The sequence below is a fragment of the Oncorhynchus kisutch genome, linkage group LG1 (genome assembly GCF_002021735.2).
Source record: "Oncorhynchus kisutch isolate 150728-3 linkage group LG1, Okis_V2, whole genome shotgun sequence".
Classification (NCBI taxonomy): domain Eukaryota; kingdom Metazoa; phylum Chordata; class Actinopteri; order Salmoniformes; family Salmonidae; genus Oncorhynchus; species Oncorhynchus kisutch.
In genome coordinates this window covers 72,422,001-72,566,179 of record NC_034174.2, presented here as the reverse complement: position 1 = coordinate 72,566,179, position 144,179 = coordinate 72,422,001, and the positions used below count along the sequence as shown (strand labels likewise).

At 43.6% G+C, this 144,179-nt stretch overlaps 2 protein-coding genes across 5 annotated transcripts in view; both read left to right on the top strand.

The window, feature by feature from the left end:
* LOC109884418 (neuronal-specific septin-3-like) overlaps positions 1-21,230 on the top strand; it is a 24,362-nt gene extending 3,132 nt beyond the window's left edge. For all 4 annotated transcript variants that reach the window (XM_031832184.1, XM_031832189.1, XM_031832187.1 and 1 more), the window contains exons 2-10: positions 14,025-14,288; positions 14,532-14,660; positions 15,262-15,343; positions 15,632-15,769; positions 16,351-16,468; positions 18,260-18,355; positions 18,746-18,842; positions 19,049-19,100; positions 19,271-21,230. In XM_031832184.1, the coding sequence (XP_031688044.1) occupies positions 14,025-14,288; positions 14,532-14,660; positions 15,262-15,343; positions 15,632-15,769; positions 16,351-16,468; positions 18,260-18,355; positions 18,746-18,842; positions 19,049-19,100; positions 19,271-19,400 (1,106 nt within the window). In that variant the 3' untranslated portion in view covers positions 19,401-21,230. The remainder of the gene's footprint in view (positions 1-14,024; positions 14,289-14,531; positions 14,661-15,261; positions 15,344-15,631; positions 15,770-16,350; positions 16,469-18,259; positions 18,356-18,745; positions 18,843-19,048; positions 19,101-19,270) is intronic.
* A 66,846-nt stretch (positions 21,231-88,076) lies between these two features.
* Positions 88,077-141,106, top strand: LOC109888646 (activating transcription factor 7-interacting protein 1). Its single transcript, XM_031832173.1, has 14 exons — positions 88,077-88,172; positions 113,755-113,800; positions 114,741-115,286; positions 115,494-116,004; positions 116,280-116,467; positions 116,637-116,774; positions 116,978-117,049; positions 117,562-117,620; positions 119,895-119,953; positions 120,129-120,749; positions 122,496-122,600; positions 122,790-122,885; positions 133,375-133,448; positions 140,091-141,106. Exons 2-14 carry the CDS (start codon positions 113,783-113,785, stop codon positions 140,571-140,573), a joined length of 2,970 nt encoding a protein of 989 aa, XP_031688033.1. The 5' UTR covers positions 88,077-88,172; positions 113,755-113,782; the 3' UTR covers positions 140,574-141,106.
* The last annotated feature ends 3,073 nt before the right edge of the window (positions 141,107-144,179 follow it).

The following is a 144,179-nucleotide window of genomic DNA, read 5'->3' as shown; positions in this document are numbered from 1 at the left end:
ACATAATCACTAGTTAACTACACATGGTTGATGATATTGCTAGTTTAACTAGCTTGTCCTGTGTTGCAAATAATCAACGCGGTGCCTGTTAATTTATCATCAAATCACAGCCTACTTCGCCAAACGTGTGATGATTTAACAAGCGCATTTGCGAAAAAAGCACTGTTGTTGCACCATTGTACCCAACCATAAACATCAATGCCTTTCTTAAAGTCAATACACAAGTATGTTTTTTAAACCTGCATATTTAGTTAAAAGAAATTCATGTTCGCAGGCAATATTAACTAGGGGAATTGTGTCACTCCTCTTGCGTTCTGTGCAAGCAGAGTCAGGGTATATGCAGTAGTTTGGGCTGCCTGGCTCGTTGCAAACTGTGTGAAGACCATTTCTTCCTAACAAACACTGTAATTAATTTGCCAGAATTTTAACATAAATATGACATAACAATAAAGGTTGTGCAATGTTACAGCAATATTTAGACTTATGGATGCCACCCGTTTGATAAAATACGGAAAGGTTCCGTATTTCACTGAAAGAATAAACGTTTTGCTTTCAAAATGATAGTTTCCGGAGTTTACCATATTAATGACCTTAGGCTTGTATTTCTGCGTGCTTATTATAGTTAAGTCTATGATTTGATATTTGATAGAGCAGTCTGACTGAGCGGTGGTAGGCAGCACCAGGCTCGTAAGCATTCATTCAAACAGCACTTTCCTGTGTTTGCCAGCAGCTCTTCGCAATGCTTGAAGCACAGCACTGTTTATGACTTCAAGGCTATCAGCTCCCAAGATTAGGCTGGCAATACTATAGTGCCTATAAGAACATCCAATAGTCAAAGGTATATGAAATACAAATGATATAGAGAGAAATCGTCCTATAATTCCTATAATAACTACAACCTAAATCTACTTAACTGGGAACATTGAAGAATCATGTTAAAAGGAACCACCAGCTTTCATATGTTCTCATGTTCTGAGCAAGGAACTTAAACATTATCTTTTTTACATGGCACATATTGCATTTTTACTTTCTTCTCCAACACTGTGTTTTTGCATTATTTTGTTTCATTATATATTTGAGACTAAATGTATTTGTATTTATGTATTAAGTTAAAATAAAAGTGTTAATTCAGTATTGTTGTAATTGTCATTATTACAAATATATAGATTTAAAAAAATCGGTATCAGATTTTTTTGGTCCTCCAATAATCGGCATCGGCATTGAAAAATCATAATTGGTCGACCTCTAGAAGATAGCCCTATTTGGTAGAAGACCAAGTCCATGTTGTGGCAATAACAGCTCAAGTAAGCAAAGAGAAATTACAGTTTATCATTACTTTAAAACATGAAGGTCAGTCAATCTGGAAAATCTCAAAAACTTTAAAAGTTTCTTCAAGTGCAGTCGCAAAAACCATCAAGCGCTATGATTAAACGGGCTCTCATGAGGACCTTCATGGTTGAATTGCTGCAAAGAAACAACTACTAAAGGACACCAATAATAAGAAGAGACTTGTTTGGGCCAAGAAACAAGAGCAATGGACATTAGACCGGTGGAAATCTATCCTTTAGTCTGATGAGTCCAAATTTGAGACTTTTTGTTCCATCTGCTGTGTCTTTGTGAGATGCAGAGTAGGTGAACGGATGATCTCTGCATGTGTGGTTTGCGCTTAGTGGGACTATCAGTGGTTTTTTTAAAGGACAATGGACCAATACAATTCCAGGCTGTTTAAGTGCTCTTTGACCAAGAAGGAGAGGGATGGAGTGTTGCATCAGAGGACCTGGCCTCCACAATCATCGACCTCAACCCAATTGAGATGGTTTGGGATGAGTTGGACCGCAGAGTGAAGGAAAAGCAGCCAACAAGTGCTCAGCATATGTGGGAACTCCTTCAAGACTGTTGGAAAAGCATTCCAGGTGAATCTGGTTGAGAGAATGCTAAGAGTGTGCAAAGCTGTCATCAAGGAAAAGGGTGGCTACTTTGAAGAATAAACATCTAAATTATATTTTAATTTCTTGAACACTTTTTTGGTTGCTACATGATTCCATATGTGTTATTTCATAGTTTTGATGTCTTCACAATTTTTCTACAATGTAGAAAATAGTAAAAAATAAAGCAAAACCCTTGAATGAGTAGGTGTGTCCAAGCTTTTGACTGGTATTGTATGTCAAGGCATATGGATGATCTCATACTCATACACAGAAGCAGCTAAGTTTGTATGCCCTGTAGTGTCCTAGGCTCAAATTGCGCATGCATAGCCATATGTCTGTTTTCATCGCCATCTGTTGTACAGTAGTGCACTATTTACTGTGGTAAACCAGTCTGCTACAGGTATCATTCTCTTTACAGTGCCTTCAGAAATTTGCCATACCTGTTTATTTATTCCACATTCTATTGTGTTACAGTCTAAATTCAAAATGGATTAAATATTTTTTTAATCTCACTCATCTACACACAACACCCCATATTGACAAAGTAAAAATATGTCTTTCAAAATGTTTGCAAATATATTGAAAATGAAATAAATATCTAATTTACGTAAGTATTCACATCCCTGAGTGTTAGAATCACCTTTGGGAGCGATTACAGCTGTGAGTCTTTCTGGGTAAGTCTCTAAGAGCTGTGCACACCTGGATTTCACAATATTTGCACTAGAGGTTACCGATTTAATCGGCATGGTTAATTAATTGGGGCCGATCTCATGCTTACATAACAATCGGTATGCCGATTATGGCCGATTACATTGCAATCCACGAGGAAACTGTTACGCGAGTGAAGCAAGGAGCCAAGGTAAGTTGCTAGCTAGCATGAAACTTATCTTATAAAAAACAATCAATCTTCACATGATCACTAGTTAACTACACATGGTTGATGATATTACTAGGCTAACTAGCTTGTCCTGCGTTGCATATAATCAATGCGGTGGCTTTTAATTTATCATCGAATCAAAGCCTACTTCGCCAAATGGGTGATGATTTAACAAACGCATTCGCAAATAAAGCACTGTCGTTGCACCAATGTACCTAACCATAAACATCAAAGCCTTTCTTAAAATCAATACACAGAAGTATATATTTTTTAAACCTGCATATTTAGTTCAAAGAAATTCATGTTAGCAGGCAATATTAACTAGGGAAATTGTGTCACTTCTCTTGCGTTCAATGCAAGCAAAGTCAGGGTAAATGCAACAGTTTGGGCTGCCTGGCTCGTTGCGAACTAATTTACCAGAATTGTACATAATTATGAGATAACATTGAAGGTTGTGCAATGTAACAGCAATATTTAGACTTAGGGTTGTCACCCGTTTGATAAAATACGGAACGGTTCCGTATTTCACTGAAATAATAAACGTTTTGTTTTCGAAATGATAGTGTAACGGTCGTTGATGGTGGAAGAAGTTGAGGACCAAGGTGCAGCGTGGTATGTGTCCATATTTATTAGAATGAACACGGAAATAACAAAATAAAGATAAACGCCCAAAAACAGTTCTGGCTGGTACAGACACAACAGAAAACAGAAAATAATCACCCACGAAACACAACAGAAAACAGGCTCCCTAAATATGGTTCTCAATCAGGGACAACGATTGACAGCTGCCTCTGATTGAGAACCATACCAGGCCAAACATGGAAATAGCAAATCATAGAAAAACTAACATAGACAACCCACCCAACTCACGCCCTGACCATATTAAAACAAAGACATAACAAAAGAACTAAGGTGACAGTACCCCTCCCCCCCAAAGATGCGGACTATGGCCGCAAAACCTGAACCTATAGGGGAGGGTCTGGGTGGGTGTCTGTCCGCGGTGGTGGCTCTGGCGCGGGACGTGGACCCCACTCCACCATAGTCCTTGTCCGTCTCTTAGCCCGCCTCCGTGGCCTCTTAAGAGCGGCGACCCTCGCCGCCGACCTCGGACTGGGGACCCAAGCCAAGGGTCCCGAATGGACGGGAGATTCCGGCAGCACCGGACAGACGGGAGACTCCGGCAGCTCTGGAGTGAAGGGCGGTTCTGGCAGCTCCTGGCTGACTGACGGCTCTGGCAGCTCAGGACAGACGGGCGACTCTGGCAGCTCAGGACAGACAGGCGACTCTGGCAGCTCAGGACAGACGGGTGACTCTGGCAGCGCTGAGCAGGAGGAAGACTCTGACAGCGCTGAGTAGGTGGGAGCACCTGTAGGAAAGAAACGGAGAGACAGCCTGGTGCAGTGGGCTGCCACCGGAGGGCTGGTGCGTGGAGGTGGCACCGGATAGACCGGACTGTGAAGGCGCACTGGAGCTCTCGAGCACCGAGCCTGCCCAACCTTACCTGGTTCAATGCTCCCCGTAACCAGGCCAGTGCGGCAAGATGAAATAGCCCGCACTGGGCTGTGCTGCGGGCGAACCGGGGACACCATGCGTAAGGCTGCTGCCATGTACCCTGGCCCGAGGAGACGCACTGGAGATCAGATGCGCTGAGCCTGCTTCATGGCACCTGGCTTGATGCCCACTCTAGCCCGGCCGATACGAGGCGCTGCTATGTATCGCACCGGGCTATGCCTGCGCACCGGGGACACAGTGCACCTCACGGCATAACACGGTGCCTGCCCGGTCCCTCTCTCTCCACGGTAAGCACGGGGAGTTGTCGCAGGTCTCCTACCTGACTTCGCCACACTCCCCGTGTGCTCCCCCCCAAGAAATGTTTGGGGCTGCCTCTCGGGCTTCTAACCGTGCTGCTGTGCTGCCTCCTCATACCACCGCCTCTCGGCTTTCGCTGCCTCCAGCTATGCCTTTGGGCGGCGATATTCTCCAGCCTGTGCCCTGGGTCCCTTGCCGTCCAAAATCTCCTCCCATGTCCAGGAGTCTTGCGCTTTTGGCCGCTGCCCGTTACCACGCTGCTTGGTCCTTTGGTGGTGGGTAACGGTCGTCGATGGTGGAAGAAGTTGAGGACCAAGGTGCAGCGTGGTATGTGTCCATATTTATTAGAATGAACACGGAAATAATAAAATAACAAAGAGAAACGACTGAAAACAGTTCTGGCTGGTGCAGACACACAACGGAAAACAGAAAATAATCACCCATGAAACACTAACAGAAAACAGGCTCACTAAATATGGTTCTCAATCAGGGACAACGATTGACAGCTGCCTCTGATTGAGAACCATACCAGGCCAAACACAGAAATAGCAAATCATAGAAAAACTAACATAGACAACCCACCCTGACCGTACTAAAACAAAAACATAACAAAAGAACTAAGGTCAGAACGTGACAGATAGTTTCCGGATTTGACCAAATTATGACCAAAGGCTCATATTTCTGTGTTTATTATATTATAATTAAGTCTAAGATTTGATATGCGGTGGTAGGCAGCAGCAGGCTCGTAAGCATTCATTCAAACTTTACTGTGTTTGCCAGCAGCTCTTCGCAATGCTTGAAGCACAGCGCTGTTTATGACTTCAAGCCTATCAACTCCTGAGATTAGGCTGGCAATACTATAGTGCCTATAAGAACATCCAATAGTCAAAGGTATATGAAATACATATGGTATAAAGAGAAATAGTCAACACGTCAAAATTCCTATAATAACTACAACCTAAAACTTCTTAACTGGGAATATTGAAGAACTGGGAATATTGAACCACCAGCTTTCATATGTTCTGAGCAAGGAATTTAGACGTTAGCTTTTTACATGGCACATACTGCACTTTCACTTTCTTCTCCAACACTGTTTTTGCATTATTGATTTGAAACTAAATAGATTTTATTTATGTATTTTAAGTTAAAATAAAAGTGTTCACTGTTCATTCAGTATTGTTGTAATTGTCATTATTACAAAATATATATATATATAGCCGATTAATCAGTATCAGTTTTTTTGGTTCTCCAATCAGTATCGGTATCTTTGAAAAATCATAATCGGTCGACCTCTAATTGCACATTATACTTTTTTTTAAATCTTCAAGCCATTTTCAAGTCTTGCCATAGATTTTCAAGCCGCTTTAAGTCAAAACTGCCACTCAGGAACATTTCATGTCGTAAACCAGAGTAGTGGGACAAAGGTACGGGACTGTAGGCAGGCTTAGAGTCAGCCAGGCAGAAAACTAGGAAATAGGCACTATGGACAAGACAGGAGCAAGGGGAAAAACAGGAGACAAAGGGCTGTGAGACGTGTTTAATTCTGGACACATGAAAGGTAGGATGTATACGAAGGGTCCGGGGCAACAGAAGACGAACAGCAGAGGGGCTAATGATTGGAGATGGGGAAATGGGCCGATAAACCGGGGGAAGAGATTGCAGGATTCCACCCGGAGGGGCAGATCCCAGGTGGACAGCTATACTTTCTGCCCGAGATGATACCGGGGAGCCAGTGTCCGGTGGCGATCCGCTTGTCGTCGATACCTGGAGGTGGTCTTGAGGATGGGCCGACCGGCCTCTCCAAACTTCTGGGCAGAAGGTATGCCACCCTCCTTCGGCTGGGAACGATGTACCTCCCGGACCTGTTTCCCTATTCTCTAGCTGTGTGCCGTTGCCAGGCACGAGGTGGGAAGGATAGTCTCAGGCTCCGGGGTAATAGCCGTGGGGCTATAACGGCGAGACAGTGCATCTGGCTTGACATTCTTGGATCCTGGCCGATATGAGAGGGAGAAGTTGAACCGTGTGAACAGCAGGGCCCATTTATAGCTTGCCTGGAGTTGAGGCATTTGGCGGTGCGGGGAGATACTCCAGATTTTTGTGGTCGGTCCATACGATGAACGGGTGTTCTGCTCCTTCCAGCCAGTGCTTCCATTCCTCCAACGCTATCTTCACTGCGAGAAGCTCACTATTTCCCACATCGTAGTTTTTCTCCATGCGTTGAGGTGATGGGAGAAAAAGGCACAGGGATGTAGCTTCAGGTCCAGGGCAGAACGCTGGGACAGGACCGCCCCCACTCCTACATCAGACACATCGGCCTCCACCACGAACTGACGGGAAGGGTCAGGATGATCCAGGATGGGAGCAGTGGTGAAGCGGTATTTGAGGTCCCGGAACGCCCGGTCAGCAGCAGGAGACCACGTGAACAGAACCTTGGGAGAGGTGAGTGCTGACAGGGGGGAAACCAGGGTGCTGTAACCCTGGTGATAGACGTTGGCGAACCCCAGGAAATGTTGTAGCTGCACCCTGGACAAAGGCTGGGGCCAATCCACCACCTCCCTCACCTTCCTGGGATCCATCTGAACACTCCCAGCAGAGATGATGTACCCCAGAAAGGGGATGGTGGAGTGATGGATCTCGCATTTCTCTGCCTTAACAAACAACTGGTTTTCCAGGAGGTATTGAAGAACCTATCGGACGTGGAGCACATGTTCTTGGGGGGAGCGAGAGAAGATGAGGATGTCTTCAATGTAGACAAAGACGAACTGGTTCAACATGTCGCGGAGAACATCATCATGAGTCTGGAACACAGCAGGGTCGTTGGTGAGGCCAAATGGCATGACCAAATACTCGTAAGGGCCGCTGGCCGTGTTGAAGGCAGTCTTCCACTCATCCCCCTCCCGTATCAGCACCAGGTGGTAGGCGTTCTGTAGATCCAGTTTAGAAAACACGGTGGGTCCCTGGAGCGGCTCGAAGGCCGAAGAGATGAGTGGTAGCAGGTAGCGGTTCTTCACCGTTATGTCATTGAGTCCCCGGTAGTCGATGCACAGGCGCAGCCTATTGTCCCTCTTCTCCACAAAGAAGAACCCTGTGCCGGTGGGAGAGCACGAAGGACATATAAATCATGCAGTTAGGGAGTCTCCAATGTAGGTGTCCATAGGCTTGGTCTCTGGGCCCGACAGCGAGTACAGTCGTCCCCGGGGAGCAGTGGTGTTAGTGAGAAGGTCAATCCCGCAGTCATATGGTCGGTGCGGTGGAAGCGAAGTGTCCCGAGCCTTGTTGAACACCTCCCGAAGGTCCTTGTACTCCACGGGAATGGTGGAGATGTCCGGGGCACCTTCCAAGCTCCCAGGAAGACATCCCAGGGCATGTTGCGCTGACTTCAGACACTGGGCGTGGTAGAACAGACTCCAGCCCACGATGGCACCAGTAGGCCAGTTGATCAGGGGATTGTGTCGCTGAAGCCAGGAGAATCCCAAAACCATGGAAATCTGAGGGGACTTGATGAGCAGGATTTGAATAGTCTCGCTGTGATTCCCTGACACCCATAGGTTGATGGGAGTGGTAATATGAGTGACCTGGCCTATAGAGCGCCCGCATAGCGCTCTAACGTCCATGGCAGTGGAGAGGGGCTGAGTGGGGATGTTCAGCTCGGAAGCCAGGGTAGCGTCCAAAAAGAGTTAATGAGGACCCATAGAGATTTAGACTGGTTTCCCCACAGCAGAATGGCATGAAAAAGGGTGTGAGCAAGGGAGGCAGGAAAGTTCTCCATATATCCCACCAGACTACTCACTCTTACCATTGAGCCTGGTTTTTTTTAAAGGACAAGAGGACACAAAATTGCCAAGAGTCCCGCAATACAGACAACTCTTCGTGTTGATCCTGTATTGCCGTTCCGCTGGCGATAGCCCAGCTCTACCTAATCCTTGGGTTCACTCTGCAATGGGATCGTTGGGGACCTCCGGGTGACTCGGAGGCAAGGTGGAATCCCTGGACGTGCGAGCAAAGTTGAATTTCCTCTGCCTCCGTCGTTCCAGTAGTCGTCCATTGATTCGGATGGTAGGTAACTCCCGAGCTGCAAGCTCGTCCTTGACCTCCTCAGAGACACCGTGCAGGAACATATCGAACAGTGCTTCCTGGTTTCAAGCACTCTCCGCTGCCAACGTGTGGAAATCCCCCGCATAGTCTGCCACACTGCGGGAGTCTTGCCGAAGCTGAATCAGCTTCCGGGCAGCTTCTCTCCCAGAGAACGGGGCGTAAAAAACCTTCTTCATATCCTCCCACAAACCACTCTAGACTAACGCATAGGGCCGGCTGCTGTTCCCATACAGCAGTAACCCAGATGAGAGCCCTCCCGGACATCAGCGTGATGAGATAGGCTATCTTGGAGCGATCCAAGGGGAAGGAGGAAGGCTGAAGCTCGAAAGCGAGGGCACACTGGTGCTCGGCTCTCCATTGAAGCATTCCGGGGGGGGGGGGGTAAGTGGGGCTCCCGAGAAGGTGGAGTGACCGATGAGACGGTGCTGCTAGCAGCTGGGTTACTGAGGTGCTGTGGGGTTACCACCATGGTAGGCTGCCTCCCAGACAACCTGCGGAATTGCTCCAGCAAAATGTCTGATGCCCAGTCATGGCATTCAGCCAGCAGTTTGAGGAACTGCTTCGTTCAGCCACGAAGCAGTTCCTCATGCCTCCCAATGGTGGCCCCTTGGGAGGAGATGGTGTCGCAGGCAGAAAAATAGGAAACATGCACTATAGACAGGACAAGAGCAAGGGTAAAAACGCTGGTAGGTCTGAATGAACAAAACGAGCTGGCAACAGACAAATAGAGAACTTAGGTATAAATACACAGGGGATAATGGGGAAGATGGGCGACACCTGGAGGAGGCTGGAGACAATCATAAAGACAGATGAAACAGATGACAAGCATACCGATAACATGATGCAGCCACCATCTTGCTTATGTCATGGCTGTTGAAGGATGAGGACCAAGGTGCCCCGTGGTGAGCGTGCATCCTACTTAATTTAAGAAATGACGCAGACAAAACAATAAACAATACAAAACAACACGTTAAGCTTAAGGCTATTAAACAAAGTCAACTTCCCACAAACACAGGTGGGAAAAAGGGTACCTAAGTATGGTTCCCAATCAGCTGTCCCTGATTGAGAACCATACCCGGCCAAAACATAGAAATAGAAAATCATAGAAACACAAAACATAGAATGCCCACCCCAACTCACGCCCTGACCAAACCAAAATAGAGACATAAAAAGGAACTCTAAGGTCAGGGCATGACAGTACCCCCCCACAAAGGTGCGGACTCTGGCCGTAAAACCTATAGGGGTGGGTCTGGGTGGGCATCTATCCGCGGCGGCAGCTCAGGTGCGGGACGCAGACCCCGCTCCACCGCTGGCTCACCCCACTTTGGTGGCACCTCTGGTGCAGGGACCCTCGCCGCAGACCCCAGACTGGGGACCCTCGTAGCGGGCCCCGGACTGGGGACGTCGTAGCGGGCCCCGGACTGGGCGCCCTCATTGCGGGCCCCGAACTGGCGACCGTCGTCGCTGGAGGCTTCGGACTGGCAACCGTCGTCGCTGGAGGCTCGGGACTGGCGACCGTTGTCGCTGGAGGCTCGGGACTGGCTACCGTCGTCGCTGGAGGCTCCGGACTGGCGACCGTCGTCGCTGGAGGCTCGGGACTGGCTACCGTCGTCGCTGGCGGCTCCGGACTGGCGACCGTCATCGCTGGAGGCTCTGGACTGGCGACCGTCGTCGCTGGAGGCTTCGGACTGGCGACCGTCATCGCTGGGGGCTCCGGACTGGAGGGCGCCTCTGGAGGCTCCAGACTGGAGAGCTTCGCTGGAAGGTTCGGACCGTCGTCGCTGGAGGCTTCGGACGGTCGACCGTCATTGCTTGGGGCACCGGGCTGGAGGCCGTCTCTGGAGGTTCCGGGCTGGGTGCAGGCACCGTACTCACCAGGCTGGGGAGACACACAGGAGACCTGGTTCTGGGAGCAGGCACAGGACTCACCAGGCTGGGGAAACATACAGGAGGCCTCTTCCTTGGCCGAGGCACCGGATACACTGGGCCGTGGAGGCACACTGGCGGTCTCGAGCGCAGACCTGGCACCACCCGTTCTGGCTGGATGCCCGCTTCCACCCGGCACATGCGGGACGCTGGTACCGAGCACACCGGCCTGTGAATGCTCAGCCTCGACACAGTGCGCATCACCCCATAGCACAGGGACTGACCAGTCACATGCTCGCCACGGTGAGCACGGGGAGTTGGCTCAGGTCTCCAACCTGACTCAGCCACACTCCTCGTGTGCCCCCCAAACATTTTTTTTGGGGGGATGCCTCTTGGGCTTCCATGCCAGCCGTGCTCCCTCATAATGTTGCCTCTCCACCTTAGCTGCCTCCAGTTCCTCCCGTGGACGGCGATACTCCCCAGCCTGCCTCCAGGGTCCCTTACCATTCAGGATCTCCTCCCATGTCCAGGAGTCCTCTTTACAACGCTGCTTGGTCCTTTGGTGGTGGGAATTTCTATCACGGCTGTTGAAGAATGAGGACCAAGGTGCAGCGTGGTGAGCTTACATCTTACTTTATTTAAGAAATGACGCCGACAAAACAATAAACAATACAAAACAAACCGTGAAGCTTAAGGCTATGTGCCATCAAACAAAGTCAACATCCCACAAACACAGGTGGGAAAAAGGGTACCTAAGTATGGTTCCCAATCAGAGACAACGATAGACAGCTGTGCCTGATTGAGAACCATACCTGACCAAAACATAGAAATAGAAAATCATAGAAACACAAAACATAGAATGCCCACCCCAACTCATACCCTGACCAAACCAAAATAGAGACATAAAAAGGATCTCTAAGGTCAGGGCGTGACAGCTTAAAAATATGAAGAGTGGAACTCAGTGATGTGTTGTGTTGGAATTGCCCCAAACATAATGTTTTGTATTCAGGAGATAAAGTGAATTTCTTTTCACTCTCATTTAGGTTAGTATTGTGGAGTAACTACAATGTTGTTGATCCATCCTCAGTTTTCTCATATCACAGTTAGAGGTCGACCGATTATGATTTTTCAACGCCGATACCGATTATTGGAGGACCAAAAAAAGCCGATACGATAATTTGTATTTATTTATTTGTAATAATGACAATTACAACAATACTGAATGTACACTTATTATAACTTAATATAATACATCAATAAAGTCAATTTAGCCTCAAATAAATAATGAAACATGTTCAATTTGGTTAAAAAAATGCAAAAACAAAGTGTTGGAGAAGTAAAAGTGCAATATGCTCAGTGCTCAGAACATGAGAACATATGAAAGTTGGTAGTTCCTTTTAACATGAGACTTCAATATTCCAAGGTAAGAGGTTTTAGGTTGTAGTTATTGTAGGAATTATAGGACTATTTATCTCTATACCATTTGTATTTCATATACCTTTGACTATTGGATGTTCTTATAGGCACTATAGTATTGCCAGTGTAACAGTATAGCTTCCGTTCCTCTCCTCACCCCTCCTTGGGCTCGAACCAGGAACACATCTGACAACAGCCACACTCGAAGCAGCGTTACCCATCGCTCTACAAATGTCGGCCCTTGCAGAGCAAGGGGAATAACTACTCCAAGTCTCAGAGCGAGTGACGTTTGAAATGCTATTAGCGCTCAGCCCGCTAACTAGCTAGCCATTTCACATCAGTTACACCAGCCATTAGGCTGATAGGCTTGAAGTCATAAGCAGCGCTGTGCTTGCGAAGAGCTGCTGGCAAAACGCACAAAAGTGCTGTTTGAATGAATGCTTACGAGCCTGCTGCTGCCTACCATCATCGCTCAGTCAGACTGCTCTATCAAATCATAGACTTAGTTATAACACACAGAAATACGAGCCTTTGGTCATTAATATGGTCGAATCCGGAAACTATAATTTCGAAAACAAAACGTTTATTATTTTTGTGAAATACGGAACCGTTTGGTATTTTATCTAACGGGTGGCATCCCTAAGTCTAAATATTCTTGTTACATTGCACAACCTTCAATGTTATGTCATAATTACATAAAAGTCTGGCAAATTAGTTCGCAATGAGCCAGGCTGCCCAAACTGTTGCATATACCCTGACTCTACGTGCAATGAACGCAAGAGAAGTGACACAATTTCACCTGGTTAATATTGCCTGCTAACCTGGATTTCTTTAAACTAAATATGCAGGTTTAAAAATATATACTTCTGTGTATTCATTTTAAGAAAGGCATGGGTGTTTATGGTTAGGTACAGTTGTCCAACTACAGTGCTTTTTTCGCAAATGCGCTTTTGTTAAATCATCCCCCAGCGTTGCATCGATTATATGCAACACAGGACACGCTAGATAAACTAGTAATATCATCAACCATGTGTAGTTAACTAGTGATTATGATTGATTGATTGTTTTTTATAAGATAAGTTTAATGCTAGCTAGCAACTTACCTTGGCTTCTACTGCATTCGCGTAACAGGCAGTCTCCTTGTGGAGTGCAACGAGAGGCAGGTGGTTATAGCGTTGGACTAGTTAACTGTAAGGTTGCAAGATTGGATCCCATGAGCTGACAAGGTGAAAATCTGTCGTTCTGCCCCTGAACAAGGCAGTTAACCCACCGTTCCTAGGGCGTCATTGAAAATAAGAATGTGTTCTTAACTGACTTGCCTAATTAAATAAAGGTATAAAAAAATTATCTGCAAAATCGACACCCAAAAATACCGATTTCTGATTATTATGAAAACTTGAAATCGACCCTAATTAATTGGCCATTCCGATTAATTGGTCGACCTCTAATCACAGCGATTAAACTCTGTAACTGTTTTAAAGTCACCATTGGCCTCGTGGTGAAATCCCTGAGAGGTTTCCTTCCTTTCCGGCAACTGAGTTAGAAAGAATGCCTGTGTCTTTGTTGTGCCTGGGTGTATTAATTCACCATCACTACCTGACTGAGGCACCTTACAGATAATTGTATGTGTAGAGTACAGAGATGAGGTAGTCATTCAAAATTAATGTTAAACACTATTATTGCAGACAGAGTGAGTCCATGCAACTTATTATATGACTAGTTAAGTATATTTTTACTACAGAACTTATTTAAGCTTGCCATAACAAAGGGGTTGATTACTTATTGACTCAAGACATTTCAGCTTTTCATTTTTAATAAATGTATAAACATGTCTAAAAACATAATTCCACTTTGACATAATGGGATATTAGGTTTAGGCCAGTAACACAACATCTCAATTGAATCCCTTTTAAATTCAGGCTGTAACACAACGATATGTGGAAAAAGTCAAGGGGTATGAATAATTTCTGAAGGTACTGTACAATATATAGCCCAATGAAATAGGCCTAATAAAAGCATATTTTACCCTCCAGACATGTCAGAGTCCATTGTTCCCCCTGAAGTGAGACCCAAACCTGCTGTCCCTGCCAAGCCCCCTCATGTGGCAGCACCATCCCCCACAGCACCCCATGGACCATCAGGGCTAGGTGGTGGGTTCGGGGTTGATCGAGTTCCAGGGTTGGGACACTCTGGCAGTGGATCCACGTTGCTGGGATACATTGGGATTGACACCATCATCGAGCAGATGAGGAAGAAGACCATGAAGGCTGGTTTCGACTTCAATATTATGATAGTGGGTAAGTAAGGAAGGACAACCTCTTCAGTTTGTGTCTGGTATGATTGATATATTTAGTGTCTTTCAGAAGAGTACGTGAACCCATGGTGTGCTAGCAAACACAGAGACATGAAACATGAAATTAAGTCGTGCCTCTCCCTTGTTCTGTCTCTCTTCTCAACAACATCATGCCTCAAACCATGCTCTCCCTCCACTAACTCTCTCTCTCGCTCTCTCGCTCTCTCTCTCTCTCTCGCTCTCTCAGGTCACAGCGGGCTGGGGAAGTCAACGCTGGTGAACACGCTGTTCAAGTCCCAGGTCAGCAGGTGGAGCTCAGGATGGGGCGGCGAGCATAAGATCCCCAAGACAGTGGAGATCAAGGCTGTGTCCCACGGTGAGAGAGACATTTCCTCTAAGCTCTATATGTGTGTGTGTGAGCAAGAGAGAGAGGGATAGAGTGTGTGTGTGTGTGTGTGTGTGTGTGTGTGTGTGTGTGTGTGTGTGTGTGTGTGTGTGTGTGTGTGTGTGTGTGTGTGTGTGTGTGTGTGTGTGTGTGTGTGTGTGTGTGTGTGTGTGTGTGTGTGTGTGTGTGTGTGAGCAAGAGAGAGAGGGATGGAGTGTGTGTGTGTGTAAGCAAGAGAGAGGGAAAGAGTGTGTGTGCGTGCATGCGTGGGAGTGTTTGTGTGTGAGTATGTATGTATCTTCTACTGTTGATATTTGTCTTAGTTTGGCACAGCTGGCACGTGCAGCCCACATGGCATTCCAGACAGAGGAAGACTGTCTGGCCAAAAACACTGTACTGCTAGCTTTATTTCTGCATCGTTGCACATTTGTCATCCTCACTGACATCAAAGAAAAATCCCCATCTACAAGTCAAGGAAAAAACGTACATATCATTCATTGACTGCTTGCGTGTTTAACTTTTTGTCACCTGATTTTGGCAAAAGTACTTACAGTGTGAATGTTGTATTGAATGTGGTAATTGAATGTTGCAGTGATCGAGGAGGGCGGAGTGAAGATGAAGTTGACAGTAATCGACACACCGGGTTTTGGTGATCAGATCAACAATGAAAACTGGTGAGCATGTGGGAAGAATGTTCATTATTGTGCGCTTACACACAGTCTATGTTTTGTTTGGGGTCACTACATTTTTCAATTAGTTAAGCACAATGGCATGCATAGGATTTAGATTCAACCGTGCATATGATTCAGATAGGAATAGAACTGCCAAACTATAAAATATTTTTTACATACTGTACATTCTCCTTATCCTGACCGTACCCAACTACCCACCACGGCTATAATGGTTTTGTGTGTATTTATACTCTATATTCCTAACACCCACCTTGTTCCATTCATCTGCAGCTGGGATCCCATCTCCAAGTACATCAACGAGCAGTATGAGAAGTTCCTGAAGGAAGAGGTCAATATTGCCCGAAAGAAGCGAATCCCTGACACCAGAGTTCACTGCTGCCTCTACTTTATCTCCCCAACTGGACACTCGTGAGTTAAAAATAAATCATGTGATTCAGAAATAGAAATGTCCTAATTTAGAACATACTCAAATGTATGCATGAGTTACATCCACTTCTCTCTGATTGGCATTTACGTGTGCTCTCATGCATGGAAGCTCACGTACACACGCAGACTCTCTCTCAGTTCTCTATCTCATTTCTAATGAGTTTACTTCCAGCTGTACTGACATTTACTTTGAGATCTAAACACATTCTTGAGCTCCATCACAACACAACCAGGCAACATGGTTCGCTCCAACAGATGAAGCCCTCATCTGAACTGTGAAATTGCTCTATACATAAACAGTTGTTCTGTGTGCCATGTTCTTTTTCTTGCGTTGATCATTGCGACTAATTTTCAGTTTTCTGTTAACGGGATGTTTTCTGTGCTGTCACCTACACCCAAGGACCTCAATCAGGGACAGAACTGTTGTTCAATGAGCCTGTATCTGTCCTAAAGTCGGGAGACAGACATAGAACTCTTCTGAAAAGACTGGGTTTTGCCAGTCCTGCTGTAAGATTGCTAATTGTTATTAGTAATGTCTCTCTTTGTCTCTTTCTCTCTCTCAGTCTTCGACAGCTAGACATTGAGTTTATGAAGCACCTAAGTCGTGTGGTGAACATCATCCCCGTCATCGCCAAGTCTGACACCATGACCCCTGACGAGAAGAATGAGTTCAAACACAGGGTGAGGGATGAGAGACCTTGACCCTTGACCTCGATGAACCCTAATACAGTGGGGCAAAAAAGTATTTAGTCAGCCACCAATTGTGCAAGTTCTCCCACTTAAAAAGATGAGAGAGGCCTGTAATTTTCATCATAGGTACACTTCAACTATGACAGACAAAATGAGAAAAGAAATCCAGAAAATCACATTGTAGGATTTTTTATGAATTTATTTGCAAATTGTGGTGGAAAATAAGTATTTGGTCAATAACAAAAGTTTATCTCAATACTTTGTTATATACCCCTTGTTGGCAACGTTTTCTGTAAGTCTTCACAAGGTTTTCACACACTGTTGCTGGTATTTTGGCCCATTCCTCCATGCAGATCTCCTCTAGAGCAGTGATGTTTTGGGGCTGTTGCTGGGCAACACAGACTTTCAACTCCCTCTAAAGATTTTCTATGGGGTTGAGATCTAGAGACTGGCTAGGCCACTCCAGGACTTTGAAATGCTTCTTACGAAGCCACTCCTTCGTTGCCCGGGCGGTGTGTTTGTGGCCAATTAACCAAATCTAACATAGCCTATTAGCTAAAAATGTAACTCCAAACACATTTTTTGATAATAGTAGCTGTTTAGCTGGTTAAACAAAGGTTTGCCATTTATGTCCATGTCAAGAAAGTTTACGAACAGCCAGCGGCACTTGCTGCTACTGGTACTTGCGGGTGCTTTTTCAAAGCCTATGTCAGATACTCAAGTGAGTCTAATTAGCACCAATGAGTGTAATTAGCTCAATTAGGAGTTGAGAAATAATGTTGGCAAAGAAGATATTTTCCTATTTTCTACTGTAGATATGTAATTAAAAAAAAAAAAAGTCTGTTTCGCTAACGATATTCATAAAAACATTGGAATACATTTTTTTTTCTCACTTTTGTATATACTATATATATATACAGTGGGGTCTGAAATTATTTATACCCTTGTTAAAGATTAGCAAAAATTTGAAAGTAATACTTTTTTTCTCAAAAAGTCTAAATTATTGACTCCCCTGTTTTCAGTACTTTTTAATTCCTCACCTTGTGAGGGTAATGGCACTGAGCCTTTTTCTAAAATGTTTACTAAGTTGGAGATCACATTGGAAGGGATCTTAGACCATTCCTCTATATAGAATCCTCCCGAATCCTAGATTTCCTTTGTCTGCGCTTATGGACTGCCCTCTTCAATTCAACCCACCGGTTTTGAATGGGTTTCAAGTCCGGAGACTGAGGTTGCCATTGCAAAATTATGATTTTGTGGCCAATTAACCATTTCTTTGTGGATTTTGATGTTTTTGGCAAAAATATCCTGGAACTGGGTAAAGTTAATGATGCTGTTGACCTTAACAAGGGCCCCAGGACCAGTGGAATAGCCCATAACATCAAAGATCTTCCACCATATTTTACAGTAGGTATGGGGTTGTTTTCTGCTTATACATTATTTTTTAGACACCAAATCCAGCACTGGTGTGCGTGGCCAAAGAGCACTATTTTCATGTCATCTGTCTTAAGCACCAATTCCAATCCATGTACCAATGCTAGTGAGTAAACTCCAGGCGTTTAGATTTGTTGGGTGACATGAAAATAGAGCTCTTTGGAGCTCTTTGGTATCTATATTTTCGCGGACCCCCAGCTGTACTAGGGGCCGCGGACCCCAGGTTGAATATCCCTGGTCTAGATAGAAGTCATGGTAGAACTTGTTATGGATAACCAAGTCATGAGGGAACACATTATTCTAGTGCACATTAGGATATGTAACCTCTGCCTCCTCTTCATCTCTTAGGTGAGGAAGGAGCTGGAGACGCATGGGATTGAGTACTACCCGCAGAATGAGTTTGATGATGATATGGAGGATAAGAATGAAAATGACAAGATTAGGGTAATTTTTTAAATCCATGACCTTACATCCTACTGTAAAGGACTCAATCACTTCAATTGATTATGTCTCCCTAATACTCTTCCTCTCAAGTGGAATAATGTGAACATGAGATAAATCTGTACCTCTTTTTCTCCCATGCCTCAATGGTATGAGCATGCAAAATAGCAATTGCCAAAATGGTTAGGCAATTCAAATATTGAAATTAATTTCATATGAATATCAGACTATTTCTCTTATTCTATCTTTCTGGTTCTTTGTCATTTTAGCTCTCTTTTTGACACCCCTCCTCATAAGAAGAATAACTCCTGACTCTGTCTATTGCACGGGATTTGTAAATTTCTTATGTTTTCCTCGTCCAATTGAACCCTGTTTAAACGAGTCTGTTCACAGGAGGCCATGCCCTTTGCAGTGGTGGGCAGCGACAAGGAGTTCCAAGTTAACGGCAAACGGGTTCTGGGGAGGAAGACAGCCTGGGGTGTGGTAGAAGGTAGGTTTATTTATAACCTCAATATAATTAATTAGGTCCTATATTAATGCCAAGCGTATTATGTTGACCTTTCTCCTCAGAGAGGCAGAGGGAATGGATTTATGGAGGTTGTTATACTGTAGTTGGGCCAAAGCTTAGACATGTGAAGCAAATGTGATTCAGATTTTTTTTTTGCCAAATGGGTTCTTTCTTGTATTTTGTTGCAGTTGAAAATCCCAATCACTGCGAATTTGCTCTGCTACGAGATTTCCTCATCAGGTAAAGCAATCAATCGTACATTGATCTATCTTTTACTAATGCTTTATAGCTTTCCTATTCTTACAATACAATTACAGATGAGTCTCTTATGGCTTTGAAGTTGACTTTAGTAACCAAATCCAACTGTATGTAGCTATCAGCTAATGCCCGCCCTCCACTCTCCCTCCCAGGTCTCACCTCCAGGACCTGAAGGAAGTCACCCACAACATCCACTATGAAACCTACCGCGCCAGGAGACTCAACGACAACGGAGGTCTGCACCCCATCTCGGCCAACAACACTCAGGAGAGCAACCTTTAAATTTACGACTAGGGATTAAGGAAAGAGAGAGATAAACAGAGAGATCAAAAGCAAAAGATATTGATAGACAATTCTATGTTGTGATATGAGCATCACTGCATGCTTTGGAGAACATTATAGATGTGGAATTCGTTGTCAAAATATCATGTTAGGAGAGCTTTCATTCCAAAACACGTCCTACGTCTCCCTTTCCTCCGCCCATCGTCCTAAACCACCCACACTCACATCCCAGTTACACCTGGGATTAACCTTTGATCCTGCAATCTAAAATAAGGCCAACCCCAGTGTTTCCCCCGAATGCATTTTGCAACGGCGCAATAAATAGTGACCGCCACTGCAAATGTTTTTTGTTATAATGTAGCTGTGTAGATGTATGCCCCAGGAAGAACCCATCCGCCGCCCCCCGCAGGAAGACCCCATCTGCCACCCCCAGCTACATCTGCAACCCAAAGCATTTTGGGATTGAAGGGAATGAATCAAATGAAGTACTTCAAATTCGATGGAATTCCCTTTATTCATAAAAAAATGATTTCCTTTTTCCGCTCACCTTGTGCTCTACTCATCCTTGCCCTGTAAGTATACAGTATGTTATGTAGCTGCCACCATAATAATAGATTTTGAGCCGAAATACTTTATGATGGGGCTGGTAAATGAGTACCTCAACTTCCACGAAGCAATGTGACGTAAATATAAATTGACAAAGGGCTTTATTTATTTACAATATAGCTATTTTGTCACTTTTGCACAAAATATAGAAATCACAGTCTGAAATTCATAGTATTTGCCATTCACAACTTTTGTGGGCTTTTTTGAAAGCTCTGATGTCAAAGTGACGTGCCAATTCCCTTTAATGCTTTAATGCCGGCTTTCCTTCTCCCTGCCACACGAGGGCAGCGCTTCCCTGCGCATACTCATCCTGTGACAGGAAATGGTTTATTCATAGACTTAGATAGATGTCTCTTTTTAGTCCGGTATCTATCTCTATAGTTTACTTGCCTCCCTCCTATTCACTCCCTCCACTTCATCTGGTGACCCATGCCCAGTGCATGTTTACAACAAGTCCTCCATTACCAGAGTAATCAGTCCAAATATAACCGATCAGTTATGACATGGTAATGTTTACCAAGGTTTCTTATGGAAGTCACCCTTCGATAGAGCACAGGTATTCCAGAAGTAGCCTACAAGCAATTAAGTTTCACTATATTTATCAAACAATTCACTTTTGACCTAAACTGTATCCTGAAAGGGGTTTCCCTGCAAAATTTTTATACAATCATACAGCGTGTGTGTGTTTGTATGTGTGTGTGAGTGAGAAGTGACTCAATTTGGTGTCTAACGTTTGGAAATGTGTAGTTGTATATCATTAGTGTGGTATTAGTGAAGACGTTTTTTCAAGGAACAATTTAAATAATACAAAAAAACCTATTCTCACTCTTGTTTCTATACAATGTTTTTATGTGTGCATGTCAGGAAACGTCTCTCCTAGTCCTTCTGTCATGTTCATTTAAGGATATCCCCAGCTCGCATATCAATGCACAGTCATTTCAATACATTAACCATTTTTGAACGTGGTGTGCACATCAACCAACCGCGAATAACAATGCATCACTAAAACTCCAGTAACTCAAATCATTCCACATCTCTTAAAAACAGCAGTGAAACCTTTGGCTGTGAATTTTCTGTTATCGTTTCATTTAAAACCCATTTTTCTTAAAAGTTGTTCTGATATGCTGAGATGTCAATTCAGTATTGCATTCATTATTTATATATTCATGTATTATTTATAGTAATTTATTGTTTATTTAATAAAAAATACTTTTGCCATCTCGAGTAGTGTATTGACTGATTTTCTTATCTTAATTCATTCTTTATTATCTCTGTATTGCCTCTACTTGACAATAGTTCACATTTGGAAATACCGTACATTTTGTATTTACATACAGAGAGGGAAGGGTGCTCCCTACTGGTCCTCCTGTTTCAATACAATTTCAATGTATGAATCACAAATGGGTACATTTCCCCCTCCCAGGAACTATGGAGACAATTATGCTTGTAAATGAATCAGTGGTGTAGAGTACTGAAGTAAAACTACTTTAAAGTACTTCTTAAGTATTTTTTGGGGGGTATCTGTACTTTACTATTTATATTTTTTTACAACTTTTACTTTTACTCTACTACATTCCTAAAGAAAATAATGTACTTTTTACTCCATTCAGTGCATTCGGAAAGTATTCAGACCCCTTTACTTTTTTCACATTTTGTTACTTTACAGCCTTATTCTAAAATGTATTATATTTGGGGGTTTTCCCTCAAATGTACACACAATAGCCCATAATGACAAAGGAAAAACAGGTTTTCAGATTTTTTTCTAACCTATTAAAAATACAAAACTGAAATATTACATTTACATAAGTATTCAGACCCAATACTCAGTACTTTGTTGAGCACCTTTGGCAGTGAGTACAGCCTTGAATCTTGGGTAGCACACTACAAGTTTGGCACACCTGTATTTGGTGCGTTTCTCCCTTTCTCTGCAGATCCTCTCAAGCTTTGTCAGGTTGGACTGGGAGCGTTGCTGCACAGCTATTTTCAGGTCTCTCCAGAGATGTTAGATCGGGTTCAAGTCCGGGCTCTGGATGGGCTACTCAAGACTTGTCCAGAAGCTATTGCTGCATAGTCTTGTCTGTGTGCTTGGGGTCGTTGTCCTGTTGAAAGGTGAACCTTCGACCCAGTCTGAGGTTCTGAGCGCTCTGGAGCAGGTTTTCATTGAGGATCTCTATACTTTGCTACGTTTATCTTTCCCTCAATCCTGACTCCCAGTCTCTGCCGCTGAAAAACATCCCCACAGCATGATGCTGCCACCACCATGCTTCACTGTAGGGATGGTGCCAGGTTTCCTCCAGATGTAACGCTTGGTATTCAGGCCAAAGAGTTCAATCTTGGTTTCATCAGACCAGTGAATCTTGCTTCTCATTGTCTGAGAGTCCTTTAGGTGTCTTTTGACAGACTCCAAGTGAGCTGTCATATGCCTTTTACTGAGGAGTGGTTTCTATCTGGCCACTCTACCATAAGGCCTGATTGGTGGAGTGCTGCAGAGATGGTTGTCCTTCTAGCAGGTTCTTCCATCTCCACTTAGGAACTCTGGAGCTCTGTCAGAGTGACCATCAGGTTCTTGGTCACCTGCCTGACCAAGGCCCTTCTCCCCGATTTGCTCAGTTTGGCCAGGCAGCCAGCTCTAGAAAGAGCCTTGGTGGTTTCAAACTTCTTCCATTTAAGAATTATGTAGGTCACTGTGTTCTTGGCGACCTTCAATGCTTCAGAAGTATTTTGGTACCCTTCCCCAACTCTGTGCCTCGACACAATCCAGTCTCGTATTCCTTTGACCTCATGGCTTGGTATTTGCTCTGACATGCACTGTCAACTGTGGGATCTCATATGGACAGGTGTGTGCCTTTCCAAATTTACCACAGGTGGACTCCAATCAAGTTGAAGAAAAATCTCAATGGAAACAGGATGCACCTGAGCTCAATTTCGAGTCTCATAGCAAAGGGTCTGAATACATGTAAATAAGATATTTCTGTTTCTTATTTTTAATACATTTGCAAACATTTCGTAAAACCTGTTTTCACATTGTCATTATGGGGTATTGCATATACCTAGATTGATGAGGATTTAAAAAAAATACATTTTAGAATAAGGCTGTAACGTAACAGCCTTACGACTGAACACACGACTGAACAGTAGTCCAGGTGCGACAAAACTAGGTTCTGTAGGACCTGCCTTGTTGATAGTGCTGTTAAGAAGGCAGAGCTGCACTTTATTATGGACAGACTTCTCCCCATCTTAGCTACTGTGGTATCAATATGTTTTACAATCCAAAGTTTACAATCCAGGATTACTCCAAACAGTTTAGTCACCCCAACTTGCTCAACTTGCTCAATTTCCACATTATTCAATACAAGATTTAGTTGAGGTTTAGTGAATGATTTGTCCCAAATATAATGCTTTTAGTTTTTGAAATATTTAGGACTAACCTATTCCTTGCCACCCATTCTGAAACGAACTGCACCCCTTTGTTAAGTGTTGCAGTAAATTCAGTCGCTGTAGTAGTTGAAGTGTATAGTGTTGAGTTATCAGCATAGCAGGGGGTGTAAAGCCATAACACATACGTTTTTCCAGCAGCAGACTATGATCTATAATGTCAAAAGCCGCACTGAAGTCTAACAAAACAGCCCCCACAATCTGTTTATCATCAATTTCTCTCAGCCAATCAAGTGCTGTGCTTGTTGAACGTTCTTCCGTATAAGCGTGATGAAAGTCTGTTGTCAATTTGTTTACTGTAAAATAACATTGTATCTGGTCAAACACCATTTTTTTTTTGTAACAGGCTGTTTGGTCAACTATTTGAGCCAGTAAACGGGGCTTTACTATTCTTAAGTAACAGAATGACTTTTGCTTCCCTCCAGGCCTGAGGGCACACACTTTCTAGTAGGCTTAAATTGAAGATATGGCAAAAGGAGTGGCAATATCATACCTTGAAGGCAGAACTCAGTGTGTCAGAGTAAGCAATGAGCTGTCGCCCACTCGTAGCTATGATGTGGGCGTGCCCCAAGGGTCAATACTGGGGCCCCTCCTGTTCAGCCTGTACATTAATGATCTGCCTTCTGTCTGTACTGGGTCTGAAGTTCAAATGTATGCAGATGATACAGTGATATATGTGCATGCAAAGAGCAAACAACAAGCTGCACAAGAACTCACTACTGTAATGGTCCAGGTTACAAAGTGGCTCAGTGACTCGTGTTTGCATCTCAATGTGAAAAAAACTGTTTGCATGTTCTTCACAAAGAGGGCAACAGATGCTACTGAGCCAGATGTCTATGTGTCAGGGGAGAAGCTCCAGGTGGTATCCGATTTTAAGTACCTTGGCATCATACTTGATTCCAACCTCTCTTTTAAAAAGCATGTGAAAAAGGTAATTCAAATAACCAAATTCAACCTAGCTAATTTCCGATTTATACGAAATTGTTTGACTACAGAGGTAGCAAAACTGTACTTCAAATCTATGATACTCCCCCACTTAACATACTGCTTGACTAGTTGGGCCCAAGCTTGCTGTACAACATTAAAACCTATTCAGTCTGTCTACAAACAGGCTCTCAAAGTGCTTGATAGGAAGCCCAATAGCCATCATCATTGTCACATCCTTAGAAAGCATGAGCTCTTGAGTTGGGAAAATCTTGTGCAATACACCGACGCATGTCTTGTATTCAAGATCCTCAATGGCCTGGCTCCCCCTCCACTCAATATTTTTGTTAAACAGAAAACCCCGACATATGGCAGCAGATCCACAAGGTCTGCCATGAGAGGTGACTGTATAGTTCCCCTAAGGAAAAGCACCTTTAGTAAATCTGCATTCTCTGTGAGAGCTTCCCATGTCTGGAATACACTGGCATCAGACACACATAACTGCATAACCACATATCACACTTTCACAAAATGCTTGAAGACATGGCTAAAGGTCAATCAGATTTGTGAACATGGTCCCTAGCTGTGTGTTGCCACTCTCCATGTTGTCTGTTGTCTGTAGCTTGTGAGGTGTGGAAACACTTTGTTGCTTTTATGAATTTTGTCTTGCTGCTTTTTGTTTTATGCTGCTCTGTCTGTATGCTACGTCTTGCTTGTCCTATGTTGCTCTGTCTGTATGCTACGTCTTGCTTGTCCTATGTTGCTATGTCTTGCTTGTTCTATGTTGCTATTGTCTATATTGTAATTGTTTTTAATAACCTGCCCAGGGACTGCGGTTGAAAATTAGCCGGTTGGCTAAAACCGGCACTTTTACTGAAATGTTGATTAATGTGCACTGTCCCTGTAAAAATAAAAATAAACTCAAACTCAATATCATCTGGTATTATCCTCAGTAATTTTCCAAGTTGTCAGACCACCGTGGCTTGTAATTGTTGACAGACAACAATTTTCTCACCTCTTCCACACTAATTTTACGGAATTAAAAATTACAATTCTTGTCTTTCATAATTTGGTCAGATATACAGTACCAGTCAACAGTTTGGACACACCTACTCATTCAAGGGGTTTTCTTTATTTAAAAAAAAAAAAAATCTACATTGTAGAATAATAGTGAAGACATCAAAACTATGAAATAACACATATGGAATCATGTAGTAACCAAACAATTGTTAAACAAATCTAAATAGATTTTAGATTTTTCAAAGTAGCCACCCTTTGCCTTTATGACAGCTTTGCACACTCTTAAGATTCAATCATTCAGCTTCATGAGGTAGTCACCTGGAATGCATTTAAATTAACAGGTGTGCATTGTTAAAAGTACATTTGTGGAATTTCTTTCCTTCTTAATGCATTTAAGCCAATCAGTTGTGTTGTGACAAGGTAGGGGTGATATACAGAAGATAGCCTTATTGGGTAAAAGACCAGTAGTTGGCAATATCAGTGGGTTTTGTGATGAATGAGCCATCTGATTCAATCAATTATGGATCTGAGTTTGCCCTTTTGCCCAAAATTTCATTAATTTATCTTTGTTTCATAGTGTAGTTTATTTTTCTTCAGTTTAGTCACATGATTTCTCAATTTGTAGAATGTTTACCAATTGGTTGTGCAGCCAGACTTATTTGCCTTTCCATTTGCGTCATCCCTCTCAACCATACAATTTTTCAATTCCTCATCAGTCCACAGGGATTTAACAGTTTTTATAGTAATTTTCTTAACGGGTGCATGTTTATTAGTAACTGGGATAAGCCATTTCATAAATGTGTCAAGTACAGCGTCTGGTTACTCCTCCTTATACACACCATGGACCAAAAAATATTATTTACATCAACAACATGGAATCACTACAAAACTTGTATGACCTTTTATATACTATATTAGGCCCAGCCTTTTGAAATCTGGTTTTCCTAGATATGGCTACTATATTGTGATCAGTACATCCGATGGATTTGGATACTGCTTTAAAGCAAATTTCTGCAGCATTAGGAAAGATGTGATCAATACATGTTGATGATTTAATTCCTGTGTAGGTTGACTGATAACCTGAACCAGGTTGCAGGCACTAATTAGTTTGAAACTTTCTCTTGAGTGGGCAGCCTGAATGAAAGCCATTCAATAGTTAAATCACCCAGAAAATAAACATACAGTGGCTTGCGAAAGTATTCACCCCCCTTGGCATTTTTCCTATTTTGTTGCCTTACAACGTGGAATTACAATTGATTTTTTTTACACATTTGATTTACACAAAATGTTATGCAAAATATTTTTTATTGCGAATCAAACTAGAAAAAAATTGAAAAAACGGAACACTTGAGAGCATAACTATTCACCCCATTAGCTTGCCACATCTAGCCACTGAGATTTTTGCTCATTCTTCAAGGCAAAACCACTCCAGCTCCTTCAAGTTGGATGGGTTCAGCTGGTGTACAGCAATCTTTACTTCATACCACAGATTCTCAATTGGATTGAGGTCTGGGGTTTTACTGGGCCATTCCAAGACATTTAAATGTTTCCCCTTAAACCACTCGGGTGTTGCATTAGCAGTATGCTTAGGTTCATTGTCCTGCTGGAAGCTGAACCTCCTTCCCAGTCTCACATCTCTAGACGACTGAAACAGGTTTCCCTCAAGAATTTCCCTGTATTTAGTGCCATCCATCATTCCTTCAATTCTGACCAGTTTCCCAGTCCCTGCCGATGAAAAACATCCCCACAGCATGCTGCCACCACCATGCTTCACTGTGGGGATGTTGTTCTCGGGGTGACGAGAGGTGTTTTCCTTGATGGCTTAAAAACTCAATTTTAGTTTCATCTGGCCAGAGTACCTTCTTCAGTATGTTTGGGGAGTCTCCCACATGCCTTTTGGCTAACACCAAACATGTTTGTTTATTTATTTTTCTTTAAGCAATGGCTTTTTTCTGGCCACTCTTCCGTAAAGCCCAGCTCTGTGGAGTGTACTGCTTAAAGTGGTCCTATGGACAGATTCTCCAATCTCCGCTGCGGAGCCTTGCAGCTCCTTCAGGGTTAGGTGGGCGGCCCTCTCTTGGCAGGTTTGTTGTGGTGCCATATTCTTTAATTTTTTTAATAACAGATTTTATGGTGCTCCGTGGGATGTTCAAAGTTTCAGATATTTTTTTATAACCCAACCCTGATCTGTACTTCTCCAGAACTTTGTCCCTGACCTGTTTGGTGAGCTCCTTGGTCTTCATAGTGCCGCTTGCTTGGTTGTGCCCCTTGCTTAGTGGTGTTGCAGACTCTGGGGTGTTTCAGAACAGGTGTATATATATATAGAGATCATGAGACAGATTATGTGACACTTAGATTGCACACAAGTGGACCTTATTTAACTAATTATGTGACTGAAGGTAATTGGTTGCACCAGATCTTAGGGGCTTCATAGCAAAGGGGGTCAATACATATGCAAGCACCTGTCACGAATCCCGCCGAAGATGGTGCCTCTTCCTGTTCGGGCGGTGCTCAGCGATCGTCGTCGCCGGCCTACTAGCTACCACCCATCCCCTTTTCTGTTTCATTTAGTTTTGTCTGATTAGTTGCACCTGTTTTTTGTTTAGGTTCTGGGTTTGGGTTATTTAAACCTGGTAGGCCCGCCGGCTTTTGTGCTGGCTTGTTTTCTGTGATTTGATGTGTGTGATTTCTGTGGAAGTATTTTGTTCTCGAACCGTTTCGTCCTGTTGTTTTGGACTGGGTCTTGTTGCACCCGTGTGTGTGGCGTTGACCGACACTGTTGTTTTGGGAAAAACATTCCACATATCAACTACCCTGCTCTCTGCGCCTGACTCCTCCACCCACTACTTCTAGAAGTAAACGACAGAAGCACACCCCCTACCCAATGGAGTCAGCAGGAGCAGCAACCGCCCCTCTTCCATCGATGGGAGCGTGTCCTCCATCATACAGCCGTCCTCCATTGGATCGGTTCAGCGATGGACCTGATGATGGAGAGGATGGAGCGATGGGAGAGGAGTGGTCTCCCGACATCTACCCCAGCTCCCCCACAGACGACGCAACCCACTCCTCCACCGCCATCGTCTGGTCCCAGCGCATTGCGTCTCGCACCACCGAGGGAGTACAATGGAGCTACGGCTGGGTGCTAGGGTTTTTTGCTCCAGCTTGAGCTCTACCTGGCTACCGTTCGTTCGACTCCCTCGGGTGAAGAGAGTGTGAGCCTCCTCGTCTCCCGTTTGACGGGTAGAGCCCTGGAATGGGCCAACCCTGTCTGGAACGGCCCAGACTCTGCTCGGGACCACTACCCGGAGTTCACCCGTGAGCGACTGTTTCACCTCAGACAGGAGAAGAGGAGCGCGCAAGACTTCGCCTTGGATTTCCGGACCTTGGCTGCTGGTGCAGGTTGGAATGACAGGGCCCTGATGGACCACTACCGATGCAGCGTCCGGGAGGACGTCCGCAGGGAGCGGACACCACACTCTCCTTTTACGAGCTTATAGACATGTCGATCCGACTGGGAAACCTGCTAGCTGCCCACGGGCGTTCAGAGGGTGTCCTGTCAGTTCCACCTCCCAGCCCTCCCGCTCCATCTCTGATGGAGTTGGGAGGAGCTGCATCTAGGGGGACCGGTGGAGGAGGCTCCTCCTGCACCTACTGCGGCCGGAGAGGACACACTTCGGACCGGTGCTGGAGGAGTCCGTCTGGGAGTCGAGATGGCAGGGGGAACACTTCTCGGCCACCCCAGGTGAGTAGGCACCAAACTCACCCAGAGCTTCCTGTTGGTCACATGTTTTTATTAGATTTTTTCCCTAGATTTTTTACCTCTCCAAACGAGCCGTTTCCATCCTGGGTTAACACATTTCCGGTAAAGGAGGTGCAGCGGTTTTTAGGGTTTGCCAATTACTACTGGAGGTTTATCCGGGGTTTTGGCCAAGTGGTGGCACCTATACCTCACTGCTGAAGGGGGGGCCGGTGCGTTTACGGTGGTCGACCGAGGCAGATGGAGCTTTCAACCAGTTGAAGGCACTGTTTACTGACGCGCCCGTTTTGGCGTATCCGGACCCTTCGTTAGCGTTCATAGTGGAGATGGATGCGTCCGAGGCTGGGGTTGGAGCCGTGCTGTAACAGCGCTCGGGCATGCCACCGAAGCTCCGCCCCTGCCCTTTCCTTTCTAAGAAGCTGGGTCCGGCGGAGTGGAAATATGATGTGGGGGACCGGGAGTTGTTAGCTATGGTAAAAGCCCTGAAGGTGTGGAGACACTGGCTTAAGGGGGACTAAGCACCCTTTCCTCATCTGGACTGACCACCTCAATCTGGAGTATATCCGGGCGGCAAGGAGACTGAATCCTCGTCAGGCTAGGTGGGCCATGTTCTTTACCCGATTTATATTTACGATCTCTAATAGACAAGGTTCCCTCAACACTAAGGCCGACGCGCTGTCCCGTCTCTATGGCACCCCGTAGTGCCGGAGGACATCGTATCTGATCGACGTCCCCAGTTCACGTCCAGTGTTTGGAGGGCGTTTATGGAACGTCTGGGGGTCTCGGTCAGCCTGACCTCTGGTTATCACCCCGAGAGTAATGGGCAGGTAGAGAGAGTGAACCAGGAAGTGGGTAGGTTTCTGCAGTCGTATTGCCAGGACCGGCCAAGAGAATGGGAGAGGTAAGTCCCATGGGCGGAGTTGGCCCAGAACTCACTCCACCACTCCTCCACGAACATGTCGCCATTCCAATGCGTGCTGGGCTACCAGCCGGTCCTGGCTCCGTGGCATCAGAGTCAGACCGAAGCTCCTGCGGTGGAGGAGTGGGTACAGTGCTCTAGGGAGACCTGGCGGGCAGTCCAGGACGCTCTCAAGCAGGCCGGTGGACGGCAGAAGAAGAGCACTGACCGCCACCGCAGTGAGGCCCCTGTGTTCGCACCAGGGGACAGGATCTGGCTCTCGACCCGAAACCTGCCCCTCCACCTGCCCTGACGGAAGCTGGGGCCGCAGTGTGTGGGGCCATTTAAAGTCCTGAGGAGGATAAACGAGGTGTGTTATAGATTACAACTTCCCTCTTACTATCGCATTAACCCCTCATTTCATGTGTCTCTCCTCAGGCCGGTGGTAGCTGATCCCCTACAAGAAGGTGAGGTGCCGGAGGTCCCTCCGTCCCCTCTGGACATCGAGGGGTCCCCGGCGTACACGGTACGAGCTATTCTGGACTCGAGACGCCGGGTGAGGGGCCTGTAGTACCTCGTGGACTGGGAGGGGTACGGTGCGGAGGAGAGGTGCTGGGTACCGGTGGGGGACATTTTGGATCCTTCCCTCTTGAAGGACTTCCACCGCCTCCACCCGGCTCGCCCTGCGCCTCGCCCTCCAGGTCGCCCTCAAGGCCGGGGTCGGCGCTGCGGGAGCAGGCATGTGACTCACAGGCATGTGACTCATAAAATGTACTCTATATCATCTACTGCATCTTTATGTAATACATGTATCACTAGCCACTTTAAACTATGTCACTTTGTTTACATACTCATCTCATATGTATATACTGTACTCGATACCATCTACTGCATCTTGCCTATGCCGTTCTGTACCATCACTCATTCATATATCTTTATGCACATATTCTTTCTCCCTTTACACTTGTGTGTATAAGGTAGTAGTTTTGGAATTGTTAGTTAGATTACTCATTGGTTATTACTGCATTGTCGGAACTAGAAGCACAAGCATTTCGCTACGCTCGCATTAACATCTGCTAACCATGTGTATGTGACAAATAAAATTTGATTTGATTTGATTTGATAAACACGAATCCGACTATCACCCCTGGTGAGACAAAACTGTGACTCGTCAGTGGAGCACTTTTTGCCAGTCCTGTCTGGTCCAGCAACGGTGAGTTTGTGCCCATAGGTGATGTTGTTCCCGGTGATGTCTGGTGAAGACCTGCCTTACTACAACAGGCCTACAAACCTTCAGCCCCTCTCAGCCTATTGCGGACAGTCTGAGAACTGATGGAGGGATTGTGTGTTCCTGGTGTAACTCTGGTAGTTGTTGTTGCCATCCTGTACCTGTCCCGCAGGTGTGATGTTCGGATGTACCGATCCTGTGCAGGTGTTGTTACACGTGGTCTGCCACTGCGATGACAATCAGCTGTCCATCCTGTCTCCCTGTTGCGCTGTCTTAGGCGTCTCACAGTACGGACATTGCAATTTATTGCCCTGGCCACATCTGCAGTCCTCATGCTCCTTGCAGCATGCCTAAGGCATGTTCAAGCAGATGAGCAGACTCATCTTTCTTTTGGTGTATTTCAGAGTCAGTAGAAAGGCCTCTTTAGTGTCCTAAGTTTTCATAACTGTGACCTTAATTGCTTACCGTCTGTAAGCTGTTAGTGTCTTAACCACCGTTCCACAGGTGCATGTTCATTAATTGTTTATGGTTAATTGAACAAGCATGGGAAAAAGTGTTTAAACCCTTTACAATGAAGATCTGTGTTTGGATTTTTACGAATTATCTTTGAAAGACAGGGTCCTGAAAAAGGGATTTTTTGTTGTTGTTGCTGAGTTTAGTAAGTAATGAAGGTAGTTATGAAGTTCAGGTGTGACTGATGATGGGGCACAGGTTGCCAGGTTCAGTGGTTAGTAGACCTGAGACTTCGAGCGCCGGAGCGGGAGTAGATGTAACAGTACCCCCCCACACACACACACTCCCGACGGACTACACCGGCCAGGGGAACGGACCCAAGGGCGAGTAGCGGGCTGGTCCGGACAACAAAGGTGGAAATCTCAGATGATGTTGGGATCTAGCGTTTTGCTACCGGAACACAACACAGATCCTCTAGACCATGCCTCTCCCAGTCCACCAGGTACTGGAGCCAACCCCCACGATGTTGGGGGTCTAGGAGGGATCTGCTGATGGCACAGGATGGGCACCCCTCGATGTCCAAGGGAGGTGGAGGGGTGTCGTGTGGGACAGCATCAGCAAGGGAACCAGGAACCACGGTCCTGAGAAGGGAAACATGAAAAGATGGTGAGATCTGGTAGTTAGTATGGAGTTGTAATCATTAAGTTACCTCATTGACCCTCCGGAACTTGAACGGCCCCACAAACGAGGGATTCAGCTTCTTACAGGGCAGGCGGAACGGAAGGTTCCTAGTGGAGAGCCAGACACGATCACCAGGATGGAACACGGGAGCCTCACTGCGGTGGCGATCCGCCTGCTCTTTCTAACACTGGACGACTCACGTGGGCATCGTTCCATACCTCTTCTGCATGCCTGAACCACTTGTCCACCGCAGGAGCTTCGGTCTGGCTCGAAGTTCACACAGCCAGGGGCTGGATGATAACCCAGAACACACTGGAAGGGAGTCACTCCGGTGGAGGAGTGTCACAATGAATTCTGGACGTATTCATCCCCTGCCGGTCCTGGCAGTGGCTTCTTAGAAAACTCCCCAGCTCCTGGGTCATCCTCTCCACCTGTCCGCTAGACTGAGGCTGGGACCTGGAAGTGAGGCTGACCTTGACCCCCAGCTTTTCCATGGCCTTCCATACACGTGATGTGAATTGGGGGCCACGATCGGAGATGATATTCTCCGGAAGGCCATAGTGCTGGAAGACCGGCTGGAACAGTGCCTCAGCAACCTGAATAGCAGTAGGGAGACCAGAGAGAGGGATGAAACAGCATGATTTTTAGAATCTGTCCACTATTACAAAAATTGTGGTAAAACTGTGTGCACACAGGTCAACAACCGATCCCTTATCCCCGTGGAAATGTAGGTGCATTCAGGAGGACAGGCTAGCAGGTGTGGGTTCCCTATCCAGGGACTGGCAAATGTCCACATCAGCATCCCAGAGCACAGGGGCTAAGACTCGAGAGGGTGAAATTATGGGTGCACTCAAGAGAGGAACCTCTCCTGAATCATAGAGATGGGACAGGTCATCGGCTTTAATGTTTTTTTGACCCTGGGCAATATGTCAGCGGGAAATCGAATGTGGTGAAGAAAATGACCCACCTGGCATTTGTGCGGGTTCAGTCGCCTCACTGTCCGTATGTACTTTAGGTTCCAATGGTAGGTGAGGATGATAAATGGGTCCTGGGCACCCTCCAGCCAGTGTCTCCACACTTCTAATGTCAACTTTGTAGTCCTCTCTGCAGGAGACAACTTTTTGAAGTAATATGCACATGGATACCATTTCCATGGATTACGTTGATGTTGGGACAGGACAGCCCCCACACCTACTTCCGAAGCATCCACCTCCACCATAAAGGGCAGCGTAGGATCTGGATGTTTGAGCAACGGGACGGAGGTGAAATGTCCCTTCAGTAGGACGAAGGCTTTGTCAGCTGCAGGATTCCACCGCAACTTCCCGAGGACTTCCCGAGGACCACCCTTGAGGAGAGAAGTGAGAGGACAGGCGATCTGTCAGGATTTGGCCAGGATTGTTCCGGTTTTGGCCACTAGATGCCCCCATTGTGCTTTTTTGACCCTTTTGTTTTCCCTTGTTTCCAGTTATTATTTGCACCTGTGCCTCATTTTCCTTCAACGTATTTAAACCCTTAGTTTTCCTCAGTTCTTTGCTTTGTGTTTGAATGTTAGCACCCAGCCCCAGCGATGCTGTGAACATTTGTTACTCCAGTTGGACTCTCTTGTGGTACTCTGTTTTTGTTCTCGTTTATTTATTTTTGATTATCTTTTGAGGCTTTTTCCCTGCTGTACCTACCACCTTGTGGATGTACCTTTTGACTTCGAGGATTACCTTTTTCTCTTGGAATTTCTTTTGACGTTGTGTTGTATTTTTGCCTGAAGAACCTTCCTTTTTACTTTATTAAAACACAGTCTCAAGAACTGCTGTATCTGCCTCATCTCCTGGGTTCTGCCGACTATTAGTGGCTCAGTTTGCTAAGTGACTGTTCGTAACCGGGTCCTGACAGAAACACAGGGCCAAAATGAACCCAGAGGCAGCCAGTTCCCAGGACCTTTTTGCCATGCTGTCCCACCACGAGAGGACTGTCCAACGCCATGAAGCCGCTCTGGTTCAGCAAGAGGCCTTAATTAATGGCTAGACATTCTCAACTTCTGTCAGAGATGCTGACATACCTTAAGGGAACATTTTGACATTTGCCATATGGTTAGTGAGAAAGTCCATATTGCAAATGTACGGTCCCTTACCAGACGTACGAAAACGTTTGTAAAATTCGCGGATGGCGTCGGGCCTTGCGGCAGGGCCGGATCTACCGGTAAGTCATCAAACGAATTCTCTCGGACATTCGGTTTCCGTTTGATAAAATAATCCAATTTTGGTCATTTTTCCTCTGTCCCGGTAAATCCCACAAGAGGGCATAAGCAATCATATTGCAAATGTACAAAACATCACGAATCACGACGTGGCCTTATCTCCTAAACGGAAAATATTTCGAAGCTGAAACTAGGTTTGGCATAATGGTTTAGGTTTGGCATAATGGGCAGTTGGCCCCGAACAATATGGCGTCTAGGCCTCAACGGTTTTTGAGTTATGGCCATTTTTCTGGGATTAAAGGTCCAAAATGAAAATAGAGCAATAATATTTCCGCTTCACGTCAAAGTCAAGGAGCCTCCAGTGAATAAAAAAAGAACCAGCCATTTATCTATCGTCATTTAAGAGAAATCGTCAAATTGTGTCAAATGTCAAATTGGTGATGTTCAAAAATAGTTTTTTTTAAACAGTTACAGATCCAGTTGCAGCGTGTTCATACGAATCTTTTTAAAGTGTGCTTCAGAGCTCTGCGAGATTTCTGTGATTTTCTGAAATAACACACACTCACTAAACACTCCGTAAATAAGTCAGTTCTTAACATAAAACTCAAAATTCTATAATTTCCTACCCCAAGGAGGATATGTGTTCACTTTCAGCTTCCTGTGTAAACCGGAAGTGCCTTAAAATGCCTCCTAAACTTTAGAAACCTGTTCTAGACCACAGCTCGATAGTGCGTGGTGAGTTACGTGGCTCTAGAAGGTTCTCGGACCGAGAAACAGCCTCGTACATTTGCAATAACTTCAATTCATTTTTGCATCACGAAAATGACGAAATTTTGAAATGTCCCAGAGTCACAAGACTAGGTGCATTGCGACCGCCTTGTACCATATAGACGGACCCCAACGTTTCTGTCCGATAGCTCATTCAAGGACCCCGTAGCAAGTCATGGAAAAAAAGTGGATTTTCAGCACCAATTATGGTCTTGCTCGGGCACCAAATGACCTATCGAGCCGAAACCTGGGATTCGGGGTCGCCTCAGCTAGGCCTACACATAACATCAGAACTGGACCCGCAGCTAGACTGTAACTATGTGTTTTACGTTTTTATTATGGTTTGAACAGAAGACGTCATAAATTTTGGGCCAGCTCTGAAGTATGTGATAGTTGGCTACTAAACGAGTTGGAAAAAGTGGGTTTGGTGTCAGTTTGTATCAGTTTTGTGTCAGAATGATATCTAATTGACTGATGGACGGTGACTTGCTGGTGACTCTTGTCCATTTGCAATATGTTTAAACAGTGAGGTACCATCACCAAAGTGACATTCTGAAATCAACCCTAACGAGCGATGGAGAGGAACCAGAATCACTGCCCAGCCATCCCGAGTTCATCGGGCCAGTCAATTTCGTATTCCTATAGGATTTTTGAGCATGACAAATTTGTGATGGTAAATGCCCATTGAAACATATTGCAAATGCACGTGCACTTGCAATATGATTTAACAGTGAAAAAACATTACCAAATGGACATGATGAAATCAACACAACGAGTGATGGAAAGGAACAACTATCACTGCTGTGTTCATCGGGTCAGTCAATTTTGCAATTCTGCATGATTTTTGAGCATGCCGAATTTGTGATGGTAAATGCCCATTGAAACACATTGCAAATGCACGTGCATTTGCAATATGATTCAATAGTGAAAAAAACATCACCAAATGGACATGATGAAATCAACACAACGAGCGATGGAAAGGAACAACTATCACTGCCCGGCCATCCCGAGTTCATCAGGCCAGTCAATTGTGCATTTCTGCAGTATTTTTGAGCATGTCAAATTTCTTATGGCATTTGGCCTCAAAAAGAGTGACTTTTGACTTTGACTTTTGACTTCCTATGAAATCATATTGCAAATGGACAAAACATATTCCTTATGCACAAGTTAAACATTTTTTAAATGATGATAACAAATTTTTAAAAAAGTATATTCATACAGTTCCTACACCTGATTAATTGACAAAAAAAATCGAAAGAATTTCGAAAAACGGTCCAGAAAGCACTTTTTTACGGGGGTGAAAAGTTTTTCAAAAACAGTTCACATTTTTTACTTTTGACTTCCTATGAAATCATATTGCAAATGGACAAAACATATGCCTTATGCACAAGTAAAAAAAAAAAAAAAGTGATGATAATAAAATATGACTAAAGTATGTTGATACAGTTCTTATATGCATGTAATTGACACAAAATTCGAAATAATTTCAGAAATGCTCCAGAAAGCACTTTTTTAAGGGTGTGTGAAGGTTTTTTCTAAAATTGTGCTATTTTTGACTTTTGACTTCCTATGAAATCATATTGCAAATGGACAAAACATAAATATTTTTTTTATTTTTTTATTATGATAATAAAATTGGACAAAAGTATATTCATACAGGTCTTACACATGTGCAATTGACAAAAAAAATCGAAAGAATTTCAAAAAACGGTCCAGAAAGCACTTTTTTATGGGGGTGATAAGTTTTTGATATTTTTTTCACTTTTCAAAATTTTGCTTTTGGATGTTGACTTGTGTTGCATTTGCAATATGAAAAACCACGCTGGAGGGCGCTCGCCACCTGTTGGATTTTTAAAGTGTTACAACTGACATTTGCCATATGGCATTTGCAATCAACCTTGAATGAAACAACGCCGAATTGAGTGGTATTGGACACCGTGTATATGGTTTGTCCAGGGCCAATGACTTCCCATTCATTTTTGTCCATTTCAGGGGGGTGTTCCCTTACTTCCATAAAGCAGATATCTGATCGACTTTCCCCCGCAACCGCTCCCACCCCAGTACCTCAGATTCAAGTGCCCGTGGCAGTTAACCCCCTGGCTGAACCTCGTCTTCCGCCTCCCCAACGGTTCTCAAGTGATTCAAAGGCTTGTAAGGGGTTTTTCACCCAATGTTCTCTCTCCTTCGAGCTGCAACCCTCGTCGTTTTTACCGACCGGTCCAAGATTGCATATATCATCACCCTGCTGTCAGAAAAAGCCCTGGCCTGGGCTACTGCTGTGTGGGATGCCCAAAGTCCATGCTATGCCAGCTACTCTGTCTTTGCTGAGGAATTCAAGCGAGTGTTTCAAGGTCCTACCAGCGGCCCTGACTCAGCCAAACAGCTCCTGACTCTCTGCCAAGGTCGGCGCAGCGTGACGGACTATGCCATCCAGTTCCGCACGGTGGCAGCAACGAGTGGCAGGAACGACGAGGCACTCACAGTGTGCTTTCTGAAGGGTCTTTTCGACACCATCCACTCGGGAACCACCGGACAACCTCGAGTCCCTGATCAAGTTGGCCTTCGCGCATTGACCAGCGTCTGAGAGAGAGAGAACTCAACCGTAGACCTCTCGCCCTAGCTCCTATCGGTCCCAGCTCCGAGTCCCCACCTTTATCCTCGCTGGCTCCACCGGAACCCATGCAGATTGGACGCATCTCCCAGGCTGAGAGAGACCGCTGGATGAGGGAGCGATGCTGTCTATATTGTGGCAAACCGGGCCATTTCCGCTCCACGTGTCCCAGGCTCCAGGGAAACGCACTGTCCCGTGCAGGCCTGGGGGGACTGTAACGGGAATCATAACCTCCTCCCATCCGTCCAACTCCCGGGCTGCTCATTCCAGTCACCCATTCCTGGGACAACCACGAGCTTCCCCTTCAAGCCTTGGTAGACTCTGAAGCCGCAGGAAACTTCATGGATGGTAACTGGGCGAAGGAGAATGGCGTCCCCTCTGAACCTCTAAGGGACCCCCTTGCGACTTTCAGTTTCCCAACACCAGGAAGTGACAAACTTTCATTTGATCCCCTGTCCTTGGCTACCCCTGGCTTCACAGCCATAACCCTCACATCGACTGGTCTGTGGGCACTGTCAAGCAGTGGAGTCCTACGTGCCAAGCCACTTGTATGGGTGGAGTCTCACAAGCTGTCCCAGAAATACGCAAGCGGTCCCTTTAAGGTTGCCAGGAGAGTGAACACCGTTACATATCGCCTGCACTTACCCAGATCCCTTAAGATTAATCCCACGTTTCACATTTCCTTATTAAAACCTGTTGTTTTTTCTCCCCTTGTCCCGGCAGGCAGACCTCCCCCTCCGCCCCGTGTTATCGGAGGCCAGCCGGCTTATACCGTCCATCGGATACTGGATTCCCGCCGGGTGCAGCGGTCCTGGCAGTATCTGGTGGACTGGGAAGGCTACGGTACCGAGGAGCACTCCTGGGTTGCTGCCAAAGACATACTGGACCCTGACCTCATTCGACAGTTCAGGGCCCTCCACCCCGAGGAAGCTGGTAGGAACATCAAGAGCCGTTCCTAGGGGGGGTTCTGTCAGGATTTGGCCAGGATTGTTACTGTTTTGGCCACTAGATGCCCCCATTGTGCTTTTTTGACCCTTTTGTTTTCCCTTGTTTCCAGTTATTATTTGCACCTGTGCCTCGTTTCCCTTGAATGTATTTAAACCCTTTGTTTTCCTCAGTTCTTTGCTCTGTGTTTGAATGTTAGCACCCAGCCCCAGCGATGCTGTGAACATTTGTTACTCTAGTTGGACTCTCTTGTGGTACTCTGTTTTTGTTCTTGTTTATTTATTTTTGATTATCTTTTGATAATTTTTTCCCTGCTGTACCTACCACCTTGTGGATGTACCTTTTGACTTAAAGGATTACCTTTTTCTCTTGGAATTACTTTTGACGTTGTGGATTTATATTTTTGCCTGAAGAACCTTCCTTTTTATTTGATTAAAACACCGTCTCAATAACTGCTGTGTCTGCCTCATCTTCTGTGTTCTGCCGACTATTAGTGGCTCAGTTTGCTAAGTGACTGTTTCTCACACCGGAGACCCGAGTTCATAACTGGGTCCTGACACGATCGAGCCAAAGTTCTTAATGAATCGTCCGGAGAAGTTGGCAAATCTCAAAAACCGTTGTAACCGCTTTATGGTGGTTGGGACTCACCATGACATGACAGCCAGCATCCACCTCCTTCTCATCCAACATGACTCCTTGTGGGCTGATCTGGTAACCCAAAAAGGAGACATCCTCCTAATGGAATTGACACTTCTCCGCTTTGACGTAGAGGTGGTTGGCCAGGAGGCATTCCAGGACTTCTCTGACTTGGGCGATGTGATCCTGCAAAGTAGACCAGGATGTCATCGATATACACGTCCACCTGGCATCCAAGCACGTCCCGGAACACCTCTTTGATGAATTCCTGGAACACTGACAGAGCATTGGCTAATCCAAAAGGTATCACCAAGTTCTCGTAGTGACCAGACATCATGCTGAAGGCAGTCTTCCTGTCACGTACTGACCTTAGTTCCTTTTTTATCTCTCTATTTTAGTTTGGTCAGGGCGTGAGTTGGGGTGGGCATTCTATGTTTTTGTTCTATGTTTTTGGCCTGGTATGGTTCCCAATCAGAGGCAGCTGTCAATCGTTGTCTCTGATTGAGAACCATACGTAGGCAGCCTGTTTTCCCACTATGGGTTGTGGGTAGTTGTTTTCTGTGTCTGTGTTTCACCATACAGAACTGCTTCGATTTTCATTGTTTCACTTTGGTTATTTTGAATTCAGTGTTCAGTTGTATTTTATTAAAATGGACACTTACCACGCTGCGTTTTGGTCCGATCTTCCATACTTCTCATCAGATGAAGAAGATCGTTACACTTCCATTCATCCCCCTCCCGGATGCGGATCAAATTGTTGGCACACCACAGTTCCAACTTGGTAAAAAAAACAGGCCCTGCGGAGTTGTTCGCTTGTGGCCGGCACCAACGGGAGAGGGTAGCGGGACTTTGTGGTGATAGAATTCAAATTTCTGTAATCGATGCACAGGCGCAACCCTCCATCCTTGTTCTCCATGAAGAAGAAGCCTGACGATGCAGCGGAGGTGAACGTGCAAATGAAACCCTGCTGGAGCACCTCCTGGATGTACTCCTCCATAGCCTTGGTTTCAGCCATCGACAGAGATTAGATGCGGCCGCATGGAGGTGCAGAGCCTGCAAGCAGGTCGATGGCACAGTCCTGGGGGTGATGAGGAGGGAGACAGATGGCACAGGTCTTCGAAAAAAAGTCCCAAAGTTTCTGGTATACCTCCGGGATGTTGGGCTTAAGGGCACCCACAGGACTATCAACCGACGTGGAACCACAGGGAAAGGAAAAGCAGGTCCGGCATTCGGGTCCCCAGTCTGTGATTTTCATCCTGGCCATGAGATGGGGGGGTTATGACATCGAAACCATGGGAGGCCAAGGATGATCTTGTGTACATGTACAATGATGTTGAGGGAGGAAAAGGCTTTCTTGATGTATTGATTCCACGGTGAGGGTGAGTAGTGCTGTGATGTGTGGGATTGTCCCGGATCCTAGTTGTTGACTAGTGCTAGTGCTTAAACAGGACAACGAGAGAAGTGCTGGACTTCTCCACACAATCCTCTTCTGAATAGGCTGCTGAGCACCGGTTCATTCCATCCACTGGATGCTGCCACTGTCCGAAAGGTGAGCACATACTCCAACGCGGTCTGGCCATCCTGCTGTAGTTGAGTAGGTGCTCATCCCCCTCTCTGCCCTCCGGTGGATGGTTGAAGACCCCCTGAATAGAGCTATGAAACCCACATAGGAACCCAGATCCTCTTCTCGTCTCTCCCAGACGGCCATGGCCAATTCCAACGCCTGGCCGGGTAGCAGAGAAATAACAGTGGAAACCCTAGACCTCTCGGTGGTGGGGGCTCCCAACTGATGAGTGAAAATAGAGGGAGCACTGGAGTAGGAAGCCACGGCATTTCGATTGAGTTCTGTCATATTTGTCCGGGAGGGACAATCGGGCATCGCTGACCAGGATGGACTGCTGGATGGGCTGGGGTACTGGCTCGATGGGTCGACTTGTGGTAGAGAATCCTCCGCTGTTTGGAGATGATGCCCCTAGTTGAAGAAGGAGTAGGACCTCATCCATTCCCAAATGAGCCAGCCGGTCATGGTGTTGATGAAGTAGGTGTCCCTGTTCATGTTCACCGACCATCTGGGAGATATCTTGATTAATTGCTGCTTCCATTTGTTGAGGTAGTATTCTGTAACGCAGACGCAGGGAGTCAGGAAGCAGTTAGTGAGTTTAATGATAATGAACATGTAATGATACAAAACAAGAGAAGAGTCTGACATGGAGACATAAACAATACTACCTGATGACTGTCAAAACAGAGTACTAGATAAATGGTAAGTAATGAAGGTAGTAATGAAATATAGGTGTGACTGATGATGGTGAGCATGTGTGTGTAATGATGGTTGCTAGGTGTGCGTAAAGATGGGTTGTCAGGACCGGTGGTTAGTAGACCGATGACGTCGAGAGCCGGAGCGGGAGTTGAAGTAACAAGCACTGGTGGTCAATAGCAGCTTCCCACCAGAATGGGCTTAAGGTGAGGTCAGATGAACCGGTAGTCATATTACTTCGACAGTGTTTAACATGAGGTCCTCTCTAAGCTGGTTAGTACTACTTCCGGCGCCGACAGAGATGTCCACCTCGCTTCGCGTTCCTAGGAAACTATGCAGTATTTTGTTTTTTTACGTGTTATTTCTTACATTGGTACCCCAGGTAATCTTAGGTTTCATTACATACAGTCGGGAAGAACTACTGAATATAAGAGCAACGTCAACTCACCATCAGCACAACCAGGAATATGACTTTCCCGAAGCGGATCCTGTGTTCTGCCTTCCACCCAGGACAACGGAATGGATCCCAGCCAGCGACCCAAAACAATGACGTCGTAAAAGAGGGAAACGAAGCAGTCTCGCACACCACTCCCTAGCATACTACTCGCCAATGTCCAGTCTCTTGACAACAATCCGAGCAAGGGTAGCATTCCAGAGGGACATCAGAGATGGTAACGTTCTTTGCTTCACGGAAGCATGGCTCACTCGAGAGACGCTAACGGAATCGGTGCAGCCAGCTGGTTTCTTCACGCATCGCGCCGACAGTAACAAGAAGAAGAGGGGCGGGGGTGTATGCCTTATGATTAACGAGACGTGGTGTGATCACAACAACATACAGGAACTCAAGTCCTTCTGTTCACCTGATTTAGAATTCCTCACAATCAAATGTCGACCGCATTATCTACCAAGGGAATTCTCTTCGATTATAATCACAGCCGTATATATTCCCCCCCAAGCAGAAACATCGATGGCCCTAAACAAACTTTATTTGACTCTTTGCAAACTGGAAACCACATATCCTGAGGCTGCATTCATTGTAGCTGGGGATTTTAACAAGGCTAATCTGAAAACAAGACTCCCTATATTGTATCAGCATATCGATTGCGCAACTAGGGCTGGTAAAACCTTGGCTCATTGCTATTCTAACTTCCGCGACGCATATAAGGCCCTCCCCCGCCCTCCTTTCGGAAAACCGCGACTCCATTTTGTTGCTCCCTGCCTACAAACAGAAACTAAAACAAGAAGCTCCCACGCTCAGGTCTGTTCAACGCTGGTCCGACCAATCTGATTCCACGCTTCAAGACTGCTTCGGTCACGTGGACTGGGATATGTTCTGCATTGCCTCCAACAACAACATTGACTAATACGCTGATTCGGTGAGCGAGTTCATTAGAAAGTGCATTGCCGATGTCGTTCCCATAGCAACGATTAAAACATTCTCAAACCAGAAAACGTGGATTGATGGCAGCATTCACGTGAAACTGAAAGAGCGAACCACTGCTTTTAACCAGGGAAATGTGACCGGAAACATGACCGAATAAAATCAGTGTAGCTATTCCCTCCACAAAGTAATCAAACAAGCTAAGCATCAGTATAGAGACAAAGTAGAGTCACAATTCAATGGCTCAGACACAAGAGGTATGTGGCAGGGTCTACAGTCAATCACGGATTACAAAAAGAAGACCAGCCCCGTCTCGGACCAGGATGTCTTGCTCCCAGGCAGACTAAATAACTTTTTTGCCCGCTTTGTGGCACTGCCACTGACACGGCCCGCTACCAAAACCTGTGGACTCTCCTTCACTGCAGCTGACGTGAGTAAAACATTTAAACGTGTTAACCCTCGCAAGGCTGCAGGCCCAGACGGCATCCCCAGCCGCGTCCTTAGAGCATGCGCAGACCAACTGGCTGGTGTGTTTACGGACATATTCAATCAATCCTTATCCCAGTCTGCTGTTCCCACATGCTTCAAGAGGACCACCATTGTCCCACCACCGCCACCGCCCCGTAGCACTCACTTCTGTCATCATGAAGTGCTTTGAGAGACTAGTCAAGGACCATATCAACTACACCCTACCTGACACCCTAGACCCACTCCAATTTGCTTACCGCCCAAATAGGTCCACAGACGATGCAATCTCAACCACACTGCACACTGCCCTAACCCATCTGGACAAGAGGAATACCTATGTGAGAATGCTGTTCATCGACAGCTCAGCTACAGCTCAGCTACAGCTCAGCATTTAACACCATAGTACCCTCCAAACTCGTCATCAAGCTCGAGACCCTGGGTCTCAACCCCGCCCTGTGCAACTGGGTACTGGACTTCCTGACAGGCCGCCCCCAGGTGGTGAGGGTAGGTAACAACATCTCCACCCCGCTGATCCTCAACACTGGGCGCCCACAAGGGTGCGTTCTGACCACTGCGTGGCCATGCATGCCTCCAACTCAATCATCAAGTTTGCGGACGACACTACAGTGGTAGGCTTGATTACCAACAACAACGAGACGGCCTAAAGGGAGGAGGTGAGGGCCCTCGGAGTGTGGTGTCAGGAAAATAACCTCACACTCAACGTCAACAAAACAAAGGAGATGATTGTGGACTTCAGGAAACAGCAGAGGGAGCACCCAGCTCCTCGTATCGGCCGGGCAAGAGTGGGCATCGAGCCAGGTGCCATGAAGCCGGCTCTACGCATCTGGTCTCCAGTGCGTCTCCTCGGGCCAGCGTACATGGCACCAGCCTTACGCATGGTGTCTCCGGTTCGCCAGCACAGCCCAGTGCGGGCTATTCCACCTCGCCGCACTGGCCCGGCTACGGGGAGCATTCAACCAGGTAAGGTTGGGCAGGCTCGGTGCTCAAGAGCTCCAGTGCGCCTGCACAGTCCAGTCTATCCGTTGAAACCTCCACGCACAAGCCCTCCGGTGGCAGCCCCCCGCACCAGGCTTTTCTCTCCGTCTTCTCCCTACAGGTGCTCCCGCCTGACCAGCGCTGCCAGAGCCTTCCTCCTGCCCTGCGCTGCCATAGACTCCCATCTGTCCTGAGCCGCCAGAGTCTCCCGTCTGTCCTGAGCTGCCAGAGTCTCCCGTCTGTCCTGAGCCGCCAGAGTCTCCCGTCTGTCCTGAGCCGCCAGAGCCGCTAGTCTGTCCTGAGCCGCCAGAGCCGCCAGTCAGCCAGGAGCCGCCAGAGCTGCCAGCCAGCCAGGAGCCGCCAGAGCTGCCAGCCAGCCAGGAACCGCCGGAGTCGCCAGCCAGCCAGGAGCCGCCAGAGCCGCCAGCCAGCCAGGAGCTGCCAGAGCCGTCAGTCAGCCAGGAGCCGCCAGAGCCGTCAGCCAGCCAGGAGCCGCCAGAGCCGTCAGTCAGCCAGGCGATGCCAGAATCGCCCTTCACTCCGGAGCTGCCGGAGTCTCCCGCCTGTCCGGCGCTGCCGGAAATCTCCCGTCCATTCGGAAACCGTGGCGTGGGTCCCCAGTCCAAGGTCGGCGGCGAGGGTCTCCGCTCTAAAGAGGCCACGGAGGCGGGCTAAGAGGTGCAAAAAAACTAAGGTGAAGTGGGGTCCAAGTCCCGCCCCAGAGCCGCCACCGCGGACAGACGCCCCCCCAGACCCACCGCTATAGGTTCAGGTTGTGCGGCCGGAGTCCGCACCTTTGGGGGGAGGTACTGTCACGTTCTGACCTTAGTTCCTTTGTATTTTTCTTTGTTTTAGTATGGTCAGGGCGTGAGTTGGGGTGGGCAGTCTATGTTTGTTTTTCTATGTTGGTTTTTGAGTTCGGCCTAGTATTGTTCTCAATTAGAGGCAGCTGTCAATTGTTGTCCCTGATTGAGAATCATACTTAGGTAGCCTGGGTTTCACTTTTGGTTTGTGGGTGTTTGTTTCCGTGTGAGTGTTTGGGCCACAAGGTACTGTTTCGGTTTTGGTAAATTCACGTCATCGTTTATTGTTTTGATTCAGTGTTCAGTGCTTTCTTTAATTAAAATTATCATGAACACTTACCACGCTGCGCTTTGGGTCCTCCTCTCTTTCTCCCGAAGACGATCGTTACACACTGACTCAACTCCAGCCACTTTAATAATGGGAATTGATGGAAATTGATGTAAACACCCCCCTATCCACATCGATGGAACAGTAGTGGAGAGGGTAGCAAGTTTTAAGTTCCTCGGCATACACATCACAGACAAACTGAATTGGTCCACTCACACAGACGGCATCGTGAAGAAGGCGCAGCAGCGCCTCTTCAACCGCAGGAGGCTGAAGAAATTCGGCTTGTCACCAAAAGCACTCACAAACTTCTACAGATGCACAATCGAGAGCATCCTGGCGGGCTGTATCACCGCCTGGTATGGCAACTGCACCACCCTCAACCGTAAGGCTCTCCAGAGGGTAGTGAGGTCTGCACAACGCATCACCGGGGGCAAACTACCTGCCCTCCAGGACACCTACACCACCCGATGCTACAGGAAGGCCATAAAGATTATCAAGGACATCAACCACCCGAGCCACTGCCTGTTCACCCCGCTGTCATCCAGAAGGCGAGGTCAGTACAGGTGCATCAAATCTGGGACCGAGAGACTGAAAAACAGCTTCTATCTCAAGGCCATCAGACTGTTAAACAGCCACCACTAACATTGAGTGGCTGCTGCCAACACACTGACAATGACACTGGCTCAACTCCAGCCACTTTAATAATGGGAATTGATGGGAAATGATGTAAATATATCACTAGCCACTTTAAACAATGCTACCTTATATAATGTTACTTACCCTACATTATTCATCTCATATGCATACGTATATACTGTACTCTATATCATCGACTGCATCCTTATGTAATACATGTATCAATAGCCACTTTAACTATGCCACTTTGTTTACATACTCATCTCATATGTTATACTGTACTCGATATCATCTACTGTATCTTGCCTATGCTGCTCTGTACCATCACTCATTCATATATCCTTATGTACATATTCTTTATCCCCTTACACTGTGTATAAGACAGTCGTTTTTTGGGAATTGTTAGTTAGATTACTTGTTCGTTATTACTGCATTGTCGGAACTAGAAGCACAAGCATTTCGCTACACTCGCATTAATATCTGCTAACCATGTGTATGTGACAAATAACATTTGATTTGATTTGGAAAATATATGACTAGCCACATTAAACAATGCTACTTAATATAATGTTTACATACTCTACATTACTCATCTCATATGTATATGTATATACTGTACTCTATATCATCTACTGCATCTTTATGTAATACATGTATCACTAGCCACTTTAAACTATGCCACTTTGTTTACATACCCTACATAACTCATCTCATATGTATATACTGTACTCGATACCATCTACTGCATCTTGCCTATGCCGTTCTGTACCATCACTCATTCATATATCTTTATGTACATATTCTTTATCCCTTTACGCTTGTGTGTATAAGGTAGTAGTTTTGGAATTGTTAGGTTAGATTACTCGTCGGAACTAGAAGCACAAGCATTTTCGTTACACTCGCATTAACATCTGCTAACCATGTGTATGTGACAAATACATTTGATTTGATTTGATTTGAAGCTTAACAGGAATGTGGTTCTGAATATAAACGGTAACACCTCCACCTTTGGCATTTCTGTATTTTCTGTAGCTCTTATAACCATGTATTGCTACCACTGTATCCTTAAAGGTATTACATAAGGTAGTTTCATAGAATATTAATGTCATCTGTTACTAGCAAATTATTGATTTCATGAACCTTGTTTCTTATTAAACTACATATGTTAACGTCGGCAATTTTTTTGCACTTTTCTGGGATTCTTGATTGTTTTCATTGCTTTACTGGGAAGCTTAGCAGAGGTAGACATGCTCATGTTATTTATGTTAGTGCAGGGTGAGCTGCACACAGTGGACTTCCTACTAGGGCATACCACCTCATTGCGAACAGTATAACTCTAGTTCATAGGCACATTATTACTGCATACAATAGCTGTGGGATCAGAAGAGGCATTCAGGGCAGTAAGAGGAACATTAGGTTACTTACATTACTTCCAACGGCCCTGGGATAATGTACATTTGCTGAAGCATTATCACAACTCAGTGACACAATGGTAGGGATTAACTGAGCTGGGCTTCATTGATAAGTAATTGTCTCAACGCAGCCTTATAATGCTGTGAAAGGATCCAGGAATCCAAAGGATTTGGGTGGATCCCATCCTCCTTATAAAACAAGCTTTGTTTCCAGACGGTATCATGTTAAATGTTACACCCACAGAGCTGCAGTTGGCTCGTAGTCAGTTATGGAGGGCTAAACGTCTGCTGAATCATTCAATGCCATGATTTAGGGAGGGTAGAGGGACAGATATTATGGGGCGTTTGTTGATGTCAAGCAGTGGCCCAATCAGTTCTTTAAAATCCATATTCAGCTGTTCTGAGCTGCCCTTCATAGTGTCATTGAATCCCATATGAACTCTGACAGACTCAATTTCCTGATGCTGGTTTAAAATATTTGGGAGCGGCCTCCCGACTGGCACAGTGGTCTAAGTGACTGTATCGCAGTGCTTGAGGTGTCACTACAGACCTGGGTTCGATCCTGGGCTATGTAGTAGCCGGCCTCAACCGGGAGACCCATGAGGTGGCACACAATTGGCCCAGCATTGTCCGGAATAGGGGAGGGTTTGGCCGGCCGGGATGTCCTTGTCCCATCGCGCTCTAGCGACTCCTTGCCGGGTGCATGCACGCTGACACGGTTTACTGTTGTACAGTGTTTCCTTCGACACATTGGTGATGCTGGCTTCCAGGTTAAGCGAGCAGTGTGTCAAGAAGCAGTGCAGGTTGGCAGGGTTGTGCTTTGGAGGAAGCATGGCTCTCGACCTTCGCCTCTCCCGAAACCGTGCCGGAGTTGCAGTGATTAGACAAGACGATAACTATCAATTGGATGTCACAAAATTGGGGAGAAAAAGGGGTAAAAAGTGCCCCCCACCAAATAAATTCAAATAATGTTTGGCAGCAGCTTATTGATGTCCTGTCCTCGTGCTCCTGGATGGCACAACGTTTTTTCTCCAGGGACTGAGACATTTCTCACCATTGAACTGCCCAATACAACGGCCGGAAAAGGGAATGGAGAAATCCGCCCATTCCTCCCCCTTCACACAATTTGTTTAATCTTTCACGGGCCCACGAAAAGCTGGATAGCGTTCGCCCGCTGCTCCCAGAGATAGGTCGAGACCTCCCACAGCAGGCAGTGCCCCATCAGATCCAGAGAGAGGGAAAGGAGCCGAACTCAATGACAAAGCCGCTGCTGGAGTCAGCGTAGTTGGAGTCATTACAGCCATCGCATACACAGGCAATCCCAACGATGAAGGCGCAGGCACCAGTGCAGCAAAGCTATTCCTCATGTCAATCTGCTACGAACCTCTCACAGTCACTCCGTCCGATTAGTAGCTTGCCGCTGCCTTCGGTTTTCAATAGTAGAGACATGGGACCAGCGCTGATTGGAACATTTTTCTTTCTGTTCAACATCTACTTCACTACAGGATGGAGGAGGAGAAGCAGATTGAGATGACTTCCTTGGTAGGCAAGTTCCAGTTAGCGCAGGCCATTTGGATAGTGACAGATGACAAGGCGGGGAAAATTCCATCAGGCCCGAGCGGCATCCAGCCATAGGAGTTGAGAACGAGAAAGTTCCAATTTGCATTGTCCCCATAAATTCGATCAAAATGTTTATTAGTTTGCTAAATTTAACCACCTCATTCCTGTAATCCTCCTCTAGCAAACAATTGCCACATTGGAACTCCAGATTGTCAATATTGTCCCGGATAAGAGCTTAATAAACACAGTTCTACAGCGTTGGAAATGTTCGTTAGCTATTCCAGTTGAAGCAGGCCCCATTACAACCTAGCTAGCTAACTTGCTAGCTGGCTAGTTTGTAGCACTGTTAGGGACAAAGAATGGGGCAATTGTTAGTAAAAGGCAGATGTCAGCAGCAGACCAAACTCAAATCAAGTAAAAACGAGTTTGTTTTGACAGCATAGCTAACTAGAGCACTAGCTAACATACTTACATCATAATTTTCTCTGATCAGCTGAAAGCCACTCTTCCCGATGTCAATCATCTCTGGTCCTCTCTAGGCCGAGGAGGCACTGGCTTGCTTACAATTTGTGATGAGTGAGTTTATTGTTGCAGAAAATAAGACTTTATGAAAATTTGGCTACAGAGGCAGTTGGTATGTTATGTATTTCGTGTGAATTAATTATGAAAGGTGATTATTTTTTATTTCTGCCCTTTTTTATTTTGAGCACCTGCCCCCCAAATGTCTGTGCACGGCCCTGCATGTGATCAAATGTCATGCAGTTTTTGATTAAGTTGACACTGTTGCTTTTTTCCAACAACAGCCATCACCTGCAATTGTGAGAGGCACTATTTGTCAACCAGTCATTTGGTTGATTTTGCCTGACCCAAAGCGAACGTGACCTGAAACAGGAACCAACTTTGCTGAGATTCTAACACTACACTACGGGGGATACAAATTAAAGTGATATTTGAGACCTATGTTTTTAGTTTGTGATTGTGTGATATGGGGGTATAGAAAACTTTATTAAGACATTTATAAAGAAAAACCTTTATAAACAATAAAAGCTATGTTCACACTGCATTGTTGATCTGAGCCTTGCTGTTGGAAAACCCCTAAGGTGTACGATTTTCAGCTGTCGTAGATGTACCTCCCCTGACTTTCATCTATTGCCGACTTTTATCTACAGTTGGCTTTGCTAGCCTTTTCATGCTCTTGTGACACTTGATATTCTGGATTTCCCTTGATTTGTCTGTGATTAAACTGTGGGTCAAAAGGGAAATAAAAGTATTATCTGATTATCTTTTTTTTGGGGGGGGGGGTGAATCCCACTGTACCGGTGTCCTAGACAGCTAGCTACCAGTGTCGCCCCCGCCTAAAACCCCAAACAGCAAGCAATGCAGATGTAGGAAACAACACCTCCACTTCGCTGATCTTCAACACAGGGGCCCCACAAAGGTGCGCACTCAGCCCCCTCCTGTACTTCCTGTTCAACCATGACTGCGTGGCCATGCACCCCTCCAACTCAATCATCAAGTTTGCAGATGACCGATATGGTCATCCAAGATGGCGTAGCAGTCAGACGTCTTGTCGTGTCGTGTCCCTTGTATATATCGTTTTTTTAAATATATTTTTCTTCGCATATCTTTTAAAACATTTTGCTAAACCTCAACATCTAAATACTCTCCTGCAACCCGCCTCACCCAATGTAGCGTGGATCTGATTTTTTTTCCTAAAGTATTTATATTTACTTCGGATCCGGAACCCCTCAACTGAAGCTAGCCAGCTAACTACCAGCTATCAGTCAGTAAACCATTGCTAGCGGTCATCAGCTAACCGGTCATCAGCTAACCTTTAGCTCGGAAAGCTCTCGCCAGTTCGAACAACGCGACTCTAACCAGAGCATAACGGACCTATTATTTTTATCCCTGGATTCCCACCGCAAACGGAACATTCAGCTGGATCTTCACAACTAGCTAACTAGCTAACCGCAACCCCGGATGATTACTCCTGGCTAGCGTTTCCATCCACTTAGCTTGAAGCTAGCCCGGCCAGAGCTCCTGAGCTACCACCGAAGCATACTCCTGGTCTACAATATCCGGACCCACGACCGGTCTATCGATGTCACCGCATGAAGAGACATAAACAGACTCACCCCATCGCGACGTCCCCCAAAGGCTAACTTTCTAGCCCTTGCTATCTGCTTGCTTGCTAATTCGGCCTGCTAACTGCTAGCTTGTTTAGCCCCGGTCTGATAACTGCTAGTTTGTTTAGCCCCGGCCTACTAACTGTTAGCTTGTTAGCACAGGCCTGCTAACTGTCTGAATTGCCGCGTCCCCAGCCAGCCCAACCACTCACTGGACCCATATTTACTTTCAATCTCTTTTCAATTTTTAATTCGATTATACCTTCCGGTAACCTGCCTCACCCAATGTGATACGGAATCGCTATTATTTTTTATTTTTAGAACACATTCAAGAACCTCCAGAAGCTAACCAGCTAACTAGCTACAAGCTATTTAGTCATTGTTAGCCACTGCTAGCGGCTTTTACCTTCTGCACAGCCAGCCAGTTTTTTTTACCTGGATAATAATCGCCAGTCTAGCTTCCCTGCCCCATCCACCGCTGCCCCCTGGACACTGATCACTTGGCTACATAGCTGATGCATGCTGAACTGTCCATTAATCACGGTACTCCATTCTGCTTGTTTATGTTTTATCTGTCGGCCCCAGCCGCACTCAGGCTCTGTGGGTAGTTAATCCGACCCTCCCTGCCTAGTCAACGCCATTTTACCTGCTGTTGTTGTGCTAGCTGATTAGCTGTTGTCTCACCTACTGTTTTAGCTAGCTCTCCCAATTCAACACCTGTGATTACTGTATGCCTCGCTGTATGTCTCTCTCAAATGTCAATATGCCTTGTATACTGTTGTTGAGGTTAGTTATCATTGTTTTAGTTTACAATGGAGCCCCTAGTTCCACTCTTCATACCCCTGATACCTCCTTTGTCCCACCTCCCACACATGCGGTGACCTTACCCATTACAACCAGCATGTCCAGAGATACAACCTCTCTCATCATCACCCAGTGCCTGGGCTTACCTCCGCTGTATCCGCACCCCACCATACCCCTGTCTGCGCATTATGCCCTGAATACATTCTACCATGCCCAGAAATCTGCTCCTTTTATTCTCTGTCCCCAACGCTCTAGGCGACCAGTTTTGATAGCTTTTAGCCGCACCCTCATACTACTCCTCCTCTGTTCCGCGGGTGATGTGGAGGTAAACCCAGGCCCTGCATGTCCCCAGGCACCCTCATTTGTTGACTTCTGTGATCGAAAAAGCCTTGGTTTCATGCATGTCAACATCAGAAGCCTCCTCCCTAAGTTTGTTTTACTCACTGCTTTAGCACACTCTGCTAACCCTGATGTCCTTGCCGTGTCTGAATCCTGGCTCAGGAAGGCCACCAAAAATTCTGAGATTTCCATACCCAACTATAACATTTTCCGTCAAGATAGAACTGCCAAAGGGGGAGGAGTTGCAGTCTACTGCAGAGAGAGCCTGCAAAGTAATGTCCTACTTTCCAGGTCCAAACCCAAACAGTTCGAACTACTAATTAATAATAAGAACAGATATAGCCTTTGGTTCACTCCAGACCTGACTGCCCTCGACCAGCACAAAAACATTCTGTGGCAGACTGTAATAGCATCGAATAGTCCCTGCGATATGCAACTGTTCAGGGAAGTCAGGAACCAATACACGCAGTCAGTCAGGAAAGCTAAGGCCAGCTTCTTCAGGCAGAAATTTGCATCCTGTAGCTCCAACTCCAAAAGGTTCTGGGACACTGTGAAGTCCATGGAGAACAAGAGCACCTCCTCCCAGCTGCCCACTGCACTGAGGCTAGGTAACACGGTCACCACCGATAAATCCATGATTATCGAAAACTTCAACAAGCATTTCTCAACGGCTGGCCATGTCTTCCGCCTGGCTACTCCAACCTCGGGCCAACAGCAAAGCCCCCCCCCCCCCCCCGCAGCTACTCGCCCAAGCCTCTCTAGGTTCTCCTTTACCCAAATCCAGATAGCAGATGTTCTGAAAGAGCTGCAAAATCTGGACCCGTACAAATCAGCTGGGCTTGACAATCTGGACCCTCTATTTCTGAAACTATCGGCCGCCATTGTCGCAACCCCTTTTACCAGCCTGTTCAACCTCTCTTTCATATCGTCTGAGATCCCCAAGGATTGGAAAGCTGCTGCCGTCATCCCCCTCTTCAAAGGGGGAGACACCCTGGACCCAAACTGTTACAGACCTATTTCCATCCTGCCCTGCCTATCTAAGTTCTTCGAAAGCCAAGTCAACAAACAGGTCACTGACCATCTCGAATCCCACCGTACCTTCTCCGCTGTGCAATCTGGTTTCCGAGCCAGTCACGGGTGCACCTCAGCCACGATCAAGGTACTAAACGATATCATAACCGTCATCGATAAAAGACAGTACTGTGCAGCCGTCTTCATCGACCTTGCAAAGGCTTTCGACTCTGTCAATCACCATATTCTTATCGGCAGACTCAGTAGCCTCTGTTTTTTCTGATGACTGCCGTGCCTGGTTCACCAACTACTTTGCAGACAGAGTTCAGTGTGTCAAATCGGAGGGCATGCTGTCCGGTCCTCTGGCAGTCTCTATGGGGGTGCCACAGGGTTCAATTCTCGGGCCGACTCTTTTCTCTGTGTATATCAATGATGTTGCTCTTGCTGCGGGCGATTCCCTGATCCACCTCTACGCAGACGACACCATTCTGTATACTTCCGGCCCGTCCTTGGACACTGTGCTATCTAACCTCCAAACGAGCTTCAATGCCATACAACACTCCTTCCGCGGCCTCCAACTGCTCTTAAACGCTAGTAAAACCAAATGTATGCTTTTCAACCGTTCGCTGCCTGCACCTGCACGCCTGACTAGCATCACCACCCTGGATGGTTCCGACCTTGAATATGTGGACATCTATAAGTACCTAGGTGTCTGGCTAGACTGTAAACTCTCCTTCCAGACTCATATCAAACATCTCCAATCGAAAATCAAATCAAGAGTCGGCTTTCTATTCCGCAACAAAGCCTCCTTCACTCACGCCGCCAAACTTACCCTAGTAAAACTGACTATCCTACCGATCCTCGACTTCGGCGATGTCATCTACAAAATAGCTTCCAACACTCTACTCAGCAAACTGGATGCAGTTTATCACAGTGCCATCCGTTTTGTCACTAAAGCACCTTATACCACCCACCACTGCGACCTGTATGCTCTAGTCGGCTGGCCCTCGCTACATATTCGTCGCCAGACCCACTGGCTCCAGATCATCTACAAGTCCATGCTAGGTAAAGCTCCGCCTTATCTCAGTTCACTGGTCACGATGGCAACACCCACCCGTAGCACGCGCTCCAGCAGGTGTATCTCACTGATCATCCCTAAAGCCAACACCTCATTTGGCCGCCTTTCGTTCCAGTTCTCTGCTGCCTGTGACTGGAACAAATTGCAAAAATCACTGAAGTTGGAGACTTTTATCTCCCTCACCAACTTCAAACATCTGCTATCTGAGCAGCTAACCGATCGCTGCAGCTGTACATAGTCTATCGGTAAAGAGCCCACCCATTTTTACCTACCTCATCCCCATACTGTTTTTATTTATTTACTTTTCTGCTCTTTTGCACACCAATATCTCTCCCTGTACATGACCATCTGATAGTTTATCACTCCAGTGTTAATCAGCAAAATTATAATTATTCGCCTACCTCCTCATGCCTTTTGCACACAATGTATATAGACTCTCTTTTTTTCCAGTGTTATTGACTTGTTAATTGTTTACTCCATGTGTAACTCTGTGTTGTCTGTTCACACTGCTATGCTTTATCTTGGCCAGGTCGCAGTTGCAAATGAGAACTTGTTCTCAACTAGCCTACCTTGTTAAATAAAGGTGAAATAAAAAAATTAAATAAAAAGATGACAACAGCAGTAGGCCTGATTACCAACAATGACAAGATAGCACACAGGGAGGATGTGAGGGCCTTGGCGGAGTGTGGTGCCAGGAAAATGATCTCTCCCTCAACGTCAACAAAACAAAGGAGCTGATCGTGGACTTCAGGAAACAGCAGAGGGAGCACGCCCCTATCCACATTGACGGGACCGCAGTGGAGAAGGTGGAAAGCTTCAAGTTTCTCGGTGTACATATCACTGACAATTTGAAATGGTCCACCCACACAGACAGCGTGGTGAAGAAGGCTCAATAGCTTCTCTTCAACCTCAGGAGGCTGAAGAGTTTCGGTTTGGCCCATAAGACCCTCACAAACTTTTATAGAAGTACAATTGAGAGCATCCTGTCGTGCTGTATCACCGCCTGGTACGGCAACTGCACCGCTTGTAACCGCAGGGATTTCCAGAGGGGGGTGCTGTTTGCCCAACGCATCACCGGGAGCACACTGTCTGCCCTCCAGGACACTTACAGCACCCGATGTCACAGGAAGGCCAATAATATCATCAAGGACATCAACCACCCGAGCCACGGCCTGCTTGAGGTCAGTACAGGTGCATCAAAGCTGGGACCGAGAGACTGAAAAACAGATTCTATCTCAAGGCCATCAGAGGGTTAAATAGCCATCACTAGCCGGCTACCACCCAGTTACTCAACCCTGCACCTTAGAGGCTGCTGCCCGATAGACAGTTGAAGTCGGACGTTTACATGCACTTAGGTTTGAGTCATTAAAACTCGTTTTTTCAACCACTACACAAATTTCTTGTTAACAAACTATAGTTTTGGCAAGTCGGTGAGGACATGTACATTTTTCCAACAATTGTTTACAGACAGATTATTTCACTTATAATTTACTGATTCACAATTCCAGTGGATCTGAAGTTTACATGCACTAACTTGACTGTGCCTTCAAACAGCTTGGAAAATTCCAGAAAATGATGTCATGGCTTTAGCTTCTGATAGGCTAATTGACATCATTTAAGTCAATTGGATGTATTTCAAGGCCTACCTTCAAACTCAGTGCCTCTTTGCTTGACATCATGGGAAAAGCAAAGGAAATCAGCCAAGACCTCAGAAAAAAATTGTAGACCTCCACAAGTCTGGTTCATCCTTGGGAGCAATTTCCAAATGCCTGAAGGTACCACGTTCATCTGTACAAACAATAGTACGCAAGTATAAACACCATGGGACCCCACAGCCGTCATACCTTTCAGGAAGGAGACGCGTTCTGTTTCCTAGAGATTAACATACTTTGGGGCGAAAGGTGCAAATCAGTCCCAGAACAACAGAAAAGGACCCTGTGAAGATGCTGGAGGAAACAGGTACAAAAGTATCTATATCCACAGTAAAACGAGTCCTATATCAACATAACCTGAAAGGTCGCTCAGCAAGGAAGAATCCACCGATCTAAAACCACCATAAAAAAAGCCAGGCTACGGTATGCAACTGCACATGGGGACAAAGATTGTACTTTTTGGAGAAATGTCCTCTGGTCTGATGAAGCAAAAATAGAACTGTTTGGCCATAATGACCATCGTTATGTTTGGAGGAAAAGGGGGAGGCTTGCAACCCGAAGAACACCATCTCAACCGTGAAGTACAGGAGTGGCAGCATCATGTTGTGGGAGTGCTTTGCTGCAGGAGGGACTGGTGCACTTCACAAAATAGATGGCATCATGAGGCAGAAAAAATATGTGGATATATTGAAGCAACATCTCAAGACATCAGTCAGGAAGTTAACGCTTGGTTGCAAATGGGTCTTCCAAATGGACAATGACCCCAAGCATACTTCCAAAGTTGTGGCAAAATGGCTTAAGGACAACAAAGTCAAGGTATTGGAGTGGCCATCACAAAGCCCTGACCTCAAGCCTATAGAAAATTTGTGGGCAGAACTGAAAAAGCGTGTGCGAGCAAGGAGGCCTACAAACCTGACTCAGTTACACCAGCTCTGTTAAGAGGAATGGGTCAAAATTCCCCCAACTTATTGTGTGAAGCTTGTGGAAGGCTACCTGAAACATTTGACCCAAGTTAAACAATTGAAAGGCAATGCTACCAAATACTAATTGAGTGTATGTAAACTTCTGACCCACTGGGAATGTGATGAAAGAAATAAAAGCTGAAATAAATCACTCTCTACTATTATTCTGACAGTTCACATTCTTAAAATAAAGTGGGGATCCTTACAGACCTAAGACAGGGAATTTTTACTAGGATTAAATGTCAGGAATTGTGAAAAACTGAGTTTAAATGTATTTGTCTAAGGTGTATGTATATTTCTGATTTCAAATGTACAAAGACATGGAATCACTGGCCACTTTAATAATGTTTACATATTGCTTTACTCATCTCATATGTATATATTGTATTCTATTCTACTGTATTTTAGTCAATTTTTTTATTTTATTTTTTATTTCACCTTTATTTAACCAGGTAGGCTAGTTGAGAACAAGTTCTCATTTGCAACTGCGACCTGGCCAAGACCTGGCCAAGACAATGCCGCTTCGACATTGCTCGTCTTAATATTTATAAATTCCATTCTTTTACTTTTAGATTTGTGTGTATTGCTGTGAATTATTAGATACTACTGCACTGTTGGAGCTAGGAACACAAGCATTTTGCTACACCCGCAATAACATCTGCTAAATATGTGTATGTGACCAATACATTTGATTTGGTTTGACTCCGTCCAGGTCTCGTGGAGATTCTGCAATTCCGTCCACAACAATGTTGTTCCGCCTTGATTTTTCCTCGATATAGATTTTATTTCTAAATTTCTATCATGGATTCACATACATAACTGACGTCCTCTATTAATGACTTACAGGTTGCGGTCATCTTGCCGTTCTCCTGTTTAAACTTATCGAGCTGACACTGGGAGAACTGCAAACTGTTCTTCAGGTCCTGGACCTCTCAGGTCAGGTCATCCATTCTTTTTTTAGTTGACTCAGTATTTGAATGCAACACTTGAAGATATTTTGTGGCTGTTGTAACAACTACTTGTAGAACTACTTTTGTTCATTTGAAAGATCCTTCATCTGTAATAATAGACATCACTGTCCTCAACGCTACTCCCAACGGCTTTGGTTTTTGTCATGGTCGCAATGTAAGCTACGCTGTTACTGCTTGCAGTTTCAGACAGGGAAGGTCACAGGGAAGATGGAAACAGCAACAAATAGCAGGGATCTAAACAGCCACAAGACCGGGACAATCCGTGATCCCAGCCACAAGGGCTCACCGTGTCGCGGTCTGGATTCAAGCCCTCAAGAAAACCCTGATAGCTTGATAGGCAGCTAGCAGCTAGCTGCTATGCCAAGCGGCTCCTCAGACCCTTGGTCGGCAGGATCCCTGGACAGATAGCAGCGGTCCCAGCAACTGATGCCAACCTTGTTTCTGGATCCAAACTCAAAAAGGTAGCTAGCTAGCTAGTAATCAAACCTTTTCAAAACTTTCCAAAACAACAAACCGAGCTCTCCCTCATTCCGCGTTTAACAGGAAGTGGGTGTGGAGCCAATGGCCGCCCCATAGGAGGGTGTAGGCATGGAACGCCACGTGGGGTGACTCTGGCAGGGGGTGCTGGACTCTGGGAGGGGGGGGGGATGCTGTAAAGGCCACTGGGCAGTGAGTGTTCAGGGGGAATGACACTGGTCCTTGTAGGGATCGCTCTGGGGTTGTGGTACACTGACCACTGGAAGGGGAGCGCTCTGGGGTAGTGGTACACTGACCACTGGGAGGGTGGCACCTTGGGGGCGTGGCACACTAGCCACTGAAGGGGTAGCACTCTGGGGATTTTAACCACTGGGGGGAGGTGGAACACTGAAGGGGGAACTCTGGATGGGTGGCACTTCGGGTTTGTGACAAGGGGTCTGGTATCCATTCCATCTTGGCTGGGGATGGGGGTAGCTGGCTGTCTATTCAGGGTAGGCATAGGGAGCCTGGTAAGTCTGAGCTGGTTGTTGGACTTGGGCCTAGTAAGCATGAGCTCATTGCTGAGCTGCAGCCACTGGGCTTGGCGCTAAGTAAGGTTGGGCTAATAGCTGAGCTGGGGCCTGGTAGGGCGGGATTCGTAGCTGAGCTGGGGCCTGGTAGAGATGGACTGGTAGCTGCTGCTGCTGATAGGTTTGGTATGGTTGTTGTGGCTGAGCTGTGGCCTAGCCTTGAGACTGGTATGGCTGGGCCGGAGGCTGATGGGGCTGAGCTGGTTGCTGAGCTGGGTTCTGGGCTGGAACCTGGTATGGCTGGACTAGGGGCTAGTAGGAATGATCAGGGGCCTGGTATGGCTGGGGTAGTAGGGCTGGGCTGGAGACTGGTAGGGCTGGGGTAGTAGTGCCCAAGGAAGGTCAGAGGCCGACTGGATTCTAGAATAACATTGAAGTCGTGGGTCTGTCCAGTATATGTAGGCTTGACTCTGTGTCCTGTACTGCAGCCCCTGGGTCGGATCAGTTGGTAAGGTAGCGGATGATGGGTGGAGCCTGTAGGCTGCTGGGCTGGGATCCATGGGATTGAGAGATTGTGGTATTTTATCTGTAAGATTGGTTTAATCTACCCCCACTCGGGGTGCAAACTGGTCTATGGGGCTTATGTGATCATCTGGGGAGGGTGGAATGGCCTGGGTTAGGTTGAGGCCTGGATGCCCTGGGTTGAGGCCAGGATGCCCTGGGTTGAGGCTTGAGTGGCCTGGGATGAGGCCTGGATGGCCTGGGCTAATGCCAGTGTGGCCGCTTGGTATGCCGGGGTGGCCGCTTGGTAGGCCGCTTTGGCCACTAGGGTAGCCGGTTGGCCGATGTTGGCCTAACCCATTAACAGCGAACATCTGTCGTCTCTCAGAGCAACAAGTGCCAAGCAGACTGAACTCAGGTGTGGATTTACTGTCATGGGGGAACCACCTACCTGGCTCATCCCAAAGTCATCGAGGAGGTGTGGGAACGTTACGGCAGGACTGGAGTCAGACAACGCGCAATGAGAGACCACAACGCTAAGCGTGGACACACTGGGCCCACAAGTGGCCAAACGCGCTTCCCTCCTTGGGCCTGATCCTTTCCCCCCACTCACGAGTGAGAGCGAACAGTCTATCCGTCATCCTGATAGCCCCACATTGGCCCGGGAAGCCATGGCTGGCAGAGATTTTACAGTGCCTTGCGAAAGTATTCGGCCCCCTTGAACTTTGCGAACTTTTGCCACATTTCAGGCTTCAAACATAAAGATATAAAACTGTATTTTTTTGTGAAGAATCAACAACAAGTGGGACACAATCATGAAGTGGAACAACATTAATTGGATATTTCAAACTTTTTTAACAAATCAAAAACGGAAAAATTGGGCGTGCAAAATTATTCAGCCCCTTTACTTTCAGTGCAGCAAACTCTCTCCAGAAGTTCAGTGAGGATCTCTGAATGATCCAATGTTGACCTAAATGACTAATGATGATAAATACAATCCACCTGTGTGTAATGAAGTCTCCGTATAAATGCACCTGCACTGTGATAGTCTCAGAGGTCCGTTAAAAACGCAGAGAGCATCATGAAGAACAAGGAACACACCAGGCAGGTCCGAGATACTGTTGTGAAGAAGTTTAAAGCCGAATTTGGATACAAAAACATTTCCCAAGCTTTAAACATCCCAAGGAGCACTGTGCAAGCGATAATATTGAAATGGAAGGAGTATCAGACCACTGCAAATCTACCAAGACCTGGCCGTCCCCCTAAACTTTCAGCTCATACAAGGAGAAGACTGATCAGAGATGCAGCCAAGATGCCCATGATCACTCTGGATGAACTGCAGAGATCTACAGCTGAGGTGGGAGACTCTGTCCATAGGACAACAATCAGTCGTATATTGCACAAATCTGGCCTTTATGGAAGAGTGGCAAGAAGAAAGCCATTTCTTAAAGATATCCATAAAAAGTGTTGTTTAAAGTTTGCCACAAGCCACCTGGGAGACACACCAAACATGTGGAAGAAGGTGCTCTGGTCAGATGAAACCAAAATTGAACTTTTTGGCAACAATGCAAAATGTTATGTTTGGCGTAAAAGCAACAAAGCTCATCACCCTGACCACACCATCCCCACTGTCAAACATGGTGGTGGCAGCATCATGGTTTGGGCCTGCTTTTCTTCAGAAGGGACAGGGAAGATGGTTAAAATTGATGGGAAGATGGATGGAGCCAAATACAGGACCATTCTGGAAGAAAACCTGATGGAGTCTGCAAAAGACCTGAGACTGGGACTGGGAGATTTGTCTTCCAACAAGACAATGATCCAAAACATAAAGCAAAATCTACAATGGAATGGTTCAAAAATAAACATATCCAGGTGTTAGAATGGCCAAGTCAAAGTCCAGACCTGAATCCAATCGAGAATCTGTGGAAAGAACTGAAAACTGCTGTTCACAAATGCTCTCCATCCAACCTCACTGAGCTCGAGCTGTTTTGCAAGGAGGAATGGGAAAGAAATTCAGTCTCTCGATGTGCAAAACTGATAGAGACATACCCCAAGCGACTTACAGCTGTAATCGCAGCAAAAGGTGGCGCTACAAAGTATTAACTTAAGGGGGCTGAATAATTTTGCACGCCCAATTTTTCAGTTTTTGATTTGTTAAAAAAGTTTGAAATATCCCATAAATGTCGTTCCACTTCAAGATTGTGTCCCACTTGTTGTTGATTCTTCACAAAAAAATACAGTTTTATATCTTTATGTTTGAAGCCTGAAATGTGGCAAAAGGTCGCAAAGTTCAAGGGGGCCGAATACTTTCGCAAGGCACTGTACCTCTCCTGTGCGCACAACCATAGTGCCTCCCACAAGGCAGGGATCTGCTATCCCAAGTGAAGGGCAAAATATTCCACCCTCATCCCGAGCTTATGGATTTCTGGGCCTGGCCCGTTAGAGGTCCAACTTAAACTTGGTGGGCTTGCCTCCGAACATATTTGCCACGATTCAGAGTGCAAGAGCTCCCCCACAAGAGGTCTTTATGACCTGCAGTGGAGATTGTTTGAGAAGTGATATGAGAGATACGAGTTGGTCCCCTTTCAGTGCTCCATCCCTGCCGTTCTCTCCTTTGTATAGGAATTGCTCAACATGGGCAAGTCCTTTTCCACCATTAAGGTCTACTTGGCAGCGATTACAGCCTAACATGTAGGACTAGGTGAGACAATGATCGGGGCTCAACCAATTGTTTGTCATTTAATGATGTCTCCGTCTGGTCTCTAAGCCACTTGCCCCATCATGGGACTTGGCACTGGTTCTGGATGCACTCATGCCATCATTTTGAACCCCTGGACATGGTGGATCTTAAGACTATGTCTGATAACACGGTTTCCCATACTCGGTCCTGGGCCCCCCCCCTGGGTGCATGTTTAGATTTTGGCCTTTGCACTACACAGCTGATTCAAATAATCAATGCCTAATGATGTGTTGGTTATTCGAATCAGCAGTGTAGTGCTAGGGCAAAAACCAAAATGTGCACCCAGGTGAGGTCACAGGACCGGGTTTGGGAAACACTGTCTCATAAAATGGACCTGTTGCTCACCTTGGCTATGGCCAAGCGAGTTAGTGACCTTCATGCGCTCTTGGTTCATTTTCATGTACTCAGTTTAATCCCGACTACTCCAAGATTATGATATGTCCTTATGCCGAGTTTGTTCCTAAAGTAATTCATATGGCATAGTAGTCAAGCCACTGACCTCTTCCCCTTCCACCCTCCACCATTCTCTTCCCCAGGTTGTGTCTGGTACATTCCCTGCACGTCTACATGGACAGGACTAGGCTGTTCCGGAGCTGTGACCATTTGTTTGGTTTCCCAACCCTGCTCAGGGTAGGGCTTTGTCCAAAGAACAGGCAGTGAGGGCTATTGCCAAGGCATACAGTTGTAGGGGGTTGCAGTCTCCCCTGGGTGTCCAGGCGCATTCCCCCGGAGGATTTGCTACATCATGGGCACTGTTCAGGGCCATCTCTCTGAGATTTTTGGGCTTTCCCTCACACCTTTGTTAGGTTCTGTCGTCTGGATGTCAATGCACCTTCTCTGGCGCACAAAGTCCTCGATGCTGGAGCTGAGTAGGATGAATCAGGCACATTACCATGTACCACAACAGGCTTCTCAGGAAATGGGGTATTGGCAATCAGGGCATTTTGCAAGTGTCCCATAGTGAGATGTCGAACTGAGTTGACTGAAAGATAACTTTGGGTTAAGGTTTGTAACCCCAGTTCTCTGAAGGAGAGGGGGGAGCCATCTCACCAGATTGCCCCTCTTGCAAGACTCTAGAATGAGGAAACCAGAGCATTGCAAGTGCTATATAGCCACGCGGGGTGTACACCCACAAAGCTCTGATTGGCCTGCTAGGTGTGATTCTCCTCCAGAGAACCGGGGTTACATGCGGTAACCCAAGGTTTACAGTCCCAGACAGTTCAGCCCAAGCCTGTGGTCCAGCAGCAGCCCTGGTATGAACTCAAGCAAGCTAATATAAATCATGCTGTTACACAGAGCAAAGGGGTCATGTGGAACATGGGCTCTGAAAAGGGAAGCAGTTTTTGGCCTGTAGATTCAGCAGGCAGCCGACTTACCAGTAGCCGAGTTCCCAGCAGTCCAAGCAGTCAACCTACAAGCAGCCAAGCAACCAGAAGCCCAAGCAGCCAACCTACCAGTAGCCGACCTACCAGCAGCCCAAGCAAGTCGTGCAGCTGACCTACCACCAGCTGAGACTCCAGCAGCTCAATATCATGATTAGTGATAAGTTGGAAATGTTCATGGTTTTCCAGACTCTACACCTTCCCTGAGGGTGACATCCATGGAAGCTCTGACCAGATCGAGAGAGTTTGAACAACTACACTTGAAGGTTTTGGCCTTAGAAATTGTCTATAGCAACTAACATTTTTGCTCTTGCTCTCAGTTTGGGGAAGGCCCTTTCCTGTTTCAGCATCACAATGCTCCCGTGCACAAAGCAAGGTCCATACAGAAATGGTTTGTCGAGATCGATGTGGAAGAACGTGACTGGCCTGCACAGAGCCCTGAACTCAAGCCTATCAAAAACCTTTGGGATGAATTGGAATGCTGACTGCGAGCAAGTCCCCGCAGCAATGTTCCAACATTCAGTGTGAAGCCTTCCCAGAAGAGTGGAGGCTGGTTTAGAAGCAAAGTGAGGACCAATTCCATATTAATACCCATGATTTTGGAATGAGATGTTCGACGGGCAGGTGTTCACATACTTTTATCATGTAGTGTGTGTAAACAGTGCATTCGGAAAGTAGTTAGACTTGTTACGTTACAGCCTTGTTCTAAAAATGGATTAAACAGTTTCCCCCCCTGATCAATCTACACACAATACCCCATAATGACAAAGCAAAAACAGGTTTAGAAATTTTAGCAAATGTATTAAAAATAAAAAAATAAAATATCACATTTACATAAGTATTCAGACCCTATACTCAGCATTTTTGTTGAAGCACCTTTGGCAAAGATTACAGCCTGGAATCTTCTTGGGTATGACGCTACAAACTTTGCACACCTGTACTTGGAGAATTTCTCCCATTATTCTCTGCAGATCCTCTCAAACTCTATCCGGTTGGATGGGGAGCGTCGCTGCACAGCTATTTTCAGGTCTATCCAGAGATGTTCGATCGGGTTCAAGTCCGGCCTCTGGCTGGGCCACTCAAGGACATTCAGAGACTTGTCCTGAAGCCACTCCTACGTTGTCTTGGCTGTGTTTATGGTCGTTGTTCTGTTGGAAGGTGAACCTTCTGCCCAGTCAGAGTTCCTGAGCACTCTGGAGCAGGTTTTCATCAAGGATCTCTCTGTACTTTGCTCCGTTCATCTTTCTCTCAATCCTGACTAGTCTCCCAGACCCTGCCGCTGAAAAACATCCCCACAGCCTGATGCTGGCACCACCATGCTTCACCATGGTGACAGGATTCCTCCTTTCGTGACGCTTGGCATTCAGGCCAAAGAGCTCAATCATGGTTTCATAAGACCATAGACTCTTGTATCCCATGTTCTGAGTGTCACGACTTCCACCAAAGTTGTTCCCTCTCCTTGTTCGGGCAGTGTTCAGCGGTCGACGTCACCGTCTTTCTAGCTGCCACCGATCCATGTTTCATTTTTCCTTTTGTTTTGTCTGTTTTACACACCTGGTTCCCATCTCATGATTATGTTCCTTATTTAACCCTCTGGTTTCCCTTTCGGTTTTGTGCGTGATTGTCTTTCGTGTGTTGGAGTTCGTATCCTGTTTTGTCTTTGTTTTATAATGGGATTTTTGTTCCGTTCTCGGATGGAGTACATACAGTGGTTTTTACTCTTACCTGTGTCCTGCGCTTGACTCCTTCGCTATCCTCTAGATAGACTCTGACAGAATCACGCACAAAAAGACAGGGAGTCAGCAGGTGTAGCCAGCCCTCCGCTTCAAATGGAGGAGTGAGTTCAGCAGCACCTGACCATGCTGCAGAGTCTGGGTACAGCCATGGATTGCGTGCTGCAAACCATGGACCGATGGGAGAGAGGGGTTTTTCCTGTGAACCCGGTGTCGTCTCCTCAGGTTCCACCACTACCTACCGTGATGTCCGCCCCTTCATCATCAGGATCCGGTGGGATTCAGCTCTCGCTCTCGCTATGATGGGACAGCTGCCGGGTGTCAGGTGTTCCTACTCCAGCTGGAGCTCTACCTGGCATCTGTCCGGCCAGCTCCTTCGGGACACGAGAGAGTGAGCGCCCTTATCTCCTGTCTGACCGGTAAAGCCCTGGAATGGGCCAACGCCATCTGGGGCAGGGAAGGTCAGACGTTGGATGACTATGAGGAGTTCGCCCGCCGTTTCCGGGCGGTATTCGATCATCCCCGGAGGGGAGAGCGGTGGGGGAACGCCTATTTCATCTACATCAGGGGATGAGGAGAGCTCAAGATTTTGCGCTGGACTTTAGAACTCTGGCGGACGGCGCGGGATGTAATAAGCGTGCCCTGATCGATCACTACAGGAGTAGCTTACGAGAGGATGTTCGTTGGGAGTTAGCCTGCAGGGACACCACCCTTACACTGGATCAGCTGGTGGACTTATCGATCCGGTTGGACAACCTGTTGGCCTCCCGCGAATGTCCTGATCGGGGTCCGTCAGTTCCATCCCTATGGAGTTGGGAGGCGCTGCAACGAGGGGGAACGGAGGGGGGATCATTCCCTGCACCAACTGTGGCCGCAGAGGGCACACTGCTGGTCGGTGCTGGGGGGATTCCCTGGGAGGTAGAGGTAGCAGGCAGAGTGCTGGTGGGTCATCCCAGGTGAGTAGGCACACCACTCACCCAGAGCTCCCTGTTGCACACACGTGGTTGTCGATTTAATTTCCCGAGTTCTCCCGGCGTTCCCAGCATAAGGCGCTAGTAGATTTAGGCGCAGCTGGGAACTTTATCGACCGTTCCTTTTCTATGCGATTAGGGATCCCTATGGTGTCTGTTGATGTTCCCTTCCCTATACATGCCTTAGACAGTCGTTGTTTGGGGTCGGGGCTAATTAGGGAGGTCACAGCTCCGCTCACTATGATAACGCAGGAGAATCATAGGGAGCGAATTAGTCTCTTCTTCATTGACTCTCCTGCGTTCCCTGTTGTGTTGGGGATTCCCTGGTTGGGTTCGCATGATCCCACTATTTCGTGGCAACAGAGAGCTCTCAAGGGATGGTACCGTCAGTGCTCAGGGAGGTGTGTAGGTGTTTCCTTAGGTACCACTACGGTGGAAAGTCCAAACCAGGTCTCCACCATGCACATTCCCCACGAATATGCCGATTTGGCACTCGCCGTCTGTAAAAACACCCCATCGACAGGGGGATTGTGCGATAGATCTCTTGATAGAAGCTGCACTTCCCAGGAGTCACGTGTATCCTCTGTCACAGGAGGAGATGGCGGCTATGGAGACATATGTCACCGAATCTCTGGGACAGGGATACATTCGGCCTTCCATCTCACCTGTCTCCTCAAGTTTATTTTTTGTGAAGAAGAAGGATGGAGGTTTGCGCCCGTGTATTGATTATCGAAGTTGAAATAAGATCACGGTAATATACAGTTACCCGCTATCGCTCATAGCCAGTATGACCGAGTCATTACACGGGGCGCGCTTCTTCACAAAATTGGACCTCAGGAGCGCTTACAACCTGGTGCGTATCCGGGCAGGTGATGAGTGGAAGACAGCATTTAGCACCACTTCTGGGCATTATGAGTACTTCGTCATGCCGTAAGGGTTAATGAACGCTCCATCAGTCTTCCAATCCTTTGTAGATGAGATTTTCAGGGACCTGCATGGGCAGGGTGTAGTGGTGTATACAGATGACATTCTAATATACTCCACTACACGCGCCGAGCATGTGTTCCTGGTATGCAGGGTGCTTGGTCGACTGTTGGAACATGACCTGTACGTCAAGGCTGAGAAACGTCTGTTCTTACAACAGTCCGTCTCCTTCCTAGGGTACCGCTTTTCCGCGTCAGGTGTAGAGATGGAGAATGACCGCATTTCAGCCCATTACCTCACTCCCGGCGTATACAGTACGAGCCATCATGGACTCAATACTTTGGGCGAGAGGCCTTCAGTACCTCGTGGAGTGGGAGGGGTACGGCCCGGAGGAGAGATGCTGGGTACCGGTGGGGGACATCCTGGACCCATCGTTACTCCAGGAATTTCACCAACTCCATCCGGATCGCCCTGCGTCTCGTCCCCCGGGTCGTCCCCGAGGGGGTAGTACTGTCACAACTTCCACCGGAGTTCCCTCTCCTTGTTTGGGCGGTGTTCGGCGGTCGACGTCACCGGCTTTCTAGCTGCCACTGATCCATGTTTCATTTTTCCTTTTGTTTTGTCTGTTTTACACACCTGGTTCCCATCTCATGATTATGTTCCTTATTTAACCCTCTCGTTTCCCTTTCTGTATTGTGCGTGATTGTCTTTTGTGTGCTGGAGTTCGTATCCTGTTTTGTCTTTGTTTTATAACGGGATTTTTGTTCCGTTCTCGGATGGAGTAAATTCAGGGGTTTTTACTCTTACCTGTGTCCTGCGCCTGACTCCTTCGCTATCCTCTAAATAGACTCTGACACTGAGAGTCCTTTAAGTGCCTTTTGGCAAACTCCAAGCAGGCTGTCTTGTGCCTTTTACTGAGGTGTGGCTTCAGTCTGGCCACCCTACCATAAAGGCCTGATGGGTGGAGGGCTGGAGAGATGGTTGACATTCTGGAAGGTTTTCACATCTCCACAGAGGTACTCTGGAGCTCTGTCAGAGTCACCATTGGTTTTGTGGTCACCTCCCTGACCAAGGCCCTTCTCCCCTGATTGTTCAGTTTGGCCAGGCAGCCAGCTCTAGGAAGATAATTGATGTTTCCAAACAACTTCCATTTAAGAATGATGGAGGCCACTGTGTTCTTGGGGACCTTCAAGGCTGCAGAACATTTTTGGTACCCTTCCACAGATTTGTGCCTCGAAACAATCCTGTCTCGGGGCTCTACGACAATTCCTTCGACCTCATGGCTTGGTTTTTGCTCTGACGTGCACTGTCAACTGTGGGACTTTGAACGGGGTACGGTAGTAAATGCCAGGTGCATTGGTTTGTTTTTTAAGAACTGCAACGCTGCTGGGGTTTTCACGCTCAACAGTTTCCTGTGTTTATCAAGAATGGTCCACCACCCAAAGGACATTTAGCCAACGTGACACAACCGTAGGAAGCATTGGCGCCAACATGGGACAGCATCCCTGTGGAACGCTTTCAACACCATGTAGAGACCATGCCCCGACGACTTGAGGCTGTTCTGAGGGCAAAAGGGGTTGCAACTCAATATTAGGAAGGTGTTCCTAATGTTTGGTATCATAGGTGGTTGTTGGCACCTTAATTGGAGAGAACGGGCTCGTGGTAATGGTTGGAATGGTATCAAATACATTGTTTCCAGGTGTTTGATGCCATTCAATTTACTCTGCTCCAGACATTATTATGCACCGTTCTCCCCTCAGCAGCATCCACTGTTTGGTATACTCCAGATTTATTTTGTTGAATGCCTGGTATAGCAAGTAGCGGCGAAGGAACACAATGTATATTATCCAGGTCAAACTCAAACCCTATAATCTGCATGAATAGTGTTGAATACTTCTCTGGTCACACTTTATGCTCACAAACTAAATGAGTCAAAACCAGCTATTGCACCTTATTCTACCCTATGGTGAATTATGACACTCTATGCAGACAAACGTCCAAAAGGGAAGAGCAAATCAGGGAATGGAACCTAAATTATTTTCCAATCGTTTCATTCCGATCAGAACCCCTATATTATTTTGTTCCGTTCATGTTTTGACCAGGATAATAAAGTTCTGAATAAGTTCTAACCCCAAAAAAGTAACTGTCCGTTTAGACGGAGAGGAAGCGAGAGGCCCAACTCGCCGGAAAATCTGTCTCTCTCCAGCAGGTGGCGTTTCCCCCCCGTATTTCCCCCCACTAAGCAAGAAGTTTTTGGGTGGAAGTCAATAAAATATTGTCTAATTTGGTCAACAAAAATTTGCTACGTGAGGTTTATTTGATCTAATAGAAGTTTCATAATGCTTAACTTGTTATGAGTGTACTGATATAAGTAGGACACGTGACATCCTGGCAATTTTGAGAAAAAAAACCTATCGGAGATGTCTAGAGATGACTACACATATTCATGGCATGAGGCTAGTAGCATAGCATCTCTCTCCATTAAATACAGACTGTTGATGTCAACAACCCTCATCGAATATTCAAAAAAGTATTATAATAAGGAGTTCATGTATCCACCAACCCAAAGAAAGGATAAGCGGAAACTAGATAGCCAGCCGTGCCGCTTTGTGGACAATGACTCACATTGTTAGGGCAGAAACATGCATCTTGTCAGTATATCCATACTCTTTGGTATAGTTCCTTTTCGTTAATTTGTACTGCGTGAAATCAACAGTTTTTAGATTTAGCTCATTAAGGCTGCATTCACACAGGCAGCCCAATTCTGATATTGTTTTTCACTAACTGGTCTTTTGACCAATCAGATCCACTCTGAAAAAGAGCTGACATGAAAGGATCTGATGTGATTGGTCAAAAGACCAATTAGTGGAAAACATATCAGAATTGGGCTGCGTTTAAATGCAACCTGATTTACTCCACCAACTAGGGTAGATAGAGCAGCTTGCTATGGAACAGATAAACGAGTTGTTTACATGTTTTATGGACAGATAAGCGCAGGCCACAGAAGCTACTAAAATTTCACAGGTGGGGATAGAGTGAGAGAGAGAGAGGGGTGGACATGGAGGCTTCCCTTGAAGCACTGAGCATCATGAAAAAAAAGTGTTTTCAGTTCTGTTCCCTGGAACAGTTCCAACCTCTGTATCAAATAGATACATCTTTGTATTCTATATTCTCTCCATTTTGTTTTTTATTTTGTTCTTCACTTACTTATTGTTATCCATCCACAGATTTGTCACTGAATGAACTGTAAACCCATGTGACGATGACTGTAAACTATTAGAGGATGAGTTCCAACACTTACCTGCATGTTCAAAGGTGGGTGGGTGCCTTTAGCTTTGCTATATACACTACCGGTCAAAAGTTTTAGAACATCTTCTCATTCAAGTGTTTTTCTTTATTTTACTATTTTCTCCACCTTACAAAATAACACTTACTTACAAACCCTCAACCAACAATGCAGTTTTTTTTAAATACAAAAAAAAGAAAGAAATGAAAGTAACAAATAATTAAAGAGCAGCAGTAAAATAACAATAGTGAGGCTATATACAGGGGGTACATGTACAGAGTCAATGTGCGGGGGCACCAGTTAGTAGTGGTAAATTAGGTAATATGTACATGTAGGTAGAGTTAATAAAGTGACTATGCATAGATAATAACAGAGAGTAGGAGCAGCGTAAAAGGGGTGGGGGCATTGCAAATAGTCTGGGTAGGCATTTGATTAAATGTTCAGGAGTCTTATGGCTTGAAGGGAGAAGCTGTTTAGAAGCCTCTTGGACCTAGACTTGGTCGCTCCGGTACCGCTTGCCGTTCGGTAGCAGGGAGAACCGTCTATGACAGGGTGGCTAGAGTCTTTGACAATTTTTAGGGCTTTCCTCTGACACCTCCTGGTATGGAGGCCCTGGATGGCAGGAAGCTTGGCCCCGGTGATGTACTGGGCAGTATGCACTACCCTCTGTAGTGCCTAGCGGTCGGAGGCTGAGCAGTTGCTATACCAGGCAGTGATGCAACCCGTCAGGATGCTCTCGATGGTGCAGCTGTAGAACCTTTTGAGGTTCTGAGGACCCATGCCAAATCTTTTCAGTCTCCTGAGGGGGAATAGGTTTTGTTGTGCCCTCTTCACAACTGTCTTGGTGTGCTTGGACCATGTTAGTTTGTTGGTGATGTGGACGCCAAGGAACTTGAAGCTCTCAGCCTGCTCCACTACAGCCACGTCGATGAGAATGAGTTTGTGCTCGGTCCTCCTTTTCCTGTAGTCCACAATCATATCCTTTGTCTTGATCACTTTGAGGGAGAGATTGTTGTCCTTGCACTACAGTGTCAGGTCTCTGACCTGCTCCCTATAGGCTGTCTCGCCATTGTCGGTGATCAGACTTTTGTACCATTGGCAAAATTAATGATGGTGTTGGAGTCGTGCCTGGCCGTGCAGTCATGAGTGAACCGGGATTACAGGAGGGGACTGAGCTGTCACCCGAGGGGCACCTGTGTTGAGGATCAGCGTGGCGGATGTGTTGTTACCTACCCTTACCAACTGGGGGAGACCTGCCAGGATCCAGTTGCAGAGGGAGGTGTTTAGTCCCAGGGTCCTTAGCTTAGTGATGAGCTTTGGGGGCACTATGGTCTTGAACGCTGAGCTGTAGTCAATGAATAGCATTCTCACATAGGTGTTCCTTTTGTCCAGGTATGAAAAGGCAGTGTGGAGTGCAATAGACATTGCATCATCTGTGGATTTTTATTTAACCAGGCAAGTCAGTTAAGAACAAATTCTTATTTAAAATGACGGCCTACCCCGGCCAAACCTGGATGACGCTGGGCCAATTGTGTGCCGCCCTATGAGACCCCCAAATACGTCCAGATTTGATTCAGCCTGGATTCGACCTAGGGACTGTAGTGACGACCTCTTGCAGATGCAGTGCCTTAGATCGCTGCGCCACTCGGGAGCCCTGGATCTGTTGGGGCGGCATGCAAATTGGAGTGGGTCTAGGGTTTCTGGGATAATGGTGTTGATGTGAGCCATGACCAGCCTTTCAACCACTTCATGGCTACAGATGTGAGTATTACGGGTCTGTAATCATATATGCAGGTTACCTTTACGTTCTTGGGCACAGGGACTATGGTGGTCTGCTTGAAACATGTTGGTATTACACACTCAGACAGGGAGAGGTTGAAAATGTCAGTAAAGACACTTGCCAGTTGGTCAGCGCATTACACGTCCTGTAATCTGTCTGGCCCTGCGACCTTATGAATGTTGACCTGTTAAAAGGTCTTACTCACATGCGGAGAGCATGATCACACAGTTGTCCCGGAACAGCTGATGCTCTCGTGCATGTTTCAGTGTTACTTGCCTCGAAGCGAGCATAGAAGTAATTTAGCTCGTTTGGTAGGCTCGTGTCACTGGGCAACTCTCGGCTGTGCTTCCCTTTGTAGTCTGTAATAGTTTGCAAGCCCTACCACATCCGACGAGCGTAGGAGCCGGTGTAGTGTGATTCTATCTTAGTTCTGTATTGACGCTTTGCCTGTTTGATGGTTCGTCGTAGGGCATAGCGGGATTTCTTATACGCTTCCGGGTTTGAGTCTCGCTCCTTGAAAGCGACAGCTCTACCCTTTAGCTCAGTGCGGATGTTACCTGTAATCCATGGCTTCTGGTTGGGGTATGTGCGTACAGTCACTGTGGGGACAACGTCATCGATGCACTTATTGATGACGCCAGTGACTGATGTGGTGTACTCCTCAATGCCATCGAAAGAATCCCGGAACATATTCCAGTCTGTGCTAGTAAAACAGTCCTGTAGCTTAGCATCTGCTTCATCTCACTTCAAAGGGCTCCTTTACTATGCTACCCGCACATGTTCTTCAAGCCTCCAAACAGTGGTGAATGAAAAGAGACATCTTTTCCACAAATCACCAAAAAGTGTAATGACATTTGGCGATTGTCAATTGGCCAGAATTGATGCGTCATTTGCTGTCTGCATCTGTGTCGGCCACTCATCTCTGCCTTGGCAAAATGTCAATGTTCTGGTCGAACCACATCACATTTTGGAGCCTAGGCTATACCACCTGTTTAAGTCCATTCGCAAATGTTTCATGCCTCTGACATGCGGTAGTGATTAATAATGGTGTAATAGCCTACCGTTTTCTTGACATTTTGTTTGAATTATTGTAATAGGCTCATGTTTTACCGATACGGCGTACCCCCACTATTTCTTTTGCCACCATACCGGACCTCCTTACTTTCACCCTTGGGAAAAAGTAAATGAATCCACAAATTGTACATATATTTTAAATGACCACGTTTTAAAAGCAGGAAGTAGGCTGGACTTTCATATCAGATAGACGGGTTGGCTGACAACGTCACAAACTGATGCACATGCATTGATGCGCACGCATTGATGAAGCCGGAAGCCATGCTTAGTTATGATTCTGAATAGTCAGATGCTGTATCGAGCAACAATGACATGCAGGGAATCGTAGTTGGCTCATTTCAGCTAGTTTTATCTTGATCTTGATACCATGTCTTGAATTGAGATGTTTTGACTGGTTTCATGTCAATGCTAATATGGGAATAATGCGCTAGCTAACTAACTGTAACGATGTATTTGTGCAAATGTATTGGTTTCAATAAACATTTGGGAAAGAGTCTTTCTAAATGTTTAAATGAACATTTCATAACCCCACATAACACTGCTGCTACTGTTTATCTGTCCTGTTGACTACTCACTTCATTCCTAGTTATACAGTGGGGCAAAAAAGTATTTAGTCAGCCACCAATTGTGCAAGTTCTCCCACAAATCACATTGTAGGATTTTTAATGAATTGTTTTGCAAATTATGGTGGAAAATAAGTATTTGGTCACCTACAAACAAGCAAGATTTCTGGCTCTCACAGACCTGTAACTTCTTCTTTAATAGGCTCCTCTGTCCTCCACTTGTTAACTGTATTAATGGCACCTGTTTGAACTTGTTATCAGTATAAAATACACCTGTCCACAACCTCAAACAGTCACACTCCAAACTCCACTATGGCCAAGACCAAAGAGCTGTCAAAGGACACCAGAAACAAAATTGTAGACCTGCACCAGGCTGGGAAGACTAATCTGCAATAGGTAAGCAGCTTGGTTTGAAGAAATCAACTGTGGGAGCAATTATTAGGAAATGGAAGACATATAAGACCACTGATAATCTCCCTCGATCTGGGGCTCCACGCAAGATCTCACCCCGTGGGGTCAAAATGATCACAAGAACGGTGAGCAAAAATCCCAGAACCACACGGGGGGACCTAGTGAATGACCTGCAGAGAGCTGGGACCAAAGTAACAAAGCCTACCATCAGTGACATACTACGCCGCCAGGGACTCAAATCTTGCAGTGAAGCATGGGGGTGGAAACATCATGCTTTGGAGCTGTTTTTCTGCAAAGGGACCAGGACGACTGATCCGTGTAAAGGAAAGAATGAATGGGGCCATGTATCGTGAGATTTTGAGTGAATACCTCCTTCCATCAGCAAGGGCATTGAAGATGAAATGTGGCTGGGTCTTTCAGCATGACAATGATCCCAAACACACCGCCCGGGCAACGAAGGAGTGGCTTCGTAAGAAGCATTTCAAGGTCCTGGAGTGGCCTAGCCAGTCTCCAGATCTCAACCCCATAGAAAATCTTTGGAGGGAGTTGAAAGTCTGTGTTGCCCAGCAACAACCCAAAAACATCACTGCTCTAGCGGAGATCTGCATGGAGGAATGGGCCAAAATACCAGCAACAGTGTGTGAAAACCTTGTGAAGACTTACAGAAAACATTTGACCTCTGTCATTGCCAACAAAGGGTATATAACAAAGTAGTGAGATAAACTTTTGTTATTGACCAAATATTTATTTTCCACCATAATTTGCAAATAAATTCATTCAAAATCCTACAATGTGATTTTCTGGATTTTTTTCTCATTTTGTCTGTCATAGTTGAAGTGTACCTATGATGAAAATTACAGGCCTCTCCCATCTTTTTAAGTGGGAGAACTTGCACAATTGGTGGCTGACTAAATACTTTTTTGCCCCACTGTATGTACATATCTACCTCAATTACCTCGTTCCCTGCACATCGACTTGATACCTCATATATATAATCAAGTTATTGTTACTCATTGTGTATTTATTTTTCAGGGGCAGAAAGACAGATTTGTACTTTGACAGCTTGGGGATTGATCTAGCAACCTTTTGGTTATTGGCCCAATGCTATAACCACTAGGCTACCTGCCGTTTACAAAGCACGTGAGGAATAAAAATCTATTTGATTGAACTTGTTTGCAAAAAATTGGTTAGAGATCTTAAATATCACTTTAATTTGTATCTCCTGTAGCTTTAGAATCGTGTCAAAGTTAGTTCTTGTTTCAGTAACGTCTGCGTGAGTCAACCAAAAACACCTGAATGATTGGTTGACAAATAGTGCCTCAATGCAGGTGATGGCTGCATGGTGCGGTTGGTTTGAAGCAACTGCAGCGACTTGAAGACAACTTCATTAAAGACTGTTAAAGAGGATCAAAACTGTAATGTATCATGGGTAAATTGTGACTGACTGACTGATCTACAAATAATAATGAGTAGTTATTTATTAAACAAGGTTCTTTGTAGATCAGTCAGTCGGCATTCGCCTGCACTATCGGCTGCAATGTTAAACAAGCCCATTAACGGCATGCCCTTTGATCACATGGTTTTTGTAAAGTTCATGCAGTCCACATGTAGGCGCAAGTCCGACAATTTTTGTCTCCATAATGCAACACACTTGAGCTGCTCGAACCATAGAGAATGATAGAGGCCTCTAGTGGCCAAAAGTCTGTGTTAGCATGGGAAGCACCATTGAGAGCTTCCAACATCTTAATGTAGTCAACTGGGTGGGACTTCCAACTTCATTGGCTGATCCCTCCTGAAGAAGAACAAAATGTACTACTTCAAAATGGAGATTGCCTCAATGGCGCTCCCAATGCAGTCACAGACGCTAAGATGGCAAAGATAAAGATGAGTCCTCTATCTATCTCTATGGCTAGAAGGTGCCCATTGTTTGTCTGTTTTTCAATGCCAGTTCTGCTTCATTTTAAGCTTGTCACACAGCTGGCTAGGGCTGGAAGCACCCCCCCCCCCTTTGTGGAGAAAGGGGAGGAGCATACTACAGTCACTCTCTCACTGATGTTTGCTTGTGTATGCGTGTACACTTTTCTTACTGTGATGCAGTAAGTTTTAGCAGTGAGGGGGAAAACAATTATAAAGAATAGGCAGTTTACTCCTGATTGGGTTTTCCCAATTGGGGGGGGGGGGGGGGGGCTTATATATGAATGTGCGAGACAGATTTTTAACATGGTAATTCAATCAAATAAATCACCCCCCCCCCCCAAAAAAAATGACGTGGTTCGCTATGGAAAGTGAATATAATCAATTCCAGAAAAACACACAAACCAGGAGATTAACCGAACACAGTGGCTACACAATAAAACGTGTTAATATGATAAATAAAATTCCAGACATTTCAGGCATAAACATTTTAATCACATATATATTCTTAAAGACCTCTATTGGTCATTGGTGGAACTACAGTGGCACAAGCAGACATTTTAATTGAGAAAGAGTTTGCCTGCAGAGGGGCCAGTGAGTCAAAATGGCTGACCTGAAAATAGCTCATAGGATGTGCGAAAAGAAGTAAATGTCAGTAAATGTAATTTTTCTCAATGATGAATAAGTTTGCATATGTTATTTTGGCACTGGATGTGTTTATTGATCACATACATTGTACATATAGTCCTACTAAATCACTTTAACCTATGACCAGAACAATTTAGCACTTGAAGCAGTTGAGCATCTTTTTTGTTCAGTCTGGCCTAAAACAAGTCTTACCTTTACGATTTAGATCCTAAATTTGAAGCCACAAAACTAACAAATCACCACTGTGTATAGACATTTCGATTTTTAGACACTTATGTTGCTATGCTACTATGAACAATTATAGCTTTTGAACAGTTTAAATGCTTAACAGCTACCAAGAGAGCCCACAGATCACAAGTACTGGAGTTTCAGATGAAACTTTTCTAGGACGTGGGATGAATTTTTAAAAAAGTACAATACATAATTTCCACCAAAGATGTAATACTTTACTATAATTATAAGCTGTTATAAGTATACTTGTGTTGCCACTGTTCTTAAACAGACTCCTCCCACTTATGAATTCCACCCCTGCTCCCTTCATACTTCCCTCACCCTTCCCCCATCAGAAAAGACCACACCCCATCCCCCTCTTCTTGCCATGTCAGAAAACAGTCTTTAGCTCTTCCACTATGGCAGTCTTGTGACTAATACTGTCTATTCTCCTAGTAGAGCAGGTAGTCTGTGAAAGTCTACACAAGTCTTTCATACCCTCAGGTGATCAGGTAGTCTGTTCTTACCCTCACAGATCTAAGAAAATCACGTTAGACCTGGTTCTGTTCTCTCTTCAACATATATAATTTCCTTCAACTTCTACTTACCTTGTTGAATTTAAAAAAAACTTCATAGACGACAGTATTCATACTGTACCCGATTTTTTTTTTAAAGCTACTCCTACCAGCTTTCACGTTGTTTTCTGTCATGGACGACATCTAGTAGGAGGTGCCTAGACTGCTCTCACGCACTCAACCCCCTCCCCTTGACTACGAAGGAGGAGGAGCTGGCAACACAGTGGTGGATGACTGACTGTTGTCGCTGAGAACAGTCTGCATGCACAGGTTTTGTTTTGGTGTTGTTTCTAGCCAGTGTGTCCGCGTCACTATCACGCTCATATTTACGTTTTTTTTCCCTTGGTTCAGTTTGCGATCCTCTGTACATTATAAACCGATATTGTGAGCGAGGAGCACATTCGGCTCGTGCGGATACCGGCTATATTTCGCGGGAAACAGGCAGAATTCAGAAGCATCGGTGAGTTAGCTAGCATGCTAGCTGTCTTAACTGTTTTTACAGATCATTCCAACAGTTTTGTTTTTGTCTATTTAAAATGTGTCACTTTCTCTATTAGATAGACGTTTAATTTTTTTCTGTCATGTTCTTGAACGAGTAAGTGTAAAACATTAGCTTGCGATGTAGACTGGTCTTGGCAGGGACATGGACTAGAAAAAAAATTGAGGTGGGGTGAAGGGGGGCGCTAGCTAGCTAACGTTAACTGTTAGCAAAATCATTTTAGATTTTTGCCTATTGAGTAGAGAACTACAATTGTTTGTTTATATATATATATATATATATATATATGTGTGTGTGTGTGTTTATATATCTACCAAAATATATATATTTTAAAAAATGCACACATTTTTAATAAATAGATATATTTAAAGGTGTGTGTATATATATATATTTTTTTTAAAGGTGTGTGTGTGTGTGTGTGACACACATTTTTAAAATATATATCTTTTGGTAGATATATATATATATATATATATTTTTTTTTTTAATGTCTGTCTATACACACACTTTAATAATATATGTATGTGTGTGTGTATATATCTACCAAAAAATGGCTGCAAATGTAATCATATTTAATATTTCTTATGTATGCTTTGTATTTGGCTGTACATTTTTTGTTGTTGCCCAAAATGTTATGTTTCTTTGAAGATAAAAATGTGCTTTCATTGAAAAACATGTATCAAGTACAAGTGAATGTTGCAAGCCTAGGCAGCTAAAGTGGTTTGTTTCACAGCGTAGCTTGTTGTCACGCTAACTACCATACTTTATATTTTTTGGTGTCCAAATTTGGAAATGCACACGCCATCTACAGGTTATAGTCCATCATAACCTAGCCCAGCGATTCTCAATTGATGGGTCGTGACCCAAGGAGGTTTTGAGTGGGTCGCGGATGTCTGGAGTATAAAAAATAAAAAAAACGATTGACTTAAACCAGGTAGAACATGTGTAGTATAGCAACAATATTTTGGTTGATTTTGTGATCTAAAGCCAGTGAGTTTATTAACATTCTTAATCAAGGACATTGGCAAAGTTGTATTATTGAAAATGAAAGCGGTGGGAATGTTGTTACCTTGTCTTATAATTACTGCATTTACTATCAATATAGCATTAAAACATGTTTTTCAGATTGTGTTTTGGCAATGCGAATATTGGGTCACAACTGAGACAACAGTCCCGGGGAAAAAACAGTTGAGAACCACTGATTCAGCCTATGTCGATGCACTCAGAATCTAGACAACCCCTTCAACCTTGACAACTTCTTTATAACCATGACGGCCACCAAACATTGACAAAGTTGTGAGTGCGAGACACTGGGGCTATAACAATAAATCTTGCTTCTTGCTATATAAATGAAGCAAGGAATTTGTTTCAAAAGGAATTGTCAATGATAGTAAATTAAAAGATTTATACAATTTTTGCAGGGAAGCATGGAAGAAGCCTATGTGGGATTGGGTGATGCTGGAGGGTGTCAGATGAGATGTTGCAGTATTACGACGAAAGGGGTTATCTGGCTTAAATCATTTTGGTAATCAGACTGATAGCCTCTTTTCAAGATCAGAATATTTGCAAATATTGTCAAGTTTGTAAATAGCCATCAACCATTTCAGTTTCAAAACTAGCAACCAAACAAAGAGCTAGTAATGACAAACTACCATGAGATATTGAGACAAAGTGTTGGTACACACACTATGGAAACACAGACACAACATTGAATGACAAAAGGGAAGAAATGGACAAGACTGGTCAGGATCTTTTCTTTAGAGCCACTGTTTGAGGAGTCTCGCTCTAACATCAGCAATAACATGTCAAATGTATGAGTAGGGCATAAATACATTTAGCATATGTCTAATTCAGTACCAGTAGGAACTTTAGGAAGCAACCTTAATGTGACTGCAAAGTATTTCCTGACATTGTTACAAATTGGGGATCAAGCACATGGAAAAAACCTACAGCAACTATGGTGGCCATTTTGAGTTGCTGCAATAATAAGTGGCACCGTCAGAAAATGTGGCAGCGCAGTGTTTGTGTGTGGGGGAGGGGAAGGGATAGTGAATAGTTAGCACTCAGCTAGCTGCATTAGCCTCCAAGGAAATACATAATAATTATGAACATAACTACATGATAACATTTTAGACAATCTGTTACTTTCAAAGTCTTGGGTCTTTGAAGAATACTGCCATTTTTGTTCTTGTTGGCTGTGTATAAGGCATTTTGAATATCTGCTCCCAATGTGCTCTCTATTGCAATTGGAACATTCTTTCGTCTCAGGTCTACAGAAATAGAAATGATGGTGAACAGACACAATTACTTTCCGTAACACGTTTTCATTACATTGGAAAGATTATTATCAGATTAGATGTGGGCATAGGCCTAGAATGAGCTTTTCTCCTTCTGTTTCCACACAGTCCTAAAATGAACAGTATTGTAAACTGTGTGACTTACATAGAGGGCAGACATCTCTCTTGGGGACATATTTTGCGCTGGAATTGGAATGCTCGTCTCGCTGTATGTACTAGCATACGTGAAAGGCTGTTCATGCTTGAAGAAACCTAGTGCACCCCTGGAAGCATCGTTTCAGGTAGGCCTAGATGTTTTTTACGCAAATTGTAATGAGTTTGGAACCACATTGGTTTTGAGGTAGTCTGTCTATTAGTGTAACGTAAGGCGTACGTAGAATTACAGAATTAATAGGCAATCTCCTTTAATGTGAACTATTTCAAGTTGTTTTTGATAAATATTGAAACACCTATTATTGGTTTAGTTTCTTATATATATATATTTATTTATTTTACGTAAAAAAATGTGTTTTTAATGTTCTAGCATTACTCTCCCCTCTTGTCTTGTTATTTGATCTCAACCCCCCCTGGCTTCTTAAAGTGGTACGGCCCTGGTTTGCTGTACTTTTCCACTCAGTACACAGTCAGTCTGTGAGTGACTGTGTTAGTGAGGGGGAGGGGTGTTCCAACTTCTCCTGTGTAGACCAATCGTTTACTGGATAGGTGTGCGTTTTTGTTTTGTATATTTGATCTATCGGTGCAACTTTCTGCGTGTGTGTTTTTAGGCAAATTTGGGCTTTAAAAATAAGTTATTTCAGGCACACTGGTGTGTTAGTTCATGTTCATTTGTGTAGAGACTGAGATTGCATTCGTTCGGGGGTTTTTCAGTTCCCTAGTGTAAAGTAGTTTATTACCTTGAACGTTTCATTGTAAATATGAGTACCAGTAGTTCCAGTTTGTTCACACCAAGTGTGTGTGCCCCCTCATCCACTTTAGTCTCCCCTCTGAGGAAGATGGTACAGTCCTGCAGACAGTTATCCCTCCCCCATTGCTTTTCCAGGCTTCCATATGCCTGCGGTTTCAGGGCTAGCTGAAAAGGAGGCAGAACTCAGGACAAAAGCTAGGCTTGGCCTACCTGTCCTTGCGGTTGTCATAGACTATGTTAATATTTTATATTGACTAGTTAATAGCTATTGGGCGATTCCATGCCAGCGGGAGTGAAAAATATTTTTGTTATCTCCGATTGTTTTGGCAATTCTCACATAGAAACTTCATTGGGAGGTTTGACATGTTTTTTTACATTTGTATCACAAATCATATGGTGAAAGTGTACATTTAAGGCCTTTTTTTAGACCTATACATGCTTCCTGTAAGACTATGATCTATGAACCATACATGATATTTCGGAATGAACACATACTCCATATTTGAGAGAACAATATAAGGAGGAAGATGTTGTCTGGATCATGCACGGTTCACAAATCATCGTGTCTTACAGGAGGCATGTATCGGTCTAAAAAGGGCCTAAATTGGCCACTTTAATCATGATTTTTCTCAAAAATGGTTAGTGATACAAATGTTAAGTATTTTCAAACATTTTTAATCCCAATGAAGTTCTATGTGAGAATTACCAGAAAAATCTGATGTACCTAAAATATTTTTCGCTGATGTGGAATCGCCTTATTGCTAGATGAACTACCTTTGTAATAATACATCATTGTTGAATAATTACCTAATGTTAATAAACCATATGCACATTTTTGTAAGAAAAAACAGGTAAGCGTTCTTGTGTCATCCTAGTTTCAGATAAATAACTTTGTAGAAATGACTGTTGTAAGTTTTTCATATATAACGATAGCATGGCGAGTTTCTCCACATAGACACTATTTTGAATTTGGTTAACAAAGACGTTGTTGAGTTTATTTTGGTAAATTTTTCAATCTGGTTCAACAAGACAGTTAACTGTTTGTGGTAGTATTGGACTGTAACTGGTTCGAAACAATCCCTCTTTCACCTTCTGTCAAACCAAGATGTCTGCCTCAAGCGACCTCACCAACCCTGATCAGTCATACCCAACCTGTCTCGGGACCCAGAGTATGATCTAGCCTTATAATAATATATACCATTTAGCAGACTTTTATCCAAAGCGATTTACATCAGTGTGTGCATACATTTTAATGTGGATGGCCCTAGAGGGAATCAAACCCACAACCCTGCGACACTCCTTGATCAACCAGTTTCAGAATCGAACAGCCAGTCAGTCTATGGATGAACTATAGAGATCAGCTGGAGATAATCGCTGGCAGAACATAACCCAAGGGAGGGACTGACACCAATGCAGCACAAATATGAGAAATGTGCAATCAGTTCTGTGTGGGCAATCAGTAGCAAAGCAAGGAACCCCTGTCTGGCCTGGGAGGAAAACAGTCTCCAGATACTCACTTCATCAGTGCTTTGTTGTACAGTTTAGGCCTTCAAATTTTACAGACATTACAATAATCGGAATACCATTCAGATGCCTGTATTCTGTGATTCCATTTGTTTTTTTGCATCGTGGAAGGTATTTAGTTCAGAAGTATGAAAGCTCAGAATACCAGTTGTGTGCGTAGTATTTGAAAATATGTGTTATGTACTTCATCTCAATCCGGAAATATTTAGGCTAGTGAGTGAGGTTGGACCACTTGAAGACTGCTTCCACGTTGTGACTGTTGCTGTGAGTCGCTACAGAACTGTTGTGTGGGGGATGGGCAGCATAAAAAACGAGAGCAACATTTCACTCAAGATAGCCTACACTTAACAGGATTTGTGGAGTAACATTTGTGTGAAGGCCTACAGGTCAAGTCTATAACAGAACTATAAGGTGCAGCCACTCCACCCCACCCTTGAACGACGTTTTACACGTTCATGTGATAGACATCTTTAATGGTACTTTACATAACAGAAATATAGGCCTAACACCAGCATAACGTCTTGTACTAGCCTAATCCCATTTGTGGTCAGTTAGCAATGTAGGCTAGTCACTTACATATATTTATCTAATATGCATGTAGGCTAATGTAGGAAACGTATGCCATATATCACTCCTTGTTCTGGATCCCCGGGGCTATTCATGCCAGAATTCTTCAAAACTGAAGGTCGGAGTTAACACTGTAAAGTAGGAAGTAGAGTATTGAATGATTCTTCCCTTGTCTAAATAACATTGCTTAAACTGGTTTCAGCAGGTTCTAGCTGGTTCCTTTTACACTGCATCTGGATTGGCTAACGACCTGATTGAGAGAGCAGGGGGAGGAACGTGTTCCCAATGTGGTCTTGAGTCAATATTTATGTTAGTCTTTGGTGCTTTGGACATTTCATGAATCATTTATTGTTTTATATCCCAAGGTCATTTAAACAGGTGGTTATTTAAATACTTAAAACATTTTTATGTATGTGTGTGTCAAAATGTCTGATGTACAAACTTGAGAGAAATTATGTGTTTATTGTCAGTGAGGAACGCATGAACCAACCTACTTTATGGACGACAATCAGGTCTAATTATAATTACAACAATTATTATTCTGCTTATCACAGGAGTCATTCACATAAAGCCATGCACTGCTATTGAATAAAATACTTCATGGCACTCATTAGACCAGTAAAGAATATTATGTACAGTCTTGCAGATCTATAATAAGTGTCTATAATAAAAGTGTTCACAGAACCCCCAGGGTGTAATGTAGTATATATGTACTGTGTTGCTCGGGTCTAATGATTGCACCACTATCAGTTACTAGTATAGGGCCCTATAGAATCGGCATTGAGGAGAACAAGGACAGAATCACGGAATCCAGATATTAAAACAGAATTGATCAATATTCAAAAATATATTGAACTTAGTAGGAAATCAACTAAATGTATTGAACTTATTAGAAAATCCATTAAATTGCCCAAATTAATCATAAAACATTTCCTGCACTTTCTGAAAAGATACAGGAATGCCCCTCTGTATGTGTGTGTGGTGCGTGCATATGTCTACACTTTGTGTTGCAATTAGCGATGATGCTAATGATAACCTTCTTCTGATAGCGATGGAAAGGCTTTCCTTAAAAAAAAAACTAAACGTTAACTACAAAGTAATATGCCTACCTGGCAGAATGATATCATGATTATTTGCATCAATCCAGTGGCCATTTTGTTTTGCACACACTGCAAAGTGCGAGAGAAATGTTGCTAACCAAACAAAGGTCTCTTGCGGGTGCATTAATGGGTAACTACACCCCAAAATCAAAATGTCTTCTATTTTCTCAGACCTCGAGTGGTCTCCTGATGAGGTTTAAGCATAGTTGTGGACTTAGAATATCCAATTTTTTGTTTTTCTATAAATAAATGTGTGATTTTTGAGAGCGAAAACCTGGATAATCCCCATGGGGGGGGGGCAACTGAATTTGGGGCAAAACTAAACGAATCAGGCAAAAAATAAAACATATTTTATAGTGCCCTATGTCTGTAGGCTTCTTCGACATATTTTTTTCGTGGTAGCTCGTTAGCAAGGAATTTCTCGAATTGTTAGCAATATTTGGACTTTCAACATACAATTGATTTTAGACAGATTGGGTAGTTCAACTTGGAATAGAACAAGCTTGTGGATAAAGATGCCAGGGATTTTTTGGGGTTTGGCAGGGTTATAAATCTAAATGACACATCACAAAATCTAATTTGCGACAAGATTACACATCAATCTTATTTGCCTTGAAGATACTTGAGGAACTCTCGTTGTTTTTTAAAATCCACGATAGACAAGAGGGAGACTGAAATAAATCAAGCCCAAGGCATTTTTTTTATGACAATATAGGTCAGTTGTTTGTATTGGTTCAGACAAGACTAGATGAGACCTAGTTACATAAGGCCTGTTATGTTGTCAGCTTTATGTAAAAACAAAAACAGTGATCCGGAGGCTACCATATACACAGGGTGGGTGCCATGCTTCAAAAATTTGTTGCGGATTGAAGGCTAGATGTGACCAATGTTCTCGCTAAGCTGCGCTCTTGCACTCAGTATTTCGTACTTGCACACAGTATTTCTGGCAGTGCCGAACAGAGCGGCGCTCTTGCACTCAGTATTTCGTACTTGCACACAGTATTTCTGGCAGTGCCGAACACAGGAAACAGAAGCCTGTGCAGATCCACGCATGGTGTGTCATGCCGATGGGATTCGATCTTGCAACCTTTCAGTTACTAGTCCAACGCTCTAACCACTAAGCTACCTGCCGCCCCACCGTTCTGACCCTGAACAAGGCAGTTAATCCACTCTTCCTAGGCCGTCATTGAAAATAAGAATTTGTTCCTAACAGACTTGTCTAGTTAAATAAAGGTAAAAAAACAAACAAATGCAACTCCCATCTGGTTGAACATTCACTTAAGGTCACCCAGCCTTTTGGACAGCTCTCAATTGCATTCTTTATTGAATTTAATTCTTAATTTAACCAGGTAGGCCTGTTGAGAACAAGTTCTCATTTACAACTGCGACCTGGCCAAGATAAAGCACAGCATTGAGTATTGTCTTTGTCACAAAGCACCTAATCAGAGGGAACATTGGACCGACAGGGTAACAATTGGAAGTGGGATGGACGCCAAAGACTTGGGCTTTCCTACAAACCCAGAATTTGTGAACAATCGTTATTGTGTGAACATTTCGGACAGCTGTCATTAATTTAGCCCTTCTTTAACTACTAGAATATAGAGTAACAATTCCAAGCTTGACTGAATTCTAGAGGCACTCTGAGGTCAATAGTCAAGTTCTAAGGAGAACCCCGATGGTGAAAAAGAGGACACAAAGCTCAGTGAGTAAGATACTGGAGTAGGTCTGTAAACTGCATGAGAGCTGAAAATGCATGGAATGTCTCTGTTCAAATCAGTATCTCAATCAAAGAGTCAGCGATCTTTCGGTTTCATTGATAGCGATAGGTTATGAATTGCGATCTTTCGGTACAATCCCCATTGTATGTATAATTATGGTAAGAATAAAATGATACCTTAAAGTAGGAGGAGTTTAACCTCTAGTCCTCCTGCACAAGTGAATGTTTCAGCCAACAGCTGCCAAGTGCTAAACCTGGCTGCGCACAGCAGCAGCACTGGCAGACATTTTGAGTTTCTGCTGGCAGTCCTCATGCAGTCTATGAAAGAGGAAGGGAGTGGGGGATGGGCATACTACGCAGTGAGCTATTAGCTGGCTAGTGTTCTACTGAATAACTGTAATATCAGCAGCATTTTTAAATGATCTATTTTAGGTTTCATCTTGTAATCCAAGAAATATGCAAGAAACAGAAAACATAGTTTACCCCTTCTTGAGAGTCAGGACTATCATAATTTTTTCTGCATGTTCGCTTTATCATTGTATTGCTATTGCCATTAGTGATTTATAGGCCTTTTTAATAAAGTAAAAGTTATTTCTATATTTTTATACCTATCACTTCTCAGAAATTGTGTTTTCACCTGTGTTACTTGTGTATCTTTTCTATCTGTAGTGTGCTCAGCTGCCATAATATTCCATACCGGTGTTCAGGTACAAGGAACATGATTGATCCTTGTATTGATTGATATTTGTCAAATTGTATAACTCGCAAACATTGATACATTTGATTATGGTGTCTAAGGTTATGTACTCTCTCAGGCTTTTTTTGAACATAACAGTTAAAGGTCCTTATTTTCATTTGCTTTCTTATTTTAGGACAGAGGTAATCTAGATATCTGGTGGTTAATTAAACGGTCCTCTCTAGCACCCTCTCTAGTTGGAGAAAAATCTTCTCCCCCTTCCTCTGTCAGAATGGTTTAGTCCTAGCTAGGCTGTAATTTTCCATGTAGCTACAGACTGCTAGTGTGGGGGAGGGGTGGTGCTAAGTGTGTCAGGCTGTGCACTCTAGTACTGACTGCGCTGCTAGCCTGTTTTTTTTGCGTGCCAAAAACCAAGCTCTGTGCTACATGCTTTTGCCAAAGTTACAAAAAAAAGTATATTTTGCTTTTGTTTTAATAACTTAAGATGGCCACCCTGGGGTAAATCCCAAAGGGAGAAAATCCTTTTGTTTCCATCCTTTTGTTCTGAGTGTGTTACACTGTGCAGTTTCTCAGCCTGTGCTGGGTCAGTGTTGCCTGTGCTGGCTGTCTTGAGCCACGAGGCTGAGATTGATGGTTTCACTGTGCGCACCGCCTTGCACAAGAACACTCTATGCTGAAACAGATGGAACAGTCCAACCTTAGTCCCCCTCACCCTCCTGCTTTTTTTCTTCCTCCCTCTGCTGTTGCTAGTACAATCAACACAGCCAATCGAATCACACGTACGACCACTGTCCAACGGAAGGCCTTCTTCTCCATACTACTCCTGTTCAAGGTTTACTTGAATTTCTTAATTTTTTTGAAAACTGTTGTACAGCTATAATGATGTTGCTCGGTTCTGACTATGATTTTTGGCCTACATTTCAGTATTTAACTTAGCCATTGTTCTATATATATTTTTTACGTTAAGTAGTGTTATGCTAACCACGATTCCGAAATGTAGATAATATAAGTTTTTTTAGAATATGTTATTTAAACAAACAAAAAAATGTTTACAGAAGTGCTGTATTTGTGTTTTGTATTAGTAGAAAATATTTGTATATATTTACTGTTGTAAAAAAGTATAATTTTTTTACATTTAGATTGTCATGCCCTGCTATTTACGTGTGAGAACATGAGAGGGTTGGGGGAGAATGCTAGAAGCCTTAAGTATTGTTTTCGCAGCAATGCTTTGCAACCAGTCCGAATGTGTAGAAATCTTTGTCTGACAAGTGAAAAAGGTATTGAATCATCATTGGCACCGGAATAAGAACAGGAGCTTTAACAGGGAGGTAATATCTTTATATCTACCAATATTTTCTCATATTGTTTTCTTGGCTAATGGATTCTTATGGGAATCTATAAAAAAAAAAAAAAGCGACCAGACCACAAACTGGCTCTGATCAATACTGGGATATGGACACTGATCAAAGTTCATGTTGCGCTGGCTCCTCCCGCCTTACCACTAATTGAAAAACACACCTGGGGTTTGAAAGGTATAGGGGCGGCAGGTAGTCTCGTGGTTAGAGTGTTGGGTCAGTAACTGAAAGGTTGCTCGTTCAAATCCCAGAGCTGACAAGGTAAAAATCTGTCATTCTGCCCCTGAACAAGTCAGTTAACCCGCTGTTTCCTGGTAGGCCTTCATTGTAAATAAAAACTTGTTTTTAACTGACTTCCCTAGTTAAATAAAGGTTCAATAAGAAAAGTAAAATCATCTTGGATGGAGTCCAATTAACAAAAGTTTCATTATTCAGACGCTGCTGTTTGGCCACATACCCCTCTAGAATTGTTATGAGCTATGAACAGAACACAGTAGTAGTCAAGTACTACTAGCCTAGTAAATCACTAGTGTTGGTCAGAGGAGACAAACATTACCAAAGAAATAGAAGCAAGGACAAAATGGTGATGAGGAGTCTTTTTTACTCCAGTTTGGAGGTATACAACGGACAGTTTATAGCTATTGCAGACCAGAAACCAATCATCTATGGCCCACATCAATCAGTAAATGCTGTAGTATGTAGTACAGTGGAGGACTAGCTTGAACCGCATCATGGGAGCTTCAGGAGAAAATATACCCAAACGAAATACATTTAACCTAATTGATCAGCATAAATTAACACAAAATGATGTGGGATGGATGAGGAAGTAGATCATAACTACTTTGAAAAATAAACTTATCCTACTTTTTATACAAATAAAAACGAATGAAACAGCCTGTGCAAAATTGGCATACAGAGCAGATAACATATGAACATGAAGGTGATTCAACTTGATACACTGTTGTACTACAGTGGATTGGATAAGTGTTCAGTTAGCAGTGTGTGATGGCTCAGTCTAGCTGGCTGTTCAAACAGCAGAGTTGGCGGACATTTTGTTTTTTCTGCAGTGAATCCGGAACACGTGTAATGAAAGAGGAATGGTCAGGGAAAGCCTACGTACAGTTTGCAGTAACATTGGAATGTTAACAGAGCTGTTGTAACATAGCAGTGATTTTATTTGTTTTGTATCAAGGTAACTCATATCAGAGATGAAAAAATAACATGTTAATAAATATTATAGTAAAGTTATGAGGCAAAATGTTACCGAACATATTATTTTTCATCTTCCATTCAAAGGACATTTTGGTCAAATAAGTATCTCAATCAGTGTCAGCGTTCTTTTGACTTCTTTGTTCGCAATAGGAGTCCATAGAATAGACAAAGAATGTCATAAATTGCGATCGTTCGATACATTCCCTATTGTATGTATAATTATGCAAAGAGTAAAATGATACCTAAAAGTAGGAGGAGTTTAAACTCTCGTCCTCTTGCTCAAGTTGATGTTTCAGTCAACAGCTGCCAAGTGCTAAACCTGATTGTCCACTGCACCAACACTGGCAGACATTTTGAGTTTCTGCAGGCAGTCCTCACACAATCTATGAAAGAGGAAGGGAGTGGGGGATGGGCATATACTACGCAGTGAGCTATTAGCTGGCTAGTGTTCTACTGAATAACTGTAATATCAGCAGCATTTTTTAATTATCTAATTTTGGTTTTATCTCATAATCCAGGCACTATGAAAGATACAGAAAACAGGTTAGACCTGCCTCTCAAGAATGATGTTTTTATTGGTGTTTACTTTATCATAGTATTGACATTGCCATTAGTGATTATAGGCCTATTAACTAATTAAAAATACTTATTTCTAAACGATTATCATCTCACTTTCTTCTCAGAAATTCAAATCACATTTTATTTGTCACATGCACCGAATACACCAGGTGTATACCTTACAGTGAAATGCTTACTTACAAGCCCTTAACCAACAATGCTTTAAGAAGTTTTAAGAAAAATAAGGATGAAGTAAAAAATGTAAAATATAAGTAACAAATAATTACACAGGAGCAGTAAAATAACAATAGCGAGGCTATATACAGGGGGTAACAGTACAGAGTCAATGTGCAGGGGCACCGGCTAGTCGAGGTAATATGTACATGTCGTAGTAGTAGTAGTAGTAGTAGTAGCAGCAGTGTAAAAGAGGGGTCTAGGTAGCGCTTTCATTAGCTGTTCAGGAGTCTTATGGCTTGGGGGTAGAAGCTGTTAAGAAGCCTTTTGCACCAAGACTTGGCGCTCCGGTACCGTTTGCTGTGCGGTTGCAGAGAGAACAGTCTATGACTAGGGTGGCTGGAGTCTTTGACCATTTTTAGGGCCTCCCTCAGACACCGCCTGGTATAGAGGTCCTGGATGGCAGGAAGCTTGGCCCCAGTGATGTACTGTGCCTTACGCACTACCCTCTGTAGTGTCTTGCAGGTCGGAGACCGAGCAGTTGCCATACCAGGCAGTGACGCAACCATGTTCTCGATGGTGCAGCTGTAGAACGTTTTGAGTTTCTGCGGACCCATGCCAAATCTTTTCAGTCTCCTGAGGGGGAATAGGTTTTGTCGTGCCCTCTTCACGACTGTCTTGGTGTGTTTAGACCATGATAGTTTGTTGGTGATGTGGACGCCAAGGAACTTGAAGCTTTCAACCTGCTCCACTACAGCCCTGTCGATGAGAATTGGGTAATGCTCGGTCCTCCTTTTCCTGTAGTCCACAATCATCTCCTTTGTCTTGATCACGTTGAGTGAGAGATTGTTGTCCTGGCACCACACGGCCAGGTCTTTGACCTCCTCCCTATAGGTTGTCTCATCGTTGCCAGTGATCAACACTGTTGTGTTGTCTGCAAACTTAATGATGGTGTTGGAGTTGTGCGTTGCCGTGCAGTCATTAGTGAACAGGGAGTACAGGAGGGGACTAAGCACGCACCCCTGTGGGGCCCCCGCATTGAGGATCAGCATGGCAGATGTGTTGTTACCTACCCTTACCACGTGGGGCAGCCCACCAGGAAGTCCAGGATCCAGTTGCAGAGGGAGGTGTTTAGTCCCAGGGTCCTTCGCTTAGTGATGAGCTTTGAAGGTACTATGGTATTGAACGCTGAGCTGTAGTCAATGAATAGCATTCTCAGGTAGGTGTTCCTTTTGTCAAGGTGGGAAAGGATAGTGTTGAGTGCAATAGAGTTTGCGTCATCTGTTGGTGCGGTATGCAAATTGGAGTCGGTCTAGGTTTCTGGAATAATGGTGTTGATGTGAGCCATGACCAGCCTTTCAAATCACGTCAAATCAAATCAAATTTTATTTGTCACATACACATGGTTAGCAGATGTTAATGCGAGTGTAGCGAAATGCTTGTGCTTCTAGTTCCGACAATGCAGTAATAACGAACAAGTAATCTAACTAACAACTCCAAAAAACTACTGTCTTATACACAGTGTAAGGGGATAAAGAATATGTACATAAGGATATATGAATGAGTGATGGTACAGAGCAGCATAGGCAAGATACAGTAGATGATATCGAGTACAGTATATACATATGAGATGAGTACGTAAACAAAGTGGCATAGTTAAAGTGGCTAGTGATACATGTATTACATAAGGATGCAGTCGATGATATAGAGTACAGTATATACGTATGCATATGAGATGAATAATGTAGGGTAAGTAACATTATATAAGGTAGCATTGTTTAAAGTGGCTAGTGATATATTTACATCATTTCCCATCAATTCCCATTATTAAAGTGGCTGGAGTTGAGCCAGTGTCATTGACAGTGTGTTGGCAGCAGCCACTCAATGTTAGTGGTGGCTGTTTAACAGTCTGATGGCCTTGAGATAGAAGCTGTTTTTCATTCTCTCGGTCCCAGCTTTGATGCACCTGTACTGACCTCGCCTTCTGGATGATAGCGGGGTGAACAGGCAGTGGCTCGGGTGGTTGATGTCCTTGATGATCTTTATGGCCTTCCTGTAGCATCGGGTGGTGTAGGTGTCCTGGAGGGCAGGTAGTTTGCCCCCGGTGATGCGTTGTGCAGACCTCACTACCCTCTGGAGAGCCTTACGGTTGAGGGCGGTGCAGTTGCCATACCAGGCGGTGATACAGCCCGCCAGGATGCTCTCGATTGTGCATCTGTAGAATTTTGTGAGTGCTTTTGGTGACAAGCCAAATTTCTTCAGCCTCCTGAGGTTGAAGAGGCGCTGCTGCGCCTTCTTCACGATGCTGTCTGTGTGAGTGGACCAATTCAGTTTGTCTGTGATGTGTATGCCGAGGAACTTAAAACTTGCTACCCTCTCCACTACTGTTCCATCGATGTGGATAGGGGGGTGTTCCCTCTGCTGTTTCCTGAAGTCCACAATCATCTCCTTAGTTTTGTTGACGTTGAGTGTGAGGTTATTTTCCTGACACCACACTCCGAGGGCCCTCACCTCCTCCCTGTAGGCCGTCTCGTCGTTGTTGGTAATCAAGCCTACCACGGTTGTGTCGTCCGCAAACTTGATGATTGAGTTGGAGGCGTGCGTGGCCACGCAGTCGTGGGTGAACAGGGAGTACAGGAGAGGGCTCAGAACGCACCCTTGTGGGGCCCCAGTGTTGAGGATCAGCGGGGAGGAGATGTTGTTGCCTACCCTCACCACCTGGGGGCGGCCCGTCATGCCTACAGACGTGAGTGCTACAGGTCGGTAGTCATTTAGGCATGTTACCTTAGTGTTCTTGGGAACATGGACTATGATCTGCTTGCAATATGTTTGTATCACAGACGGTCAGGGACAGGTTGAAAATGTCAGTGAAGACATTTGCCAGTTAGTCAGCGCATGCTTGTTAACGCAGATGAAAAACACACAACGGGTTAACATTCACAAGGCCGCAGGGCCAGACGGATTACCAGGACATGTACTCCTGTGTATCTTTTCTGTCTATAGTGTGCTCAGCTGCCCTAATTTTCCATACTGGTCAGGGCTCGACATAAATGCTTGTCCTCTTGTCCAGGAAAAGTTTTAAAAAAATTGTCGGACAAGAAGAATATAGATTTAAGTTGTCCGAATGGACACAATAAATTCACAATATCAAACAAGGAGGGCCCTGATACAATATTCAATAGACAATGGCTTAATATTAAAATCTATTTTTCATGTACATAAATAATAAAGACTGCATGTCATAGGGTAGGTGACATGCACATTGGCTACAGCCTTGTGTCCAAACCTATCTTGACCAGAGGGAGATGCCAGAAAATGTAGCAAAGTTTTAATGAGATTTTTAATTGCATAAATATAGGCTTAGCGGCCGACTAGTTTGACAAATATTTTGAAGGATTATTAGCCTAACATTAACATCTAAAGGCTTGATTCTGTTGACATAGGCTACACGAGGCAGGGTTTGTTCAGATTAAATGGTCACAAAACCGGAGAGTGAAGGACAGTGCCGGGTGCCAGATCACACACCTTGAATCTGAGCAGAGGCAGGCAGCATTTTGAAACTATTTAACCATAAATGTAATTGTCTAAAACTTGGAAGTTTTATGTGTCATATTAGTAACCAATGCTAGTTGATGCATCTTTAGATCTCCCCTCGATATTTTCATCTCTGTCACATGAAACCACTTGGTATTTTCCTGCTAATTGCATTTTAGAACATTTGATGTATTGTTTATTCTCCCAGGGACGACAGGACGAGCCTTGGAGGCAATTCTTTTCTAAAGACATAAAAAGTATTTGGTTGTAATTGTAATGTTGCAATATTTTATTGGCTACGGAAAATGGCCAACCATCCTCCAGAAGAGCCTTAAAGTTGTATTTTGAGACAGGCTTGAATGTGCAAAGAAGCCATTAGGCTGAGTGTGGCCAACATTTTTGTCTGATTCTCTATGGTAAAAAAGGTTCCTTGCGTCATACAATGATGTCACAGACCTTTTTTTTGTTGGAACAAGTGTTTGAGCTTTTGGACAAGTAAAAAATGGCTAAAAAAAGTTCATGTCGAGCCCACCTGGTGTAAAGGCACATGGAGAATAATTGATCCCTGTAATGATTGATATCTGTACAATTTTACAACTCGTAAACATTGATACATTCGACTATGGTGTCTAAGGTTATATACTCTCGGGCCTTTTTGAACATAACAGATAAAGGTCATTACTTTCATTAGCGTTCTCATTTTAGGACAGAAGTAGTCTAGATTTCTGGTGTTTTAATTAAACGGTTTTATCTCTCCAGCTCCCTCTCTAGTTATAAAAAAATATATTTAAAAAACCTCCCCCTACCTCTGTCAGAATGGTTTAGTCCTAGCTAGGCTGTAATTTTCCATGCTGCTGCAGACTGCTAGGGTGGGTGAGGGGTGGCCGCTAAGCTTGTCAGGCTGTGCGCTTTAGCACTGACTGTGCTGTTAGCCTGTTTTTTTGCAGGCAAAAAGAAGTCTCTGTGCTGCATGCTTCTGCCAAAGTTACTAAATAAGTAGTCTATGTTGCTTTTGTAGTAACTGTTAACATGGCCATTCTGAGGTAAATCCTAAAGGCAGAAAATTATTTTGTTTCCATCCTTTTGTTCTGAGGGTGTTACATTGTGCATTTAGTCAGCTTGTTCTGGGTCAGTGTTGCCTGTGCTGGTCATGTTTAGCGATGAGGCTGAGACTGATGGTTTCACTGTGCGCACGTGTGCACAACCTTGCAAAAGAACACACTATGGTGAAACAGATGGCACAGTCCGACCTCAGCCCCCCCTCACCCTCCCGCTTTTTTCTTCCTTCCTCTGCTGTTGCTAGTTCCCTCAACACAAACTAATCACGCCAAACTAATCACGTGTACGACCTCTGTCCAACGGAAGGCCTACTTCTCCAGACTATTCCTTTTCAAGGTTTACTTGAATTTCTTATATATATTTTTAAAACACCTATACCCAAGTTACACTATTCTGACTAGTATCTACACTTCAGTATTTAACTTAGCTACTGTTCTATTTGTTTGTTTGTTGGCTAAAGAGTGCTACGTTAACAGTGCTTCCAAAACGTAGATAATGCGTTTAAAAAAAATACGTATTTATGTAACACTAATGCCGTTTTATTTGGTCATTGTGTGTTTTGTCTTAGGAACATTTGTATTTATTTTTCTGTTTAAAAAAATATGCACATTTTTGGCATTTAGATATTCATGTCCAGCTATTTGTATGATAGAGGTGAGAGGGTCTGAACAGTTGAGGGACAATACTAGAAACCTTAAGTATTGTGATAGCAGCAATGCTTTGCCACAATTTTGTCTGACAAGTGAAAAAGGTATTGAATCATCATTGGCACAAGAATAGGAGCTTGAACAGGAAAGTGATACCTTCATATCTATCAATATTGTCTCCTTAGTTTCCCGGCTAATTGAGTCAAATGAGGATCTTGGAAAATTAACTGTAAAAGGCGACAAAACTACAAACTGTCTTTGATCAACACTGGGATATGAACACTGATCAAAGCTCATGTTGTGTGGCTCCTCCCGCCCTGCCACTAATTGAAAAACACACCTGAGGATTGAAAGGTAGAGATCATCTTGGATCTAGTCCAATTAACAAAAGTCAAATTATTCAGAGGCTGTCAAGTCATTTGTCCTCGTCGAGGCAGTGAAAAGTAAGTGGAGAAATTTTTAAAGATTTCTGCAGACCACCCACCTCAGCCAAATCAGTTGTGAATGTAAAATTCAACATACAATGTTTACTCAACATTGCTGAGACTGATCGCCTACCTTGTGTATTGGGAGAGGTCTAAAAGGGGAGGGAATTTTCACAGAAATTGTAATCTGAAAGGAGTTTCTGAAATGTATGCCGGCAGCCAGAGGATGCAGCTCACATAGGTCTAGCAACAGAACATTAGAGCACTCTGCACTTGGATCAGGGCCTTATTTAACAGGAGAGAACATTCACTAAATAAAACTGTATCTTGGACTAGGCTTGAAGCCCAGCCCGTCTCTGCTAACTTTTTGGTTTGACCATATCCTCTCACTGCCGTGTAGCAAGACAGGCGAGTTGTATTTATTCACTTTTTACTTCGTATTGCCCTATGCTAATGCTAATGATTGACAGATCAGCAGTATTTTACAATGACAAATGAGAGGACTTGCCTTCCTGTATACCTGCATAGTTTTTGAAAGTAATTTTCAGATGTTTGCCAGTGCCTGTGTTTTCATACGGATGAATTCAGGAATGGGCAGATCGCTGGAAATCTATTTATAATGCGCTCCAATCACAGACGTGCCCATGAATTTTCAAGGCTTTCCCTGATTTTACACATCTGTGAATTATTGTGCTGCTGTGTAGCCACATATCCATCTGGAATTGTTGTGAGCTATGAACAGAACACAGTACTAGTCAAGTACTACTAGCCTAGTAAATCACCAAGGTTTGTCAGAGGAGACAAACATTACCAAAGGAATAGAATCAAGGACAAAATGGTGATGAGGAGTCTTTTTTTACTCCAGTTTGGAGGTATACAACGGACAGTTTATAGCTATTGCAGACCAGAAACCAATCATCTATGGCCCACATCAATCAGTAAATGCTGTAGTATATAGCAGAAGATTAGCTTGAACCGCATCATGGGAGCTTCAGGAGAAAATATACCCAAACGAAATACATTTAACCTAATTGATCGGCATAACCAAACAGAAAATGGTGTGGGATGGATGAGGAAGTAAAAAGCAAACTTAACCTAAACCTTAACCTAAACCTTAACCTAAAAAGCAAACTTAACCCACTTTTTATACAAATAAAAACGAATGAAACCATCTATGTAAAATTGGCATACAGAGCAAATAATTTTAACATGAAGGTGATGTAAGTTGATGCACTGTTGTACTCCAGTGGATTGGATATGTGTTCAGTTAGTAGCGTGTGAGGGCTCAGCCTGGCAGTGCACATAGCAGAACTGGTGGACATTTTGTTTTTTTCTGCAGTGAATCCAGTTTTTTCTGCAGTGAATGAAAGAGGAGTGGGTGGGGAAACGACGCGCACTGTGCAATAACATTGGAATGTGAATAGAGCCATTGTAACATAACAGGATGTGATTTCACCTTATTCTTTTTATATCACGGAAACTCATCAGATGTTAGAAAATAACATGTTAATAATTCTTATTGTAAAGTTTAGGACAAATGTGACTAAACAATTTTTCATCATCCATTCGAAGACATTTGGGTAAAATCAGTCTTGCAATCAGAGAGTCAGCAACCTTTTGGTTTCTTTGTTAGCAATAGGAGTCCATACAAGAGACAAATAATTATCAATCTTTCGGTAGAATCAAAAATATGAATGCAACATGTGTTGGTCTCATGTTTCATGAGCTGAAATAAAACATCCCAGAAATGTTCCATGTGCACTAAAAGCTTATTTTTCTCATCTTGTTGACCAATTTGTTTACATCCCTGTTAGTGAGCATTTCTCCTTTGTCAAGATAATCCATCCACCTGACAGGTGTGGCATATCAAGAAGCTGATTAAACATCATGCTCATTACACAGGTGCACCTTCTGCTGGGGACAATAAAATGCCACTCTAAAATGTGCATTTTTAACACACAACACAATGCCACATGTCTCAAGTTTTGAGGGAGTGTGCAATTGGCACGCTGACTGCAGGAATGTCCACCAGCTGTTGCCAGAAAATGGAATATTAATTTCTCTACCATAAGCAGCTCCGGCATCGTTTTAGAGAATTTGGCAGTACATCCAACTGGTCTCACAGCCGCAGACCACTTTTAACCATGCCAGCCCAGGACCTCCACATCCGGCTTCTTCACCTGTGAGATCGTCGATGAGACCAGCCACCCGGACAGCTGATGAAACTGTGGGTTTGCACAACCAAAGAATTTCTGCACAAACTACCAGAAACAGTCTCGGGAAGCTCATCTGCGTACTCGTTGTCTTCACCCGTGTCTTGACCTGACGACAGTTTTGCGTCGTAACTGATTTCAGTGGGAAAAGGCTCCATTCGATGGCCACTGGCACACTGCAGAAGTGTGCTCTTCACGGATGAATCCCGATTTCAACTGTACTGGACAGATGGCAGAGAGCGTAGAGTGTATGGCGTCGTTTGAGCGAGCGGTTTGCTGATGTCAACGTTGTGAACAGAGTGCCCCAGGGTGCCATTGGGGTTATGGTATGGGCAGGCATAAGCTACACACAACGAACACAATTGCATTTTATAATTTGTGATTTGAATGCACAAAGATCTGCCGCCATCACCTCATTTTTCAGCATGACAATGCACAGCCCCATGTCTCAAAGATCTGTACACAATTTCTGGAAGCAGAAAATGTCCCAGTTCTTCCATGGCCTGCATACTCACAAGACATGTCACCAATTGAGCATGTTTGGGATGCTCTGGATCAATGTGTACGACAGCGTGGTCCACATCCCTTCGATATCCAGCAACTTCGCACAGCCATTGAAAAGGAGTGGGACAACATTCCACAGGCTACAATCAACAGCCTGATCATCTCTATGTGAAGGAGATGTCGTGCTGCATGAGGCTAATTGGTGTTCACACCAGATACTGACTGGTTTTCTGATCAATGCCCCTACCTCTTTTTTTAAATAAATATGTGACCAACAGATGCATATCTGTATTCCCAGTCATGTGAAATCCATAGATGAGGGCCTAAATAATTAATTAAAATTGACTAATTTCCTTATATGAACTGTAACTCAAGTTAAATATTTGACATTTTTGCTTGTTTTTGTTGTGTATAATTATGTGAAGTGTAAAATGATACCTAAAAGTAGGAGGAGTTTAAACTCTCGTCCTCCTGCACAAGTGAAAGTTTCAGCCAAGTGCTAAGCCTGGCTGCGCACAGCAGCAGAACTGGTGGACATTTTGAGTTTCTGCTGGCAGTCCTCAGGCAGTCTATGAAAGAGGAAGGGAGTGGGGGATGGGCATATACTACGCAGTGAGCTATTAACTGGCTAGTGTTCGACTGAATAACTGTAATATCAGCAGCATTTTTAAATGATCTATTTTTGGTTTCACCTTATGATCCAAGAACTATGCAAGAAACAGAAAACATAGTTTACTCCTTCGTGAAAGTCAGGACTATCAACTACCATCTTTTTTTATGCATGTTTGCTTTATCATTGTATTGCTATTGCCATTAGTGATTTTCGGCCATTTTAATTAATAAAAATACTTATTTCTAAACAATTATCACACTTCTCAGAAATTGTGTTACACCTGTGTTACTTGTGTACCTTTTCTATCTATATTCCATAATGGTGTTCAGGTACAAGGAACATGATTGATCCCTGTATTGATTGATATTTGTCAAGTTTTACAACTCGTAAACATTAATACAGTTAACTATGGTGTCTAAGATTATGTACTCTCTCAGGCGTTTACATTTTTTATTTTTTTATTTTTTACATTCCACCAAAGGATCTTATATTCATTAGCGTCCTTATTTTAGGACAGAAGTAGTTTAGATTTCTGGTGGTTAATTAAACAAACGGTTCTCTCTCTCTACCTCCCTCTCCAGTTATTAAAAAAATCCTCCCCCTACTTCTACCTGAATGGTTTAGTCCTAGCTAGGCTGTAGTTTTCCATGCAGCTGCGGACTGCTAGGGTGGGGAGGGGTAGTACTAAGTGTGTCAGGCTGTGCACTTTAGTACTGACTGTGTTGCTAACCTTGTTTTTTTGCAGGCAAAAATATGTCAGTGCTGCATGCTTCTGCTAAATTTACTAAAAATATTTACATTTATTGTTGTAGCTTTTAATATGGCTACCCTGAGGTAAATCCCAAAGGGAGAAAATCCTTTTGTTTCTTTATGTTTTGTTCTGAGGGTGTTACATTGTGCAGTTTGTCGGCCTGTGCTGGGTCAGTGTTGCCTGTGTTGAGCCATGAGGCTGAGACTACGGCGGTTTCACAGTGTGCACAACTTTGCACAAGGACACTCTATGCTGAAACAGATGGAACAGTCCAACCCTAGCCCCCCTCACCCTCCTGCTTTGTTTCTTCCTCCCTCTGCTGTTGCTAGTTCCCTCAATGAACACAGCCAAATGAATCACGTGTACGATTTCTGTCCAACGGAAGGCCTTCTCCAGACTTCTCTGGTTCAAGGTTTACTTGAATTTCTGATTTTTTTTTTGAAGAATGTTGCACACCTATAATGGTGTTGCTCTATTCTGACTAGTATCTTGGGCGACATTTTAGTATTGAACTTGGATATTGTTCTATTTTTTGTTCCGTGAAGGAGTGCTGTGCTAACCCCAATTCCGAAAGTGTTCTTTTTTTAATCGTATTTTTTACAATAGCGCTGTATTTATGTTTGTATTAGGAAAAAGTATTTTTATTTATTTTCTGTAGTAAAAGAGTAGTAGCTTTGACATTTAGATTGTCCATGCCCTGCTATTTGTGTACAAGGAAGTGAGAGGGTCAGAACAGTTGGGGGGGAATGCTGGAAGTCTGAAGTATTGTGTTAGCAGCAATGCTTTTCAGCCAGTCCGAATGTGTAAAAATCTTTGTCTGACAATTGAACCTGAAAAATGTCTTGAATCATCATTGGCACCGGAACAAGAACATGAGCTTTAACAGGAAGGTGATATCTCTATATCTACCAATATTTTCTCATATGGTTTCCTGGCTAATGGAGTTCTATGGGGAAGTTAGAAAAAAATAATTAACGCTAAAAAACCACAAACTGTCTCTGATCAACACTGGGATATGAACACTGATCAAAGCTTGTGTTGCGTGGTTCCTCCCGCCTTGCCACTAATTGAAAAACACACCTGAGGTTTGAAAGGTAGAAATGAGCTTGCATCAAGTCAAATTAACAAACGCTCCATTATTCAGAGCTGTCAAGAGTAATTTGTTCTTGTCGAGGCAGTGAAAAGTAAGAGGAGGAATTCTTGAACATTTCTGTAGACCACCTACGTCAGCCAAATCAGTTGTGAAATTCAACATACAATGTTTCATCAACATTGCTGAGACTGATCGCCTACCTTTGCCTGTGTCTTGGGAGAGATCTGAAAGCTGAGGGAATTTTCACAGAAATTATAATCTGAAAGGAGTTCCTGAAATATATGCCATCAGCTTGAGGATGCAGCTCACATAGGCCTAGCAACAGAACATGAGGGCACTCATTTAACAGGAAAAAACATTCACTAAATAAAATGTAGCATGGACTACGGCTTGGAGCCCATCCCAACTCTGCTCAATTTTTGGTTTAACCAAACCTGCAAGGCAGGTTTTTTTCTTCGTATTGCCCGATGCTAATGATTTTAAAGATCAGCAGTGTTTTATAATGACAAATGAGAAGAATTGCCTTCCTGAATAACCTAAATGTTTTTAAAAGTAATTTTAAGATGTTAGCCGGTGCCTGTGTTGTCATACGGATGAATTCAGGAATGGGCAGATTACTGGAAAGATATTTATAATGCGCTGCAATCAGAGATATGCCGATAAATTGTCAGGTCTTTCCTTGATTTTACACATCTGAATTGTTTTGCTGCTGTTTGGCCACATCCCTCTAGAATTGTTGAGAGCTATGAACGGAACACAGAGTACTAGTCAAGTACTACTAGCCTAGTAAATCACTAGTGTTGGTCAGAGGAGACAAACATTACCAAAGGAATAGAAGCAAGGACAAGATGGTGATGAGGAGTGTTTTTTTCCCCTCCAGTTTGGAGGTATACAGTGGATAGTTTACACCTATTGCAGACCAGAAACCAATCATCTATGGCCCACATCAATCAGTAATTGCTGCAGTATATAGTACAGCGGAGGACTAGCTTGAATCCCATCCTGCAGTTTCAGGAGAAAATATACCCAAACAGGAACACTAAAATAACATCCTAGATCTGAATGAATGAAATATTCGTATTAAATACTTTTTTCTTTTACAAAGTTGAATGTGCTGACAACAAAATCACACAAAATTATCAATGGAAATCAAATTTATCAACCCATGGATGTCTGGATTTGGAGTCACACTCAAAATTAAAGTGGAAAACCACACTACAGGCTGATCCAACTTTGATGTAATGTCCTTAAAACAAGTCAAAATGAGGCTCCGTAGTGTGTGTGGGCTCCACGTGCCTGTATGACCTCCCTACAACGCCTGGGCATGCTCCTGATGAGGTGGCGGACGGTCTCCTGAAGGATCTCCTCCCAGACCTGGACGAAAGCATCCGCGAACTCCTGGACAGTCTGTGGTGCAACATATATAGTAGTTGGTGGATGGAGCGAGACATGATGTCCCAGATGTGCTCAATTGGATTCAGGTCTGGGGAACGGGCGGGCCAGTCCATAGCATCAATGCCTTCCTCTTGCAGGAACTGCTGACACACTCCAGCCACATGAGGTCTAGCATTGTCTTGCATTAGGAGGAATCCAGGGCCAACCGCACCAGCATATGGTCTCACAAGGGGTCTGAGGATCTCATCTCGGTACCTAATGGCAGTCAGACTACCTCTGGCGAGCACATGGAGGGCTATGCGGCCCCCCAAAGAAATGCCACCCCACACCATGACTGATCCACCGCCAAACCGGTCATGCTGGGGGATGCTGCAGGCAGCAGAGCGTTCTCCACGGCGTCTCCAGACTCTGTCACGTCTGTCACATGTGCTCAGTGTGAACCTGCTTTCATCTGTGAAGAGCACAGGGCGCCAGTGGCGAATTTGCCAATCTTGGTGTTCTCTGGCAAATGCCAAACGCCCTGCACGGTGTTGGGCTGTAAGCACAACCCCCACCTGTGGGAGTCGGGCCCTCATACCACCCTCATGGAGTCTGTTTCTGACCGTTTGAACAGACACATGCACATTTGTGGCCTGCTGGAGGTCATTTTGCAGGGCTCTGGCAGTGCTCCTCCTGCTCCTCCTTGCACAAAGGCAGAGGTTGCGGTCCTGCTGCTGGGTTGTTGCCCTCCTACGGCCTCCCCCATCTCTCCTGATGTACTGGCCTGTCTCCTGGTAGCGCCTCCATGCTCTGGACACTACGCTGACAGACACAGCAAACCTTCTTGCCACAGCTCACATTGATGTGCCATCCTGGATGAGCTGCACTACCTGAGCCACTTGTGTGGGTTGTAGACTCCGTCTCATGCTACCACTAGAGTGAAAGCACTGCCAGCATTTAAAAGTGACCAAAACATCAGCCAGGAAGCATAGGTGCTGAGAAGTGGTCTGTGGTCACCACCCGCAGAACCACTCCTTTATTGGGGGTGTCTTGCTAATTGCCTATAATTTCCACCTGTTGTCTATACCATTTGCACAACAGCATGTGAAATGTATTGTCAATCAGTGTTGCTTCCTAAGTGGACAGTTTGATTTCACAGACGTGTGATTGACTTGGAGTTACATTGTGTTGTTTAAGTGTTCCCTTTATTTTTTTGAGCAGTGTACATTTAACCTAATTGATCAGCATAACCAAACAGAAAATGGTGTGGAATGGAGGAGGAAGTACATAATAACTACTTTGAATTATATATATATATTTTTTTGTACAAAGCAAACTTAACCTACTTTTTATACAAATACATAACAAATGAAAACGACTATGCAAAATTGTCATACAGAGCAAATACTTTATTAACATGGAGGTGATGTAACTTGATTCAGTGGATTGAATATGTGTTCAGTTAGTAGCCTGTGAGGGCTCAGCCTGAATGGCTGTGCACACAGCAGAGCTGGTGGCCATTTTGTTTTTTTCTGCAGTGAATCCAGAACACTGGTAATGAAAGAGTGGGGGAGGGGAGGACTACGAGCACTGTGCAATAACATTGGAATGTGAACAGCGCTGTTGTAACATAACAGGATGTGATTTCACCTTTTTTAGTTTTTTTAACAAGGAAACAAAAATTTGAAAATAACATGTTAATAATTTGTATTGTAAAGTTATGAGGAAAAATGTTACTGAACATATTGTTTTTCATCATCCATTCGGAGGACATTTTGGTCAAATCAGTATTTCCATCAGAGTCAGTGATCTTTTGGTTTCTTTGTTACTAATAGGATTCAATACATGAGACAAATTATGTTACAAATTGCGATATTTCGGTACAATCCCCATTTGTATGTATACTGAAGAAAAATATGAACACAACATGTAAGGTGTTGGTCACATGTTTCCTGAGCTGAAATAATAGATCCCAGGCATTTTCCATATGCACAAAAAGCTTATTTCTCTCATTTTGTGCACAAATTTGTTTACATACCTGTTAGTGAGCATTTCTCTTTTACCAAGATAATCCATCCACCTGACAGGTGTGGCATATCAAGAAGCTGATTAAACAGCATGATCATTAACAGGCCACTCTAAAATGTGCATTTTTGTCACACAACACCAATGTCATGTGTCTCAAGATTTGAGCGAGTGTGCAATTGGCATGCTGACTGCTAGAATGTCCACCAGAGCTGTTGCCAGAGAATGTAATATACTTTTTTTTTTTTTTTACCATAAGCCGTTTCCAATGTTGTTTTAGATTGTAGTACGTCCAACCGGCATCACAACTGCAGTCCACGTGTAACCACGCCAGCCTAGGACCTCCACATCCGGCTTCTTCACCTGTGGGATCCTCGATGAGACCAGCCACCCGGACAGCTGATGAAACTATGGGTTTGCACAACCAAAGAATTTCTGCACAAACTGTCAGAAACAGTCTCGGGAAGCTCATCTGCATGCTCGTTGTCCTTACCAGGGTCTTGACCTGACTGCAGTTTTGCGTCATAACGGATTTCAGTGGGAAAAGCCTCCGATGGCCACTGGCATGCTGCAGAAGTGTGCTCTTCACGGATGAATCCCGATTTCAACTGTACCGGACAGATGGCAGGCGGTGTAGCGTGTATGTGTGGGCGAGTGGTTTGCTGATGTCAACGTTATGAACAGAGTGCCCCATGGTGGCGTTGGGGTTATGTTATGAGCAGGCATAAGCTATGAACACAATTGCATTTTATCGTTTGCGATTTGAATGCACGAATATCTGCCGGCATCACGTCTTGTTTCAGCATGATAATGCACAGCCCCAGTTCTTCCATGGCCTGTATACTCACCAGACAGGTCACCCACATGTTTGGGATGCTCTGGATCGACGTGTACGACCGCGTGATCCAGATCCCACAGGCCACAATCAACAGCCTGATAACCTTTATGCGAAGGAGATGTTGCGCTGCATGAGGCAAATGGTGGTCACACCAGATAGTGACTGGTTTTCTGATCTATGCCCCTGCCTCTTTTTTTTTTAAGGTTTCAGATGCATATCCCTGTCATGTGAAATCCATAGATTAGGGCCCAATTAATTTATTTCAATTGACTCATTTCCTTATATGAACTCTAACTCAGTAAAATCTTTGACATTTTTTGCTTGTTTTTGTTAAGTGTATAATTATGTTTAGAGTAAAATTATACCTAAAAGTAGGAGGAGTTTAAACTCTCGTCCTCCTGCACAAGTGAATGTTTCAGCCAACAGCTGCCAAGTGCTAAACCTGGCTGCGCACAGCAGCAGAACTGGTGGACATTTTGAGTTTCTGCTGGCAGTACCTCACACAGTCTATGAAAGAAGAAGGGAGTGGGGGATGGGCATATACTACGCAGTGAGCTATTAGCTGGCTAGTGTTCTACTGAATAACTGTAATATCAGCAGCATTTTTTTATTATCTATTTTTGGTTTCATCATGTAATCCAAGAACATGTAATCCAAGCACATCATGTCATCCAAGCACATAAAACAGTTTAGTTCTGACTCTCAACAATGAGTAAAAAACAATCAACAACCATATTTTTCTGTACATGTTCACTTTATCATTGTATTGCTATTGCCATTAGTGATTATAGGTCTGTTAAGTAAAATCCTTATTTCTAAACAATTTTATCACACTTTCTTCTCGGAAATTGTATGTTTTCACTTGTTATCTTTGTATCTTTTCTATCTACGGTGCCTTCGGAAAGTATTTAGGTTACAGCCTTATTCTAAAATCGATTAAATTGTTTTTTTCTCTTCATGAATCTACACACAATACCCCGTAATGACAAAGCAAAAACAGGTTATTCGATTTTTTTCCCCCACATGTACATAAGTATTCCGAGCCTTTACTCAGTGCTTTGTTGAAGCACCTTTGGTAGCAATTACATCCTCGAGTCTTATTGGGTATGACGCTATGAGCTTGACACACCTGTATTTGGGGAGTTTCTCCCGTTCTTCTCTGCAGAACCTCTCAAGCTCTTTCAGGTTGGATGGGGAGCGTCGCTGCACAGCTATTTTCAGTTCTCTCCAGTGATGTTCGATCGGGTTCAGTTCCGGGCTCTGGCTGGGCCACTCAAGGACATTCAGAGACTTGTCCCTGAAGCCACTCCTGCGCTCTGTGCTTAGGGTTGTTGTCCTGTTGGAAGGTGAACCTTCGCCCCCACTCTGAGGTCCTGAGCACTCTGGAGCAGGTTTTCATCAAGGATCTCTCTGTAATTTGCTCCGTTCATCTTTCCCTTGATGCTGACTACTCTCCCAGTCCCTGCTGCTGGAAAAACATCCCCACAGCATGATGCTGCTACCACCATGCTTCACCGTAGAAATGGTGCAAGGTTTCCTTCAGATGTGACGGTGGCATTCAGGCCGAATAATTCAATCTTGTTTTTCATGGTCTGTGAGTCCTTTAGGTGCCTTTTGGCAAACTTCAAGTGGGCTGTCATGTGTCTTTTACTGTGGAGTGGCTTCGGTCTGGCCACTCTACCATAAAGTTCTGATTGGTGGAGTACTGCAGAGATGGTTGTCCTTCTGGAAGGTTCTCCCATCTCCACAGAGGAATCTGGAGCTCTGTCAGAGTCACCATCGGGTTCTTGGTCACCTCCCTGACCAAAGCCTTTCTCCCCCGATTGCTCAGTTTGCCCGGGCGTTCAGCTCTTGGAAGAGTCTTGGTGGTTCCAACTTCTTCCATTTAAGAATGATGGAGGCCACTTTGTTCTTGAGGACCTTCAGTGCTGCAGAAATGTTTTGGTTCCCTTCCCCAGATCTGTGCCTCGACACAATCCTGTTTCAGAGCTCTACGTACAATTCCTTCGACCTCATGGCTTGGTTTTTACTCTAACATGCGCTGCCAACTGTGGGACCTTATATAGACAGGTATGTGCCTTTCCAAATCATGTCCAATCAATTGAATTTACCACAGGTGTACTCCAATCAAGTTGTAGAAACATCTCAAGGATGATCACTGAAACAGGATGCACCGGAGTTAAATGTTGAGTCTCATAGCAAATGCTCTGAATACTTATGTAACTAAGGTATTTCTGTACGCAAAAAATCTAAACCTGTTTTCGCTTTGTCATTATGGGGTATTGTTTGTAGATTGCTGAGGATTTGTTATATAATCCATTTTAGAATAAGGCTGTAATGTGGAACAAGTCAAGGGGTCTGAATACTTTCCGAAGGTAGTGTATAGTGTGCTCAGCTGCCCTAATATTCCATACTGGGGTTCAGGTACAAGGAACATGACTGATCCCTGATCGATTGATATTTGTCAAATTGTACAACTCGTAAACCTTGATACATTTGATTATGGTGTCTAAGGTTATGTACTCTCTCAGGATTTAAAAAATCATTACAGTGAAAGGTCCTTATTTTCATTTGCATTCTTATTTGAGGACAGAAGTAGTCTAGATTTCTGATGGTTAATTCAACAGTTCTATCTCTCTACCACCCTCTCTAGTTAGAAACAAATATTTCCCCCCTACTTCTTTCAGAATGGTTTAGTCCTAGCTAGGCTGTAATTTTCCATGCAGCGTTAAACTGTGCTAGTGTGGGGGAGGGGTGGTACTAAGTGTGTCAGGCTTGTGCACTCTAGTACTGACTGTGATTCTAGCCTGAGTTTTTTTGTGGGCAAAAAGCAGTCTCTGTGCTGCATGCTTCTACCAAAGTTACCAAAAATGTATATTTTGCATTTGTTTTACTAGGTGTTAGTATGGCCACTCTGATGTAAATCCTAAAGGGGAGAATCATTTTGTTTCCATCCTTTTGTTCTGAAGGTGTTACATTGTGTAGTTTGTCAGCCTGTGCTCGGTCAGTTTTTCCTGGTTTGAGCCATGAGGCTGAGACTATGACGGTTTCACTGCGGGCACAACCTTGCACAAGAACACTCTATGCTGAAACAGATGGAACAGTCCAACCTTAGCCTCCCTCACCCTCATGCTTCTTTTCTTCCTCCCTCTGCTGTTGCTAGTTCCCTCAATCAACACAGCCGAAAAAATAGCGCGTAAGACTTCTGTCCAACGGAAGGCCTACTTCTCCAGACTACTCCTGTTCAAGGTTTACTTGAATTTTTGATTTTAAAGAATCTTGTACACCTATACCCATGTTGCTCTATTCTGACTAGTATCTTGGACTACATTTCAGAATTTAACTTGGCTACTGTTGAAATTAGTTTTTTTTTGCTAAAGAGTGCTACAGTAACCACGATTCCGAAATGTAGATAATATACGTTTTTTTTGTGTGTTATTTTTAAATACTATTTTGTGCAATGGGGCTGTTTTGTTTTGTAATAGGATGAATATTTGTATATATTTTCTGTATTTGTAAAGTAGCATTTTTGGCATTTAGATTGTCATGCCCTGCTATTTGTGAGAGGAAGTGAGAGGGTCAGAACAGTTTGAAGAGAATGCTGGAAGCCTTAAGCATTATGTTAGCAGCAATGCTTTGGAATCAGTCTGAATATGTAAAAAACTTTTGTCTGACAAGTGAAAACTGTATTGAATAATCATTGGCACCGGAACAAGAACATAAGCTTAAACAGGAAGGTGATATCTTCATATCCACCAAAATGTTCTCCTATTGGTTTCCTGGTAAATGGAGTTCTATTGGGATCTTAGAAAATAAAACTGTAAATGTGACAAATATCCGAACTAGGTCTGATCAACGCTAATCAAAACTCATGTTGCATGACTCCTCCCGCCTTGCTACTGATTGAAAACACACATGAGGTATGAAAGGTACAGATCATCTTGGATCGAGTCCAGTTAAAACGTCTCATTATTCTGAGGCCGTCATTAGTCTTTGTTGAGGCAGTGAAAAGTAAGTTGAGGAATTCTTGAAGATTTCTGCAGACCACCTAGGTCAGCTAAATCAGTCGTGAATGTAAAATTCAACTTAAAATGTTTACTCAACATTGCTGCGAGCGATAGCCTCCATTTTCCTGTGTCTTGAGAGATCTGAAATTTAAGGGAATTTACACTGAAATAGTCATCTGAATGGAGTTCCTGAATGCTGGTAGCCTGAGGATGCAGCTCTCATAGGCATATCAACAGAACATTAGAGCACTCTGCACTTGGGTTAAAAGGCTCTGGGTTAAAAAGCTCTGATTAACAGGAGAAAACATTCACAAAATAAAACTATCTTGAACTAGGCTTGAAGCCCAGCCCGTCTCTGCTAACTTTTTGGTTTGACCATATCCTCTCACTGATGTGTAGCAAGGCAGGCAAGAGTTTATTTAGTTTGTGTTCGTATTTAATTTGTGTTCGTATTGCCCTATGCTTATGGTTGTAAGATCAGCAGTATTTTACAAGGACTTACATTGACAAATGATAGGAATTGGCTACCTGTATACCTGCATACTTTTTAAACGCAGCCATGCAATCTCCATAGACAAACATTGGCAGTAGAAGGGCCTTACTGAAGCTCTCAGTGACTTTCATCTTGGCACGGTCATAGGATGCCACCTTTCCAACAAATCAGTTGGTAAAATGTTGGTAAAATGTCTGCCCTGCTAGAGCTGCCCCAGTCAACTGTAAGTGCTGTTATTGTGAAGTGGAAGTGGAAATGTCTAGGAGCAACAATGGCCCCAGCTGCGAAGTGATAGGCCACACAAGCTCATAGAACGTGACCGCCGAGTGCTGAAGCACGTAGCATGTAAAAATTGTCTGTCCTCCGTTGTCTGTCCTCCGCTCACTTCCGAGTTTCAAACTGCTTATGGAAGCAACTTGGAAGCTATGGAAGCAACTTCAGCACAAGAACTGTTCGTCGGGAGCGGCATGAAATGGGTTTCCATGGCCGAGCATCCGCACACAAGCTTAAGATGACCATAAGCAATGCCAAGCATCGGCTGGAGTGGTGTAAAACTCGCCACCATTGGACTCTGGAGCAGTGAAAACGCATTCTCTGGAGTGACAAATCACATTTCACCATCTGGCAGTCTGACAGATGAATCTGGGCTTGGTGGATGCCAGGAGAACGCTACCTGCCTGAATGCATAGTTTCAACTCAAGTTTGGTGGAGGAATAATGGTCTGGGGCTGTTCATGGTTCGGGCTTGGCCCCTTAGTTCCAGTGAAAGGAAATCTTAATGCTACAGCATACAATTACATTCCAGACGATTCTGTGCTTCCAACTTTGTGGCAACAGTTTGGGGAAGGCCCTTTCCTGTTTCAGCATGGCAATGCCCCTGTGTACAAAGCAAGGTTCATACAGAAATGGTTTGTAGAGATTGGTGTGGAAGAACTTGACTGGCCTGCACAGAGCCCTAACCTCAACCCCATAAAACACCTTTGGAGTGAATTGGAACGCCAACTACAAGCCAGGCCTAATCGCCCAACATCAGTGCCTGACCTCACTAATGGTCTTGTGGCTTGTGGCTGAATGAAAGCAAGTTCCCGCAGCAATGTTCCAGCATCTAGTGGAAAGCCTTCCCAGAAGTGTGTAGGCTGGTTTAGCAGCAATGGGGGGACCATTTGGAATGAGATGTTTGACAAGCAGGTGTCCACATACAATTCCACATCTGGAATTGTTGGGAGCTATGAACAGAACACAGTACTAGTCAAGTACTACTAGCCTAGTAAATCACTAGTGTTGGTCAGAGGAGACAAACATTACCAAAGGAATAGAAGCAAGGGCAAGATGGTGATGAGGAGTCTTTTTTCCCCTCCAGTTTGGAGGTATACAGTGGATAGTTTACACCTATTGCAGACCAGAAACCAATCATCTATGGCCCACATCAATCAGTAATTGCTGCAGTATATAGTACGGCGGAGGACTAGCTTGAATCCCATCATGGGAGCTTCAGGAGAAAATATATCCAAACGATATACATTTTAACCTAATTGATCAGCATAAATTAACACAAAATTATGTGGGATTGATGAGGAAGTACATCATAACTAGAGTTTTTTACTAAATTATTATTTTTTACAAACTTAAACTAACCCTTTATAAAAATAATTTACGAAACCTTATTATTAACATGGATGTGACTTGATACACTTTTGTACTACTGTGGATTGGATGCGTGTTCAGGTAGCAGCGTGTGAGGACTCAGCTTGGCTGGCTGCGCACACATCAGAGCTGGTGGCCATTTTGTTTTTTCTGCTGTGAATCCAGAACGCGGGTAATGAAAGAGTGGGGGAGGGGAAGACTGCGCAGTGTGCAATAACATTGGAATGTGAGTCGTTGTAACATAATAGAATGTGATTTCACCTTATTAGTTTTATATCAAGGAAGCTCATATCAGGGGTGAGAAAATCATATGATAATAGTTGATATAGTAAATGAATGAGGCAAAATGTTATGGAACGTATTATTTTTCATCATTCATTCGAAAGGCCATTTTTTAAGTCGAAGGACATAATAAAAATGTTTGATAAATGATCAAACTCAAAATAGAACTCGAAAACCCCCCTTATCTGTATTGATATGAGGGGTAGCTGTGCGCTTAGTTGTAACAGAGTATCATTGGTATGTAGGCTAGCGTAGCCTGCAGCTCTGTCTGCCTAGAGCTGTACAGTTTGCACAGTCTGTGTAAAGGACATGCTCTCTCTGTGTGTAGGTTGCTTAACGGAAGTTGTAAAATTTCTGTGACTGTTTGTCATGTGATACCTGGCTGCACATTGAAGTCAAAGGCACATGGGGTGGGGCCACCAGCAACGTGGCCTATTTATATAGCTGTAAGCAGTCTACTGCAGTCTGTCTATGCAGCAATGCAGCAACAATGCAGTAGACTGTTGTACCTGGAACTGATACAATAATGCAGTTTCTTGGGCCTGGAATTTATTGTGTTTACAGGGCCAAACTAAAGCACCTGATGACCTAGCTCAATTTAATATGCTGGGTGAAAATCAATTGGTTCGGATAGCAGTATCTGCCAATTTCTGAGAAACATTTAGAAAAAATAACCTACTCCTCACCTCAACAATATCATGGCTATTTTGTTGTTTCGCAGATGTGTTTGTTATTTGGAAACCACTGCATTTTGATGAGTGATAATGTCATTCAGTGACGTGAGTAACCTGTCCCTATGGAAAGTAAAATGTCACTAGGGATCAGACAGCAATGCTAGGTAACGGTTTCACTACGTCAACTAGAATGGTGTATCGTAACTAGGCTAAAGGCCTATTGCTCTATGTCTAGGTTGCTATGACCAAATAGTTTGAATATTTTTGTATAGTATTAGCCAGTTTTTATATTTTTTATATCGTTTTTATTGTATTTGACAGTTTCTCTGACTGCTGTCTGTTTCTGCTCATATTTGGAGTGTTCAGGCGAGGCAGATGGCTAAACATCTTCCATTATTCACACTAGTTTGTCTGTGCCTTTAGCTTGGAATTCATTATTTTTATGTTTTATCTCTGTATTGATCCTATGGAGCCTTCTGCATAAACTGATCAGTTATGTACCGAAAATGTACTTTCAATGCTTCATTTTGTCGTCATCCTCTGTGTGAAGCCTGTTGTGCAAGTTTGTCTGTGTGTTTTGGTGGTTGTTCTAGAAAATTGTGAAAAAATTATCTGGACATTTCAAGGTGTATCTTGAAGCACAGAAGCCTAAGTAATGATAGTAAATCTCATTCGTGAAGACTAGCCTACCCTTTTTTGGCTGGTTTCTGGCCATTGTGAAATATCCTACTTGTAAAACGTCAAACTTTCAGGAGCTTTGCAACACCCGCGGCCTGTTCTATTATTAATTATTACGGCCACCATCTCTTGACTAGTAAAACATGTCTGCAACTTGTTTTTTTATGATGTACTTATTAATGAAAGGCTCTATGTTGCTGAAATGTGCTTTAAGTCGTTACATTGAATTAATAATAAATACATTTTCCCCCTCCCCCTCTAGGTTATTGGATCCTTTTGGTGTCAAATTCATGATCGGAAACCTCCAGGTGAGATATTATTTTAAATATAATATAATATAGGACCACTGACACCCCTAGGTCACATTTGACTAAATACAAAAATCCATATGAATGTCATATTTTGTATATTGGCCTATTGTTCTTAAAGATTGTGTCAATGTCACTGTAACTATGAGAAAATGACTGTCAGCAAAATATAAACTCCATAAGCACAAATTGGAACCTAGCACCGACGCTGGAATGCGTTCGACAATTGGAACTGTATAAGGTAAATCATGCAGTCCTTGCATAACCCTTCCTCCCTGTTGCCAACGGAGCCTGTATCTAGGGGCCCTGATTCGCTGAGGAAAAGGACCAATAAGAGCAAAGGGGAGGGACAAAAGCAAGTAATGTTGCTGCCATCCTCTGGGATAATGTCATATCCATGCAGACTGGACCGGCTGTGTTGGAATTGACAACGCAAAAGCTTGTCAGCCAATTGAAGAGAGGGATAGTGTTCTTACAGTGAAAAGTATAGTCTTCTGTCATGTTAGTGTGTTCATCACCCCTGGACCACATGGCATCTCAAGTTCGCAATCCTGAGGATAAAAAGTTGTGAGCGAACATGCGGGACTAAACTTCAGTGGAGAGGAAGCTGGACTTGAGACCATTTTGATAGACTTCTGCTGAGTCAATCTTTCTGCTGAAATTGACTCTTGTATAGAATGGTTCTGTATGCTGAGCTCACAGGGAAAAATAACCTTCTAGAATAGAACAAAGAGGGGAAAAACATACCAACAGGGTTCTACAGTGACCCCTAGTGGTGTCCCAGAACACTGCATCGGTTTGGCCTTAAAGATAGCTCATCTGTACCCATTGTAGTGGGTAGAAGCTAGGTGGGTGGCGCAGGTGCTGTTAACATTCCCGAGGAGGATTCTTTCGTGACCCGTTCCGACTAACATCCCCATCCCTCCTTGTCACTCCTCAGGTTAAAATGGAAGTTGCTGTGGCAGAAGAGAAGAAGAAGATATTCCGAGCCAGGAAAACCATGAAGATAAGCGACCGCCAGCAACTGGAGTCTCTCCACAGCACATTGTCGTCCCCCGTCCCGCCCCTGTCCAATTCCAATTCCAGCTCTCCCCCTCCCCGTAGCCCACTGACGAACGGTACTCACACAGAGGATGCACAGAGGGGGGCAGACAGAGAGCAAAACGACGTTGCGGTGACGTCTCGTTCCACAACCCCAGTCCCCCCTACCTCCCTGACCTCTCCATCCCCTCCCCTTGCTCTGTCCCTATCGTTGTCTCCCTCCCCACCAACCTCCCAAAGCCCCAAAGCCAAGGAAGATGCCACTTCCTCCCCCTCATCGCCATTCCACAACCTTAACGACGTGCTGAAAAAGATGGAGGAAGAGGGAAAGAAAAAGGAGTGTTCCACGTCCCCTTCCAATAAGGACAAGGAAGGAAAGGATACAGAGATGGAGGTTGCAAAGACGGACGAGAAAGAAGAGAAGGCACCTGAGACAGAGAAAGAGGTTTGTATGAGAACGAGTGAGAGGAGCTGAAATATGGATAAATGGGAAACATTGGAAGTTAAGGAAAATGGGGGTTATAGTTGGAAAGTGTTGAAGTTGGCATTGTTAGGGGTCCAAGCACCGCGGGTAGGATTTCTTTTTTTTCTCCATGTGTTTGTTGAGTTTGGCGGCTAAAATACAAACTTACCTGGATGTTCTCTTCTCCAGGAGGCCTGCACTACAACTGGAAAGAGCCATGAGGACCAAGCCCCTATGGATCAGTATCCTCTGGACTCTCCGTTCTCTCCCGTCTCGCTCGCCACGTCTGACAAAGAGTCTGGGAAGGAAAAGAGGACAGAGCAGAAAGAAGACACAGTGGCCATGGAAACGGAAACGGAAACGAATACGGACAAGGACCATACAGAGACCAAGGCCTCTGAGACCTCCACTTCCACGGAAGAGAGACCTTCCTCCCCCAAGGCCGCTACCATGGCCTCCCCTGTCCGCACCCCCTCCCCCTCTGCTGCCCCTGAGCCGGATCAGGACATCAAAGAAGAGGTGGTAAAGAAGGGAGAGAAGAAGAAAGACGATAGTCCGAAAGAGAAGGAAGGAGTAACGAAGGAGGAAAAGATGGAGGTAGTTTCTGTGAAAAAGGAGGTGAAAAAGGAGAAACAGAATGTTGCCGGGTGTTCTACCTCATCTCTTGCCTCCTCCACCTCTACATCCACAAGTGACAAAGGTATGAAATGATAGAATCTGCAAGATCTGAAAAATCATCCTGAGTTGACTGATAGTAGTAGGCACTACTATGCCAGCTATGTTTCATTTTCAACCTTTTGGGGATTTATAACAAAATATATAATCTGGGAATACTTGTATTTTACAAATAAAACAACACAGGAAAAAAATCTAAAATGAATAACATACACACAAGCATACTGCACAGGAAATTATCACATGACCATTAACCAAAATAATCTGATTAAACTAAACCAGAACACTTTGTCTCAACAGGGGTGAAGGTGAAGGAGGAAAAGAGCTCCTCTTCTGGACAGAAGCGTCCCCTGTTGGAAGGTGACGAGAAAGATGGAGGGAAGGTTGAAAGAGATGGGAAGAGGCAGAAGGTGCAGGGCGTGGAGTTGGAAGCTCAGCTCGAGTTGAAAATTACTGCGAAAGGTGGCAGTCGCCTAAAACTTGAAAAGGTTGGTCTGGCGTGAATTGATGATACCTGTTCTCACGTATTAGCATTTTACCCACAGGTTTAAGACTTTACCCCCAGTCAGGTATAAAGTAACTCTCAAACAATATTGCCCCACACTATCTAGCCCTAAATTGCATCTTGAACTCATCTTACGTTTCTCTTCTTCTCAGGTTCTGCAGAAAATGGTTGAGGAGCGGTTGAGGGCGCTGCAGCTCAACGTCTTCGACCAAGGTTTACAGGAGCTAAAAGACCGGGTAGAAAAGATTGATTGTGCCACAAAACACCAGAGCACCCTTAACACACTACAGGTAAGCTAGCTACATGTTAAACTACTAGCAATGGGTATGTTACAAGTCTATTTGACAATAGTCACAACAGTCAGAAATAGTCGTCAATGGTTATAGTCAGCAATAGTCATAGTTTTCAATAGTCACAAAATTCAGCAATGCTAATTAAAATCCTTACAAATGGAAAGTCTCACAGGTTCTCACTGTTTCTTACCCTTTTTCAGGCCAAGATTGCTAGATTAGCAAAGAAATTCGGAGAAGCCAACCAGGCCTCGGAGAACAAAAGAAAACATGAGGTAAGAAATGTTGTTAATTTATGGGACCCCAGTGTCTCAGATATATTTTTGTAAGTCATCTACTACTCATCGATATTAGTTAAAGCTGCAATATGTAACTTTTTGTGTGATGTGACCAAATTCACATAAAATTGTGAGTTATAGAGATCTGTCATTCTCATTGAAAACAAGTCTAAGAAGCGGTAGTTCTGTTTATTTCTATGCTTCTCGTTCGAAATATTTGTTTTGCGTCTTTTGCTTTCGGTTTTATACACCAGCTTCAAACAGCTGAAAATACAATATTTTTGGTTATGGAAAATATTTTTCACAGTGGTTTAAATGGTACAATGATTCTCTACACTATACTTGCTTGTTTTGTCACATACACTAAAATTTGGTGAACAATTAGAATTTTAGCAACCAGGAAATGGCTGAACGAATTCTGCATATTGCACATTTAACATCAAATAGACAATTAAATAAAAATTGCTGAGGGTGTTAGCTAAAGGTGTCACCATGGCGTGTGTTCGCAGGCGCTAACGTCCCCTGTTGCCAAGACTGCACCTGCTACAAACACCATTCCGACACAACGGTAAGAGTTCGGTCCTACTGCCAATGTACTACTTCCTCATTTAGAAAAGCTTTTAGTCATTTGAATGCATTTCCTCCTGTGAATCACAGGTGAACAGTAATCAAAAACAGGGGATTGCATTGCCTCTAGTCTTATGAAGATGTTGGATTCAATCATTCTTTTCGTTTGTTTGCAGTCTTGTGTTAATCACCATTGGCAATCATGGATGACAATTCCAAAACTTTCACATATTCCATAGTTTCCTTTTTTTCCATCTCTTGTGACCGCACATTCCCATTGCTTGTATTCTCCAGCATAAAAATGTATTTTCTGTATTTGTAATTCAAATCATGCAGAAGGAAAGCTGTGTGTTAGTCATTGCATGGGGCTATACTAGCTATCATTGTGCCTTTGTATCAACGTGACAATACCGGCCTGAAGCCAATGAATGCCACACGTGGAGTCAATCACAACGTGTGATTGAATGTGTGGTGACTCTGCACAGGATCGTTGTCAATAATACTGAGGCTGGATTAAATTCTCGGGGAGATTGGATTAAAAAGCAACAACATCCGCTAAAAACCATAATAACGGGAAACAAAGATGATACCTTTCGAGGGTATTCTCTGATGTACAAGACTGACTTCTCTTTTGATCGCTTAGTGCCTACCCGTCAGGCATTTTCAAACCAAAATCCCCACATGAAATCAATCATCATTTTGTTTTGGATTAAACAAACAAACAGCGGTTCGGGTTTTTGCGTCTTTTTTCTTTTGCACACCACCATGGTTCCAGGTCCTGAGTCTTGTGACGTTATACAATGCGCCAAAGCTTAAGAAAATAAGCTTTTAAAAGCTGTGCAGACAGTGTTCACAGCACCCGATCCAACTGCACCTCTCCTCTCAACAGCGTGCTCCGAATGCATCCAAAGCTGGAGCTGCAGTCTGAAGAGGGGGCATGGCAGAGAGGGGAGCTGGCGACCTCTATTGGTTGGATTAAGAAGGAAGTGACTGAGGATGAAGAATCTGAAGAAGAGTATGAAGAGATATCTGAAGAAGAAGAATTTGAGAAGCCTTCATTCAACTTAAGACACCAGCCTGCTAGAAGAGATGGGTCACAGCAGCAGTCACCACAGCAACCGAGCGGAGGAACTAGGGTTCGTTCAGACATAATGCTGCGTCCCATCTCCACGGACAAGGAGAGACAGCTTTACCTGCGTTCTAAGAATGCTGCAAGGAAGGCCAGATCCGATCGTTACGCAGTATTCCTGTTCCGGAACCTGGTCTCGTACGAGAACTACGTGAAGTGGGTCACCACGGTGAACTACGTCGGAACGTTGGGCAAAGATGCGCTGCCTGTTAACCTGCGCGAAACCATGAAGAAATATTTGGAACAAAGGTTCAACAAACTGTATGCCAGAGACTGGAAAAAGATCAGGGACTCCATCAATGAGATCCTGAGAGTGAAGAGACTACAGTTCTTCTTTGAATCAGACTTTAATTTGACTTAACATGTTTGATTGGGAAGGTGCCATTTTCCACAGTAGTCGTGTTGCACTTTTATGTTTTGTATGGAATTATGGAAACGACATAGTCTTGAGATAGTTGCAATCGTCACTTTTATTTTTATTTTACCAACGTTAACAGTAATATAATTGCATTCTAGCCCCCATGAAACATTTTATTTGTTCATAATATTCCCAGTTCCTAATGTACTGAACTAAATAAAGGTATGGATTACAATATAAAAAAAACATGTTATATATCATTACAACACAATGTATACCAAAATGTTTTATTTAATGTACAGTCCCAACAATGTTAAACGACCTGCAAACACTTCATGATTTTCATGACAGAATACCACAAACAACTCAAGAATGATACCTATACACTAAACAAGCCCTAAAGGAATCAACACTTTTTACTCCCTTTTTTGTGATATGTGTAGATTTTTGGGGGGTTGAATTCGTCAAATTCAATGCAAAGAAGAACAAACAACAAAATACACATAACAAACACTCAATTTAAATTTTAAAAAATCAGTAAACTCAATGTTAAAAACACAGGGGAGAAACGTAAGAAGACCGAGCCAGAAGACAGAATAATAGTAAACTGGCAAAGTAAAGTGTGGCAAAGAGGTCGCCAAATTACAGGAAGACTTTTTCTCTGGTCTGTCTCAATATGATCTCTGACCTATTTTTAAACAAGCCAACTGAATGCAAATCACATCTCTTTCAATTACCTTTAAAAAAAAAAGATTAAACTCAATGCAAACACACATCTTTTCCAACAGGCCAGTAGCAGCTGTCGTAAAGCAGCCCATGACCAGCCCAGTCTCTACCAACCATACAGGTAAGTTCTCCCTTCTTCTTCACCTTCTCCCTTACCTGTCAATAGGATGTTTCACTTATCATGGGGATTGAACGACCCTGAGATCAAGTTACAAGATAAAGAACGACACCAACTGCGTTCTGACCAGTCAGGAATAAACTCACCATTCCTTTCCTCTCTCCTGTTGTCTTTCCAGTTTCTCCGGTGAAGCAGGCCAAACTTGTCCCCACTACCACTACGGCCACTGCCATGGTAACACAGGGCTCCATTCTGCAGCTGATCCCCACCTCCTCTAGCTCTGCCTCCCTGTGCACCGTCACCTCCCAGAGCGGCCCCACCGGCACCCTGCTCCTCAAGACCACCTCGGGCTCCAACGTGGTGGGCCAGAATGGCCAGCCGCTCCTCATCCAGCTTCCTCTCTCTGCCATGGCCAACGGCGGGGCGGGAACCCTGGTCAACATCCCTGTGTCCTCCTTCGCCGCAGCTAACTCGCTCAACAAGGCCAAGACCACTACTCCCACCACTACCTATATCCTCAAGGCCGGCCCCACCACCTCCACCATGGCCGGCCCCACCACCTCCACCATGGCCTTGCAGCCCATCTCCTCCACCACCCAGCTCTCCCCAGCCATGTCCCCAGCTCAGATGACCCTGGCTCGGGCTGTGTACCAGGGGGGCACTGGGGGGATCAGTACGCCCAGTGCTGGGATGTCAGTGACCACAGCCAGGGTGCCTGTTCAGGCGTCCTCTGGTCCAGCCGCTACGGGCTCGGCAGCTCCAGGACCTCCTTCGGGGACGGCTATGACGTCAAAGACAGGTGAGTTTTCTACTGTATGTGGACAAGAATAATAATTGCATTTATATATATAGTTGAAGTCGGAAGTTTACATACACTTTAGCCAAATACAAATAAACTCAGTTTTTCACAATTCCTGACATTTAATCCTAGTAAAAATTCCCTGTTATAGGTCAGTTAGGATCACCACTTTATTTTATGAATGTGCAATGTCAGAATAATAGTAGAGATAATGAATTATTTCAGCACATTCCCAGTGGGTCAGAAGTTTACATACATACACTCAATTAGTATTTGGTAGCATTGCTTTTAAATTGTTTAACTTGGGTCAAACGTTTCGGGTAGCCTTCCACAAGCTTCCGACAATAAGTTGGGTGAATTTTGGCCCATTCCTCCTGACAGAACTGGTGTAACTGAGTCAGGTTTGTAGGCATCCTTGCTCGCACACGCTTTTTCAGTTCTGCCCACAAATTTTCTATAGGATTGAGGTCAGGGCTTTGTGATGGCCACCCCAATAGCTTGACTTTGTTGTCCTTAAGCCATTTTCCACACCTTTGGAAGTATGCTTGGGGTCATTTAAGCCATTTTGCCACAACTTTGGAGTATGCTTGGGGTCATTGTCCATTTGGAAGACCCATTTGCGACCAAGCTTTAACTTCCTGGCTGATGTCTTGAGCTGTTGCTTCAATATATCCACATCATTTTCCTTCCTCATGATGCCTATTTATTTTGTGAAGTGCACCAGTCCCTCCTGCAGCAAAGCACCCCCGCAAGATGATGCTGCTACTCCCGTGCTTCACGGTTGGGACGGTGTTCTTCGACTTGCAAGCCTCCCCCTTTTCCTCCAAACATAACGATGGTCATTATGGCCAAACAGTTCTATTTTTGTTTTATCAGACCAGAGGACATTTCTCCAAAAAGTACAATCTTTGTCACCATGTGCAGTTGCAAGCCGTTGTCTGGCTTTTTATGGTGGTTTTGGAGCAGTGGCTTCTTCCTTGCAGAGCGGCCTTTCAGGTTATGTCGATATAGGACTCATTTTACTGTGGATATAGATACTTTTGTATCTGTTTCCTCCAGCATCTTCACAGGGTCTTTGCTGTTGTTCTGGGATTGATTTGCACTTTTCACACCTAAGTACGTTCATCTCTAGGAGACAGAACGCGTCTCCTTCCTGAGCGGTATGATGGCTGCGTGGTCCCATGGTGTTTATACTTGCGTACTATTGTTCCCAAGGATGAACCAGACTTGTGGAGGTCTACATTTTATTTTCTGATTTCTTTTGATTTTCCCATGATGTCAAGCAAAGAGGCACTGAGTTTGAAGGTAGGCCTTCAAATACATCCACAGATACACCTCCAATTGACTCAATTGATGTCAATTAGCCTATCAGAAGCTACTAAAGTCATGACATTATTTTCTGGAATTTTCCAAGCTGTTTAAAGGCACAGTCAAGTTACTGTATGCACACTTCTGACCCACTGGAGTTGTGATACAGTGAATTATATGTGAAATAAACAATCGTTTGAAAAATTACTTGTCATTCACAAAATAGATGTCCTAACTGATTTGACAAAAAAAAAAAAATTGTGGAGTGGTTGAAAAACTAGGTTTAATGACTCCAACCTAAGTGTATGTAAACTTCCGACTTTCAAAGTGCTCAAAGCACATCCACTCACGATGTTTTGCAGCAAAATCTAAAAACCTGTTGTAAAAGAGAATATTATCTAACTGTTTTCTTTCCTATGTCTGTTACATCCCTTTCAGATAACCAAGCAACAAGCTCTACTCCAACCAAAACGGGGGCTCGAACCAAAGGCTCCTTCATAGACCTCACTGAGGAGGAGGAGGAGGAGGATGATGATGTGCTAGGTGAGAATGAATCCCGAAACATCTCCAAATTCCTCCCTCTCAACTCCAGAGGTCCACTAAATGATTGATTTATGTCCTCTAAAATAGTGACTATTGTTGCTAATGATGTGAACGATTCTGGATAAATAAATATTTATTGAATTCCCTCTTCTGTCCTCTATTCTTTAATCCTTCTCTTTAATTCTGCAGTGACTGGTGTGAGAAAGGCCATTACGACTGCGGTATCGTCCTCTTCAGTTAACCAGCGATCTACTGGACCTCCTCCGCTGATCAGCACTCCTAGTGGTGAGGCCTGCACGTTACATAATCATTGATATTGACAATATACACAGGCAGTTAGGAAAGCTAAGGCTAGCAGAAATTTGCATCCTGTAGCACAAACTCAAAAAAGTTCTGGGACACTAAAGTCCATGGAGAATAAGAACACCTCCTCCCAACTGCCCACTGCACTGAGGCTAGGAAACATTGTCACCACTGATAAATCCACTATAATTGAGCATTTCAATAAGTATTTTTCTACGGCTGGCCATGCTTTCCACCTGGCTACCCCTACCCCGGTCAACTGCCCGCCCAAACCTCCCCGATTCCTCCTTCACCCAAATCCAGATAGCTGATGTTCTGAAAGAGCTACAAAATGTTGGACCCCTACAAATCAGCCGGGCTAGACAATCTGGACCCTCTCTTTCTAAAATTATCTGCCGAAATTGTTGCAACCCCTATAACTAGCCTGTTCAACCTCTCTTTCGTATCGTCTGAGATTCCCAAAGATTGGAAAGCTGCCGCGATCATCCCCCTCTTCAAAGGCGGAGACACTCTAGACCCAAACTGCTACAGACTTATATCTATCCTACCCTGCCTTTCTAAAGTCTTCGAAAGCCAAGTTAACAAACAGATTATCGACCATATCGAATCCTACCGTACCTTCTCCGCTATGCAATCTGGTTTCAGAGCTGGTCATGGGTGCACCTCAGCCATGCTCAAGGTCCTAAACAATATCATAACCGCCATCGATAAGAGACATTACTGTGCAGCCATATTCATCGACCTGGCCAAGGCTTTCGACTTTGTCAATCACCACATTCTTATCGGCAGACTAAACAGCCTTGGTTTCTCAAATGACTGCCTCGCCTTGTTTACCAACTCCGTCTCTGTGCAGTGTGTCAAATCGGAGGTCCTGTTATCTGGACCTCTGGCAGTCTATGGGGGTGCCACAGGGCTCAATTCTCGGGCCGACTCTCTTCTCTGTATACATCAATGATGTCGCTCTTGCTGCTTGTGATTCTCTGATCCACTTCTACGCAGACGATACAATTATGTATCTTCTGGCCCTTCTTTGAACACTGTGTTAACTAACCTCCAGACGAGCTTTGATGCCATACAACTCTCCTTCCGTTGCCTCCAACTGCTCTTAAATGCAAGTAAAACTAAATGCATACTCTTCAACCGATCGCTGCCCGCCCGTCCAGCATCACTACTCTGGACGGTTCTGACTTAGAATATATGGACAACTACAAAATACCTAGGTGTCTGGTTAGATTGTAAACTCTCCTTCCAGACTCACATTAAGCATCTTCATTCCAAAAATAAATCTAGAATCGGCTTCCTATTTCTCAACAAAGCATCCTTCACTTATGCTGCCAAACATACCCTCGTAAAACTGACCATCCTACCGATCCTCGACTACAAAATAGCCTCCAACACGTTACTCAACAAATTGTATGCAGTCTATCACAGTGCCACCCGTTTTGTCACCAAATCCCCATACACCACCCACCATTGCGACCTGTACGCTCTCATTGGCTGGCCCTGGCTTCATACTCGACGCCAAACTCACTGGCTCCAGGTCACCTACAAGTCTCTGCTAGGTAAAGCCTTATCTCAGCTCACTGGTCACCATAGCAGCACCCACCCGTAGCACGCGCCCCAGCAGGTATATCTCACTGGTCACCCCCCAAAGCCAATTCCTCCTTTGGCCGTCTTTACTTCCAGTTCTTTGCTGCCAATGACCGGAACTAACAGCAAAAATCACTGAAGCTGGAGACTGGAGATCTACCGATTATGATTTTTCAATACCAAAACTGATTTATTGGAGGACCAAAAAACGCCTATAACGATTAATCGGACGATTTTTATATATATATTTGTAATGATGACAATTACAACAATACTGAATATACACTTATTTTAACTTAATATAATACATCAATAAAATATATTTAGTCTCAAAAAAATAATGAAACATCTTTATTTTGGTTTAAACAATACAAAAACAAAGTGTTGGAGAAGAAAGTAAAAGTGCAATATGTGCCATGTAAAAAAGCTAACGTTTAAGTTCCTTGCTCAGAACATGAGCACATATGAAAGCTGGTGGTTCCTTTTAACATGAGTCTTCAATATTCCCAGGTAAGAAATTTTAGGTTGTAGTTATTATAGGACTATTTCTCTCTATACCATTTGTATTTCATATACCTTTGACTATTGGATGTTCTAATAGGTACTTTAGTATTTCCAGCCTAATCTTGGGAGTTGATAGACTTGAAGTCATAAACAGCGAAATGCTTGAAGCACAGCGAAGAGCTGCTGGCAAATACAGGAAAGTGCTGTTTGAATGAATGCTTACGAGCCTGCTGCTGCCTACCACCGCTCAGTCAGACTGCTCTATCAAATCATAGACTTAATTATGATATAATAACACACAGAAATACGAGCCTTAGGTCAGTACTATGGTCAAATCCGGAAACTATAATTTCGAAAACAAAACGTTTATTCTTTCAGTGAAATACGGAACTGTTCCGTATTTTATCTAACGAGTGGCATCCATTAGACTAAATATTGCTGTTACATTGCACAACTTTCAATGTTATGTCATAATTATGTAACATTCTGGCAAATTAGTTATGGTCTTTGTTAGGAAGATATGGTCTTCACACAGTTCACAACGAGCCAAGCGGCCCAAACTGCTGCATATACCCTGACTCTGCTTGCACAGAACGCAAGAGATGTGACACAATTTCCATAGTTAAAAGAAATTAATGTTAGCAGGCAATATTAACCAAATATGCAGGTTTAAAAATATATACTTGTGTATTGATTTTAAGGCGCACTGATGTTTATGGTTAGGTTCAGCTGTCAGAGCAGCTCGGAGATCACTGCACCAGTACATAGCCCATCTGTAAATAGCACATCCAACTACCTCACCCCATACTGTATTTATTTATTTATTTATTTATTTATCTTGCTCCTTTGCACCCCAGTATCTCTACTTGCACATTCATCTTCTGCACATCAATCACTCTAGTGTTTAATTTGTATATTGTAATCACTTTGCCACCATGGCCTATTTATTGCCCTACCTCCCTTATCTTACCTCATTTGCACACACTGTATATAGTCTTTTTCTACTGTATTATTGACTGTATGTTTGTTTATTCCATGTGTAACTCTCTGTTGTTGTATGTGTTGAACTGCTTTGCTTTATTCTTGGCCAGGTCGCAGTTGTAAATGAGAACTTGTTCTCAACTTGCCTACCTGGTTAAATAAAGGTGAAATTAAAAAATATTACCATAAACTTTTTCTCTGCTAGCGAGTGTGCATATAGTTTGAGTTTGAGTTTATTTTTATTTTTACAGGGACAGTGCACATTAATCAACGTTTCAGTAAAAGTGCCGGTTTTAGCCAGCCGGCTAATTTTCAACCGCAGTCCCTGGGTTGGTTATTAAAAACAATTACAATATAGACAATAGCAACATAGGACAAGCAAGACATAGCAACATAGGACAAGCAAGACATAGCATACAGACAGAGCAACATAGGACAAGCAAGACGTAGCATACAGACAGAGCAACATAGAACATAAAGCAGCAAGACAAAATTCATAAAAGCAACAAAGTGTTTCCACACCTCACAAGCTACAGACAACAGACAGCATGGAGAGCGGCAACACACAGCTAGGGACCATGCTCACAAATCTGATTGACCTTCAAGCATTTTGTGAAAGTGTGATATGTGGTGCAGTTATGTGTGTCTGATGGAAGTGTATTCCAGACATGGGAAGCTCTCACAGAGAATGCAGATTTACTAAAGGTGCTTTTCCTTAGGGGAACTATACAGTCACCTCTCATGGCAGACCTTGTGGATCTGCTGCCATATGTCTGGGTTTTCTGTTTAACAGAAATATTGAGTGGAGGGGGAGCCAGGCCATTAAGGATCTTGAATACAAGACATGCGTCGGTGTATTGCACAAGATTTTCCCAACTCAAGAGCTCATGCTTTCTAAGGATGTGACAATGATGATGGCTATTGGGCTTCCTATCAAGCACTTTGAGAGCCTGTTTGTAGACAGACTGAATAGGTTTTAATGTTGTACAGCAAGCTTGGGCCCAACTAGTCAAGCAGTATGTTAAGTGGGGGAGTATCATAGATTTGAAGTACAGTTTTGCTACCTCTGTAGTCAAACAATTTCGTATAAATCGGAAATTAGCTAGGTTGAATTTGGTTATTTGAATTACCTTTTTCACATGCTTTTTAAAAGAGAGGTTGGAATCAAGTATGATGCCAAGGTACTTAAAATCGGATACCACCTGGAGCTTCTCCCCTGACACATAGACATCTGGCTCAGTAGCATCTGTTGCCCTCTTTGTGAAGAACATGCAAACTGTTTTTTTCACATTGAGATGCAGACACGAGTCACTGAGCCACTTTGTAACCTGGACCATTACAGTAGTGAGTTCTTGTGCAGCTTGTTGTTTGCTCTTTGCATGCACATATATCACTGTATCATCTGCATACATTTGAACTTCAGACCCAGTACAGACAGAAGGCAGATCATTAATGTACAGGCTGAACAGGAGGGGCCCCTGTATTGACCCTTGGGGCACGCCCACATCATAGCTACGAGTGGGCGACGGCTCATTGCTCACTCTGACACACTGAGTTCTGCCTTCAAGGTATGATTTCATCCATCTCAAGGCATCAGGGGAAAAGTTGAACTTGGACAATTTTGTGATGAGAATCTCATGGTTAACAGTATCAAAAGCCTTCCTTAGGTCCAGAAACACAGCCCCAACAGCACCCCCTTTGTCCATCTTGGACTTCACATTTTCCCGAAGAAAGCAGTTGGCCGTTTCTGTGGAGTGTTTCGCTCTGAAGCCAAACTGCATGGAGTGTAATGTGAAGGGGCTGTTGTTGAGGTGGGCAATCAGTTGTTCTGCTACACACTTTTCAACAACCTTTGACACCACAGGTAGTATACTAATGGGCCTGTAGTTACTCACGTTAGCAGGGTCGCCTGATTTAAAGATGGCCGTTATTATTGCCGACTTCCATACCCTTGGAAACACACCGAGACCAATAGATGTGTTGGTGACCTTAGTAATGGGGCCAATGAGTGACTCTTTGTAGTTTTTAAGAAAGGTAGAGTCCATCCCAAACACATCTTTGGCTTTAGAGTTCTTTAGTGAGCTAATCACCTTGTACACCTTTGACTCAGAAACCTCCCTTATGATGAAGACAGGTTGAGTGTCATTCACTAGCACTGAGCCCAAGAAACCAGTGAAGGGGTTCTGTGTCAGTACCCTGACAGAGTCAATAAAGTAGGAATTGAAGGCTATTGCTATTTCGACTGCATCCTGTGTTAGATTGTTATTCACCATGATTTCTAGTCTTTTTGCAGTGTTACTATGGTCTTTCCCTGTTAACTTTTTTAGATTCTCCCATATCAATTTAGAATTTCCCTTTGCTTCACCAATTATGTTAATAAAAAAGTTTGCCTTGGCCTGTCTGATTTCTTTCATCACCTTATTTCTCAACATGGTAAACCTACGTCTGTCATGCTCTAATTTAGATTTTAGTGACGTAATGCTTGTGGACGCAGCATGTAATGACTTAATGCTAATGGTTATTGTACTGTTACAAGTACCCTCAATGGCAGTGGGTACGGCGTGTAGTTACTGCAGTCCGCAGATGGATATTATTGCTTGAAAGGAGCTCACGTCTTCACTTTTCTGAGGAGATTTTGTTTGTGTTTGTGGGTGCGTAGCCAGATGTGATCAGAGGTAAGTTGCACTTTAATTACCTTCTGCCTTTTGTAATATTATATCGTTCCCGGAGTAAGACAAGTATTTCTCAGATAAAAACCTGCTGTTGAGATTGTGTTTTGAGGGAGAGTGCAAATGAAATGGCAAGGTAGCTAGCTAACTGTCTGGCTTTGGCTAACCCATTCCATTGTCATTGAATGTGACAGATGAAGTTTCAGCTTCCCATAAATTATTTATTGTTGGCTAACTAGATAGCCACCTTGTCAATAGCATAAAGACCGAACAGATTAATCAGATGTGTGTGGCAATAGCTAACTACTATCGAATTAGCAAGCTAAGCTGGCTAGCTAAGCTAGCTCCAGTGTTAGCCATGTAGCTTGCTAGACTATTCACCTCAGATCGATTCATACCTGTTTCAATAGCTAACGTTAGGTCTACATTGTGATTAATACTTGATTGAATATCATTCAATCAGGCTAACATTAATCCATTCTTTTTGAGAATGAGCCAAACTTATTTTTTCATGTCTTTTTCATTGGAGGAGCTGTGTGCCATGGTGAATGTCCCTTTTGAAGAGCCCAGAGTTTTGCAGTCAGAGATGGAGAGTGCTAGCGATAGTTCAGACGAGGAAAGTGATCATGAGGAAAATGCCAGTGGCATCTCAGGATTTCTTTGTGAAAAAGCATACCTTTTACCTATAATAATAGCTAGCTAAATGTACATTGTTTTTAGGAAAATGGCAATGCTAAAATACTGAAATCTGCTGAACATTCTACACTGAATGATGTAGCTAATATATTTCAAATTATTGTATCGATATAGGTTCTCTCATTTGAAATGTTTAAGACAACACGCATCAAAGAGCAGAGCAAACAACGGCAGACCAATCAATTGCTACCAATCAAGGGTTGGCAGGACAGAGCGCAACAGGAAGGTCAACAACAGAAGGGGAGGTGAAGAGAAAGCCATGCAATATGGGACCAGGATGTGTGTCAGAGGGATGTCGAATGTCCTCCAAGCGCTCCTGCGATGCAATCTGTGATGAGGACAGAGAGAAGATTTTCCAGTACTTCTGGCAAACGTTAGACTGGAATGAGAGGAAAGTGTATGTGTGTGGTTTTGTTGACTGTACTGCAGTGCAGCGATGCAGGTCTGAGAATATGAGCCCTAGAAGGACATCCACATTGGCATACCATATTGAAATTTATGGTGAGAAGAAAAGAGTATGTGAACACTTGTTGGCTGAATGGTCTGTGCTACACTGGGTGCAAGCGAAGGAGCTTGGGGAGACCATCAGATTAGCACCTGTGAGGAATGAGGCACAAAACGATGACAACATTTCTGTGCGACTTACCAATAGTACCATCACACTACTGCACGTCATCCTCCTCTAAGCAGTACCTGGAGCCTGTTTTCCAGTCCGTGTCAGTACAGCTGTCAATGTGAGGAGGATGGGAAACTCCTCAGTCCCGCCAGGTGTTCACACTAACATGATTTCTTTGACTATGACAGTTGATATCTGCACTGTTTGATTATTTATTACTTACATGATTCTTACTGGAATACCTACCTTGATTTGATGTTGAATTCCTTGCTGAAATGTGCCTTGATGATATTTCCATACTTGTAACATGATTGATAGTGAAATGTTGATACTGACTGTTTTAATACTTATACTTTGAGTAAAAAATTCAACATCACACTTGGTGGAAATCGTTTGTACACATTCACCATAACACTGAGCATTTTAAGAGATATTGTGATATTGTCATTTAAATTATTCCAATGTCTCAAAAGTAATATTTCCCGTTCTATTCAATGATAAGAACCACTTATCTCCACATATAATGTGTGCAAAACTTGTAACTCCATTATAACGTTTTTTTTGTTGTAAAATAGAAATTGCATACTGATGTAGATCTTTTCTTCTTCTTCACTATCTGATTTTTCATATGATGATTTCATCCGACATTGACAATATGCTTGTTACAGACCAAGCGGAACAAATGTAAACCTTGAATTTGGAGGTTTAAATATCTCTCTATTGGCAAAGTTATTTTATGAAATCCCATCGGTTGCCTTCAGAAAGTGTTTAGTTAGACCCCTTGACTTTTTCCACATATTGTTGTGTTTCAGCCGGAATTTAAAATGTATTAATTTGAGATGTTTCTTCACTGTCCTACACACAAGACCCCATAATGTCAGAGTGTAATTTTTACAAAATGTAAAGCTAAAGTGTCTCGAGTCAATAAGTATTCAACCCCTTTGTTACGGCAAGCCTAATTAAGTTCAGGAGTAAAAATGTGCTTAAGTCAAATAAGAAGTTGCATGGACAATAATAGTGTTTAACATTATTTTTTTACATTGACTACCTCATCTCTGTACCTCACAAATACAATGATTTGTAAGGTCCCTCAGTCGACCAGTGAATTTCAAACACAAGTACAACCACAAAGACCAGGGAGGTTTTCCAATGCACTGCAAAGAAGGCCATCTATCGGTAGATGGGAAAATAAATAAAAAAATCTGACATTGAATATCCCTTTGAGCATGGTGAAGTTATTAATTGCACTTTGGATGGTGTATAAATACACCGTCACTACGAAGATACAGATGTCCTTCCTAACACAGTTGCCGGAGAGGAAGGAAACCTCTCAGCGATTTCACCATGGGGCCAGTGGTGACTTTAAAACAGTTAGTTTAATGGCTGTGATAGGAGAAAACTTAGGATGGATCAACAACATTGTAGTTACTTCACAATACTAACCTAGTGAAAAGAAGGAAGCCTGTACAGAATAAACATATTCCAAAACATGCATCCTGTTTGCAATTAAAACTGCAAAAAATGTGGCAAAGAAATTAACTTTATGTCCTGAATACAAAGTGTTATTTTTGGGGCAAATCCAACACAACACATCACTGAGTACCACTTTTCATATACTGAACAAAAATATAAATGCAACAATTTCTAAGATTTTGTGGAGTTACAGTTCATATGAGGAAATCAGTCAATTGAAATAAATTCATTAGGCCTTAATCTATGGATTTCACATGCTGGAAATACAGATATGCATCTGCTGGTCACAGATACCTTAACAGTGGGCCTCAGGATCTCTTCACAGTATTACTGTGCATTCAAATTACCATCAATAAAATGTAATTGTGTTCGTTGTCCGTAGCTTATGCCTGCCCATACCATATCCCCACTGCCACCATGGGGCACTCTGTTCACAACATTGACATGAGCAAACAGCTCACCCACACAACGCCATAAACATGGTCTGCGGTTGTGAGGCCGGTAGGACATACTGCAAAATCTCTTAAAACAACGATGAGAGAAATTAACATTACATTCTCTGGAAACAGCTCTGGTGGACATTCCTGCAGGCAGCATGCCAATTGCACACTCCCTCAACTTGAGACATCTGTGACATTGTGTTTTGTGACAAAACTGCACATTGCGTGAATGGGACATTTCTGGGCTCTTTTATTTCCGCTCATGAACCATGGGACTAACACTTTACAAGTTGTGTTTTTATATATATTTTCTTCATATGATTATGATGGTCATAATGCTCCTTGACAGGGTCATAAGCAAGCATAGTGGTGGGGCTGGCTGCATCATGTTATGAGTACGCTTGTCATTGGCAAGGACTAGGGACTTTTTTATGGTAAAACTAAACAGAATTTTTAAAAATCCTAGAGGAAAACCTTGTCCAGTCTGCTTTCCAACAGACACTGGGAGACTGTCACCTTTCAGCAGGACAATAACCTAAAACAAGGCCAAATATACACGAGTTGCTTACCAAGACAACGTTGAATGTTCCTGAGTGGTCTAGTTTCAGTTTTGACTTAAATCGTCTTGAATATCTATGGCAGGACTTGAAAATGGCTGTCTAGCAATGATCAACAACCAACTTGACAGTGCTTGAAGAATTGTAATAATAAAATAATGTGCAAAGCTCTTAGACTTACCCAGAAATAGTCACAGCTGTAATCTCTGCCAAAGGTAATTCTAACATGTATTGACTCAGGGGGTTGAATACTCTAATCAAGAAATGTTTTATTTTTCATATATTTTCTTATACAAATATCAGAATTTTACTTCCACTTTCACATTTAATATTTTGTTTAGATTGTTGACAAAAAAAATCTATTTTAATCACACTTTGTAATACAGCAAAATGTGGAAAAAGTCAAGGGGTCATACTTTCTGAAGGCATGTAAAGTCTAAGATCTTTTGATTGGCTGAGGCAGAATTTGTGACTGTAAATAATAAACGCCAGCTGGTCTTGTTAGCATATGGCTAAGTGTGCCAGGATATCTAATTGGAATAGCTAACATGTAGCGTTCTATCACGTGCAAGACCATTTTAAATTGCAGATGCGTAGTTGGACAAAAAGTTTGTTTAAACATTTTCTAATGTTCATATATGGACCCCATACCACCCTGATATTACTATAACACTCATTAGATTATAATCTTAATTGCTAGATGTTTTATGATTGTGGTCAGTCAGTTGACACAAGTTAATAGAATTCCAAGGATATCTATTAGCCTAGCCATGCCTGGTATTCAATGTGTTACAAGTCAGCTCTATGTCTATTTGCTCTGTAAAAGTGGTTCTGAGTAAAAGTTTGCATATTGTTTTTTACTCAAAGAATCTTGTGATCAATGCAGATTTGAGGAGGGGATGCTTATTATGTTATCCAATTTGACATATTGTCCTCTCTTTACAGGCACAACATCAAGAGCATCTCCTCAACAGTCAGTTGGTGGTCCTCATCTGACAGTTCACTACCGCCCCCCTCTGGTGAGTTTGTTACCCCTGAATCTATTTCACATGTTCATATTTTTATTTGATTAATTTGAGTTCCTATAAGATTATTTTAATGCGTTAATTTCTCAACATTTTAATGAATACGAAACAAACACAACACAATGAAATACAAATAGGCAGCTCCTTGGCCACCTATATAAAGTAATGACCTTGACCTTTAAAGATTATCCTTACTTTTCATATTTAATATAGATTTTGTAAAAGAACAAAAGTATATTTTCTGTTGTACTGAAGGACATGTGTTTTTGTTACAAAGGTTACTAGAGGGTGAAAGGTGAAATCATAAAATATTTCAGAGAGATTTACTCTGCAGTAATTTTGTTTTTTATGTATTATTTCTTACATTGTTAGCCCAGAAAATCTCAAGTGTTATTACATACAGCCAGGAAGAACTATTGGATATAAGAGTGACGTCAATTTACCAACATGACGACCAGCAATACGCCTTTCCCGAAGCAAATCCTTTGTTCGAACCTCCACCCATTGGATATAATCCCAGAGGCCAACTCAAAACAACATCGTCACTACAGGAGAGGCAGACGGAGCGGCCTCCTGGTTAGACTTAGAAGGGGAGCACACCAGCCACCACTTCCGAGCATATTAGTCGCCAATGTCCAGTCTCTAGACAACAATGTGGAGATTTTAACATTCTCTGTTTCACGGAAACATGGCTCTCTCGGGATATGTTGTCAGAGTCGATACAGCCACCAGGTTTCTTCATGCATCACGCCGACAGAAACAAACATCTCTCTGGTAAGAAGAAGGGCGGGGATGTATGCCTCATGATTAACAAATCATGGTGTAACAATAACAACATACAGTAACTCAAGTCCTTTTGTTCACCTGAACTAGAATTCCTTACAATCAAATGCCGACTGCATTTTCTCCCAAGAGAATTCTCTTCGATTATAGTAACAGCCGTGTATATCCCCCCCAAGCAGATACCTCGAAGGCCCTGAAAGAACTTCACTGGACTCTATGTAAACTGGAAACCATATAGCTGGGGATTTTAACAAAGCTAATTTGAGAACAAGGCTATCTAAATTCTACCAGCACATTGACTGTAGTACCCGCTCGAGCAAAACACTGGACCACTGCTACTCTAACTTTCATGATGTGTACAAGGCCCTCCCCCGTCCTCCCTTCGGCAAATCCAACTATGACTCCATCTTGCTCGTACCGTCCAATAGGCATAACCTCAAATAGGGCGACGAGAACCATTCAACGCTGGTCTGACCAATCGGAATCCACACTTCAAGAGTGGGCTTGAAAATGTTCCGGGAAGCCTCAGACAAATACATAGATTTATACGCCGACTCGGTGAGCAAATTTATTAGGAAGTGCATTGGAAATGTTGTACGCACTGTGACTATTAAAACCTACCCCAACCAAAAACCGTGGATAGATGGCAGCAATCGCGCAAAACTTAAAGCACGAACCACCGCATTCAACCATGGAAAGAGGTCGGGGAATATGGCCGAATATAAACAGTCTATTTTTTCCCTCCACAAGACAATTAAACAAGCGAAATGTCGGTATAGGGACAAAATGGAGTCGCAGTTCAACGGCCCAGACACGAGACGTATGTAGCAGGGTCTACAGGCAATTAGACTACAAAAAGAAAACCAGCCACGTCACGGACACCGATGTCTTGCTTCCAGACAAGCTAAACACCTTTGCCTGCTTTGAGGATAATACAGTGCCACCAACTCAGCCCGCTACCAAGGACTGCGGGCCCCCCTCTCCTTCTCCATGGCCGACGTAAGACATTTAAATGTGTTAACCCTCGCAAGGCTGCTGGCCCAGATTCATATTCCATCCCTTTACATTTGTGTATATAAGGTAGTTATTGTGAATTTGTTATATTACTTGTTAGATATTACTGCACTGATGGAGCTAGAAGCACAAGCATTTTGCTACACTCGCATTAACATCTGCTAACCATGTGTATGTGACCTGATTTGATTTGAATTATGCTATGGGTGTTCATTTATATTTTTACGATTAATTTCTACATTTTAAAATCACTTTTGTCATTAGAATTTTAACTCGGACAGTTACACTGAAGGACATTTTGACACTTTAGAGCTCAATAACTCCCTTAATTTAATAGTTTGCAACACAAATATTTCTGGGTCAAAAGAAGGGTAAGAGTTGAGTGATTTTAATATTATATTTATACATATTTATTTATACATATTTATCTTATGTCAAATTTACACGTCTCGTCTTTGACCCATATAGGTTTATGTATGAAATCCGTCCTTCAGTATAACGCTTTTTTTGTCCTTTGGCACAACAAAAGTTTCATGTTATACCACAATGTCACCCGTTATGCTGAATGACAGTAGTTTTGTTATCCCATGTTTTCACTAGTTTACAAAATGTAATCATGCAATTCATATTTACTTGTTGTATGAATACTGAATATTATAATTGTAAACTATTTTATGGCATTTTAAGGTATTTCAAGGAACATTATCTTTATACTGTAGATGCCATTGTCTAATAAGGAGAGGGCTGCACGGCACAGACAAAAGATTAACGCAGATCCAGTTGCTAGGGAGGAAAGACTAGCCAGAAGAAAAGCAAGGTATTGTTTTCATGGCTTCATGCTACTGTCAGCAACAGAATAGGATATAATAGGATATAAAGCTGGGTGGGTAACACTTAACATTAAGTTGCATTATTACACTATATTTAATGTCTTATTGCACTGCAGTTAAGGTATAACTGATGAATTATATTAGTTAATATAATATTACACACACACAATTATGGATAATGAATTATATTAGTTAAATGCTGCTTCACATTTGGGACACTTGAAAAAATTGAGACTGTACAAGTTTGAATTGAAGTAGTTTGATGGGCATTTTATCTATCTATTTTGTGTAGGTATCTTGAAATTGCATTTGTGTACCTGCATTGAATATAAATTTACCAGTTACAGTGTAACAATGCATAATACTTAACTATCATGTAATAATGCAACTTAATGCAATGTAAAGTGTTTGCCGCAGGCTCAAATTATAGTAAAGTGATTATTAATAACATTAGCAGTGAAATGGTAACAAAACATGTTTGGGAGAGGGAGTTGATTTAACCTTTAAACTTTTATGAAGTGTTATCATTGTATAGCCTACTATTAATAGACTACTACTAATATTTAATGGATGTGAATCCTATTCTGCGCCACTGTCATAACTATAACATTTTCGTTTTTTAGCTATCAGAGAAGAAAGAAGGATGTCAATCCTGATCATCCACCGATCCATACAATGACACAATCTGATGCGGAAAAAAAGAGGGAAAAATGGAGATTAAATCAGAGGAGGCGGCGTGAAAAAAATATAACAAATTATTGTGGTGATGAATTTAACTCCAGTGTCCACTGAAGGAAACTAATTTGAGCAGCCCCCTGAACAACTTGTACAAGTACAACATGAACCTGCACCTCCAGAGCTGGAGAAACCATCCGTGACTCCAGAACCTTGAGCCTCAATCTCAAACACTGGAGCAACCACTTGCTTCCTCTACTCCAGAAAAAGTGAAAAAGGTATCATAGCGTTGCAAGCGGCTGCAAAAGGAAAAACGAGAACTAATGAAGAATATTCTCCAACTGGAAATGCAACTAAAACGATCGCAACAAAAAAGTGACAAATTACGAAAGGGCATGCAAAGGTCAAATAAATTCAAATGCTGAAAAATACAGGCCACGAGGGAAAAAGAAAATTTCTTCAGTGAGGAAAACACTGGTCATTGCATTTCTCAATAGAGATGAAAATAGTGGCCTTTTCTCAGGGAAGAAAGACACGGTCATGCAAAAGAAGGTTCAGAGGCGCATACTCGTGAAATCTCTAAAATAACTCCTTGCAGAGTACAATTCAGAGGTGGATGGGACACTTTCGCTGTCATTCAGACAGTTTTTTACGACTGTGGCCATTTTACATTACAGAGCAAAAGGCACATGACCTCAACACCTGTGCGTGTCTCAATCACGAGAATGTGAAACTTCTAGTTGACAGGTTGAGCCAAAGCGGGTTGCTGAAAACCTCAAGAGTTTCCGAGTTACTGTCTTCCATTGTCTGTGATCACAAGAACAAGCAATGCATGTACCGTCTTTGTGCAAAGTTATGCTATGATGAAATAGAGCTGGCCCTACCTGAAGAGAATGCACTAATTTCCTGGCAACAGTGGCAAAGGGAGAAATCGAGCAATGGAGAAAGGTCCTTCTCAAATTTTGTGGGGAAAAAAACAGATGGGCACGGGGCTCGATCTGGTTAAAAACTTAAACAAGTAACTGGATGCTATTGCGAGGCACCAGTTTAACTGGCTACACCAAGTTGAGCAGTGCTGAAACTTAAAAGACACACTTAAAGAACACAAGGTTGTAATCCGCATGGACTTTTCTGAAAATTATGCGTGTCAGCTGCATACAGAGGTTCAGGCTTTTCATTTTGGGGGCGGCCGTAAGAAGGCAACTATTTACACAATTGTTGTGTACACACCACAGGAATGCCAATCCTATGCCTCCATTTCAGAGTCCCTCCGGCATGACGAGTGTGCCGTGTGGACTCATCTGAAGCCTTTCTTGGATGATAGGAAGGGAAAAAAACATCCCCGACTCCACTACATGCATGAGTGATGGCCCTGTCACGCAATATAGAAATAAATATAATTTCTACCTCTTGAGCACGGTGTCATTTCTCATGGGGTTCAAAGAGGTAATTTTTCTGAGAAGTCCCACGGAAAAGGTGCACTCGATGGGGTTGGTGGTTCGGTTAAACGTTGTGCAGATGAGTTTGTCAAAAAGGGCGGTGACCTCCAGAGCCCAAAGGAGCTCTACACCATGCTGGAGAAAGCGCAGTCAAGCGTAAAGTACTTCTGGATTGCTGAGGATGAGATTAAACGATTTTGATGAAGCAGTTCCAAATGAGTTGCCAGCTGTCAAATGAACCTTAAAAATCCACCAGATCATCGCAAAGGAACCTGGAAAGATCCACCATCGGGAGGTGTCCTGCAATGGTGAAACCACCAGAGGACTTAAAAGGAAAGTTCATAATAGTCCATTACAATTACCAGCTATTTGTTGGCCAAGTTTTGACGGTTGTAGGAGAGTAGATGGAAATCAGTTGTATGCAACAAGCAACTGAAAGAAATAATTAATTTGCGTGGCCCCAAGTTCAGGACATCACATACTACTTCAAGTCGGATGTCCAAGCAGTGATCTCCGAACCAGAGCCGTGTACTACAAAACGAAGGAATTCAAAATTCTGCAACTCTGACTGGGAAAGGTTTACAGAGCTTTATTAGTCCTAATTCCAAGTTACACACCAGTTAGGCTACAGAATACTACTTAGGCCTACACAAGAAAACGACATACACAAGCAATCTAAAAAGAAATCCATGTTTTAAAGATGTTATTGAATGATGGGATCAGTTTGAGAACGTTGATGAGTTCCATTTGATGTTCAAACAATGGATTTGGTTAATATTCTGATATTCAGAATACAGAAATGTTTTGTTTTGATGTTGGTGGAATAATTGTTTATGCATAATTTTTTTTCAAATGCCTGATGTAATGTCATGACATTACTTTGAGAAAGATATCCACTGTTTCGTGATGATTTTAAACAAAACTACAGTTTTTTTGCCCAATGTTTATGGAATGTTTTTTAATTAATGCTTTTTTGAAATGTTCAATGCTGATTTAATCCTATGTGAATTAAATTGTACCTCGTGTCAGTTAAACTATGTTGTGTAGTTAAACCCATGTTCTTTGTGTGTGTGGCGTATGGGTAATTTCTCTCTCTCTCTCGCTCTCTCTCTCTCTCTCTCTCTAGTATGGAGATTTTATGTTCAGTTAGCCTGCACATTTTAAACATCTTATCCAGTTTTTTTTACAGTTTTATAACAACAAAAAATAGCTAAAAGAAAAAGACTATTTCTGCTACTAATAATAGTTCATAGGATCATTATTGTTGTTGCTTAAGGATCACATTTTAATCAATATTTGTGAGCCGTAGTGATGTCATTCAGGGTAACAAAATATTGTCATACAGTATAACACCAGTTTTTATTAAAATACGATAACTTGCTTTGGTTGACTCAGACAGTCAAAAACAAATCTCAAAGGATGAAGCGAAAGATCTTTTCATAGATTTTAGCATTTTTTCAGTGTAAGGCAGGAAGTTTTGTAGAAAAAACCTTTTGAGTTGATACAATTGAGTTGTACCTGTGACACATCAAATATGTGGTATTCAAAATAAAAGAATGTCATTTTTTCTGGGTAGTTATATTTCTGCCAGTCTAAGCATGGATATATAACCTTGTGACTTATGAAGAAGAAAAAAACAGTGCTGTACTGAATTATATTTTACTAGGGTACATTCATATGATTCACAATAAAAATGAATTATTGACTTTATTCTTGTATATAACTAATATAAGGGAATAGGGAATTGTAATTGCTGTTTGATTTTTTTCCTACTTTGAAAACTTTAAGTTTATTACCTATATATTTTTATTTTTTGAAAGCTATACATTTGTGATATGTTTTTCTGCATATTTCTTGCCGTAATTAATTTCCATCTCCTCTCGTTTCCCTCCCAGGACTCCCCATCCAAAGCACGCATGGGAAACAATACCACTCCAACCAAGCCCCCCCCTGTCACCCTGCCCCCGTTACCCTTGGCTCCCTTGCCTCCTGGCCGGCTACCCATGGAGGCCAACCAGACCACACCCCCACAGCAGCCCCAGCTGAAGTTGGCCAGGGTGCAAAACCAGAATGGCATCGTCCTGTCCTGGTGCGTGGCAGAGACTGACCTGACCTGTGCAGGCGTGGAAAGCTACCACCTGTACGCGTACCACCAGGACAACGCTGGGTCTGCCGGGAATGGCCCTGGAGCGGGGCAGCACTGGAAGAAGATTGGGGAGGTGAAGGCACTGCCACTGCCCATGGCCTGTACTCTCACCCAATTTGTCTCTGGATCTACGTATTACTTTGCTGTCCGGGCCCGGGATGTGTACGGGCGCTTCGGGACTTTCTGTGAGCCGCAGTGCACTGACGTCATCAGCGCGACGACTCCTAGCTGAGCCAACCAGGAATGGAAAAGGCATTTCATGTAACAGGAAGTTGATAGCATTCCACCTGCTTCTTTTTTAAGGTGATCTGGAGGACCCTGACTGAGATTGCTTTAGTGTTAACACTTGTGAACGTACACAAACACACACTATGAGAAAACATCTAAATGTACACTGTTGGACTCCAGACTACTCTGATTGGAGAAAGGATATGGCAACGGTTATCGTTGTACCTATCGTTGTATATTCTTTGTGAGTTAAGCTATTGTACATAAGTGAATTGTTCCCCATGGCAGGTCAGATATTTATATGTTGACTTCTGTTACCCTTGTCCAGATGTTTTTATTATAATTTTTTTTTTTTTTGGCTTTCTAAAAATAAGTGAAAGAAAATACATTTTAACGTTCACAGAAATTGCACAGGAATGCAACATCGGTGTTAGAACTTAAATGATGTTAGAACGATGATAGTAATTTTGTATGTATTGTCTGGTAACCAGACTTAATAGGAATGACAAATTCAATAAAACGTTTTATTGGAAAGTTTACAAGTGTTGAGAATCATTTTGTTAGCCTGTGTTTACACAGCTGTCCCCATTACACAGCTGTCCCCATAGCCAATCTTCTTGTCTGTTTTACATGTGACCCATATCATATTTGCTCGTTTTCACTGATGTAGCCTCTGAAATAGCCCGCAGACGCAATGCTCATTTACTGCCACAGTTCCTTTACATTTTTGGGTGATTGTCTTGTCAGCATAGAAATTGTATATGAATTGAGAATCACATACGAATGTGGTAAGAATCTGAACAGATTCCATGTTTTTGCTGATGTTTACACAATCGGGAAAAGGTCAGATATGAATCGGATATGCCCATACATAAGAATTTGTTGTGTTGTGTAAACGAGGCAGATTTCATGCCTGTGTTTACACAGGCAGCCCAATTGTGTCAATTATTTGCAAAAAAGCTGATCTGGTCAAAAAAGCTTTTTTTTTTAAAAAACAATTAGTGGAAAAATATCAGAATTGGTCTGCCTGTGTAAACGCAGCCATGGAATCTGATCTTTTGACTTCCAATTTATACCACCTCTATATGTGGATCTCAATCCTGATACAAACCATATCCTCCATATGCGACCTCTGTCTGGAGGCTCAGATTATTTTGATCTGAAGTGTTATTTTTTGCACATGACCTGCCATTATCATGACAACCACCCCAAAAATGTAAAGGAACAGTGACAGGAAATGAGCATTGCATCTGTGTGCTATCCGGGATCCTTAAGAGGCTACATCAGTTTGAACGTGCAAATCGGATGTGGGTCACGTAAAACTGAGTAAACAAAATAAAAACGATTGGATGTAGAAGGAAAGTCAGATTTGGGTTTTTAGAGTGGCTGTTGAAACACAGCATTCGTGTCATAGCTTTATGTAGTGTACTGAAGTTGTCATTGATTGCTTTTATTACATACCATTATGCAGTAAATTAATTCAGTATTAGTCAAGGAATTACTTGCATTGCAGACCAATATTCATGTTTCTTTCTCTCCAGCCGACAATCTGACATTAGGCTTTCTTATGGCACCTGGAGGCACTTTTATAGAAGTTTCCTATCAGCAGCTGAAGAGATCCGGAGGGTGGCAGCCATTCAGATACGCACCAATAAAGCTGTCATTATCCAACACTGACACCAGCTTCCATGACCATCCCTCTCCACACATGATCTACGAGAGTGGCACTTAAGGTATGAAAGGCTGACACTTGTGTGTTTCCCCCCTATTGTCCTGTATATGAACATGTGCTATGAATAAAGCACTGCACAACATGAGGATGTTCTATTCCAGAGGCATGATAAGATTCCACAGCTGGTGCTTTGGAGTGCTCAAAGAATTCTCAGACAAGCTGTGAAGTAGAGAGGTCAGGAATAAGGTGTTAATTAGGTTTTATATTTGTAAGCCTAGCTGTCTTAGTAGGTATTTAACATAGAGATAGATAGAGGACTCATCTTTATATGGGTGCCATTATAGCATCTGTGACAGCATGGGCAGAGCCATTGTGGCTACAACCCATAGGAATCCCCACCCAGTTGACTACTTTAACTACTTTAAGATGGTGGAAGCCCTCAATGGCGGTGCCCATGCTAAAATGCCCTTTTGGCCACTAGAGACCTCTATCTTTCTCTATGGGCATTTACCCCCTTGTCACAGCTTTTATGTCTGGAGTCCAACCATATGTTAGTTAGCCTACACAATCACAGTCCATAGCATATGACTAAGCTCAGCTGGGATAATATGGCAAATAAAGGTAGCATAGGCTATATTTACACAGGAAGCCCAATTCTGATATTTTGCCCAATTACTGGCAAAATATGTGATCTGATTGGTCAAAAGACCAATTAGTGTCAAAAGATCAGAATTCGGGCTGCCTGTGTAAAGGCAGCCATAGATGGAGATCCATCTTAAATTGGCAAGAGGAAAAATGAGTAAGTCCATAGGACATAGGAAAATCTTGACCTACATTTTGAAATCTTCTCATCAACTTCTTCTAAGCTTAACTGTCAGAATTCCTGCCATGATGAGCCTACTAAGTCAAACAGCAAAAGCACAAAGCACTTTTAGATTGATCCCACAGACGTTTCTGCTGCAAAATTGAGCTTGGGAGCTTACGGATGTTGAGGTAAATTGATTCAGAAAACCTAATAATGACATTGTTTTAATTTCCCTTCGTCAACATCTTCAGTAAATATAGCTAGGTAAGTTAGTATTTCCATGATACTGGTGAGTTTACCTCCAGTTTACTGCATGTGTAGAGCACACGTTTTCAGAAGTATTTAGCCTATTTCTCCTTTTGAACTTGCTAGCATATCTTCCATATTTCCAAAATATGAGTACAGCAAAACACTAGCCTGTTGTTGTTTTTACTTTGTGGTTTGACTTTTATTTCCAAGAGAGACAGTCCTCAAATGATGGTGAGTTCTCACCATTTAGGCCCATAGGCTACTTTGCCATGTCCACTTATCTCACTCCAGATCGTCAATGTTGTTCATCAAATGCTTTATTTATTTATTGAAACAGAGGCGTCATGCCCATAGAGGGCACAGGGGCACGTGCCCCCTCAGATTTGTCCTGTTTTAAAAAATTTCAATAAAAACATTTATACAAATGTGTTTTTGTTTATTTCGTTGTTGTTGTTTCTCTGTAATACTGCCAGCCACCTAGCAATTTTATGAAGATGGCTTCATCTAGCCCAGATAAGTCCAAAATCTCTCAATCTCTCAACCTCATAACCAGCTACCAAGAAGCCATTTCAGGCTATCAATCGAGTTAGAGTAACTAGCTTGTCTAACTATCTTAGCTGGCAAGCCTGCTGGCAAGTTTGGTAGACTTTAGAAAAGCAAGCAATTACTGAATGTACTGAATAAGACTCAATCTTTTATGCAGATTTTATCAGAGATGCAGAAAAGCATATTTAGTTTCTTTAAAAAAAAATCACCACCAGTAAGGAGGATACAGACAGCTCAGGAGTTATGCTTAGATATACAGAAAAATATACACTGCTCAAAAAAATAAAGGGAACACTTAAACAACACAATGTAACTCCAAGTCAATCACACTTCTGTGA

Excerpts from the sequence above, each read along its gene's own strand:
- LOC109888646 (XM_031832173.1), top strand. Across the intron at positions 119,954-120,128 it reads AGTCTCTACCAACCATACAG|TTTCTCCGGTGAAGCAGGCC; the intron begins GTAAGTTCTCCC and ends TTGTCTTTCCAG. Across the intron at positions 122,601-122,789 it reads GGAGGATGATGATGTGCTAG|TGACTGGTGTGAGAAAGGCC; the intron begins GTGAGAATGAAT and ends TTAATTCTGCAG.